This window comes from Hemiscyllium ocellatum, chromosome 13, assembly GCF_020745735.1.
Source record: "Hemiscyllium ocellatum isolate sHemOce1 chromosome 13, sHemOce1.pat.X.cur, whole genome shotgun sequence".
In the NCBI taxonomy this organism is placed as follows: Eukaryota; Metazoa; Chordata; class Chondrichthyes; order Orectolobiformes; family Hemiscylliidae; genus Hemiscyllium; species Hemiscyllium ocellatum.
This window is the reverse complement of record NC_083413.1, coordinates 24,552,420-24,696,598: the sequence shown is the minus strand read 5'-3', so window position 1 is coordinate 24,696,598 and position 144,179 is coordinate 24,552,420. Positions and strand designations below refer to the sequence as shown.

Here is a 144,179-nt window from a genome sequence, read left to right as displayed (position 1 = left end):
TATATATCACCTTTCTTGGGCATCCACAGGTAATAATGGGTCTATTTCTTAAGGATAAGGCAAAGTCACAAGGGTTATTTTAGGTAGTAGTGTGGAATTGATAAATCGGACCTGAGACCCATTTGTTTTCCATCTGGGCCTATTGTCCATAGTTCATAGAATCCTTCTATAGCTCGCTTTTCTGCCACGCCGAAGTTGAACTGTATTTTCAATATGATGATTTTTATTTGTGCAGCATTATGAATGGAATCACAAATTGTCTAGAACTACAGATAAATTAGTTATAAAACAAAAATGTCAAATTGCAATTCCAACTATAGTTTTTTCAATAGTCACTCTACCGCAAGGTTTCACAGATGCATCTCAAACAGGTGCTTCAACCTACTCCGTTGTCAACTGTTTAAACAAAAAAAGGGTAATGTTTCCCTACGCTAAAACGATCCAATGATTTTTGCCATAGCAATATATTTTGTTAACACTGGGCCTGAGAGGATTTAGAATTTCGGGTGTTTGATTTCACTTACCCCGTTCTGGAGTATTATTTAATGCGGAACCTTAAATGACGACAATGTTCACATCAAATGGAATCGAATAAATAGGAATTACTTGCGGGGTTTATCCCAGTGATCTGCGCAATAACGGCAAAATTCCCCGGGAAGCACGTCACCCTACTGAGCACCCTCAACCGGTTTCCTGCGAAGTTAATTCCAGATGGTTGGGAGAAGCTTCAGGGCATTTCCAGCGTCGACTCATGGAATAGCTGAGAGGAAACAGGAAGTGTTGATCAGGTATTAGGTCTGCTTTTCCTAATTGGATGCATTAAAATGCAAAAAGCAAAACTGAATCATTTTGCATCATTGTTCCACTTGTCCTAGCATCTGATATTTCTATTTATGTTTTGATAGCATCTTAATTCTGAGTGTAACCGTCCATGATTAACTTATATTTAAACACCATACCTGTTTGGAATATGGATTTGAAGTTAAATAAATTCATTTTGAATATCCACCTTGAATTATGGTAGGACTTCGCTCATGATCTTGCTGGAGATCTCAAAATAATAAAAAAAAGTTTCATTAACATTCAAAAAGTTCTCGTACCATCTGAAACCTGCTGTCTTTTGCAGTAGATTTCGACTCGTATAAATGGCTCCGTTTTAAAACAATGTCAACGAAAGCAATTGATTTATACTTCAGTCTTAGGCTATGGAATTCTGCGTTCCAGGTTCAATCTCCGTGGGTTGCGCTGGGTCCAAACTATGATCTTCACCATTGACGAAATAAATAGGGACCCAGATCTTCTTCCGAACACTACGTTAGGTTACAAGATTGTGGACAGTTGTGACGTCTCCTCCGAGGCACTGAAAGGAGCTTTCGAGATATTGAATGGAGGTGGACGAGCATCTTCACACGCAAGCTGTTCTGGTTTTTCTTCCGTGCCTATTATAATCGGAGATGCGGGGTCTTCACGATCTGCCGCAGTTTCAAGAATTTTGGAGCTCTTTGACATTCCTTTGGTAAGATTCAGGGAAATTTCCGTACACTGGATCGATGCTGATTCTTTAACTCATCTTTGTTTTAAATATTCAAATCCAACTTACTGTATTGTTTCACTACCCAATTATCGTATTGTTAAAATTCCGTGTTGTCATTTAATTGCTGTATTTTCATCAATACTGAATTTACGGAACATTTCTTACAGAAACAAACCTCAGGCAAATAAAGAAAGGGACCGTTTAACATCCGCAGATCCGTTTTTTTCCGCTTTAGAAATCAAAGCACAATTGCAATCATTAGTTCTGAGAAAGGGTTACTCGATCCAAAGCGTTAATTCCAATGTCTCTCCACAGATGCTGCCAGACCTGCTGAGCTTTTCGAGCAATTTTTATTTTTGTATTTGATTTACAGCATCTGCAGTTCTTTTCGTTCCCCCCTCCCCACGCCCCCCATGTTGGATCTGAGTTACATTGCCACGATTCTGCCAACTAATCTCGTCAATGTTTCATTATTTATCCTTTGACCTCCAAGACATTCGCAATGCGAAAACTTTGGTGAGACCATTTGTTAATAGAAAGACTACCTGCCTATTAATTCTAGTTCATTTTGAGGAACCCTTGCCTTAGTTCTGACACACCTCGCATGTTATTACTACAGTGAAATATCACAGCTCGCATAATAATAAAAGTGTGGCCTACTCAATTGAATCTGCATTTCAATTTATCTTTCACTTTCTCTGGCCACCCCTACCCGTTGATATTTGATCTCCATTACTATCATTAGGAGCATGTGATGTTGCGTCCAAATCTCTCCCGTCCATTTTTCGAATGGCGCCATTCCAGCCAACCTCTGGGATGTCCCTTCCGCCTTCCTTGATCCTGCTGAATTCCTGGAATAATTAATATGAGTAGACGAAGGCGGTTTCCTACTTGGGCCAACAAGTGATTGAACGAGAACACAAATGAAGAGCCGTTTATTTTAGAGGGGACTGTCACCTCCAGTCACCATTCTAGGAATCAGGGATAAGTGCGGTTTAATTACCAAGAATTGTCAACATTGCAGCTAGCAACCAGGATAATTCAGGATCTAATTTTCACAAAAGTCACTTACACCAGCTTTGCGCCGGTTTTATTGACATTGCCTCTAATATATAAACTTTAAAAAAAATGCTTATCCCAATGTATACTGAAATAGTGTAATATATCTGGTTATTGCGCAGCATAAAGGAAATAGAACATTGTTCGAAATGGCGTTCTGACCAAAACCCGCCGGATTCTAAGCATTAACTCTGCTTTGTGCTGCCATACCTGCTGAGTTTTTTCAGCAAATTCAATTGTTCTTGAAATTGTATTCTGGGAGATCGTCCTGACTATATTAATGAGCTCAATTTTCTCTCTCTCATATAATATCTTAAATTCTACTCCAACAACTTAATATGAGTGGGGCATACCTGCACAAATCCCTGGTTTACCACAAGAGTTTTTTGAAAACCGGTTAATGCGGCATATGGGATCCCGGGCTTTGTATGTAGAAACATAGAGTCCAAAAGCCATGTTTATAAGCACTGATTCAGCCTCAGCCGGAGAATTGTGCCCGATCTTGGATACCAGACTTTAGGAGTGGGAGTGGGCAAGAGCGGCATTGTCGAAGGTACGAGGCATTTTAACAGAATGAGTTGACGGCTTCAGTTGCGTGAATAGACTCAGGAAACTATGCTTGCCTTATTTACAGGAGCAAAGGCCGAGAGAAGACACTTGGGATGCTTTTGAAATGACAAGGACTCTGGATAGAATAGAAAGCGAGAGGTTGGTCCCACTGGGGGAAATCTCAAGAAAAAAGTGAGATAGATTTGAGGCAGATACAAAAATAACGGAGACTACGTGAGGAAATCAATGTCTTCTATAAGCACCCGATGATGAGGAATTCACAGCCTGAAAGCACGATGGAGGAAGAATTGGTGTCCAATGTCGCTGTTTTGTTTGTTTAAATTTGGTTTTAGTGGCGATTTTGAATAAAACGTCGACAATATCTTCCTTGCTGAAGTAATATCACATCTATTTCCGTTGCAGATCAGTTACTTTGCTTCCTGTGCCTGTCTGAGCGACAGAACAAACTTCCCAACATTTTTCAGAACAGTACCCAGTGACGCCGTTCAAATCAAAGCTTTGCTGAGACTCGTAAATTATTTCAAATGGAACTGGGTTGGTGTTGTTGCTGTTGACAGCGATTACGGCCGGTTTGCTATTCAATCATTCGCTGAGGAAATCTGGAACTCTAATGTCTGCATTGCCTATACAGAATTCATCTCTTCGGGTGGTGCTAGTGACAGAATGTCAAAGATTGTCGATACGATCAGACAATCCTCTGCAGAAGTGATCATATTGGTTTGTGGAGAAAGCGACACTTTCGCTTTAATTAAAGAACTCAGAAAGCGAAACATCACAAACTTGCAGTTGGTAGCAAGTGAAGCCTGGGTCACCTCGTCCCTGATTTGGACAAAGGAAAGTCAGGACATTTTGACTGGCACAATTGGTTTTGGAATCAGGAAAGCGGAGATTCCAGGACTTAGAGAATTTTTAGTTAACTTTCATCCTTCTACATCACCAGACAATCCGTTTGTAGAGGAATTTTGGGAAGAGGTTTTCGGTTGCAAAATAAGGCCAAGTGACAGAACCTCAGCGCAAAATGAGTCGCAATTTTCTACCAAACTGTGCACCGGAACAGAGGACTTGAACTTAACTCAGAACGTCTATACTGATGTGTCACAGTTAAGGGTTTCATACAATGTTTACAAAGCTGTTTATGCTGTAGCATACGCCCTTCATAATTTACAATCCTGCATAAATGGAAAAGGCCCTTTTATAAACAAATCCTGTGGACAAAGATCAAACATCATCCCATGGCAGGTAAGAGGCATTTCGTACTTCATTCTAAGAATAAGCAAAACCAAATCTGCCAAAGGTTCTAGTTCTGGAGTAGAAACTCCCACTGAATCAATGAAATCATGGTTTATCTGATAATCCTCAAATCTACTTTCTAGCTTTTTTTCTGTAAGCGTTCTTTCCCTTTTTGGCATGTGTTTAATCATTCAAGCATTATATCTGCGCCATTAGAAACGATAACTGAAGATGTCATCTGCTGCAGTGTTAATCTTATTAATTAATACATTTCTTTTAGAATTTTTTAATTCTTCCATATGTTTGTATACAGTATTCATTATTTGTCCATGGGTTATGTGGTACCGCTGGTTAAGGGTTTCATATAATGTTTGCAAAACGGTATACGCTGCAGCACACAACCTTTATACACTATTTATGACAACACAGATAACAATTAAACAACCACCACAAATTTGTGGATTTGGAGTCAAGTGTAGATTAGACCAGGTGAAGGTTAATAGAACAAATAAAGTTTTTGGGAAATTAACACCTGGTTAGTGTTCAAAAAGCTCTGGAGTCGGGAATTATTTTTTAAAAAGAAACTTATTTCTAATGTCATAATATGCAATAGCATGGTGCCAATCCATGTCCACGAACATTTGCCCAGTATTCTGTAAAGCAGTCCAATGATATCACCATTTAGACACAGCCTTGTCCGGCTGATGCATACTTCAACAATTATTACATAACTCAAAATATTTAATGTTTTGTCTTTATTAAGCTTTTGCATTATCTGAAAGAAGTGAAGTTTATGAATAAATTTGGTGAAGAAGTAAGCTTTGACAGTAATGGAGATCCAATAGCTTCATATGACCTGATAAACTGGCAGAGGAGTGCTGATGGGTCCGTTGAGTTTGTAAAGGTTGGTTTTTATGATGCAGCGCTACCAGAAGGAGAAAAGCTTGTGTTGGATGAACGCGTCATCATCTGGCATGGACATCAAAATTTGGTAAGTCTCTTCTGAAGATACAAGCGTAAAGTTTTTGCTACTTTCTTAAATCTTCAGAATATTCTGATCACTTTAGTGAAACGATAATGTGAATTTTGCTTCATTCTATTGATAGCAATGGATTTAGTAGTGCTGAATTAGACAATTATCATCGTAGTCACCAACATCGACACAGAGTCCTATAAATGTACAGCATGGAAACGGACCCTTTGTCTGCGTTGACCAGATAGTCTAACCCAATCTAGTCCCATTTGCCAGCATTCGCCGCGTAGCACTCTGAACCCTTCGTATTCATATACCAATCCAGATGCCTTTTAAATGCTGTAATTGTACCAGCCTCCACCACTTCCTCTGGTAGCTCACTTCTTACACACACCACGCTCTGTATGAAAAAGTTTCCCCTTTCATTTCTTTCCCCTCTCAAATCAAACCTATGCATTCTAGTTCTGAACTCCCTCACCCCAGGAAAAAAAACCGAGTCTATTTATCCTATCCATGCCTTTCATGATTTTATAAGCCTCATAAGGTCACGTCAGCGTCCGACGCTCCAGGGAAAATAGCCCCAGCCTATTCAGCCTCTCCTTATAGCTCAAATCCTCTAATCTTGGCAACATCCTTGTAAATCTTTCCTGAACGCTTTCAAATTTCACAACAGCCTTCTGATAGGAAGGAGGCCAGAATTGCACGCAATATTCCAAAACATGAATAATCGTGAGAGATATGTTGCCTCTCCAATGGGAAATGCAATTTGCAATCCGTCCCAGAATGGTGTTCTGGCATCAACTTTAGAAAACAAATTATTTTGCAGCAATGAGCCTTTCTTTTTGCACCAACCAACATATGAATTGTATAGAAAGTAATATGATAATTCGCAAATCCATTGAAGCAATGGCCTATTGGTGTTAATGTTTGCCTATGAATGCAGGCATCCAGCAGACATTCTGGGTACCTGCGTTCGAATCCCAGTAGAGTAACTCGGTTCAATGGATACCTGAGATGGAAGAGTGTATTGATGACCATGAATCCGTTGTCGGAGAAAAGCCCATCTGGTTTGCTGAAGGCCTTATGACAAGAATGCCACCGCCTTGTCTAGTCTATATGAGACTCCAGACCTACAACAATGTGGTTGACCGCTATCTGCCCTCTGGGCAATTAAGAATGGGCACTCAAGGCAGCCTGGTCAGCGATACCCTCATCCTATGAATGAATTTTTAAAAGACTTTAATTATTCTACGTTAATTTCAAAATCAAATACTCCCCAAAACTTATGTTCTTTAAGTTCTGAAGAATGGTCACATGATGCCCGGATGCTGAGATTTCCCAGCAATTTCTGATTTCCAGTATCCGCAGTTCTTTGCTTTTTCTCCTCTTAAAGTTTTTATTTTTGGTTATCATCTTACAATCAATTATCTAGACAACGGTCTAACTTCTAAACATGATGGTGTCCATCCCTAACCCCTCAGGAATATATTATGCGCAATTTCTTCAACATATTTTACTTGAGATCTCGTTAAATTCACTAATCCTTACCTTAGCATTAAGAAAGGAAATTCCTCTAATCCTGTAAGGTTCTACTCTGTGGCTTCTTCGCGTCCTCTAAATTTCACACTTACTAAGCTGGAAGCAAATGTATTACATGACAATTCACTCTTATTTTTTTTCTTACATTGAATTCCTTCATTACTCTGACCTCTAATAATTTTAGCCTCTTTGAAAAAACTGAATATTCGTTTGGACTCAGTTCTTTCATAATAGCTACTAACTACTTGTGCTCTATTAACTTAGTTTCTCAGAAAAAGAGGCCAAAAGTTTTTCAAGTTTTCGGATCTCCTACATTAATATTGGAGTTGGACTCCACAAAAATGGTAGCAGTTCTTTTTGCACCATTTTGCCAGGGGATTTGCAGCCATTTCACTGTAGTTGTTATAATGACTGACATTTGTTTTCAATAGAAAAAGAATAGCACTCAATGATCCCCGAGAAGGCAATCAGTAATGGTAATGTACTCATGATGTCAGTACCGGATTTCTCATCAGTCCAAGGTTTTTGATGGAAAAAATGCAGAACTGCATTTGAAAACCGTCTCTTTCTGTGACCTATCCTGGCATTAGGTGTAATAGTTTACTTTTGTATTAGCATAGTTAAAACTTTGGTGAGAACCTGCAAATATATAGAATGTTCAGTCACACAAATATAACTAACACATCTGATACTGATATTAATACTCCATGACATACTACTGAAGCCATCAAACTCTATCTAAAACAAAGGATCATTTATCGTGTGTTATTCAAACTGGTTTTCAAGTCATCCTCCCAGAATGACCATGAATTGCAACCAAGTCATTTCTGCTTTGCAACATCCTTCAAAGTTTCGGGTGTCGGAGTGAACAAAATCTCTAGCACAGCAATTACAAGGTGTTGATCAATGCATTATTACAACAGAAGTTGGAGGGTTGCATTACGTTTCTCTACTTCCACTACTCCACCTTTCACGATACAAATTTGAATGCGGTCTCCAGTAATTAAGTGGTCAATTATATACTTGATCTATATTTTTCAGAAGACAATATAGAATCCGACCACAAGAGTTATTTAATTTGTGTCAGAACTATTCATTGGGATCCATTTTCTTCAGAGAGTTTATGCCATACAGTCATAGAGATGCATAGTATTGAAACAGATCTGTCAGTCAACACGTCCATTGGGCCCCTTTGCCAGCATTTGGCCCATATCTATCTAAACCATTTCTATTCACATACGCATCCAAATGTCTTTTAAATGTTGTAATTGTATCTGCCTCCACAACTTCCTCTGGCAGCTCATTCCACACACTGTATGAAAAAAGTTATCTCTTACGTCCCTTTTGAATCTTTCCTTTCTCACCTTATACCTCTGCTCACTAGTTTTAAACTCACCTAGCCTGAGAAAACACCCTGACTATTCACCCTCTCATGATTTTATAACTTAGATGCACCTCAGCCTCTGATGCTCCGATGAATATAACCAACGAAAATCATAATGAAATAATTTTGAAACAATCATTGGTACTTTGACCAGCAACAAAACAACAATAACTGCAGTTTCACTCCTCTGCAGGTACCAGTGTCAGTCTGTAATGACAACTGCCCAACAGGCACAAGAAAAGCAACTAGAAGGGGTGAGCCTATTTGCTGCTTTGATTGTTTACCATGTGCTGATGGGGAAATTAGTAATAAAACAGGTATGCATTGTTTACCAGATCTCCTTATCCTACAGTATTAAACATTTTGCATGAGCGATAAGAATAGTATCCTATAAAATTGTTCTGCGTCAGCGAAGCAGCTATGCGCCATAAACGAACCCTGCAATAGATTAAATGTTTGAATATGTTGGTGTTTACTTCAAGATTTCAGGCTGATGCAAATCGTGTTGCACTATAGATCTGAAATGACATAAATTTGAATCAAATACAAACCACTTGCAATTTTGACTGAATATTCAATTTCAATCCCTTGAAGATAAAGCAGAAAAAATGTCTCTTTAGCATTAAGATTTCGATTTAACTAGGATTTGTGAAAGAAGACAGATGTTTTGAGCTTAATCTTCCATAATGGAAGATTGGGACAGGGCATCTGATTAACTATGGCAACTTTGCAGTCCAATGACTACGGTTATAAATTTGAAAGATAGACAAGCAGGAGGCTGGAAGAACACAGCAAGCCAAGAAGCATCAGGAGGTGAAGTCAAGGTTTCGGGTGTAATTCTTCTTCAGAGCTGGGGGTGGGTGTAAGAGGAGCTGCAGATAATATGCGGGATGAGAGAGGCGGGTGACGAGGTAGGAATAGGTGAACGTTGTTAGAGGGTACGATCTCTTCGGTCGATGGAAGGAATGAATCCGTTTGGTAGTTGGAAGGAAAGTTCGATCAGAGAAATCGAAGGGAGGGGAATGGGCTGGGAAAGGAGTCGCGGGATGGGAAGGGAGGTTATTTGAAATGTGTTCTTCCAGCCTCCTGCTCGTTTATCTTGGATTCCAGCGTCTGCAGTTGTTTTCTGCGGTGGGCGGTACGGTGGCACAGTGGTTAGCACTGCTGCCTCACAGCGCCTGAGACCCGGTTCAATTCCCGACTCAGGTGACTGACTGTGTGGAGTTTGCACATTCTCCCCGTGTCTGCGTGGGCTTCCTCCGGGTGCTCCGGTTTCCTCCCACAGTCCAAAGATGTGCGGGTCAGGTGAATTGCCCGTAGTGTTAGGTAGGGGTAAATGTTGGGGTATGGGTGGGTTGCGTTTCGGCGGGTCGGTGTGGACTTGTTGGGCCGAAGGGCCTGTTTCCACACTGTAAGTCTAATCTAATCTAAATCAATTTGAAAAGAAAAACAAAAGTAATGGTTCCAAAGGTGCTTTTGGAAAATATCAATGGTTGTAAGGTCTTTTTGCTGCTCCGAATTTCCATAACATTTTTGTTGCCTTCTAATGTTCACCAGATATGTTTACGGACGTGACCCAAGACTCTCATAGTCAGTCGAGAATTGTACTAGCCATGAGTTTGAAACAGTGAGATTTGGCTTTGTTCGCTCAAGGAACAATCGATTGAGGGCATTTCAACAATAGATGAATTTAGGAATAATGATCTGTTGGTTGAGCATTCCATCTCCATTCCTTGTCATTTCTATTTCTGTCAGCCTCATTGAATCTCGTGTCTAATTTCAGGGATTTCCTTTTAAACTATTTTAACAGATTTTAATTACACAGAATTGTTATGACAATCTCCAGTAGAGTCGATTCCTAAATCTTTACGTAGGCATAAATATATGGAACTAATGAAAATTCAAACTATTGATCTGAGCAATGGCTCACTTCTCCACCAGATTGCAAAATCTGTGGATGTAAGCCGACTTCAGCCTATGAGAAGAGAATATAAGCTGAGTCTTCAGGGTTGTACAAAGGCATAAAAATGTACCTTGAAGAAGTGGTATTGAAATAAGTACTTGTCTGCCTATAAAAGCAACTGGCCTGACAAAAAGCACAAGGTGGGAGGGAGAGAGAAATTGAGGAGTGGCTAAGGTCGCAACTGCAAGAACTACACTTGAAAAGTAGTTTATTCACTGGGATATGTTTCACAAATTCACAAGAGCTGACAGGCATTGTACAAATCCATGTTACTAGTGGGTTCTAACTCTTCTGGCAATGTTCTGAATTCCATGGGGCTGTAGTCACGTATTTGTGGCGCAAGTTGAACATGTACCAAGACATCAACGCTTAACTATGTCGCCCAAAATCTCTCTCACTTCTCCCTAAATACGTGTAATATCGTTATCAGGCATGGAGATACCAGACATCACTGTTATTTAGTTAGAAACTTGGTGATTACATCTTCTGTGGGGATATATACACTATAAACTGCCTGTCGTCATGCAACCGAAGATCAACTAAGTTAATATGAACCAGAAACAGATATCTGGTGGCAATGAAGATGTTTCAAAACCGAGATTGTGTCTGCTGTCACTCTGGTAACCGTTCTCACTATTCGCAGCATTATGCTGATTACAGCCTGGCCAGCAATAAGCAGAAGCATCTGTAGTTTATTCAAACCAGGAGTATGAGGTGTGTTTGGAGTTTCGATTATATTATCTCTGGGATATCAGGAGGAATATGCTGCAACGCTTTGTTGAGTCAAAACTAATCTAGCGAAGCAGATGACATGGGAAGTGAACCAAATGGAGAAGTATACCTGCATAGCTGTCTGAGAAACCGACAAGGGGGTGCTCACAGCAGTGGAGAACCTAATTGGCTAGTTTTATGGTGTCATTGCATAGTGAGTAGAATGGGTTCAGTTTTGATTAGATGTTTTTATTGAGATCTGTCTCTTGATTAAAGTTTAACAATATTAAACATAGGTACTAAGTGAGCCTGGAGCAGTGGGTTTGGAACAACAGGACTGCTATTTTCAGGTCTGTAGGTTGTTAAGATGAAAAGATGGTCTTTCGTCGAATGATGTGTTTTTCCTGTTGGATGTGGGCAGTTAAGAAGAGTTTCCATGTTATGATGATTATGTATGCAGAAAGTGTGTTTGGTTGCAAATCTTACTGGATCATATGGATTGGTTGGAGCAGTAGTTAGAGGTAATGAGGAATTTACAGAAGCGAGTGTGTGAGATGGATGGCAATTGCAGGGTGGTAGTAAAACCACAGATGCACTCAAGCAGCTGGCTTACCTCCAGGAAAGGAAGGGAGATAGGTAGTACAGGACTGTCCTGTGGCTAACCCCATCTCAGTTGTTTTGGAAAATGTAGAAACAATGCAGACTCAGGAGACAGCCAGCTTACTTGTATAAAGACTGGATGTACTGTAATGAGGGATACATCAAGTTCCAAGCCGTCGATTGTCATAGGGAATTCTCTCGTTAGGGACACAGACAGACGTTTCTGCAGTTGGCAATGAGACACCAGAATGGTGTGTTGCCTCTCTGGTGCCGGTGTCAAGGATAACTTGGAGAGGGTGCAGAATATTCTCAAAATGGGAGGGATCAGCAAGAAAACATTGGATGCGTTAGAACTAATGACACAGGAAGAGAAAAGGGAGAGTTACTGGGGAGACAATATAGCAAGTTAGGCAGGAATTTAAAAAGTAGGACCTCGAGTAATATCTGGATTACTCCTGGTACCACGAACTAGTGAGGGTAGGAAAAGGAAGATAGAACAGATCAATGTGTGGCTGAGAAGTTGGTGCAGGGAAGAAGAATTCACACTTTGGGATCATTGGAAGCTCTTCTGGAATGAAAAGCCCTGTATAAGAAGGATGGATTGCACACGAATTGGAGGAGGACTAATATACTAGTGGGGAGATTTCGTCAACTTTTTTTTTCTAAACGTTTGTCCTTTACTGAAGCTCTCCTACTATTGGACATATCTTCTCCACGTCCATTCTATCTAGGTCGTTTGGTATTCGGTATGTTCCGGCGAGATCCCTACAGCTCATCCTTCTAAACCCACTGAGTGCAGACCTCGAGTCCTCAAACGCTCCTCATATAGCAAACCCATCATTCCCATGTTTATTCTTGTGAACCTCCTTTGGACCCTTTCACAGGCCAGTATATCCCTTCTTAGATACGGGGTCCAAAATTGCTCGTAATATTCCCGACCAGCGTCTGATATAGTCCTTGCTGTACACGTAAATCGTCGAACTATTAGGGATTATCAGGCACAAAATTGGAGGTAACAAATCGTGAGATCATTAAACCTGCCCGATCTCTGTTTTCAAAGGCACTTCAAAGAAAAGTTGACATGTGTCTCGAATTTGTGGTGAATGCGCTACCTTTCTATTTTTAAACTGTTGATGTCATGCAACACAGTTATGTGAATAACTGAAAAAGAAACAAACGTTCTAATTTTATTATTTATCACTCTCTACAGATTCTATTGAATGCTTGACGTGCTCATTAGATTACTGGTCAAACGACAATAGAAATGAATGCATTCCAAAGGAAAATGAATATATTTCCTTTCAGGATGGAATTGGAATAGCACTGACTGTGACGTCACTGCTTGGAGCTTGTACCACAGCGGCTGTTGCAGCTGTATTCTTGCATTTCATAAATACTCCCATTGTAAAGGCCAACAATTTGGAACTAAGTTTCCTTCTACTAATGTCATTAATACTGTGCTTTCTGTGCTCCATTGCATTCATTGGACAGCCATCACCATGGTCATGTATGGTGCGGCATACTGTGTTTGGAATCAGCTTTGCTCTATGTATTTCGTGTATTCTGAGTAAAACCCTAGTAGTCCTTATGGCATTTAAATCAACCCTTCCGGGCAATGATGTGATGAAATGGTTCGGACCCAAACAACAAAGGTCAATAGTCTTTCTTTCTACATTGATTCAACTAATAATATGTGTGCTCTGGTTGGTGATCTCTCCCCCAGTGCCAGCTAAAAACACCAGGTATCAAAGTACAAAGGTTATTCTTGAATGTAGTTTGGGATCTTCAATAGCTTTCTGCTGTGTTTTTGGTTACATCGGGCTCTTGGCTTGTTTTTGTTTAATTTTAGCTTTCTTGGCCCGAGCGTTACCAGACAAATTTAATGAAGCTAAGTTTATAACTTTTAGCATGCTCACTTTCTTTGCAGTGTGGTTAACTTTTATCCCTGCTTATGTAAGCACCCATGGAAAATATACGGTAGCGGTGGAAGTGTTTGCAATTTTAACATCGAGCTTTGGGCTGCTAATCTGTATATTTACTCCAAAATGTTACATTATCTTATTAAAACCAGAAGAAAACACGAGAAAACACTTGACCGCTAAGTAAAATAGACTTAGAATCAAATAGGTCCAAACGTTTAGGCCAACTAAAACATCCTCAGAAATTGAGGGCGTATGTTGTTGAGATAAATCCCAATCATACTGATGTTAAACTTTTAGGAGCTACAGACAGTGAGATTGCCTACCTCGGGAATAACTGGTTTCGGAGATCTTTGCAAGTCACAAGTCTATTACGTCATTGTCACGCTCACCTAATGTTCACTTAAATACGTTGTATTTATGACAGGAAAAACAAACTTGAACTGCCTGGAAAAGTAAACTAAATATCGAGGTTGCGACCTCGAAAATAATAGCGAAGCAAACTCCAACTCTTGCTGAATCTGCTAAATTGTCATCTAAGTCAAATTAATAGAAATGGAAATCAGTGTAATGATATTCAATTCAGCAGGGAGCCAGGGCCGCTGTAAATTTGTTCTTAGCCAGTGACATAAATTTCGATCGTCCTTCCTTGAAATAGATCCCTCCTTCCCAGAGGTTATTTGCAAATCTTCCAAACTTTTCCAATTCTAAACAAGTCGTTCATTTCATACTGTGTTGAACTTGTTAAACTTCGATTTTCAGGTCATGCTCTTGCTTTAATGTTTTTAGCCAGAAATATCTGGTGCCATTTACATAAGGCAAATGAGACATGGTGTGCAAAATCACTGGGCATCCTGCTTAATTTGCTTGCATCCTGAAATAGCTGCACAGCTGAAACATTTAGAATGAGTGGGCCATCAAGGACTTTCCTCCATTCTCCATTAATTTCTATCTTCAGTTAAATTCACCTGTGCTTGTGGAATTGTGATTCTATGTTGCACTTGTGCCTTGTGTAATAATTTAAAATGGGTTATTGTTCAGTGAAAAGAAAAGCACGACGTCAGTTTTACCGCCTTCAGTGCCATGTCCAACCTTCCACACGCCCTTCTCATTATCTCCTCGTTAGAACCCATCACCCATCCTCCTATTTGCACTCTTTCTCAGGAGTTCATTGTTGCAGATGAAGGTACATCTCTGTAACTCTTTCTGCATGGAATCAACAAGCGCTGGTCTTAATTTGACTATTTTCGTTAACAAATTTGCCTGTTTCTTCCAACCCCTTTTAGTGTAGTGTTGTGTTGCATCTTAATGTCTTATACGTATATATTACGTAAAATATTACGTATTCCGAGTGGAAAGGTAGGAATATTTACATGCTTTAATTATTATAATGCATATCTGATGAGTAAAATAAAGTGTTCCAGAAATCTCTTGGCCGCAGTTGTTGAAATGTGACAGAAGGAAAGTATTGAATGAAGTTTTGAAGACGTGTGAAGAACTATATATAACACAATCATACGCACATAAAATCTGCTTAAATAAATCCCCAACATTAAGGAACTCTGGAAATTACGTATCACATAAATGTTTGTGACTAAAGAAGTATTCTGAACTCAAAACTCGTTGTTGCATTCTTGACCCACATTTTTTGCCTACAGCTCAGGCATGATGTGTCAGCCTCATCATGTGGTAACAGTCTGATTTTCACTTTTATAAATTTGACCATTAATGACACGATTCATGCAGCTGGCTCTTCATGTAACAACAGATCAATTCTCCACCATTAGATATTTAGGTACATGGGGCTGACGTTCTATCAGGTAGTTTGATGCAGTAGGCATGTTTTGTTTCTTTTTGCTTTCCTTCCCTTCCAGCAGTGTGCTTGCTCGCTAGGCAGCAGCTGGATGTACAAGCTAGCATCAATCCGACCAATTTATAGAAAACATCTCCCAGGTGTTGCATGAATTTACAGTGCTCTTTCTTAAAGTTTACTTGTCAGCCATTGGAACATTGGCCCTTTGTAGAGTCAAGAGAGCAGAACCTGCTGGTGAGCTAATTTTGGCCATTTGAGAATAATATACAGCACATTGATTTTGAGTTCACAGGCATTTTACTTGCCATCTTGGAGTAGTGATTCAAGAAGAAGATAGTCGTTTGGTGACCAGTACTTTCATCGAAGCCAGCAGAGTTATTGAAGGCATCGCTGGTGGAAGTAGTCTAATGCTTTCGTGTGTCAACCGTATAGTTTATGCTTAGTTGCAGTCCAGGTGTGTCATGATATGTATCAATTCTGCTTCTGCTACCTTATAGGGATGCTCATTGTGAAATTCCAGGGTTGTCGCAAAAGTTTAAGTTTTCATCTCATTGCTCAAAGACGTTGTTACCTGTCGACTTGCTTTACGTTAACAGATAACACTAACAAGGTTTCTGCACTTATAAAACAAACAAAAATATTATTACACATAAACTGATTCTAACAATCAAAACGGACAATCAAAACTGTGAAATATCACCATATAACTCCAAGAATTGCAAACCCAACACCTGTCTTATATATTTTCAAGCACAGACAGAGGCAGATATACAAATAAACGTGGACTTTACGAGTGGAAGAAAAGTTACTGGAGAAACCCAGTTCAAAGCACCGCACCATAGAATTTGTTTAGGTGCCATTTTATTCGCCTGTCTGCTTATTTTCAAATTACTTTGATTTCTCACAAAAGAAGAAAATGAATTCGTATGCTATTTGTACAACCTGACAGTTACTTGTTAGAGGTAACGGCTGACTGCAACTGGTGGGAGACAATATTTAGCCACCTTTGAATTTTTGGTTACATCACGGCTGAGAGGGGGACAAGAGAGAGTAAGATTGTCTTTTCTAATACTTCTCCCTCTATTCCATTATCGCCCAAACTGTGCACCTGTCCAGGAGCCAATCGTAGATTTTTCTTCATGCTGATGTCAGCTAGCAACCCAGCTGAACCTGATTGCACAAAGCAATCACTGATCTCTTGCTTAGTGAAGTTCACTCTGCCCAGGCACACCTCGTGCCATGGTCTTACAGACGGCTACCCATCTGCCTGAACTATGGAACAGTGTAACTACAATTCACAATGAGTCCAGCACCTTGCTACTAAACGTGAAGCGAGCCCTTCTTCAGTCCTTGCTTTCAAACAGTCCTTTTCCCATTTTGGTGCACAATGCAAAACACAGAAAAAAAGTCCGCTTTACTTAACACCACGTTTAAAAAAACTGAAACGCCATTTCAAAAATGTGTTGTTTTCACAACGAAATACGAGACTGACATCCTTTCAGCCCTACTTGCCCCTCAGTCTTTTACAAACCTTCAGCATTTCTTAAAACTTTGACTTTTTCCATCACTTTACAGTAGGGGCAATGCATGTAGCGATTACATTATAATTTGCAGAAATGTTAGTAATCTGTACAATAACTTGTTATAGTTATATAAGTTATAGTTTCCATTTGAATTGTCGTCCGTTTCAATTTTTAAAAAAATATTCAATGACCACCAGCAGATTAGACTGTATAGCATAATGTTTATTTTCTATCACGTCTGAAGTAGACTTCCAAATATTGAACTCCCATTAATACTTCTAAAAGTTCGTTTTCTACGGTAGAATACTTCATCTGATACTGATTTCGTTTAGTGCCAAAATACTCGTCTGGTTTCTTTATTCACAGCTCGTCATATTGTAAAAAGACTATGAAAAGTCATTAGAATTAACCATCATTGTAAAATATTTTGAAAAATCGGGGTGGGGGGGGGGGCGGCAGGAGGAGACAACCACGGTTTATTGGTTAGGATTGCCTTCAACTTCTCAAAACTTACTTTCATTCTGCTGACTATGCCACTTCTGATTTTTATCCCGACCAAATTAAAGGTGCAACTGACATACTCAAGTTGCTGGCACATTTATTGGCAAAATTCACACATTCATTAATATCTCATGATTTCCAATTTCTTTTTGGGAACGAGGTATTCTATTACACACTTGATTTTCACTCTTCTTTGCCACACTTGTCCTTGTCATATGATCTGCCCAACGTAGGATATTCGTGCTTTTGCAAATTCACATTTGGCTAAATTTATTATTGTCAGTCAAATGTGGTTGCTTAAAGAGATCTTTTAATTGTCTGGAATGTTCTTCCCATGTGTTGCTGCGAATTATGGCATAATATAAATAAACTATGCAGTTATATACTTCATATTCCACTTAAGGTACTTGATTTATAAGCTTTTGGGAGATAGAATATTGTTCTTTAATCCCTCCAAGCTCACTTGGAAACCTGACTTTGGAAATTAATCACTGTTCCTTTAGTGCCATCCTATCAAATTACTGGAAATCCTTGCCTTATGGCACTCTGGTGCATCTACAGCAAATGGACTACAATTGTTCAAGAAGTCTCAAGAGTCACTAGCATTGGACTAACATCTAGCTTGCCAGTGAAGGTCACGTCGCATGGAAGAAATAAAGAAGAGAAATGATTGCTAATCAATCCGACCTCTCCAAAACAGTTCTCCAAAAGTAGCCAAAATAAATCTCAAATTCTTTCTTTGTTAAATCCCAAATTTGCTAAATAACTGTACATTCCACAATATTGAATTCGAACTTGACTTCCTCCGTTATAGTCAATTGTCAATACCTATGGATTATTAACCATTCTTTGCTTCTCCGGGAGTTGTGGCAGTGGAAAGAATGGTCTCCCAAACCATATGATCTTTGTGAAGACATTGTAGATGCGTACAGTTTAGGTTAAGTAAAGATAATCCAGGATGTTAAAAAAAAGGTTCAATTATTAGGATAGATTGTGCAAATAACACTTAAATTACGTTGAAGACTAAAGTGATCAATAGTGTAGCTCGAATGCCGCTAATGCTATCTGATGGAGAAATCTGAAACACGCATAACCTTAAAAATAGGTCTCAACCATTGAGAATGTTGAAATGTAATATTTCTCTATGTAAGAGGCAATGGAAATGTGGACACTCAAACAAGTCACTTCAAGGTTGGTAAATGGAACTGCGATCAAATCTGAGATTGACAAAATTTTCCTCGCTGCCGAAAATGTGTTGCTGGAAAAGCGCAGCAGGTCAGGCAGCATCCAAGGAGCAGGAGAATCGACGTTTCGGGCATGAACCCTTCTTCGGGAATGTTTTCCCTTTCCTGAAGAAGGGCTCATGCCCGAAACGTCGATTCTCCTGCTCCTTGGATGCTGCCTGACCTGCTGCGCTTTTCCAGCAACACATTTTCAGCTCTGATCTCCAGGATCTGCAGTCCTCACTTTCTACAAGAAAATTTTCCTCGGCAAATGTTAAATAGTTGCCGATGAATACAGATCTAATTCAATGGGGGTACAGATTCAAGGACATAATAAGATAGAAATTGAAACAGAAGTCGAGCAGTCAACCCAGGGAGCCACTCAAACAATCAAAGAGAAAACGGCTGATCATATGCATTACTACTGTTTTCCTGCACTCTCCTAGCATCACTGAACGGGCATAATGTGGAGAGCTCTATCAATATCAGTCTTGACTGTAGAAAATGCTGGACCCTTCACAACTGTATGGGTTAGGAAATTCCAAATATTTACACCCGCTGAGTGAAGAATTTCCCCTAATCACAGTTCAAGATGACCTGCACTTATTCTGAGGTTCTTTCTTTTGGTTTTAGACCCCCATCCAAGAGAAGCATCTTAATGTGTCGATCCATGCAAGAAATTTATATTTTTGAATAAGAATGCACCACATTTTACTCAACTCAATAGAATAAGCGTGGTCCAGCCTATTTAATATTTCACAATGGATCCTACCTGGAATTACTTTGGTGTACTTTTGTTGGCCTCCCTGTTGTGGCAAATGCACCTTTCTATGGAAAAGGAGACACAACTATACACAATTTTGCAGGTGTGCCCTCACTAGTGCTCCATATACTTGCAGTAAAAAAATTTTGTTCCTATACTTAAATCTTCTTCTGCAAAATATTATTTGCCTTCAGAATTTCTTCTTTATCTGTAAATTAACTTTCGATAGCTCATGATGAAGGACACAAGTCTGTCTGAAGTTTGACACTTTATCTCATCTTTTTCGACATGGCATTCCATGTGCAATTTTTTGTCTTCTTATGTCGCCTATCCATATCCTCTTGAAGTCTACGCTGCATCTTCCTCACAACTCGCACTCACTTGCAAACATTTTTTTCGAAACAAAGAAATATTGCATTTAATATCATGATCCTTCTCCATGAATTATCTTATGAATAGCTGGGGCCCAAATACTGAACCTCGCAATTCCCTACTTATTCCACTTTGGCAACCTGAAAATTATCATTTTTTCTAACACTTATTTTCATGTTTTAATCAGTTTTAAATCCATGCCTAATTCTTAATCACATGTGCCATTTTTAACCAACGTCTTATGTGGGACTTTGTCAAACAAATTTCTGAAAATTTTCATGTATTATGACTAATGTTCACCTTATCTACTGTGCTTGTTACATTCTGAGACAAACAAATAGCAAAATTTCTTTGAAGCAGGAAAGCAGAAAGGGCTACATGGAGGTGATCACGAATCGCAGATATGTTAACCCAAGGCATGTGTCGGATATCTGACACAAAACATCCAAGTATCTTTGACTTCCCTAAAGTGATACAATGTATGCAGATCGGACCCAAGTTCAATTCTCTGTATTCTTCAGGTTGCTTTTATTTGTTGCATTCCTACGGCAACCAGGATCTTTTACTTGTTGTGTCTGTTATACAACGCCTGTCCTACTGTCTTTATTGTGCAAACCATTTTATGTAATCTAATTCCTTGTTCCCGTCCTCATCTAATACTTCATCATCCAAGTATGTATTGAAGAAACACTCAGTGCACAGAGTGACATGAGTAATGCAGTTATACCCTTGACAAACAATAAAGCAAAATAAATCTGTTAAAGCTAGTTACTTTGTTAAATAAGTGAGCTTGTATATTGCTGCTTTGGCCTGAAATAATCTTAATTTATTTCTTTTAAAAGGTAATCTGCTTCTTTTAAACAGTAATGTGCAGCTTATTGCTAAATTAAATCAAATATTAGACTCTCAGACAAGATTAAAGACCTTAAATTCTCCTGACACATCCTATTCATTGCTTTACTATTTGCAGCTATTTGATGCCGAGAAACAACAATACAATAACCTCCCGGCCTTTATTGTTTTTGAGATTGCTGCAACGGCAATGATCGTTGAAATTAATTCCTTGCAATCCAAGTTATCATGGATTCTTTTGAGATTGCCCCTTTCTAAGACATTCTTCGAAAAGTCCTGCCCCATCTGTTGGTGCCATATTTTTTTTAAAAAAATGCACACTCATAAACTGATGCGGATGTGAAATCAAAAACGTTCAATTTTTGTTTCCTTCAAATTAAATTGAAACATCGACCTCATTTGAGCAGATGTTAATTCGTCAGCTCATCTGAATAAATTAGTTAGTGGCAGGCATCATGGTGGTCATACCGTATCATCCACTGCTCAGATTCTTTTTGATCTCTACGACTTTAAGCGCCAATATGCAAAACCACGCATTTCTTTGAAAACGGAAGTGAGAATTGTTCAGTAGATGTTTGCTTTGTACAAGAGTTTGAAACTTCTTTTAAATTTACTCATGGGACATGAATGGGACATTTGGTACACTCACAATGTCATTAGAGAGGGAGTTTCAGGATTTTGACTAAGTGACAGCGAACGAACTGCACAATATTTCCACATGTGGATGGCAAGTAGTTTGGAGAAAACTTGCAGGCGGTGATATTCCGATGTGTATGCTGTGTTTGTCATAGATGGAAGTAATCGTGGGTTTGGAAAGTGCTACCCAAGAATCATGAAGTGGTACACAGTGCTGCTACTGAACACAGATGATAGAACGAGTGATTGTTTGTGGCTGCTGTGCCAGTGAAGCGGCTTGTTTTGTACTGGATGGTGTCAGGCAAATATTAACTACCACTTTTCTCCATAAGCCGAGATATTGCCCAAACTATTCTACATTTGTCTATAGACTATTCTGTATGAATAGTGTTGGTGGAATAGTGTTGGTTATTGTGCGAAAATCCCAATTTCTGACGAAATTGTGGAGGGAAGGTCATTGATGATACAGTTTTTAATGGTTGGGCCAAGGACACTACATTGAGGACCCCTTTGTAGATGTCCTGCAACTAAGATGAATGTCCTGTTAAATACCACGGCCACCTTCACAGAACAAGTCCAGAGTGGGGTTTGTCCACTGATTCCGATTGAGTTTAGTTTTGCTGCGACCCGTTGATGCCACATCAAATCAAATGCGCCTTTCAAGTAAAGAGCAGTCACTCACCTCACCTCCTCACTTCAGCAATTTTGTCCCATGTTAGAAGCAGAACTGTATTGATGTGAGTAGCTGAATGGCCTTACTGGAATCCAACGTGAGCGTCAGTGAGCGGGTTATTGCTGAGCAGGTACTGCTTTATAGCACAGATGATGACGTTCCATCACTTCATTGATGAACGACACGACACTGGTGTGACAGTACTTGGCCGAGTTGGATTTGTCCAGGCATTTGTGTACAAGAGATACCTGGACAATTTGCCACATCGTCAAGTTAATGCCACAGTTGCTGTTGCGTTGGAACTGCTCTCCAGGGGTATAACATATTCTGGAGCACAAATTTTTCAGTACTGTCGTCAGAATGATGTCAGGATCCATCAACTTTGCAGTATGGACTGTTTCCAAGAGTTTATTCAACTGAATTAGCTGAAAACTTGCACCAGGAGGATGCTGAATGGATCATCCATTCGACATATAGAGTGAATACTTCTACAAATGCTTTAGCCTTCCTTTGTCCAACGATAGTCTGGGGTCTCCCAGCATTGGGAATAAGGATCTGTGGAGCTGCCTAATCCAATGTGTTGTTTAATGCCCTACCGCCAAAGGTAAGAGACAGAGAGTGGTGGTGGACCGTTGTTTTTCAGACTGGAAGCCTGTGACAGTGGTGTGGTGCAAAGATCAGTACTGGGTTCACAGATTTTCATTATTTATATAAATAATTTGGAGGTGAATATAAAAGGAATGTTCAGTAAGTTTGCAGATGAAACCAAAATTGGTGATGTAGTGGACTGTGAAGAAGGTTACGAGTACAATGGGGTCATGATCAAATGGGACAATGGGCCAGGCAGTGGCAGATCAAGTTCAATTTATGTGAATGTGAGATGATACATTTTGGTAAGACAAATCAGGACAGGACTTATGCAGTGAGTAGAAGGCCACTGGAAAGTATTGCTAAACAAAGAGTCTAAGTGTGCAGGTTCCTTGAAAATGGAGTCGCAGATGGAGAAGGCTATGTTTGGCACACTTGCTGGCATTGTATAGTGCATTGAGTATAGTAGTTAGGATGTCGTGTTGCAGTTTTACTGGATATTGGTAAAGCCACCTTTAGAGTATTGTGTTCAATTCTGGTTTCTCTGCTATAGAGAAAAAATGCTGGAAAACTTGAAAGAGTTCACAAAGGACGAAAAAGGATATTGATGGGATTGGAGATGTTGAGTTATAAGGAGAGACTGAATAGGCTAGTGCTTTCTTTTTCCCTGGACCTGCGGAGACTGAGGGGTAACCTTGTAGAGGTTTATAAAATCAGAAAGACCATAGGTAGGATGAATAGCCAAGGTCTTTTTCCCAGGATAGGGGAATGCAAAGCTAGAGAATATAGACTTAAGGTGAGAGGAGAATGAGTTAAAAGGGAACTGATGGGCAAAGTTTTCATACAGATAGTTGAGCATGTATATATCGAGCTACCAGAGGAATTGGTGGAGCCAGATACAAATACGATATTTAAAAGGCATCTAGATGGGTACATGAATGGGAAAGGTTTAGCAGGAAAGGTGCCCGATGCTGGTAAATGGGACTTGGTCAGATTAGGATATCTGTTCAGCATGGACAAGTTGGACTGAAGTGTCTGTTTCCACGCTGTACAACTCTATGAAACTGCAACTCATTCAAGACTAGATTTGACCAGATTGCAGAGTTGAGACCTGACCACTTGGTTGTGGGATTACTTAGCTCTGCCTATTATTTGATGCTGATGGTGCTTTTGACACACATAGTTTTGAATTAAAACTTCACCCGTTTGTGACTGATGCTGCTCCTATCATCCCTCCTCTACTTTCTATTTAACTAAGGTGATACATTGGTTTGAATGGAATGGTTGAGTGGGGGATATGCTGGGCCATAAGGTTGCATATTCTTCTGGACTATGATCCTGCTGCTCCAGATGGTGCATAACATCTCATGGATATAAGGTCTAGAGTTTCTAGGTCTGTTCTTAGTCTGTCCCATTTAGCAAAGCAATGGAGTTACAGAACTCAACGTGAAGACAGGAGCTCATGTCCACAAGGACTGTGCAGTCATCACTCTTATTGATATTATCTCGGGCAAATGTATTCTCAGCAAATAGAGTGGTAAGGACTTTTAGAATTTTAGAATTAACTTTATTATCACATGTACTCATATGAATACAGTGAAAAGTTTACAAGTCGCCACTTACAGGGCCATCTTAGGCAACAAGGTACCTGTGTTATGAAGTCAAAGGCATGTACTGTACTTTTAAGAGAAAGAGAATGCTGTTCTGAACTGAGTGCTTATAAGCATTAGACGGCATTCCCACAGTGTACTGGAAAATTGAAAACATGTACCATCTGGCTGTGAGATAGATACTTGAGGTCTGGTTGCTGTTTTGATAACAATTAGAATTTAACCAATTAGTTTAAATTATGCTGCACAATACTAAAACCCAATCGAGCTTGAATTTATTGCTTTGCCAATATTGAACCAATGAGACGATCTGATGTTGGGGGTGGGGGGAGGGGGTCACATAAAATGTGGACATTTGCAGATTGGTCAGAGAGTAACTGCCTTAGACGGACAAACTCATGGAGAGCTAATTGCCCATCTACCACCTTGCTCTCAATTCCTTTTGCAAATTTTATAAACATATGAATCTAATGCTGAAAAGGCCAAGCAATCACGTCAGTGCTCTGGACTAGCTTGAGCCAGAGACATTTACATAAATGATTTGGATGCGAGCATAACAGGTACAGTTAGTAAGTTTGCAGATGACACCAAAATTGGACTTGTAGGGGACAGCGAAAAGGGTTACCTCAGATTACAACAGGATCTTGACCAGATGGGCCAATGGGCTGAGAAGTGGCAGATGGAGTTTAATTCAGATAAATGCGAGATGCTGCATTTTGGGAAAGCAAATCTTAGCAGGACTTGTACACTTAATGGAAAGGTTCTAGGGAGTGTTGCTGAACAAAGAGACTTTGGAGTACAGATTCATAATTCCTGGAAAGTGGAATCGCAAGTAGATAGGACTGTGAAGAAAGCGTTTGGTATGCTTTCCTTTAATGGTCAGAGTATTGAGTACAGGAGTTGGAAGGTCATGTTGCAGCTTTACAGGACATTGCTTAAGCTACTTCTGATCTCCTTCCTATCAGAAAGATGTTGTGAAACTTGAAAGGGTTCAGAAAAGATTTACAAGGATGTTGCCAGGGTTGGAGGATTTGAGCTATAGGGAGAGGTTGAACAGGCTGGGGCTGTTTTCCTGGAGCATTGGAGGCTGAGGGGTGACCTTATAGAGGTTTATAAAATTATGAGGGGTATGGATAGGGTAAATAGGCAAAGTCTTTTCCTGGGGTTGAGGAGTCCAGAACTAGAGGGCATAGGTTTAGGGTGACAGGGGAAAGATATAAAAGAGACCTATGGGCCAACTTTTTCACACAGATGGTGGTATGTGTACAGAATGAGCTGCCAGAGGGAGTGGTGGAGGCTGGTACAATTGCAACATTTAAGAGGCATTTGGATGGATAAATGAATAGGAAGGGTTTGGTGGGATATGGGCATGGTGCTGGCAGGTGGGACTAGATTTGTTTGGGATATCTGGTCGACATGGACAGGTTGGACCGAAGGGTCTGTTTCCACGCTGTACATCTCTATGAGTCTATGACTCTATAAGCAAGTGGCTTTTCTCCCAGAGGGCTGAAGCATTGCTCTCTCTTTCGAGACCATGTCTGGTGGTCAGCTTAAATGGAGGGTTAAGACATCTCAAGCGAGGGGCGACATTGAAGAAGTGCTTATCTGGTGATTTCATGTGGTTTGGGAATCGAACTCAACCTGTTAACGTCACTCTGAACCACAAACAAGCCGTCTAAACTACGGTATGTCTTCAAAATAAATCCACATGCCATCGCTCATGGATTGCTCTTGAGCAGTAGTGTGTGTGAAGGCAATTCGGAGAGTCAGGATATACGTGTATCGCAGGAGTCGAAAATCTAGTAACGAAAACTTACATCTGATCTTCGACAAATATCATTGACTGAACTGAAATGTTCCGAAATTGCAACTCATAATCAAATTCCACTTGAGTATTTGATTGATTTTGTTCAACAATGTGCAACTACATTGAATATGGCTGGTGTCCCCTAACTGACCATCATAAGAAACACAAAAGAAAAGATACTTCACTCATAATTAACTGACCCACTTTGAAAGAGCCAGTATCCATATCAGTGTGGGTTATGTAAAAATTTTACTTCATCACATAAAAGATCAAGAGTTGAAAGAAAGGTGGTGGAGATTGAATGATCTGGCTTGAGTCAAGTATTATATGCAAATTAGTTTGTTTCACTGTAAACAAATAATGTCCGCTAATTTCAACAAAGGATTTGTGTTCTAATTTTCTACTAGAGTAGCATTTTTAAAAAAAATTGAAACATCTGTTACCCCATGTAGATTTCACATTTGGCCTGGTCTCTCTTGAATGTTCTTTAACTACATCATTTTTATGCATTGAATTAAACTGAAACCAATAAGTTAGACTTCAATTGATTGATCAAAGATCCTTCGTTCTACCCTGTCTCCGATTGGGAACGTGACTTGAGTCACTTTTCCATTTTCAGATATTTGGTGCGTAGGATTCCCTGAATTAAATTGCTCAGTTTGTAATTCGAGATGATTTGTAGGTTAAAGCAGGCAAGCATTCCATGGGATTTTCTTAAAAAGATTTTCAAAAAAAAGCGAGAGTTCCAATGAATTCATGCTCAGCGTCATGAAGTGACGTCAAAATTAATCATTATTATTTTACAAGAAGCATAAAAATATATTTATACTAAGTATCTAATATCAAAATGTTAATGACTAATGTTAATAGGCTAAGAGGCTTTCCAAACTGATGACATTGGCTGCTACTTCTCATACATGAAATCTGGTCTCAGAAAACAAACAAGAGGACACACACACTGTTTCAAATGTAACTACATTCCATATAACAAGACATTCTGTTCAAGAATGTGGGGAAGAGAATGATGCCAGAAATTGGCCATGCAACAAAACAACCAAGATCTGGAAGAAGAAAGAGACAACTAAATGCCACCAGAAATAATCCTCAATTCACCAACATGGCTGTTTGAAAAGCCTGATGCTGTATGTTAAATTCAGGCCCACCACCTACATCTGACATCCCATCTACAAGGAACATCGCTCATAACATATCCCATGCTGGCAACGTTCTGACAAATTTCTTCAACCAAATCTCCAAATGAGAAAGAAGACTCCGCTATATGTACAGGAGCTCTTTATGGCCAATCCAATGTTATTCAGAGTTACATATATGACACCCAAACATTCAAATAACTTTTAACAGCAGATCTGTTATTTTTGCAAGTGGAATTGTTTGCGTGCGCTCCACATGCAGTGTTTGAATGGGTGTTTGTTGAATTGGACAATATTGAGGAAAGGCTGGTTTTAGATGGTAGAACTCACACTCATGTCACAGTAGCAGGCAACCCCAGGCACACGCAGTTGCCAGGCTACACTTTACAGAGGAAGGAATAAAGGGGATGGCACCATTCTTTTGGAAAGCTTGCAAAGGTCTGAAGCCAGCAGGCTCTCGGTCACTCTCCAAACATTCGATGATATGTGAATTGATTTTTGCACTAAGTTGGTGCGGACACGGACTTGGTGAAACTGCGGTGAGAACAGAACAGCGGGGAAATTGAATAGCTTTGAACATGCTTGCCATTCATTATAACATGATTCATTAACACGACAACATAGTTTCCTCGTCTTTACTGTTATCCTCTGATATTTTGACCGAAAAGAAATATATCAATCCGATTCGTGAAATTTTCAATCATTTTGAAGAAGAAAATTTTCCAAGTTTTCATTATGAATTACCTAGATGAAAGGTTACGCTATTCGACCCCCCACCCCTCACCCCTCCCCCAACACCTTGGATGAGGTTATTTTGAATATTGTATCTATTTTTACGCTACTAAACTGTTTTTAAAAACATTTTGTGTACCTCCTTCACATTATCTCTACAAATTTGTTTAAGCACGTGCTAGGTACACGAGCCGAATGGACCGCAACCAGCTTCTTGAAGGCCTGTGAAAATAGGAAAAAACCCATCAATGACAGCACTGCCATCTGAAAGTTATTAACGTCTTTCGATGCCACTCCTGAGCTCTTGATCGGCTTTGTATTTCTGGTGGGCCACAGTTTCCGTGCTGTCTTGCAGTTCGCAGCTAATTTCTTCCAATTTACAAGAAATGCAAGTAATCCTCTTCTCCCATTCATCCATCTTCTGAAGTATTTGTCTGAAAGATGTCTCCGCTGCCTTCATACAATAGTGATATTCTGCGGAAGATATCATTACCGAGATGTGAGTGCTTGAATTCTTGGTAGAAGATCGTGATGTCCCCATCTTCTCTTGATTAATCGTTGTGTCAATCGCCTTTTCTGGTTCACCTTGCCTTGAAGTTTGCAGTTTAACCATTGAGAGCCTTTCTGACTTCTTCGCATTGTCTTGAAAATCGGTGTCTCCATCATGTTTGTCCAAGTGAGATGCCATGATGATCCAGTGAACAGTGAGGCAAAAGTTGAGGTTCAGTAGCTAATTCCTCACTGAAATGTTCAGATAATTATTATCCAAGCGGCAACTTTCTTGCAAAACATTCCTTGTGACGAGAGGCGGAAAACCCTCTTCAGCTCAGCAGAAGGCGGCAATTCTAAGAGACATAGAGACTGGGTGTAAGTGATACACAAGTAGTTCGAAAAATACATAAAACTTAAAATATTTACGGTAATTGCCATCTAGTTTCTTAAAACGATACAATGTGTCGGAAACATTTAAGTTTCTAGTGCGACGACCCTCCCCGAGCCCTCGTTTAGCTCCAACAGACATTGTGGACATGGAGTCTGCTGCACAAGAAATGGTCTTTCACTTTAACTGTCAACAACTGTTTGACCCTGACTAGGAATGGAAACGTATAAAGTCAGTCCTCGCGCTCCAGGTTCATCCAGAATCCTAAACATTGTCCCTTTTTTGAGGTTAACGGGCAGGTTTGTTTTGTTGGACTACGTTGCAGTTTTCTCGGTATTAATGAGTTGACATTAAGATGAATTCAGCAAATCGTCCACGCCTGGGGCTCGTGCAATGTCATACTTACCACTGAGCTAGTCACTTGAGATACAGTCACTCCTGCCTTTTTAATAGATGATGATGGTGCTAATGCCTAACGAGGTATTGGTTCATTGATCATTGGTCACACGGCAGCACAGTTCGTTTTGTGTCCTTTTAACATGTTTACTGCTGACGCCTCGCTTCAGTTCGGATTTAGTCAATCGACAGACTTACTTGCAACATTGTAATACTTAAGGCATATCATGTTTTCGTTCTTGCTAAGCAGGCTGCGTGTTTTTAAAGAAATGTACGATTTGTTTCGATTTCAAGGCTGAATAACGCAAGGAGGAAGCTCATTCAAGTCCCATTGCGTGATAACTGAAAATACTTTGTAAATTATTACATAATACATTCAATACTAGCACTAAGAGATGGACAACAAGCAGCAATTGAAACATATCCAATGCTCAGTTATATATTAAGGCAGTTGTAATTAAGTATTGAAGGAGACTGGCTCTGGGAGGTATTTCGTACTTGTCATTCAGGTATCTCACACATCGACAGGTAAACGTGTTTGCCACCCTATCACACTTAATTGATACAATTGTGTTATTTAACTATATTCGGGATTGCTACTTAAATATACGGTGAGAGATTCGTTTTTTTAATGACGATCCGTTTCTCTCAACGTTAATCGTTTAATGATTGTTTCTTCGCATCTGTCTCTTTACTATTATGTTCCTCTTGTGCTCAGTCTTTCTCTGTGCGAATCTACAGCGAGTGTGAATTTTGAGAGAATAGTAACATTCCTTTCACGATAAAGACATTTTAATACATGTGCCAGACTCTGTCACGCTGCTGTCACTATATCCTGGCTCCGATTAGCATATCTCTGCTAAACCTTCTCCTCACCCTGAGCCTTTCATATTCTCTGCTTGTTTCTATTTTACTTTCATTGCAATATAATTCAATTTATTAGCCCTGCTACCTAATTTTCCATGTGCCGCTTTCGACTATCATGCATAAAACAAAACGAGGCTAGTATGTTTTACCCAATATCAGACAGATCATGACATTAAAAAAACACTCAGTTCTAAGTGCAATATAATGTATCTCATGATTTGAATAAAGTTAAAAATCACACAACGCCAGGTTATAGTCCAACGGGTTTAATTGGAAGCACGAGCTTCCAAGTTGTGGTTGTCACCTGATGAAGGAGCAGCGCTCCGAAGCGAGTGCTTTCAAGTAAACCTGTTGGACCATAACCTGGTGCTGTGTGATTTTTAACTTTGTACACCCTAGTCTAAGAGGAGAAAAGTGAGGACTGCAGATGCTGGAGATCAGAGCTGAAAATGTGTTGCTGGAAAAGCGCAGCAGCTCAGGCAGCATCCAAGGAACGGGAAATTCCCGAAATGTCGATTTTCCTGTTCCTTGGATGCTGCCTGACCTGCTGCGCTTTTCCAGCAACACATTTTCAGCACACCCCAGTCTAACACTGCATCTCCAGATCACGATTAGAATATTTCATTATCACTGTACGATTATGTGTCCGTTCACTCTCTTCATAATGTGGCACGTTATTAGTGTGTGAGAGAGACAGATATTACATTAAACTCTCGTCTAACAGGCTAAGATGAATTTAAATACAATGAGAAAAAAATTGCGATTAATTTCATTTATTTTACAGTACAGCGATGGTTGAACACTTTTGACGGCATATCAGTTTTGCCCTCTCTGAGGGCAGGAAAATGAGTCTTAATAGAAGTAGAGAAATCTTGACTCCGTGTCCTCAGCTCATCTTCTCCCTGGATATTTTCCTTTATCTTTCCCCCGGTGTGTTATTCCAACAGTTATTCCCTGTTGACCAACTGGCCATATTGAATTTCTTCTGGGTTTGCAGTTGGGCCTCACCCAACCAGCAAGTTCCGTCTCTCCCCGGAATAGGCAAGGATATTGCCCACCTGAAATTTTGCATTTTAATGAATTTAGTTTCTTTTGTTTATTGGTCATTAGGTAACTGCATCTTTTTTTTAAAAAAGAAAACGAAGAGCAAATCCTTCTGCTCGGGTCAAAAAGAAAGTGTTGCTGGTTACAAAGTACTGCGTATAATTCTGAATGCCACTGTATTTTTTCACGTCAATTCCATTCAATGTATCAGTTCGTGTTTAAACAGACAAATTGAAAATTTAGCACAAACTAAATAAATACACAAATGATGAATGGAGAGTATGCCAACAGATATGAGTTGAGATTGGAGGAGGTTGTTGAGGATGATGAACACTGAAATAAACATATTGGGTCAGAGAGCCATAGCGTCATAGAAACGAACAGCGTGGAAACAGACCCTTCGGTCCAACCCGTCCATGCCGACCAGATACCCCAACCCAATCTAGTCCCACCTGCCAGCACCCGGCCCATATCCCTCCAAACCCTTCCTATTCATGTACCCATCCAAATGTTGCAGTTGTACCAGCCTCCACCCTTCCTCTGGCAGCTCATTCTATCTACACTGTACACTCCTGTAACTCTTAATAGAGTACTTGCACATTGAGGTTAGCCGCTGACTATCATTGTGATTTTTTTGCGATGTTTTCAGTTACTGCAGGTCACTGATACAGTTGGTATTGCTATAACGCCGAAGTTCAGTTGTGGTGTAACTTTGTAAAAAGAGAATCGCGCAATAGCAACAACAACTGGTGACGGAATCGCATTATAAACAACACACCTGTTAAAATGTCGCACTTTAGAAACCGTCTCAGTTCGTCGATCGTGTTATAGCGAATTCACATTAATGAAACTCGCGTTATCGCAGAACAACCTTTGTCTCATAAGAATGGTTTTGGTTTTACAGTTTTCTTGTGAATATCAAAGCAGCTGTGTCCGTGATCTACTGCAGGCTGCCAAGTTCTACCCGAAATCAAAACAATTCAACTGCATGACGGAGACGAAGATGACAACCCAACTGAAAAACAATAGAACTCACGTTATTCTTGAAGATGAGGATTTTATTTGTCAGCATCCATACAACGCGTGCGGTTTCGTTATAAATATCGGCATGTTTTCCTTTAATAAGTTGGGCTTTGGCTCCAGCGTCTGGGATGCAGTAAGCACATCTCTTGCTCTAAATGGGGACGAACACATGCGGAGTTGGTGTACGAAGTGGTATTATTTTGTTTCTCATACCCGCAAAGCAATTGTTGGATAGGAGATGGAAGATATAGACTGTCGGGAAATAGATGGTGACATCTTGCAAAATATCCATAGTACAGAGGAGGAAGTGCTGGATGTCTTGAAACGGGTAAAGGTGGATAAATCCCCAGGACTTATCAGGTGTACCCTAGAACTCCGTGGGAAGCCTGGAAATGATTGCTGGGCCTCTTGCTGAGATATTTGTATCATCTATAGTCGCAAGTGAGATGCCCGAAGACTGGAGGTTGACAAACGTGGTGCCACTGTTTAAGAAGGGTGGTAAGGACAAGCCAGGGAACTATAGACCAGTGAGCCTGATGTCGGTGGTGGGCAAGTTATTAGAGGGAATCGTGAGGGTGTACATGTATTTGGAAAGGCAAGGACTGATTAGGGAGTGTCAACATGTCTGCGCATGGGAAGTCATGTCTCAAAAACTTGATTGAGTTTTTTGAGGAAGTAACAAAGAGGATTGATGAGGGCGGAGTGGCAGATGTAATCTATATGAACTTCAGTAAAGCGTTCGACAAGGTTCCCCATGGGAGGCTGATTAGCAAGGTTAGATCTCACAGAATACAGGAGAGCTAGCCATTTGGATACAGAACTGGCTCAAAGGTAGAAGACAGAGGGTGGTGGAGGAGGGTTGTTTTTCAAATTGGAGGCCTGTGACCAGTGGAGTGCCACAAAGATTGGTGCTGGGTCCTCTACTTTTTTGTCATTTACATAAATAATTTGGATGCTAACATAAGAGGTACAGTTGGTAAGTTTGCAGATGACACCAAAATTGGAGGTGTAGCGGCCAGTGAAGAGGGTTACCTTAGACTACAACAGGATCTTGACCAGATGGGCCAATGGCTGAGAAGTGGCAGATGGAGTTTAATTCAGATAAATGTGAGGTGCTGCATTTTGGGAAAGCAAATCTTAGCAGGATTTATACATTTAATGGTAAGATCCTATGAAGTGTTGCTGAACAAAGAGACCTTGGAGTGCAGGTTCATAGTTGCTTGAAAGTGGCATTGCAGGTAGTTGGATAGTGAAGAAGGCATTCAGTGTGCTTTCCTTTATTGGTCAGAGTATTGAGTACAGGAGTTGGGAGGTCATGTTGTGGCTGTACAGGACATTGGTTAGGCCACTGTTGAAATATTGCATGCAATGCTGGTCTCCTTCCTATCGGAAAGATGTTGTGAAACTTGAAAGGGTTCAGAAAAGATTTATAAGGGTGTTGCTACAGGGAAAGGTTGAACAGGATGGGCTGCTTTCCCTGGAGTGTTGGAGGCTGAGGAGTGACCTTATAAAGGTTTACAAAATTTTGAGGGTAAATGAGGATAAGGTAAATAGACAAAGTCTTTTCCCTGGGGTTGGGGAGTCCAGGACTAGAGGGCTTGGGTTTAGGTTGAGAGGGAAAAGATATAAAAGAAACTTACGGGGCAACTTTTTCACACAGAGGGTGGTACATGTATGGTGCTGGCAGGTGGGACTAGATTGGGTTGGGATATCTGGTTGCATTGGATGGGTTGGACTGAAGGGTCTGTTTCCATGCTGTACATCTCTATGAGTATGACTCTATGACAAAACAGAATAAACAGAACTTGTTACATACAACAATGCAATTAAAGATTGAATTTCACACTAAAATGTAACCTCCTCATCCCCACTCCGATAGATGGTATTCATTTCTGAATTACAGACCATTTTACTTAACTGTGGCTAAATTCCTGATTTGAGAATCTGATCACCTTTCTTGAGCCTTCATAAAACTCAATTTCAATTTTCCCCTATAGCTTTTTTCCATCAGGAACTTCAAGTATGGAAATTTAAACATAATGATCGTATGCTGAGCAAATTGATTTATTAATAGTACTATTGCCATTCTTTTGGAACAATTTTAGCAACAACAACTTCGGAATTTTAGACATGCAGCTTTAGTCAAGACTTCTGAAAAATTTCTGAAAAGTAAAATCTAATGACTATTTCTAAGTTGTAAATATTTCCTCCAATCAAAATAAATAAATTTGTCTTTGACCATTTAGAATGAACGTTGAAATCACCAATGTTGCTTTTTAAGCTGGTAAAACTCTTACAATGAAAGCAAATTTCCATTAGCCTCCAGAAACTTCTCTCTCATATTGTTTGTTTAAAACAAATCACTATGGCTTTAAACATAGTTGCAATTTAATCATTAAACAATTTAACATTCAAATACGTGGACTAAAACTCATGTACCATTACATTAGATCCAAACTCAAAAGTGCCAAATATTAAAATAAAGATAACTCACACACTTTGTATCCCAGATTGAAAAGCAGGCTTGACCAAATTTGGATTCCAATTTGGTGCACACATTGATCACTAATGCTACTGTTAATTATATTTCTCCAAGCATGATCAATTATATAATTTCATTTTGATTGGCCTATGGCAAGACAAGGCTCAATAGTAATCGGCTTAAAGTGCGAATATTTAATCTCTAAATGTTTCTTAAGAGTGATAGACATTGACTGATGTCACACCTTAGTAAACCTCTGGACTGATTCCTTCAACTATCATTTATCCAAGGCCCATTTTGTTCATTATAGTCTGTTCGTCATACTTTTGTGATATCTTGCTTAAATAAGTTGAACTTTTCCTTGTGCATTTGTTTTGAAAAGGAGATGAATGCTGTTGTGTCCCAAGATTGACAATGATCTTACTTTCACTACTGCCACTTAATTAGTGAGTGTCTCATTAAATCCAAAAATTATCACTGAATATTTTTATTTCTTTCTTACAGGCCGTTTAACAATTGATGCAAGTTCATTGTAGATCAAACACTTGACCACCTGTGAAACTTATACAGAGGACCACAATTTAGTCACATAACATAAACAAATTATTATACTAAGTGTTTATGAAGGGAGGTGTAGTAATATATCCCTATAAATTAAGCCAATATTCGGTTCTGGATAAAAGCATTCAAAAGATGATTTTATTATAATCTTCAATGCATTGCCACAAAGCCAACTCTGATAAATTGATGAAGCTCAGCTAAGTTTAAATACATCTCTTTAGAATTCTAAAAATTAAAATGAAGTCAGTGTAAAAGTTTGATTATGATTTTCTTGCTAATCAAGTTTGTCCTTGTCTTACTCTCTCTTGATAAACAGTTATCAAGAGTTAACTTGTTAACAGTTATCAGGAGTTATTCGACCTTGAAGTACACACATTTTTTTACAACCTGGCTCTCTGAGAAGGAAATTAGTTTAATATAGGCCTCGAGCATTTGGCCTGTAATTTTGAAACACTGGTCTGCTACCTTCATTCTGTTTTTAAGTCATGATGAAATTCCTTGGAACTAAAATAGGCAGTATCATGAACAGTGAGGAAGGTTATCAGAAATTGCAGCAGGACTTTGATCAGCTGGACAAGTGGGCTGAGAACTGGCAAATGGAGATTAATATAAATACATTTTGGAAAGTCACATCAAGGTAGGAGTTTCATGGTGAATGGTAAGACCTGAAAGAGTGTAGTGGAACTGAGGAACCTTGGAGTTCAGGTGCATGAATCTCTGGAAGTGAAGTCACAGATAGACATGGCAGTGAAGAAGGCTTTTGGCACACTGGTTTTTATCAGTCAATGCATGATAGGAGTTGCAAAATTAGGTTGCAGTTGTACAGGACTTTGGTGAGTCTGCACTTGGAATATTGTGTTCAGGTTTAGTCAACTTGCTATAGGGATTATGTTATTAAACTTGAAAGGGTACAGAAGAAATTTACAAATATGTTGAATGACTCAAAGATCTGAATTATAGGACGAGATTAGACAAGTAAGGACTTTTTTGTTTAGAGCATAGGAGGATGAGGAAGGGTTCATATAGAAGAGTATAAGATCATGAGAGGCATGGATACAGTGAATGAACTCACCCTTTTCCCAAAGGTTGGGGAATTAAGAACTGGAGAGCACATGTTTAAGGGTAGAGGGGAAAGAATAAAAGGGAACATGAGGGGTAGCGTTTTTACACGGAGGATGGTATGCATGTGGAATGAGCTGCCAATGGAAGTGTTTGAGGTGAGTACGTTAACACCAAATCATCCACCGACATTTCCGCCACCTCCAAATGGACTCCGCCATCAGGAATATATTTCCCTCCCCACCCCTTTCCGCCTACAGAAAAGACTGTTACCTCCGTGACAACTTGATCAGGTCCCTGCCCCCCCTACAATCCACCTTCCCATCCTGGCACCTTCCCCTACCACCGCAGAAATTGCAAATCCTGCGCCCACACCTCCTCCCTCACCTCCATCCAAGACCCTAAATGAGCCTTTCACATCCATCAAAGTTTTACCTGCACATCCACCATTATCATTAATTGCATCTGTTGCTCCCGATACAGTCTTCTCTACATTGCGGAGACTGGACGCCTCCTAGCAGAGCACTTTAGGGAACATCTCTGGGACACCCATACCAATCAACCACACCACCCTATGGCCCAACATTTCAACTCCCCCTCCCACTCTGCCGAGGACATGGAGGTCCTGGGCCTCCTTCACCGCCGCTCCCTGACCACCAGACACCTGCAGGAAGAACGCCTCATCTTCCGTCTCGGAACACTTCAACCCCAGGGCATCAATGTGGACTTCAACAGTTTCCTCATTTCCCCTTCTTCCACCTCACCCCAGTTCCAAATTTCCAGCTCAGCACTGTCCCCATGACTTGTCCTACCTTCCTATCTTCTTTTCCATGTATCCACTTCACCCTCCCCCCAACCTATCACCTTCATCTCCTCCCCCACTCACCTATTGTACTCTATTTTACTTTCTCCCCACCCCCACCCTCCTCTCACTTATCTCTCCACCCTTCAGGCTTTCTGCCTGTATTCCTGATGAAGGGCTTTTGCCCAAAACGTCGATTTTACTGCTCCTCAGATGCTGCCTGAACTGCTGTACTTTTCCAGCACCACTCTAATCTAGACTCTGATTTCCAGCATCTGCAGTAATTGGTTTGACCTATTTCAGGCTAAAACTGATGTTAACCTTAAATGCGTTAAAGCTGGGAAATATGCACTTTTCCACAAGAAAACTGGCCTGCATTTAAATCCTTTTCTGTCTGTAGAAAGGTGTTTATCAGTTCTGTGTTTTATCAGTTCTCAGTGGTGTCGCCTGGTGTTATTGCCTATTATTCAATTGTCAGGTGAACATCTATAGCTCACCAGCCACACTTGTTCATTTTTGCTTTTATAGGCTCTTGTTTTACTTCAGTACTTTGACGAACAAAAGATGAGTTTTGCAAACAAGAAAGTGATTGAACTGGGTTCAGGCACTGGGATTTTGGGCATTGTGACTGTTCTTCTGGGTGAGTAATATGAATTTTCGACACATAAATATGCAGTGAAGCATCAGATAAAATAGGAAAGTAAGGAAAAATGTCAGAAGCTCAGGTGCATTATTTGGATGAACAGAACTAATGTTTCAAACTGAAGAACTGTCAGAACTGGATTGGATGATTTCAGCAAATTCAGCATCAGTAAAAAGGCAGTTAGTAATACATCATGGAGGCGAGGCAAAAGTAAGCAAAAATAAATGGAGAAAGGAATGATTGCATGAATATCAAAAGATAATTGCACAAGACAAGAGGAGTTTGTAATGTTTAGATAATATAGTGGGAGATGTGCGCAAGAAGTATAAATGGCAACATACAAATAGTGCCCTACTTAACTAAGTGTTCTTAATGCTGGCATGATATTCACAAGAGAGTGTTTCCACCCTGTCCCACACTATCACAATACCCTAACATAAATAACATAATATCTTGGGTTGGGGGGGGAAGGTGGGGAATGGGGAGTGGAAAACAGATAAATATTCAGGCCAGCTTGGGAAACATTATCAAAAAACAAAACACTCCAATCCATGTAAGTGATTTGGAGGACCTCAGGCCTTCAAGAACCTGCTTTCCTCAAGCTATATGGAATCTTTTTTATACAGGATCCCTCAAACCTGAGACAGAGATGTTGGTCATGTTATAGTGGCAGGCAACTGGGAAACTCAGGGTCTTTTTTGCACTTTTTAAAATAGGTGTTCTGCGAATTGGTCACACAATCGATGCTTTGTTTCCCCAGTGTAGAGGAGATTACATCGTGAGCTGTGAATGTTGCACACTAGATTGTATGAAGTGCAGGTGAACTGCCCCAACCTGGTGGGTGTGTTTGGGCCCATGGATCCTGAGGAGGGAAGATGTAAATGGAGAGAAATTGCACTTCCTGCGGTTGCAGGGGACGGTGTCATGAAGCTGTGTGGAGTGGGGAGGGGCATGTTGGGAGTGAAGGAAGAGTAGGCTAAGGTGTACCTGAGGGAACAGTCACAAAATTCACTGTTGTTCTTTAGCATTTATTTCAAAGTGGTTTGATATTGGAGAAGATACTGAGGGATGAGATATATGCACATTTGGAAGAAAATGGAACAGTTAGTGACAGGCAGCATGGTTTTGTATGGGGAAGGTCATGTCTCTCCAACCAGAATGAATTTCTTTGAAGAGATGATGAGGATTATTGATAAGGGTAAGGCTGTGGATGCAATATATCTGGACTTTAGTAAGATATTTGATAAAGTTCTTGTGACAGATTGGTACAAAATCTAAAAGCACATGGGATTCAGGATAAGGTGGCCCAATGGATACAAAACTGGTTTGGTCATAGAAAACAGAGGGTAGTGGTAGAAAGGTGTTTTTCAGAATGGAGACTGGTAAATAGCGGTGTTCTATAGTGATCAGTCTTAGATACACTGTTGCTTGCAGTATATATAAATGATCTGGAGGAAACATGGGTGATCTGATTAGTAAGTTTGTAGATGACATTAGAATGGATGGAGTTGCTGACGAGTGTGAAAGGAACAACATGAAATAGATTGGTGACTTGGGCACAGGAATGGAAGATGACGTTTAGTCCATTCAAATGCGAGGTGATGCATTTTGGAGGATCAAATTTAGGTGTGAGCTACACTGCAAATGGCAGAACCCTTAAGAACATTAGCACACAGACAGGTCTGGATGTGCAGAACTACAGTTCCCTAAATGTGGCAAGTTGATTAAGAAAACAAATGGCATGCTTGGTCTTCATTGGCCAGGCCATGGAGTACAAGCATTTGCAAACCATGTTGCAGCTGTATAAGATCTTTGTTAAGCCATGTTTGGAATATTGCATGCAATTTTGGTCACCACACTACCAGGAGGAACATGGAAGTTTTGGTGGGAGTGCAGAGAAGGTTCACCAGGATGTTGCCTAGTCTGAAGGGCATTAGCTATGAGGAAAGGTTGAGCAGCCCAGGATTGTTTTCAATGGAAAGAGGAAGGCTGAGAGGAGACCTTATAGAAGTCTGCAAAATTGTGAGAGACATTGTTATGGTGAACAATCTGTGGCTTTTTCCCAGGCTTGAAGGTATGTTTTTTATTTTAGTTAGGACATGATGATTGGCTCAAACTTGGAGTACCGAAGAGGTTGTTCCTGTGTTGTATTTCACTTTGTTCTTTGCTCAATATAACTCAATAGCTTTCGAGTTGATCTGATAGAGCAAATGAAAGTCATTCACGTGATGGAAGTCATTCACATGACTGTGGAATTGAAGACTAAGTAGGGAAGGATGACATGTTTACTTCTTAAAGTAACTGAAAAATATTGTTTTTCATGTTTTGTAGGTGGAGATGTCACTATTACAGACAAACCAGAGCTTCTGAAACAAATGGAATGGAACGTTTTGGTTAATATACCTTCTTCCTGCCAATCTCGTATCAAGGTCCGTGCTCTCACCTGGGGATACGACCATATGCTGTTTTCTTCAGACTATGATTACATCCTTTGTGCAGATATAATGTATGCTTATGACAGTGCTCCTTTAATTCTAAAGACACTTCTGCACCTTAGCAATGAAAAAACGGTAATTTATTTCGCCTCCACCATGTCATTTGGTCATAGAGTGATCAACTCCGGTCACCAAATTCTATTCAAGCATTTTAACTCCCAGCTTGTTTACAGAAGTAAAGTCAATGATGTTCGCGTGTATATAATGACTAAAATTATTCAAAGTGATTCAGTTCAAATCGAGCACTAAATTAAGTGTCTCGTTATTCCTTCAGTAGAAGATTTAACTGGAGAAGGGATTCCACCTCAAGTGTGAGCTTCGAAATGGCGTTTGACTGAACATGGGCTTTCCCTTTCCCGCCTTTTACCTAGGAACAAGTTAAGGGATATTTATTAGTTATGAATCAAGTTCTATATCAGTAGCAACCCAAATTAAGTAGAATATTTGACCTGACATTGAAAGATAATATTCAAACCAAACAAAATGATTAATCTGGGACAGATGGTGGTGGAGTGGCAAAAAGGCCAAATTATACCTTTGAAAGACTAGAAAGTTTATTTGCTCTTCAGCCTACCATCTCTTTAATTTGAGCTCGCACACACTAGGCAAATTCAGTCCACTTTGGCTACAATATTTTACTGTTATTCGGCCTTAGTTTAGTTAATATTTAAGTTCTGGCAATGTTTGACTGTATCTAACCAGTACTGACAGTTTAATTAGTTGTATTCAGTTGCTTTATTGTTTAACTATAATCCATAAGAAAGATTAACGCAAAGTTAATCTACAAGATTATTCAGTAGGGATTACATGCATTTTATTTGTATTAGATACTGGAACATTGAAGTTTTTATTATCGGGTTTTTTCCAACACGAAGGAAAAGTTGAACTGACTGTGTTCTTTTATAGAACTAGAATTTGATGCACACTAGCTTGAGGTATTTTTGCGGAAAAAATGTAACTGCTCAACCATAGAGTTTACTTTGTTTTAAAGTAGCAGCTTCACACAGAAGAGTGAAGAGACTAAACAGTTCAAGTTCAGACATTCGAATCTACTTGCAAGTGAAATCGCGCTCTCGCTTTCTCTTTCCCACACACGCGAGCGCTCACGCACGCACATACACCATTTGTGTGAAAGAAATAACTCTTAATAACTTCGCAATCAATGGCCCGCTGTATGTTAACCGCACTGTTATGTTCTATGTTCGATGTTCTATTTGGAAGTACAATCCTTCGGAGCGCTGCTCCTTCGTCAGGCAACTAGTCGGGCAGGATCATAGGACACAGCATTTATAGCAAAACATCAAAGCATGTGCTGTATTGACCAAACCTAAACGAATGTTGAGGCTTAATCACTTAGAATGGGTTGCAGGTTTCGATTCATTAATATATAAATCCTGGAACTTCTTCTACATACATTCCCGAGATAATTTCAGGCTTTATACAAAAAGTGACATCTCAGCTTAGACAATGCATTGAAGGCGTGAGGTTAGACTCGGTCTGTATTCCAATCTTGAGTCAGACTGGTTCTGTTTCCAAAGTAGGAATTTATAAAATGTCACATGGACTGACTGCCTACAGATCGAGTGCGTTTTGATCAAAATAGATTATATCTGCAAATATAAATCTGCAAATGCATATTCACCCCATAGTGTGTGTGTACGTGTATGTGTGCGTGCTTGATAGAGTGCGTGCGCGAGTGTGAGGGAGTATATGTCTGTGAGAAAGTGTGCGCGTATGTCTGTGTATGTATGTGGAATACAGACAGATTCTGATTCTAACCTCACACCTTTAATGCATTGTCTGAACTGAGATGCCACTGTTTTTTTTAAAAGCTTGAAGTTATCTCGAGAATCTGATTTGAAAGAAGTTCTGGGATTTACATATTAATAAATCCAAACCCATTCGAAGTGATTAAGACTTAACAGTAATCTAGGTTTGTTCAATACATCGCATACTTTGAGCTTTTACTATAAACTCTGTATCCTATGATCCTGCTCCATCCGCTACCGGATGAAGGAGCAGCGCTCCGAAAGATTGTACTTCAAAATAAACTTGTTGGACTATAACCTAGTATTGTGATTTTCAACTTTAGGAAGATTGTTACACTTAGAAAAACTTGGAAACTAAATTCACCCAAATGCTATCAAGTTGGACTTCTTTCCATGCATGAGTAAAGGCTAGAGAAACTTTATGCTGCTTCACAGTGCCAGGGACCCGGGTTCGGGTGTGGTGTTTGCACATTCTCCCCGTGTCTGCATAGGTTTCCTCCCGGTGCTGAGGCTTCCTCCCACAATCTAAAGGTGTGCAGGTAAGGTGAATTGGCCATGCTAAATTCCCTACAGTGTTCAGGGACGTGTAGGTTACACGCATTATTCAGATGTACATGTAGAGTAATAGGGGAATGTGTCTGGATGGGAAGCTGTTCTGTGGGTCGGTGTGGACTTGCTGGGTCGAAGGGCTGCTTCCGCACTGCAGGGATTCTATGGATTTTATGCAGAGTAATTCATTGCAAATGTTCTTGGCGTTGTTTGAAATTATGAAACTTCTTAAACGATTGTTTATTAGATTGTTTCCACTCCCAAGAGAATTGTTCAGTTGACTGAAAAAATCATGGCTCAAAGAGCCTGTGGTTGAAGCACAGAAATGCTATGGACCGAATCAATTGTTATGAACTCAAACGCTTCGCCCAGGACAGCGCCAAAACCAACTTCAATGGTAACATTAAAAGAGAACAGTGACTTAAATGAAAAAAAAATGCCGTTCTATGAGGAACGACTAGGCCCGTACGCCTAACCAGTAGCTGTCATCGAACCGGCACAGACACGAGTAACATCCTCTTTGCTTTATGAACATATCATCCCACAACAATTTGCTAGATTTGGAATGTGGATAATATATGACCTATTGAGCAGAGAAGAAAGAGTAGAACTTGTTCTTGAATAGCTGCTGGATGCACAGTGTTTTGAATTCAATACAAGTATCTCTATCAAAGCTACCTATGGGCTGCCAATCTTTTTTGAACTTGCAACTGGAAACTTTTTGTGTGAACAGGATTATAATTTTCCATAAATCTGAATCATAACTATTTCGTGATTTTATTTTCAGTCCCTTATTCCTGTAAAATGTGATTCTTCATGGTTTTGTTGAGGAGATTTAAAATTTTTCTTGTTTATCGGGGGAGATTAGATTCCTTATAATACGGAAACCGGCCCTTCGGCCCAACAAACCCACAGCGACCCTCCGAAGTGTAATGCACCCAGACCCATTCCCAACCTCTGACTAATGCAGTCAAACATTGTGGGCAATTTAGCTTGGTCAATTCATCTGAATGAAAGATTCATTCATCTGAATGAATGTGCATCTGACCTGCACATCTTTGGATCGTGGGAGGAAGCTCACACACACAAAGGGAGAATGTGCACAGATCGTCTGTGCCAAGGTGGGAATCGAAGCCGGGTCCCTGGTACTGTGAGGCAGCAGGGCTAACCAGTGTGCTACCGCACCCACAAGCTATTAGAAAGCCAAGGGGGAAAGGACAAGTTTGCACTTTGTACATTAAGTCAACCCAATGCTCTGCAGGCTGCTTCATCCGACCTAGTATTGCTGCTGCAAACATCACTTCAGAAAGATTTTAGCGCTTGATTGTGCAAAGGTAGATAAGCAATTGCTAGTGGCAACAGTTATTCAAGCAGTTCAGATCATTTGGGGAAAGCTCGGTAGCATAAACCAATGGCAATTTCCCAACTCACAGTCGTTTTAGAACCACACGTGCTGAAAAACCAAAACACTAAACCACAAACTCTAAATATTAGAGCAACCAGTGCAACAGCTTCGAACTAAAGATTTGTTTTTAAAAGTCATTATACAGCCAAGTTCTATGCCGGCATTTCTTGTATGATGCTAAAACTCTAGGATACAGTGGTGATCGGAACAAACTAATTCCAAAATTATCTATGCTTCCTCTAACTACAGTTCCGAAAGCATTTTATTTTAATTTGAGCAGTACCGCAAGTCATTGATACTCTGAGGGCTTCGTGTGAACTCGGAGACGCTACATCCCAGGCGATGGTCACACTGTAGCTCGTTAGTTTAGGAGGACCATGAGTGGGTGTTCCTTCGGTCTGTTAGGGGACAGTCAGCGCTTGAACTTTCCAAACCTATGTCAGACATGGAAGACAAATTAGATTGACGAATCTTGGACTGCTGCAGCGTTGCAGTTGTCATCAACCCTTCGACATGCTATGTCTCACTAATAACGGGGTTAAAATATGTCTCTGAGGGAGTTCTGCATGCGGATTATCGAAGGTCCAATTGTAGAGAAAAGGTAACGATTGAAATATTACAACTAATAGTTCAGAAACCAGGAGGGAAAATCAAAAGCAGGAATTTGGAAGGCAAAAGTCCCTGGATAGTCCAATGATAGGCACAGGGGTGCAATAAGAATGATGTGTTATAATAGTTTAACACCTGGCTGCACAAAAAGCGGAGGGCGGCCCTAACACACAAGATCAATTTTGGAACTTGGAGGGACTTTTAATGTGCACGTGCCACACTATAACTATGCTGATTTTAATGTCCTCACTGAATGGGAGGACTATAATACAATTTATCAGGCATGTGGGCACTGCCATAAGATGTTAGTTAAGGGGAAGGGAGTCGCTGAGTGGACTGGAAGAGGAAATACAGTATAATGCGCCAATAGCAGGAGGTTTCAAAACGCATCTCGTAGGAAATGGCTGATGGACGATGATTGGGGCGAATGTAATTTCCTTCATTGAGTTTGGCCAATAGGTGAGTGGCCGGTAAATATATGAGAATGTTTTAGACTATTATCTAGTTTCTGCAGCAGAGGTTTCAAACAGGTAAATTGTGGACATTAATTTTCCATCCTGCAACGCACTCAGTTCAAATATGGAAGTGGAAATTTTGTTACACTGAAAATGATTGTGAAACAAGCCATTATATAACAGGAGAGGGAACATTTAGTCCAATTAACTGGAATTAAAGAATAAAAGTGGGATTACTTAGCTATTATGATAACCTATACAGACCACCAAATGAGATGAAGGTGATGGAGGAGCAAGGTTTATACAACCATGAATAAACATCAAGGACCAGATAGGAGTGGCAATGGATGACTACAGTGGATCTATATATCAGACTGGAATATTGAGGTGCGAAAGAAGTTATATTCTGCGATGTTTATGAGAGGCATTTCTTGCTTGGTGTATTGTTCCCCACTGAAGGAAGAAGAAAATTAGGTCAATAACCTGTGGATCGATTTCATCTGTGAAGCATGTTTACTGGGAAAAATCTTGTTGATAATAATTAACACAATTAGAAGTATACAGTGAAGGAAATACCACGGCTTAGTTCAAGTACAAAGGTACTAAAGTCTGTAAGTTGGAAAGAAACCAAAATGACAAGGTCCACGTGAAAGAAAAGGGAAGGGCAACTGTGCGGATTATGCAGATTCCCAAGAAACTGAAAGAAAATAACATCCACTGTTCGAGCCTTCTGGCCTGAAAATTTCGTATTAAAGGTCAGACAAAAGAGCTACGGTAATCTTAATATCATAATACAGCAGGAGACTGTGTTGAATACATGAAGGACTACTGACATCTAAAACGACAATACTAATGTCCAAGAGAGAAAGTGGAAATATATTTCTGTCTCAGACAGAGAGGTTGATAAGCCCCGAAAGCACCCGATGGTCTGTTGAGGATATTTACACCAGCATCACCTGCCGAGGTATGCCCTGCTACACTCATCCACAAAGAGGAAGAATAATTCCATTTGATCAATTCTCTTCCGATCAATCTACCTTGATTTATGAATAAATCAATCAACCAATCACCAATGCGTCATCTGGGATCTGGTAAACGCTTGGGCTTCACACTTAGAATTATAAAGTCATACAACACGAAATCCCCAATCCTTCGGTTCAAATGTCCATGCCAACCAAGTTTCCCAAACTAAACTAGTCCCCCTTGCCTGCGTTTGCCATTGCCCTCTAAACCTTTTCTATTCATGTACAGGTCCAAATGTCTTTTAATGATCTAACTGACCCTGCATCTAAGACTTCATCTGGTAGTTCATTCCACATACCAACCGCGCTCTCTGTGAAGATGTTGCCCTCAGGTCCCTTTTAAATCTTTCTCCTCTAACTTTAAAAAATATGCCCTCTAATTTTCAATTCCCCCACCTTAGGCAAAAAAACTTTGCTATTCACTTTACGTATGCCCTCATGATTTTATAAACTTCTTTAAGGTCACCCCCTATTCTTTGTAAGTGTAAGAAGGCCCATTCTATTCAACGTCTCCTTACAACTCAAACCCTCCAGCTCAGGCAACATCATTGTAAATCTTTTCTGAACCCTCTCCAATTTAATAATATCATTCCTATAACAGGGAGACCAGAACTGTAACAATATGTGTAAACATGGTAGAATAAATGAGATTAGCCGTGACATCAGTGCCATATTCAAATCTGCCTGCCATCAATGACTCCTAATAGAATTGAAGTTTGTTGGAATTGCAGAAAAGCTCTGTGCAATTTGAAGCCGTACCGAGCGCAAATTAAGACGGCTGGTATAATTGAAGGCTAACGATCGTTGTTTCAATATCGTTGCAAGAGTTCCTTCCGGTGTATCATGCCATACATTCTTCAGCTGCGACAAAAATGATCTTCTCTACATCAGACTGTGGTGCGCGTTCACTGATTTAATCGTGTTAAATTCACTTCATACCGCTCAAACAGTTCAATATATTTTGTAAGCAGGAAACCTTCAGCTACACTCAACCTTTCAGCTGCATAAATACCTGACAAGATTCATCTCGCACAGCAACGAACTCGTCGAAAAATTATACTATCCCTCTTTGATATTCAAGGACATAACTATCGCTGATTTTTTCAGTATGAACAAAAAGCATATTACCATTAAGAAACTTTACTCTACTCGCCACATGAATACTGACGCTGTTGGAACAAGTTAGGGACTGATAAACCCAGAGCAAGTAATTGTCCTCAAAGCCTGTTCGCCGTCGATAAAGAATGTGAAGCAATCACAGAGTATCCTCCTCTTGAGTCCACTGTCTGGAATTCCAAAACAACAAATTCAAATTAACTTTTTTTGATTGACAATCCACCATTACCTTTATCTGCCATTATCTGCCGTGGGCCACTGATACACAGTTACGGATGTGTGTTCTATCCACCAAGGTACACTGTCCGCGCCTCTTCAAGGCATATTCGGCAGCGCCAACACTTGAAAAAGGTGGCAAAGAATCCGATGCAAGTGCAAAACATATATTTTTGCAGTGAGTTCTTGCAATGTTCGATGTTATGCCTCAAATTCCATTCAGTCAAACTGAAATCTGGCGGATCCTTAAACATATATCCCATATGCGCCACTGCCTTGAACGCCGCTTAAAAAGTGGGCGGCACGATGGCTCAGTGATTAGCACTGCTGCCCGGGCTCGATTCCTGCCTTGGGTTACTGTTCGTATAGAGTTTGCATATTTCTCCCTGCGTCTGTGTGGGTTTCCTCCCCCAGTCCAAAGATGTGCAGATCAGGTGGATTGGCCGTGCTAAATTACCCACAGCGTTAGTTGCATTAGTCAGAGGGAAGTGGGCTACTCTTCGGAGGGTCGGTGTGGACTTGTTGGGCCGAAAGGTCAGTTTCCACACTGTAGAGAATCTAATCTAATCTGTTAATTCAGGCGCATGGGCGAGGAATTCGTGATATTTTCTGTAAACGTATTGGCCAGAGCTTAACGGTCCGGGCATCCAATTTATGTTTTGATGATTCTAAGTTACTGAACGTGTCTCAATGAAGCGTGTTGACAACTGAAAGCTAGTCTGGCTAACAACCTTTCATAAAACAAACGCACAAGGAAACAGAGGCATGTGGATGATGATAAATAAACAACAGAAAATAGGGTGGGCCTTTGATGGAAAAGGGCAGAGAGAGAATACAGATTTGTTCAATAAAGGGAGCCAAACTGGGAGCCAAATAAGGTCTGAAAATAAATTAGGACAGAGATATAAAGAAACACAGCTAACAGGACACAAACCAATAGATCTGAATGTCGAGAAAGTAAGATAATGCTGACATAAGCATGGTTCTAGAATTCAATGAGGTGTGCATCTCTTTCAAAGGATAAAAAGCATGTAACATGCAAAATTGGATGAATTCAATTGGCCATTTTTTTTGGTTAATTGAAACATCTGCCCGGGATCCGCAATTGGAACATATTTTAGACTTCAAATACACTTTCAATCAACCGATCTTAACATCTTAGGACATACTTTCGAGACAGGTGAGACTGAAACTCGTGCGCCTGACTGCTGAATTATTCGGATTTGGAAATAACATGATTAACATCTGGTTGATTCTTGCTTTGCCATATTGTTTAAATCTGTCTAGTTGGTTTTATCTAAACAGTTGTACCAGCGGATAATCGGATTCCATAGAACTTGCTGAGGCTGCAATTTCTGAGCAGATCTGAAAATGTAAATTAAACAAGACAGTGCCTGAACTTAGTTGTTTCAACACGCATATTAAACGACAGCTTTCTGAATCCCACCAGTCATTCCCCTTTGAGAAATTACCTCTATTTTTTGTACTTTTCACAAATAGTAAACTGTACAATCCTTTCTTTCTTTTCTTCTTTCTTTCTTTCTCATAAATGATTGTACCTGACAGGACCATGGGATGGAACATAATATGCATCTTAGCATGGCCTTCTCTTTCTCTGGCTGGGCGCAAACGTCCTTCCGAGAATGGAGGTGATTAATTTAAAACTTCGCCATGTTCTACGTAACTTTATATGAATCCAAGAACATTGAAAAGACCGTTAATGAACATAGTTATATCTAATCCTCCGATGTTTTCAAATTTGAATCGTGGTCCAAAAACTGTCGGATCATTTCGAGCTCACCTACACATCTCCTCCCCTCCCCCACCTCCAACCCCAATCCACGCCCATTGCTATCGTTTTGCCTAATTTGGTTAAAAACATAGACAATCCGTACATCAATTCCAGTACTCTCGCTGAAACAGAAACTGAGGAAGTGGAATGAATAACCTATTTCCTCTGGATAAGTAGAACGGCTGCCAGGCAAGAGCTACACGTATGTCTCACCGAGTCGAGCTGCAGCTGTTTGCTGTTCTTTGATCAGTTGCTCCTCCGTGTCTCTGGAGTACTCTTGCCGTGAAATGCAGCACCTGGGGATGTTCGTGCTGATTGTACACCTTTCTTTGGGTAAGTAGATCACAATAACACTGTCCAGAAATCTGGAAACGGTGCTTTATCTCGGCGTGGTTTGATGCATAGGCAAAAACAAGGACTGCAGATGCTGGAAACCAGTGCTGGAAAAGCACAGCAGGCCAGGCAGCATCCGAGGAGCAGGAAAACTGACGTTTTGGGCAAAAACCCTTCATCTAATAAGCCCTTGATGCATTCCGATCATTCGCATACAACCCGTCCTCATTTGTTAAAATGTGGTTCTATTTAACGGTGGATATTTGAAAATTCCCAACATTGCACTGACCAAGACAGAGACGGACAGAGAGATGCCATCCAAGTTTAACAGTATATATTTCCGCAATAAGGGGTTTTGGTGGTTGCGAATTTCCTGCACTGATTGCGCGAAATCTTCCAAAAACTCTTCACCTGATTTGGATTAAGACACTTCAGTCAATGTCTTAATCAAACCCGCAATTCAGTTCTGCTGGCTGAAGTGAGGAGAGTTTACAACCATATTTATAATTATATTGTAAATTGAGATTCCAGCCAGTTGATTAAGTCAATTAAACGTTAGGGGGCTCTCATTTAGTGATTACTCACTGATACAGAGAATAAATGAACAGCAAAAAATAACGTTTCTCCATGCTATTGTGACTGCAGTTTTATGACGTCAATTTGGTTTTTAATTTATTAATGTAAGCCACAGAGTATACGAGAAATAGGTATCGGTAAAAACCGATGTGAAAGATGACAAGATTTCTCGTTTTAGTCTCATGGTTTTGAAAGAAACCTCCACTTGTAAATATAATTTCATTTTATTAATCTGTATTGACGGCAACGAACAAGAAACTTGTCAAATTTAAAACACAGTGATATATTTAACTCAGGAAATAATTAATTTTCGCTCCATTCAGTTTTCCTCCGATAATGAGACTTTAAGCAGCACAATACGTTCAATAATTTGGATGAATGGAATGTTGCGACGATTCCGCTGGGAATATTTTATAGTTCTGTCTGCCGCGAGCTTCTGTCAGATGTTTCTCGTTGCCTTTTCATGTCTGGGACAAGAATGTCACGTTGGTTTTTGGATCAGCGGGAATTTGACAGCCGCCAAGTTATTTAAAAAAAGTGTAGTAAGAACTTTTTTCTGTATGCATACCTTTTTAAAAAAAAATGCTAAGGTGAACATAAACCCCTTTCACTGGGAAGCAGGACATGGCAGTGGGACTAAATTTTTTTTGAGTCAGCCTTCACTATTGAGGACATCAGTAAACTTTCCAAAAATATGAATTCATCAAGGGGCAAAAGATTGTGGGAAAAATAAACACAACAGCTATCACTCGAGAAAAAGTACGAGTGACACGAATGAGTGTAAAGTGGATAGATCCCTGGACTGGATAGATTGCAGGCTAGACATTAAAGTACCGACCAAGACTATGAATGCACTGGTAGTAATATTCCAATAATGCCTGGAATCTGGGGAAAAAAGTCCTAAAATGTTTGTTTTCGGTCACTTGAAAGGACACAAAAAAAACAGGCAAAGTCGAAAGGAGCATTCAGCACGCGATCACGGTAATTACGACGACATTTGGAGTGAATTTGAGACTTGACGGGGCCTTTGCCCCTTTTCCTACTTCGAGATTTTTTTTAAATCTTTGAGCAAGCGTTTGAGGGCGGCAGAGTGGCACAGTGGTTAGCACTGCTACCTCACAGCGCTAGAGACCGAGGTTCAAATCCTGCCTCAGGCAGCTGTTCGTGGGCAACTGTTTGCACATTCTCCCCGTGCCTGCGTGGGTTTCCTCCCTCAGTGCAGATTAGGTGAATTGGCCCGTAGTGTTAGGAGTGGGATGCTCTTCGGAGGGTCGGTATGGACTTGTTGCGCCGAAGGGCCTGTTTCCACAATGTAAGTAACCTAATCTTTAACTGGAATCATGATCGAGCGAAGCATAAAGACACGCGAAATAGCAATTTACGAAGAGTTTGAGGTGAGTGCTTGAAAGCGGAAACTGTGAGATGTGGGGAAAGGGTGTCAGTGTCAGACTGGGACCAACTGAATGCTCTCCAAAGCACATTTAATGCATCGAATAGCTTTATATTAAAATAATCTGTCCAAGAAATCTAGGCGGCACTTTGGCGCAGTGGTCAGCACTGCAGGCACCCAGGTTCAGCACCAATGTCCAGTTCATATGTTCAACCATGTCTACATGGGTTTCTGCTGGGTGCTCCGGTTTCTTCCCACAGTCCAACAATGTGCAGGTTCGATAGATTGACCGTGATTAATACGAACTGAAGTGAGATGCTCGAGGAGAATTGATTGGGCCCAATCACTTCTTTCTGTACTGCAGGGATTCCATGAAATCAGAATGTCCTCCAACACAGAGCGAGGGAACCTTGTGTATTTGTGTGGTATTAGATTAGATTAGATTAGATTAACAGTGTGGAAACAGGCCCTTCGGTCCAACCAGTCCACACTGACCCTCCAAAGAGTAACCAACCCAGACCCATTTCCCCTTTGACTAATGCACCTAACACTATTGGCAATTTAGCATGGTCAATTGAATTCAACTGAACTGCACATCTTTGTGACTGTGGGAGGGAAACCCACGCAGACTCAGGGAGTATGTGCAAACTCCATACAGTGTGAAGGCTGGAATCGAATCTGGGATCCTGGTGTTGTGAGGCAGTAGTGCTAACCATTGAGCCACCGGGGCGCCATAGAATCCCTACACTGTGGAAACAGGATCTTTGGCTCAACAAGTCCACACCAACCCTCTGAAGAGTAACCCACCCAGACCCATTCCCTACTCTATTATTCTACAATTACCCCTGAAAAATGCAACTAGGCTACACATCCCTGAATACTAAGGGCAATTTAGCATGACCAATTCACCTAATCTGCATATTGTTGGATTGTGGGAGGAACCCACGCAAACACAGGGAGAATGTGCAAAACTCCACTCAGAGAGTCGCCCAAGGCTGGAACCGAACTTGGGTCGATGGCGTTGTTAGGCAGCAGTGCTAACCACAGAGCCACCGTGATTACTACAAACCGTGAAATGTTTAAAATTCATCCCCAAATCCGAACAGATTTTATTAAAAAAATGCCCTGCGGGAAAAAATAAAGCCGCACTGTGAGTAGCCATGAAATAATTTGCTTTAAACAGAGAGAGTGGAAACTAACCAGAAGTGAAGAGGCAAATAACTTGAGGGAAAGTAAGTGAAACAGTTACAGGTACAACGGAGAACAGGTACACCTGGTGTAATATGTGCGGGCGAGAGAGATAACGTATAAAATATAATTTAAAAAACAACAACTCTGTAGCCTGCACAGTAAGTAGAGGTTAGTGAAATTGTATTAGGGAAAGCAGTCAGTGCGTTGGCAACAATCCAACTGGATCCCTGCTGTTTTCTTTACCGTTAGTTTAGATAGATAATGAAAATCTAAAAGGATTAAAAGCCTCTCCCAATGACCCTTTTTCCTACTGGTCTATAAAAGCTAACACTTCGCCCGACGGCGCTCGATATTGGAAACCAAAATATAAATTGCTGGAAAAACTTAGCAGCTCTGGCAGCATCTATGGAGAGAAATCAGAATTAATGTTTCGGTCCAGAGACCCTTCTTCAGAATCTTCTTCGGGTTTCCAGCATCCGCAGTTCTCTCGGTTTTATTTTTTGTTTGGCGCTAGATATTGTGTGGCTGTACTTGAGCATCGCACCATAGATATCAAATCCAAACAGGTTTATTCTCACAACTTTCGGTTCGAGATAAATCCAATTTGGACGCAGCTTTCCTGATCCCATTGTGGAGAGCAGATTATGGACCTTTAAATAGGTTCAGGGAGGACAATCTAAACAAAATATTTATGAGGCTGGTTTTGGACTTGGAAGATATTGAAGTTGATTGATTCTGAAGCAAACAGTTAATTTCCTATGTGCCACACTAAATTGAGAATACATATAGCCCTAGAATCCTACTACGCCATCTATTGAAAACTTGACTGTATTTCTATTTGTTTATTGGCATTGAAAAAAAATAGGGATTGCTTACAAATTATCGTGGTGTTGTAACCATAAGGTGTCATATTGTTAAAATGACAAGACTTATTCTGGACAGCAGAATAAATTACCAGATACGGTTTTTGAAAATAAATGTATATTTAACTTCCTGACTTGGTTCGATGTGATAAGTTGTGTTTCGGAAGGAACATGTTCGGATCGCCTTTATTTGCGCACTCCTAGAATTCCTGCGGGCTCACAGCCCTCTGTCTATAACTGACTAGCGAGGCCGCAAAGGATACTCTAGTTTCAGTAATTATTTACAGTTTAGCACGGGCCTCGCTGACGTTATGGCGGGAGGTTATGATATCGACCTAGATGGAAAAATGCGATACAGTAGTACTGAGTAACTCATAAAGTTCGAACGCAGACTCAATCAACAGAATACTCTCCCACATTCTAATATTCTACAATTTTATTGCGTATACGGAACATTTATATAGCTATCTAACAAAGTGCATTTCTTGATGCTATACTCATCATATTCAAGCATTTAACACCTCTAACCAATCGCTATGAATTTTCACTATCTATATTTTATATTTCAGCCTCGACATTTCGATCCACGGTACAACCCTCCAGTCAAAATGCTACAGTTGATATACCGAATGCAAAAGGTAAACTTTTCCAACGTTTAGAGCTAAATGTAAAAGTACTACGTACTGGAAAAAGAACGTTTACACTGATTTTACAATTACTGCTGACGGACGGCTTAATCTTAAATTGAATTTGTTGTTTCAATATACATTAGTCATCAAGATTAGATTACTTACAGTGTGGAAACAGGCCCTTCGGCCCAACAAGTCCACACCGATCCGCCGAAGCGCAACCCACCCGTACCCCTACATATACCCCTTACCACGGGCAATTTAGCATGGCCAATTCACCTGACCCGCACATCTTTGGACTGTGGGAGGAAACCGGAGCACCCGGAGGAAACCCACGCAGACACGGGGAGAACGTGCAAACTCCACACAGTCAGTCGCCTTGAACCCATCAAGCAACAATTTTATTCGTAATGCTTCTTCTTCGGCCTCCTGAAACATATCCTTACATTAAATCATAGTGAGCTCCTGACGCACGTAGAGTCTAACCTGAGGGTCACCACGCCTCAGGCAAGGGGCATGTTGAGAATGCAGGACCCACATAATGATACCTGTCGTTCATCCAACTGAGATAGCCTACACCTTTAACGCTTATGTTTACCAACCTTACCTTTACACACCGCGTTAGATTTAACCAAGATTTAGAACGATAAATCAAGATGTTTATAATTGTAAACCCTGATGATTATCAGGGACGCATGACAGACTCCAGTTTCTGTGTGATCTCATTGCAGAAGTATCATAATAAAATGCAGTGTCAAACAACATTTATTATTAGAGCCAGCCATTATCTATTAAGATTCAAACTGTTCGGTTGAAAAACTAAAATTGTTAATTACATCGTGTATGCAGCTTTGAAGTTTCCCGAATGATGCTCAGATATATGCAGATTGCCACACATAAACTTCACAATGATAGAAAATATACCTGACGTTATCTTGCAACGAGAGATTATTTTCTGGTGTATAAAAGGCAATGTGATTGACATGTACCATTCACTGAGTTTTGGAACTTACCGATTAGACGCCCAAGGAACCCTTGCTGCGGTTCTTTACATTCCGCGAGAATTTGGTGTAATCTCTGTCTCTTCTACGAATTTTATGAGTTTTTTTATGTGAACAGTTGGAATGCTGGTGAGACAGCGCCCGTGTGTCTGCCCTTCGGTATGGTCCAAAAGCCTGCCACAGTTCGCTTCAATAACCCTTTCCTAATTCTCAATGACAACATGTCCTGCGTATTTGTGATCTGTCTGGTGTACCCTCATGGGAAGCCTGGATGAATATCTTTCATCTTCTTGCTAATATGCTATTTACATTAGAATCTAAAGAGCGGTCTCAAATCTGCAAATTTGTTTTTCTAATCGAATGTCAAATTTTTTTGACATCAAATGTTTTTGATGTCAAAAAAATACAATAATATCAGGAAGTGCTCACGCTCCTTCAATATTTAATGTGTTCATCATGAACTCTAGAAAGGAATTCCAGAATTTCGTATTTTGTGTTTCAAAGAGACCGTGAGCGAGATGGTGCATTTGCTGCAACATTTTATGAATGTATTCTGCATTTGAGCTGAGAGGAGGAAAATGAAATGAAATGCATCACAGTAGAGCCATCTTTTTTCACATATTTGCACATCAATGACCGATTTTAGCACTGAGAAAACAAAATTGTGATACAGGGCTCTTTGAGCGTGTGCGTGATGTTTGCAGAACGGGGTGAACTCGCTGCACTTCAACGCAGGTTCCTGGCGCCGTGAGGCAGCGGTGCTAACCACTGAGCCGCCCTTTGAAAGGGGTTCAAGATGAGAAATTCTATGAATAAGGAAAAGGTCAAGGCAAATGTAATAACAAGTAACCGAGACTAAAGTTAACATAAATGAAAGAAAATTAATACCAAGTAATCCAGCTCAGTCCAGAATAAAATGAACGCGAAGTAATGGACTTTACTGGTTCTCAAGATGACCATAGTGCAAGAAGTGCTGCCATCTGCAGAAACTTGGATCCTGCATTTAAAATCTGATACTCGGGCCCTTTGTGTGATGCAGTGGTAGTTTCCCTGTCCCAATTCTGACTTATATCAGAGGCATGGTATAACATCTCCGAACAAGTCAATTGGGAAAAAAATACATTTTTAAAATTTGAGATTTCCCCATTCCAAATCCATTTTGATTCCTCCCCCCAATCCTCTTTTCTTTCTCACCTTTGATGGCCAATAACAGGCCTTGCACATTAAATAGGTATTTGGAAAACATGAGTAATTTACTGGCGGCGGCTAACAGATGGAAATAAAATAGAGGAGATTAGGTGATGGAAAAAAAAAGCTTATGTGTGATAACATTTTCGGTGAAATACAAAAATGTGAGATTGCAGTCACGGTGACACACCCGCAAGGTGGACAGTTCTTTGCATTGTACATTTCGTGACCTTTGAGGCAGTCCAAGAGAAACGGAAATGTAAATCAGGCGCCTCCTGAGGCCCTGCTCACAAATCGGCTTTTCGTTTTTGAAGCCGATGAGGGCGCGAGTTGCTCAATAGCGTGCGGTCAGAGCCACGCCATTGTACAGGGTGGGAGGTATAGGGTAGTAATTAGTGAGAATTGGTTAAACAAAGGAATATACAAGCATTTCTATGGCAATAGAGGTGACTCCATAATATGCTGCCTTCCTGCTACCAGGATCAACAATATCCTAGATCAGATTGCAGGAAAGTTTTTTTCGGAGGTGAAAATATCAGGTGTTGTGTTTCGCAAAACTTGAGCAGCAAGGTGGAAGAAGACCTTTAATGAGAACTTTTGAAGAAGTTCGAAAATTTGTAAGCAGGACTTCAAATTTAGTAATGTCTGACTTATTCCGTGTCACATTCAAATGAGAATAGAAAAAAGGGTGATAAGGCATATCAATGCATGACTTGAAAGATGGAGGAGGGAGGAGTTACAGTTTCTGACAGACTCTGCGGAAGGTGGCATGTAGATTAGATTACTTACAGTGTGGAAACAGGCCCTTCGGCCCAACAAGCGCAATCCACCCATACCCCTACATATACCCCTTACCTAACCATGCAATTTAGCATGGCCAATTCACCTGACCCGCACGTCTTTGGACTGTGGGAGGAAACCGGAGCAGACACGGGGAGAACGTGCAAACTCCACACAGTCAGTTGTGACTGGGGCGGGAATTGAACCCAGGTCCCTAGCGCTGTGAGGCAGCAGTGCTAACCACTGTGCCACCGTGCCGCATCTGTAGAAACCAGAAACATTGCATACATCTTTTGCTAGGTCGAGTTCCTTGGAGAATGGTTTGGTAATGCTTTTGACAGGGTCTCAAAATAACTTGGAATGACGGCTGATGTCAAGAAAGAATAATAGAGAAGAGTGCTAATGTTCACAAACCATTTAGAATGACAGATAACACTACTATAGAAAAGTATAAGTTAATGGGTGATGTTGCAATAAGGCAGAGATAAATGAAGAATACATTAGGGTTACTTTGCATGTATCTGAACACATGCAGCATAGTAAGTATCTCTGGGAGACACAGACGAAATATGATTCCGTTGCAATAAGAGAGATGTGGCTCAAGGAAGGACATGACTGTGTGTTTTAAGTACAAAGTGTTCAGAAGTGATGGAAAAGAAAGCAAAGGATGGCATTATTCATCAGGAGAGAATTGCAGTGCAAGAGAGAGGATATATTAAAGTTTACAATAAATGTGGCTACAGCTAGGGAATAAAAACAGTGCAATTAAATAGTTTTGGTTAGTCAGTGTACAGACCAACAATCAATGCGTGTAGCAGTGGCACAAATCTGCTGGATAAATATAGAGAGATGGCAGCATCATCTTGTAGTTAGTGTGGAAGTTTATTTAAAAAGATAGACAGGGAAATTGGTAGTGCAGAGGACAACAAAGTGTCCCAAGATTACGTGCAAGTGATTTTTCTGTAGACGTATGCCTCAAGTTTGATGACAAAGGATGCACTGTTGGCTGGTATTTGGCAATGAGTTGGCCAAGTGAATCAAGTTTCAATGGGGATGCATTTACGTCACAGTGATCACTGCTTTGTAAAATTAAAGATAATGGTAGAGCATGACAAGAAAAATCAGTTGACTGGCAGGTTATTTCAATGGTGCAAGAACTGTGTTAGTTCAGACATAGTTGCTGCTAAGATGAGGGTAATACTGTTGATGTGGTGTAAACAGACTTCCAGAAGACATGGATGTAGGTTTGCTTGCTGAGCTGGAAGGTTCATTTCCAGACGTTTCATCACCCTACTTGATAACATCTTCAGTGGGCTTCCGGGCGAAGCATTATTGATAATTTTTGCTTTCTATTTATATGTTTGGGTTTCTTTGGGTTATTGATGTCATTTCCTGTTCTTTTTCTCAGGGGGTAGTAGATGGGGTCTAACTCGATGTGTTTGTTGATAGAGTTCCAGTTGGAATGCCATGCTTTTTGGAATTCTCGTGTGTGTCTCTGTTTGGCTTATCCCAGGATGGATGTGTTGTCCTAATCGAAGTTGTGTCCTTCCTCATCTATATGTAAGGATACTGGTGAAAGAGGGTCATGTTGTTTTGTGGCTAGTTGATGTTCATGTATTCTGGTGGCTAGTTTTCTGCCTATTTGTCCAACGTAGTGTCTGTTACTGTCCTTGCACAGTATTTTGTAAATAATAGTAGTTTTGCATTAATGTTATTTACAAAATATCATGCAAGAACTGTAACAAACACTACATTGGACCAACAGGCAGAAAACTAGCGACCAGGATACATGAACATCAACTAGTCACAAACCGACATGACCCTCTCTCACTCGTACCCTTACATAGAGATGAGGAAGGGCACCACTGCGATTGGGACAACACATCCATCCTGGGACAAGCCAAAAGAGATATGCATGACAATTCCTGGAAGCATGGCATTCCAACTGGACCTCTATTCACAAACACATTGACTTAGATCCCATTTACCACGCCCTTAGAAAAAGATCAGGAAATGACATCACCACATGATATGATATCACCACAGGAAATAATGTCACCACAGGAAATGATGTCACCAACTCAAAGAAACCCAAACCTATAAATGGAAAGCAGAAATTATCAATAGTACTTTGCCCAGACTCCCACTGAAGATGTTACCGAGTCGGGTGACAAAACATCTGGAAATGAACCCTCCAGTTCTGCGAGCAAACCTACATCCAGAACCTCAATCTGAGCTACAAATCTTCTCAAAATGCATTTCCAGAAGCCATCCTATAAATTCTGCACACCAGATATGTGACAAAAATAAGAACTCGTGGAATAAAAGAGACAGTAACAAAATAAATGTTATATTAGCTAAATGATAAGAAATAGAAGTCATGGTCAATTTTGTTTTTGTCTGGAAGCACATTTGTAGCAGAGTTACCCAGAGATTGTTATTGGAACTCTTGTTTTTTTAATTATATCTATTAATAATCTCAATATTGCTGTGTAGAAGACAATTTCAAAGTTTGCAGTTGACACAAAAGTTTTCTAACCTGTGCAGAGAACAACATAGAACTTCAAAAATTCAGACATACTTTGGTGGTGAATGAATAGTGGTCAATGAAATTCAATGCAAAGTAACGGCAGATGATGTATTTTGGTTGGAAGAATATGGACAGATGTTAGAAACGATGTGATAGAATTCTAAAGGGAGTGAAATACCAGAAGAACCTTAATGTGTATGTGCGCAGATCGTTGAAAGTGGCTTTATAGGTAGATAGAGCTGTTTATGAAACAAACAGCATCCTATGCACACAGTACAAGAACAAAGAGGTGATTCTGAACATATATAAGACACTTGGTTACCTCAATTGGAATTTTGTATCAAGTTCTGGGTGCCAAACTATAGAAAGGATAGGAACGTATTGGAGCGAGTGCAGAAACAATTCACAACAATGGTTCCAGGAATCAGAAACATCCGTGGTGATGAGAGATTGGAGACATTTGTACTTGTGTTGGGGTGTGAAAGACTCACAGGAGATTTGAAAAATGTTTCAGAATCATGAGACAGGTTAGATAACAAGAAACACTTCCCCAACATAAAAGGATCAAGAATGTTCTAATCAAGAATAAAGCAAGTGTGATGAGAGAAAAATCTTTTTCACATGCATACTTTGGATCTGGAAATGCATTGGACACATGTTCAATTGATGAATTCAAACGAACTATTGATGATTATTTAAATGGAAACAATGTACGAAGTTATGTGAAACAGGCAACAGAATTCCATTCAGATATGATGTTCACTTGGAGTCACTTTGCCATTAAATGTGCCATTAAATTTGCTTCTGGTTTGTCGTACACTAATTGGTCATGTCACCTCTTCACTTTCTTAATTTCATTTTCATTTTACCGTTATGAATCAGGCCTGACACTCTCAATACATTTCAAGGAAGTGGCCCAAACCCAAACTTGGTTAGTTGTTTTAAGCAGGCGTAACATGGATATTCCAGGGGTGATGCCACTGGTCAACCCACTTAGTTTTCAGTAAAACAGAATTTATTTACAAGATTACCAAATGAAATACAAACAAAAGCAAACAGAATGCTGAACAACTTAAGCTATCTGAAAAGCCAATAGATTATTCCAACGTAATGATGCTGTTCCAAATACTTTCAACAAACCCCATAAACACCCTTTGGCACAAAAGATAAAATCAAACAGAGGATAGATTGTTCTTACATTATAGAATTCAAAGAGAGAGTATCAGCCTGGACCTGCATCATTGGGTCCAGCAGCTTTTTTCACACTACTGCCAAAAACCAAAAGAAACCAGAGAACAGTTGAGCTGGGTGAACTGGCCACTCCCCTGTCATTGTACAAGTGCTTTTCATTAATGTGAAAGCTGTCTGCCTGAGGCAGTATCTGTTAGCTATCATCAAATTGGCCTGAAAACCCTTCGGCCCCAGACCTTCCAGAGTTTATGTCATTTATGACCTCTCTGAAAAGAGCTAAGGACAATATAACCTTGTTAAAACAGCAGCTTTGTCACACTGCCCTTTCTGCTTTCTATCTATGTCGAGGTTTTCCAATGTTCTGGGCCCTCAACAGCTGGTGTAAGATTCCATTTTTTCTTTATCCATTCCTGTGCATTCTTCAATATCTAAGGTTCTTTGTGAAGACATATTACAATGATAACTCATTATAAGTGACCTAGGAAAAGATCAAGTGGTATTATCACTAGACTATTAAACCAGAGACCAGGCTAATATTCTGGGGACCTGGATTCTAATCCTGCCAAGGCAGATGGTGGAATTTGAATTCAATAACAATAAATCTGGAATAAGAAACTGTTGATTGTCATGAAATTACTTTCTATGGCCAAGATAAAACCATCTGGCCTACATGTGGCTCTAGACCCATATCAATATAGTTGATTCTTAACTTCCCTCTGCAAAATTAGGATGGGAAATGAATGGTGGCCTAGCCAGTGATGTGAATAAATAAAAAAAGAAAAGCTGCCCACTCCACCAACTTGTCAATGCTCATTTGGAGCTCCAAACAATTGTTTACAAATGTTCACTGTTTACAATTCTTCTCAATATAGTGACATATGCAAATTTGAAATTGTCTGTTTCACACTAACATCCAGATCAATGATATATATCCTGAAAATTAAAGATTATGATATTGGCTGCTTTGGAGCTCCAGCACAAATGTTCCTCTAGCTCAGTAAATATTAATTGACTGTTACCTTGTATTTCCTATCACTCAGCCAGTCTTAATTCATGTTGCCACTGCCCCTTTTATGCCATTACCCATAAATTTCTTCACAAGTCTCGTGTATGACATTGTATCAAATGCCTCTAGAAATCCATATATACCACATCAATCATGTTTTTTTCATCAACTTGTTCTGTTTTCTCTTCAAATACTTCCAATAAGTTTGTTAAACATAATTTCACCTTTAGACTTCTATGCTGTTATTTCTTAATCAACCCAGCATTTTCCAGGTAATTAGTAATTCTATCCTGAATAATTGTTTCTGGAATTTTGCCAACCACCAAATTTAGACTAAGAGGTCTGTAATTGATGTGTTTTTGTTACAACCTATGTAGATCAAGGCTGTAATGTTCAGCCTTTTGGAACCTCCCCCATTCCAGGGAAGACTGAAATATTAAGACCACTGTCTCTGCAAATTCTCACCTTCACTTTCTTCAAATTTCATGGATGCGTCTTCTCCAGTTCTGTTGTCATGTCAAACTTAAGTACTAACAATGTATCTAAGACTTCGCCCATTTCTTCACATTGGACTTCACATTGCAAGGACAACATTTAAATAAAGGATTATATATTTTCAGCCTTGTGGAAAGGTCAGAGCTCCCTACTATACCTTTATATAAAAATAATCTAACCTTTAGTTTAAGCCAAGAAGAAGACTAATTCAGTTTTGAATTAAACAGAAGAAGCAAGAACTTCAACTTTCTTACATGCAGCTTGAAAATAGACATAAGCAAAGTATCCACTGTTAGCAATCAGTTCACTGTTTTGCACTGATAACACTTTTGTCAGTTTTATTGAATTCTGGCAGGATTCTAGTTGGGATATAGCTGTTCGTCCAACAGTGCTTGGTCTGAGCCTCCACCTTCAGGCATTTATCAGGAAAATATGCTGCTGCCGTTCATCCTCACGTTCACTCTGTTGCCACACTGACTCCATATGTCCGTATCCTTATTTATGTTCTCAGTCTATGTCTCCCATTCTGCTTCACTGTGACACTATCTTACTGCACACTTCTTTCAGTCTGTTTCACATTAATATTGCCTTGTTGCACACTCTTCACAGTGATGCTGACTTCCTGCACACTTGTCCCACTCTGCACTTTGAAACAAATCACATTAATATATAAAGGAATGTTAATATTCTGATTTTAATAAATGCAACAGTAATGTCAAGTTTAATTTTTTAAAAATTGATTTTGAAATGATTATTTCTGATCATGTTTTAATGTTTATAGATTTTTTTTCTCACTTTAAATGCTTAACAGATTTCAGAGACCTGAGGTTGGTGGGGCAGAATGCACCATGCATTGGAAAATTGGAAATTTATTACCGAGGTCAGTGGAATTCGGTTTGTAGTAGTATGTTGGATTCAGCTGCTGGGAAAGTCATCTGCAAACAGATTTTCTGCAGTTCATTTCATATATTATCAACTAGTCCCAGCTCACAAGAAACAGGTCCTGTTTTACTGGATAGAATTCAGTGCAATGGAACAGAATCTTCATTGTGGGATTGTTCATTCACAACATCCAGCCAGCAGACTTGCGAAATTGGGACAAGTGCAGTCATCTTCTGTAAAGGTATTTAATAATTGTTAATTCTTGTTAAATATTTTTGTTCATGTATTTTATGAGTTCACAAGGAATCTTACAGGACAAAGAGAAAAATTCACGAACTTTGTGCAAAATCTTGTCGAGGCACCAGATTTTTTTTGGCAGCCAGCATTGTCTGTTGCAGACAGTGCCTAGCACATCTTACACCTATCTGAAGGTGTCAAGATCACAGGCCTTCCACTGGAATCAAAGTCCGAGTGAAGGATGTTGCATCCAGTAAGAGCTATCAGCTAATTAGTGACCAACATCTTTTGCAAAACATCACAGAGAAGCTGTTGCATTTTTTTTTATTAATTCAGCCATGGCTATGTGTGTGGCTGGCTAGGCCACTATAATTTCCACAATATTAATTGCACTTGAAAGGTGGCAGTGTTCCTATAATTATGAAGGGAATCGATAAAATAGAAACAGATAGGATGTTTCCACTAGTGATGAGACGAGGACAAGAGGGCATGACCTCAAGATTAGAGGAAGAAGGTTTAGAACTGAACTGAGAAGAAATTTCTCCACACAGAGGGTTGTTAATCTATGGGATTCCTTGCCCAGGGAAGTAGCTGACGCTACTTTAGTAATCTTGATTCACAATTTGTAATTCGTAATTCAGTAATTTTGAAAAATAAAGGAAATAAGGGATATGGTGAAAACACGGGTAAGTGGAGCTGAATCCACGATAAGATTAGCCATGACCTTATTGAGTGGCGGAGCAGGCTCGAACGGTCAGACGGCCTATTCCTGCTCCTAGCTCTTATATTCTTCTGTTTATTTCATAATCCATTTTGGTTGCTTTTATAAGCTGCTTTGTGGGCTTTGCTGGTCTTTGTATGTTTTAATTGTTTAAGACTTCGGTGAACAGCTCTTCAAATGCTGGTATCGGAATTGAAAGTGAAATTCTTAATTGAGGGTCAGGCTTTCAGAAGTACCTGAACACACTTGGAACAAAACAACCCCAACGAACTTTAGATGTTAGAAATCAGAATCAAACACGGCAAGTCTAGCAAATTTGACTTAGATCTTGCTGAAGTCCTCATCAATATATATGTTTTAATATTTTAGCTTTTGTTTTCCTAATACATAGGTGATCTGCCATTTCAAACTTCATAACTGTCATTTGAGTTTAAAATCTGCCATTCGAATTTCATAGTTTCTGTGGTAGTGAATTCTGTAAGTTACCACCCTTTGGGTTTCTCTTAATCTTAATCCTAAAACGTTTACCCCTTATCCCTAATCAATGACCCCTGGTTCTGGACTCCTCATAATTGGAAACATTCTTCCTGCATCTAAAGTATCTAGTCCTGTTAGAATTGTACAGTTTCTATGAGATTCCCTCTCATTCTTCTAAACTCCAGTGAATACTATCCTAACTCACTTAAACTCTCCTCATATGTCAGTCCTGCCATTCCAGGAATCAACTTGGTAAAACTTTGCTACACTCCCATAAAAGCCAAAACATTTTTCCTTAGTTAAGGTGTCCAAAGCTGCACACATTATTCCAGGTGCATCCTTTTTAATGCAATGTAGAATTGCAGCAAAACATCCTTGTTCCTGCACTCAAATCCTCTTGCTTTGAAGGTCAACATACTGTTTGCCTTCTTTACTGTCTGCTGCATCCATGCTTTTATTTTCAGCAACTGGTGCCGAAAGACAGCTGGGTCTTGTTGAACATTTCCTTCTCTCACTAGTCACTGCCTGTCATTCAAAAAAAGACCAATTTGTTCCGACTCCTTGTTTTGTGTCTGCTAACCAATTTTTTATCCCCGTTCCTACACTACCCCCAATCCCATGTGTTTTAATTTTACACATTAATCACTTATGTGGGACTTTGTCAAAAGTCCGAAAATACCACATCAATTAGCTTTCTCTGATCAATGCTATTAGTTACAACCTCAAGGAATTGCAGTAGATTTGCTTAGAATGTTTTCCCTTTTGTAATTTCTAAGTGCTGATTTCTAAGTGCTCTGCTATAATATCCCTGACAATGGACACTAGCATCTTCCCCATTATGAATCTTAGACTCATTAGTCTGTAATTCCCTGTTTTCTCTCTGCCCCACCTTTTGAATTAGCAACCCTCCAATCAGTAAGAACTGTTTCAGAGTCTAAAGAATCTTGGAAGATGACCACCAAAGCATCCATTATTTGTTGGGATATTTCCTTTAGTGCCCTGGTATGTAAATGCTCAGAACCTCTGGATTTATCAACCTTCAATACATCAATCTCTCCTACACCATTACTCTACTAATACAGATTTGCTCCAGTTCTCCCTCTCATTAAATACTCCATCCTTGAACATTTCTGGGAAATTATCTGCTTCCACCTTTGTGAAAGCAGAAACAAAGAATGAATTTTGCAATGGAGAACTTTAGGTAACAAACACAGATGCCAAATACATTTGCCTGTACCTGTGTTTTTGTTTTTGCTGCTGTTTACCTATTATTTACTTATCTATGCTATTAATTCTGTGATCTGCCTGTATTGCTCGCAAGACAAAGCTTTTCACTGTGCCTCAGTACGTGTGAAATTAAATTCAATTCAATTTAATTCAGATACCTTAATGACCATACTTATTCTGAAACTGTCTTCTTCCATAACAGTGCAGCAAAGTGCAATTCTCCAGGGTGGAGGTAGCCCATGTGCTGGGACAGTTCAAGCCCGTAGTTTCGGTGTTTGGAACATTATCTGCGGTCGCATGTGGGATCTGAATGATGCTCATGTTTTATGTAAATACCTGGGATGTGGTGATGCTCTATCTGCATCAGGGAATTCTCAGTTTGTGGTTGGCAATTGGCCTATGCTGAACTTTGAAATTGGCTGCAAAGGCAGCGAGGAAGACCCCTGGAAGTGTGAATTGAAGCAGCTGGCTCACAATAACTGTTCCAGAGAAGTGGAAGCAGCTGGTGTGGTGTGTTCAGGTAACTCTCCTTTCTGAAATATTTGAAAACATGGGGCATGGTGATTTATTTCTTGTTATTTCATCAAATCACATAATTCTTTTGAAGATGTGTTTTTTAATAATACTGAAAAATATTATACTGAGTTTTAAGGTTTTAGATTCTAAAATTAAATAAAAATCTCTCGACCATTTTATAGACTTTAAAGGTGTGCGTTTCACCTTTAAATTTGTGGAAATTTAACTTGTGTCCTTTCATCAGAAGCATAAATAAGAAGGATGGCCTTTCACTGATTAAAAAAAATTAAACAAGTTGGACATTGCCAGTGCCATGAAAGGCAATACAGATGGACTAATGGCTTACTTAGTTCATAAGCCACAAAGAAGTGCTCAGGTTCCAGCAGGAACATTTCTCCAGCAACATGCCAAGAGCAGATGATAGTTGTGCAGCAAAAGTAAATTTTTTCTCCATCTAGAAATCACATCTAGAAATTACCTGGAGTATTGTGCGCAGTTCTGGTCACCAGTCTATGGGAAAGTCATGGAGGATTTGGAGATGGTGGCAATGAGGTTTACTAGAATATTGCCTGGATTGAAGTGTTTAGCTTGAAGAGAGGTTAGATAAACTTACATTGTTTGTGTTAAAGTACCCAAGGCTGAGGGATGACCTGATAGACATTTATAAAATTATTTGAAGCACGGATAGTTGGAATCTTTTTCTCAAGGTGAGAATGTCAAATACTAGGGGGCATAGGTTTAAAATGAGAGGGGTACAATTTAAAGAATATGTGCAAGACAAGCTAATTATGCAGAGGGTGGTTTGTGCCTGGAACAAGCTGTGAGGGGAGATGGTAGAAGCAGATATAATGGCAACATTTAAGAGGCATTTGGACAGGTAAATGAACAGGCAGGGAATAGAGGGACATAAACCATATGCAGGCAGATGGGATTAGTTTAGATTGGCACTTGGCCGCACAGACATGGTGAGTCCAGCCTTAGGTTACTTGGAAAGGGTAGATTTAAAAGTGATATGATGCCTTTCATGTTAAATCAAATTTCAGTTGCTGAGGTGGAGGTTATAGATAATAAACAAAATAAAGTGTTATCAGATATGAGAATGCTGGCCAATGCTGTAATCAAAGTTGGAATCCAATAGGTTTGGAAATAAAATAATCTTGCTTGTATCAAAACGTTTTAACTCTACAGTATCAACAATAATGAAATGAAGTTGATCTTCATTTTGTACAATGAACAACAAATACCAAACTAAGTCTCGTTAAAACTGTCTTAATATGTGCTGTAGGTTGAAGGAACTTACCTGATAAAAACATTGTTCCATCTTTTTAAAATAACAGGTCACAAGCAGCCAAGATTGGTTGGTGGAGTGGATGAATGTTCTGGAAGGTTGGAGATACAGAAAGGAATGACATGGGGGACTGTGTGCGACTCACGTTGGGATTCGCTGGATGCCCGTGTGGTTTGCACATCATTGAAATGTGGGGAAGTGATATCAGTACTCAGCGGGGCTAAATTTGGAGAGGGCAGTGGTCCTATGTGGCAGGATGTCTATGAATGTCAGGGTAATGAGACAGTTATCTGGGATTGCCCCATTACATCAAGCAATCAAAAGAACTGCACACATAGCCACGATGTCAGTATAATTTGTTCTGGTAAGTGTTTCATTCCTTCATTCATAACAATAACAATGAGTTTAAAACTGTTCATTTAATCTAGTAGACTCAATTCACCTTTTCTCTTCACCTCTCACATTATATATGAGAAACATATGAACATAAAATCAAAAGTAGGTTCCGAAGTAAGTCGTTGAGCCCCACAAACCTACTCTGCCATTCCATGGCTGATCTGATTATAACTGTAAAACTGTCTCTGCCTACTGCTGATATCATTTCACCCTCTTGATTGATAACAACCTATCCACTTCTGCTCTAAAAGTAGTCAAAGACTCATTTTTCAACTCACAGTTGAGACGAAAAAATAGTCAACGCATCTCTGCCTTAAATGAACAAATGTTCTCATAATAGGGAACATCGTCTCCATATCTCACCCAACAAGACCCTCAATATCTTATATGTTTCAATCAAATAGCCTCTTACTCTTCTAATCTCCAGGAAGTACAAGCCGAAACTGTCCAACTTTTCCTGGTAACACCCCCATTCTAAATATTAATCCAGTAAACCATCTATATATTACCTCAAACACATTTACATCCTTCCGTAAATAAGCTAACCAATACTGTGCATGTAAGTCCACTTGGAGTCTCAAGGGTGCATTACTTAAGCACAGTCTTCTTATATTTGTATTCAATTTCCTTCCCAATAAGTGATCATATTCGTTCCTAAGTATTTGGTGCAACTCCGCACCAACAGTTTACAACTCATGCACAAGTATACCAACATCCCGCTGCAGCTCAGCGCGCTGCAATCTCTCACCGTTTAGACCACATGATTCTTTTTCAATCTTCTGGCAAGTTCAGAATATTTAACTTGGAACCAAGAAATTTGCATGGATTGTAAACAACTGTGACCCCAAAATTTATTTTCATGATTTTCTATTAGTAACATGCTGCCATCCAGTCAATTATCTGTCTTTCCTTATCCCTGTTGTTAGTTTTATAATCAATTCTCAATCCAAAGAAATACATTACACCCAATCTGCGGTGTCCTAATTTTATGTCTTAATCTCCTGTCTGGGATCTAGTTGAAAAAAAACTGTTGGAAATTCAAATATACCACATCCAGCAGTTCACCTTGCTTTTAGACCCATAACATTTATTGAGTGGTTACTATCTGAAAGATGTGACAAATAACTTCTTCCAATAAGTCCCCCAGGTTTTTCAAACATGATTTCCCATCCATAAGTCAATCTTGACTCTACTGACTTATCGAATTATTTTTAGGTGTGTCATGACCATGTTTGTAAAGAATAGATTCATGTAACTTCACTTTCTGATCCTGTTTGGTGCTTGCTTTCATTTTGTCTTCTAATCTTGCTTACTACTTGTTTTACTTCCAGTTACCCAATATGAGGGAGGTGAATCTGTTGGACTTTTTGCTGCAGAAGGCTATTGATGCCAAGTCATTATGTGGCTTTAATGTGTTAAGGGATCAAGGGTTATGGGGGAAGGCAGGGGTTGAGAAAGGTGCCAGCTTTGATTGAATAGCAGATCAAACTCAATAGGCCCAATTGCCTAATTCTGATCCTGTATCTTATGATCTTATGGCAAACTATTTGCAAATGATATTGTCTTAGAGTGATTCTCTTGCATTGCTTCCTTGATTCTCCTGGAGCTCCGAGTGGTTACCCATTCACTCCTGCGGTGTTACTATCTCCTTGAACATGGTATTCATGCCGTTCTCTGTTCTGTGTTTTCACTCCAGTACTACAACTGCTGCTTGAGTTAATAGTAGTGCTCAAGTAGACAGGGACAGTTGTGCTTTTCTAAGCCAGTGATATTTCCTTTACTTCCCATATGGTATAGTAGGTGGATTCCACTGAACCAAGTAGCTCCGCCTTGCATTACCATAACTTGACAAGTGACTGATAAGAAGATTAAGGTACTAGCCACTCACCAATCAGCATCTCACACTTTACTTCAATATGAACTAAATCCTGAAGAGTGAGAAAGGTAAGGAAGAGAAAGCTTTCCTCGCCCTCCATGAAATTTTCACACTCACTAAATTCACAGATTCTCATGTAATCTTAACTGCTCTCTAAACACTTAAACCCTTATATTTTCATGAGCCCAGATAAAAAAAAAACACAATCAGTTCCTCTACAGATACAGAAACTAGATTAAACTAGAAAATTAATCAACTGATCACAGCAGCTCTGTACTGGAAGGCTGTTTACAGAAACCTAAATTAAACATCAGTTAAATGATCAATGCAGACAGCATTAGATTTTCAGAAAGAGATAAAACTTCACTCAGCACATTCTCAGCTCCTTTCAAAATACAAACTGTACTTTTTTTGTCCCAACAAGTGTTCTTGAGATTTTTCCACTCTGATTCTTCCACTATTGTGCTTTAGTGATCTAGCGATCTAATGGATGAGAACCTGCTTCTGTGATCATTTCAGAGTTTCTGTCTCAATTCTTCATTTTCCTCATTAGAATTATTACTTTTGTGCACATTTTGATAATTAATTGAGGTGAATATTTTCTAAGCGAATATTAATCAGCTTGAAAAATAATTATTGTTTTTGAAAAAAGGTCAAAAGGGACCACGGTTAGTTGGTGGTGATAATACCTGTTCAGGAAGAGTGGAAATACTGATGGGTGATACCTGGGGCACAGTTTGCAACACCTACTGGGATTTACAGAACGCAAATGTTGTCTGCAATCAGCTTGGCTGTGGGACTGCGATATCAACTCCTGATGGTGCACTATTTGGAGAGGGAGATGGATTGATATGGATGGATATCATTGAATGTAATGGCAACGAAATGCGTTTAACAGACTGCCCCATTGTATCCTGGGGGAAACATCAGTGCACACACAGAAATGATGCAGGTGTCATCTGCTCAGGTAAGGAATCCTTCATTGCTTTGTATCAACTATTCTCATAATTGTATGATCATATATTTGCACATTGGCATGTGCAATTGGTTTTCCTGTTTAAGTTAAATATGGGCATGACGTGGAGGACAGCAGAGTCAGCAGCTTCTAGTGACCAATATATCTTTCTTCAATTTTTGTTCATTTTCACAAGAAAGTAACATGAAACTTTTGAACACTTCCTCTGAAGGGTGTTGCAGAAGGTATAGTGAAACAGCTATAAATCTGCAGTTTTGTGCACCTGATATGATATTGATGAGTCCACACCCTGAATTTTGTAGGAAGCTGAGTTCCAGATATGTGATGTTACTAATTTTCATGTATTTTGCAACCAACCTGCTTAGAGATATTACCGCACACCTCTTCAGCAAGTGAGACTTGAACTTGGGTCTCTCAGCTCAAAGGTGAGAAATTCCCACTGCTCCACAACAACCCCTCAAATTTTGAAATGTCTTCTCCCAAAAAGACTGTCCCGGCTCAGAGGTGAGGGCATTACTACTGCACAAAAAAACTTCACTATTAATTTTCAATACAATGTGCTTAATCTCAGCTAGATGTGTGCACATTGGATCGAAGTGTCTGCTCCTGAAAGTTACAAATTGATGAGCACACTTCCTGCTCATGTGACCATATATAGATGTGAAGTGGATAAAATAGGCTGTGTAGTGGACAGTGATGAAGGTTATCTCAGAGTACAATGGATCTTGAACAGATGGGTTAATGAACCGAGGAATGGCACATGGATTTTAATTTAGATGTTGCATTTTGGTAACTGTGCTGTGGATGTGCCAGTGTTGGACTGGGGTGGACAAAGTTAAAAATCACACAACACCAGGTTGTGATTTTGAGCATTTTGGTCAGGCAAACCAGGGCAGAACTTAGACAGTTTATGGTAGAGCCCTGGAGAGTGTTGCTGAACAGAGACCGGAGGGGTGCAGGTACATCGATGTTTGAAAGTGAAGTCGCAGGTAGACAAGATGTTAAAGAACAAATTTGGCACGCTTATATTCACAGGTCTGTGCATTTGAGTGTAGGAGTTAGGATGCCATGTTGCATCTATACATGAATTGGTGAGGTCACTTTTAGAATACTGCATCCAATTCTGGTCTCCCTGCTAAAGGAACAATGTTGTGAAATTTGAAAGTGTTCAGAAAAGATTTACAAGGATGCTGCTGAGAGTGGAGGGTTTGAGCTATAAAGAGCGGTTGAATAGGCTGTGGATATTTTCCTTGGAGGGTTGGAGGCTGAGGGGTGACCTTGTTGGGGTTCATAAAATCATGAGGGACATAGATAGGATAAATAGACCAGGTTGCTTTCTCAGAATAGGGAAGTTCAAACCTAGTGGACATATGTTTACTGTGAGAGGGGAAAGATTTAATTGGGACCTGAAGGGCAACATTTTCATGCATGTATGTAATGAGCTGGCAGAGGAGCTGGTGGAGGCAGGTTCAATTACAATGTTTATAAGGTATCTGCAAGGGTACATGAATAGAAAGTGTTTAGTCTGATATGGGCCAAATACTGGCAAATAGGACCAGAAACGTTTCGGATAGCTGGTCTGCGAGGACAATTACGACCTGAGGGTCTGTTTCTGTGCTGTATGATTCAATGAACTATGACCCAGTCCAGATTAGGTTGATGAAACTCAGTTCAAAGCATTCTGGGAACAATATATAGCATATGGGATATGACATAATGACAATATGTCTGCTGTAGATTAATTGAATACAAGCAGTGTTCACAGGGCTAAATTGTGAACAAGGTATTCATTAACAATACGTTTATGCTCTTGTAGTGAAAGAGTGGTTTGATTGTGACTTTTAATATTCTGAAAGCAACAGATGGTGTAAGTAAATATTCTTTTACCAGCTCGCGAAAGAGTCTAAGACAAAGAGACATTAAATTATTAATACAGCCATTCAGGGAGGAATAAGCGAAGAAGCATTAATTCATCAACACGTGGAAGCGTGAATCTCCTTCAACCCCAAACTAAGATAGTACAATGGTTTCCAGCTGTCATGACAACTTTAAATGCGCACATCCCATGAAAGATTAAAAAAAAAGGAAAGTAGTCACATGAATTACCGCCTGAAATTTCAACTGACAATAGATCTCCCTGATTTCAATTTACTTGCCTGTAAAGACATTGTCCTTCAGAGCACAGCAGCTCAGAGTGTATCTTTTGAAACATTCATCTTCCAGAATATCTTTACCTTGCAGACAGGGGCTACATTCTCTATTTGTTTTCAATTCTCTGATTATTAACTCGGGAATAGATACATCGCACAATAAGATTAATGGTCATATTTTATGTTCAGATGATGTCGGTTAAACATTGCATGAACGATTATAAAATTGCAGTCTGACATGTGAAGATTGGCAGTTACGACTGGCAAATGGAGAGAGCACTGTCCATCTGAGCACAGCAGCTCTGACCCCCGCGCCTTTTGAAACATTAATCTTCCTCACGATCTCTACATTTCAATTACCGGCTACTTTCTATTCCTGCTTTCTATTCATTAACTGGGGAATAGATAAATCGTGCAATAATTAATGGTCATAACTAGTGTTCAGTTAATGTCTTTTTGAAACATTGCATGAACGTTGATTATAAATTTGCATTCTTACAGGTGAAGATTGGCAATTACGATTGGCGAACGGACAGAGCATTTGCGAAGGCCGTGTGGAGGTTTATTATGACGGTGTCTGGGGGAGAGTGACTGACGCTCAGTGGAATTTCAATGAAGCAGAAGTGGTGTGCAGACAACTCAAATGTGGCTCTGCAATAAGCATTTACAACCACTTGAAGTTTGGGAAAGGCAGCGGACCGACCTGGATCAGTAATGCCAGATGCAACGGAAGTGAACCCTCCCTTTGGAATTGCAGTTTTACAAAAACGGAGCAGTCATCAATTGGAGATGACGTGGGAGTGATGTGCTCTGGTATGACCTTCTTTATTTCCTCAGATCTAATCATTGTCCTCCTGCCAGCTATGGGATAAAGTCCCCCAGAGTCGATAATGTATTCAGGAGAAAGTATGGTTTCAGTCTGTGTCTACAGCTTTGAAGTCGTGGTCTGTTGAAATGATAGCACTGATTCATGCAAGGGCCGTCAGCTGGATGAAGAGTGAGATATGACTACGTGAATAGGGTGATTGTCTTTGATGAAGATGGCTGAGAAGAGATGAGAAGTATAGAAATGTTGGCCTCAACAGGCCGTTTCTATCCTGTAAACACTTTGCAATGGTTATGAAGCGTGCAAAGAAATGATAGGATGGGGGAATCTCAGTTATTTGTAAGAAGAATAAAGAGGTTATGGTCGAGGATTTTAACTTTTCAAACATACACTGGGACTACCATAGTGTTATGGGTTTAGAATTTTTGAAGTGTGTACAAGAAAATTTTCTGATTCATGATATGGATGTACCTGCCAGAGAAGGCACAAAACTTAACCTCCTCTTGGGAAATAAGGCAGCATAAGTGACTGAGGTGTCACTGGGGAAGCATTTTGGGGCCTGTGCAATAATTCTATTGTATTTAAAATACTGATGGAAGTGGATAGAACAGATCAAAAGATTAAAGTTTTAAATTGGAGGAAGGCCAACTTTGACTGTATTAGGCAAGAACTTTCAAAAGTTATTTGTGGGAAACTGCTGGAAAATGGAATGACTTCAAAACTGAGATAATGAGAGTCCAGAGACAGTATGTTCCTGTTAGGGTGAAAGGCAAGGCTGGTAGGTGCAGGGAATGCTAGATGATTAGAGAAGTTGAGGTTTTGGTCAAAAAAATGAAGGAGGCATATGTAAGGTACAGATAGCAGAGCTCCAGTGAATCCTGAGAAGAGTATAAATGCAGTAGGAGTATACTTAAAAGGAAAACCAGGAGGGCAAAACGGGGACATGAGGTAGATTTGTCAAATAGACTAAAGGAAAATCCAAAGGGATCTTATAAGTACATGAAGGACAAAAGGGTAATTACGGCAAGAACAAGACCACTCAAAGATCAGCAAGGCAGCCTATGTTGGGAACTGCAGGAGATCGGGGAGATATTAAACAAGCATTTTGCATCAGTTTACCATGGAGTGGGACATGGAAGATATCGAAAGAGGTGAAACAGATGGTGACATCTTGAAGAATGTCCATATTACAGAGGAAGAGGTGCTGGATGTGTTAAAACACATAAAGATGGATAAATCCCCAGGTCCTGATTAGGTGTATCTTAGAACTCCATTTGAAGATAAGGAAGTGATTTCTGAGCACCTTGTTGACATTTTTATATCATTTGCTTGTCACAGATGAGGTGTTGGAGGACTGCAAGTTGGTTTCCGTGGTGTTACAAAAGGTGGTAGGTGAAGTCAGGGAAGTATAGACTCATCATCCTGCATCAGTAATGGGCAAGTTGATCGGGATTTTGGCAAATAGGTGTAAGGAGTTTTTTGAAGAAGTAACAAAAATGATTGATGAGGGCAGAGTGGTGTACGTGTTCTATATGTACTTCAGTAAGGCATTTGACAAGGTTCCTCATGATAGACTGTTTAGCAAGGTTAGATTACGTGGAATACTGGGAGAACTGGCCATTTGGAAACAGAATTAGCTCAAAGGTAGAAGACAGAAGGTCATGTGGAGGATTGTTTTTCAGACTGGAGGCCTGTGAACAGTGGTGTGCCAAAGGATTGGTGCTGAATACACTGCTTTTTGCCTTTATATAAATGATGTGGCTGTGAACACAGGAGGTGTAGTTGGTAAGTTTGCAGATGCCTCCAAAATTGGTGGTTTAATGGACATCGAAGAAGGTTATCTCCGTGTACAATGGGATCTTGATCACATGGGCCAATGGGCCACGGAGTTGCAGATGGAGTTTAATTTAGATAAATGTAAGGTGCTGTATTTTGGAAAGGCAAAACAGGTCAGGACTTGCACACTTAATGGTAAGGTCCTGGGGAGTGTTGCTGAACAGAGAAATCTTGGAGTGCAGGTTTATAGTTCCTTGAAAGTGGAGTCACAGGTAGACAGGATAGTGAAGAAGGCAGTTGATATGCTTTCCTTTATTGGTCAGAGCACTAAGAATAGGAGTTGGGAGGTCATGTTGTGGTTGTACAGGGCATTGGTTAGCCCACATTTGGAATATTGAATGTAATTCTGGTCTCCATCCTATCAGAAGGATGTTGTGAAACTTGAATGGGTTCAAATGGGATTCTTTTAGTTTGGAAAATTTGGTTGGCATGAAAGAATTGGAAAATGGACTTGTTTTCAAGCTGTATGACTCGATGACTGATCCAACTGCATGTAAATCCCTATGAAAGTACATAGCAAAGAATTCCAATTGATTGGGCTACAGATGTTTCTGTGTTGAGCAGTTGAACAGTGGAAGGAAACAAAACACCCAACTGAAACATTAGCAGTCTGTAATTAAAACTTGACAAGTTTATGTTTTATAAGTGCTCAGTGAAAGTAATATTTTTACTATAGGTGTATTCAACTATTTCACAAATGTAATTTAGGGAGGGAAATTTAGTGCTGTCCAGCCTGACCAGTACATCCCTCAACTGTCAACGAGTTCAATCTCTATGCCTTCAGCACAACCTGGCCAGCCAGTAAGTTGTCATGCAACCTTTAGAAACATGGCTGAGAAGGACAAGAAGTGTCCATGATATCCATGTGAGGAGACTGGATTTTAAAACTTGCAAATATCCTTTTAAGTAGGCAGGTTCAGATGGAGTCAAGATTAGAGTGGTGCTGGAAAAACACAGCAGGTCAGGCAGCATCCGAGGAGCAGGAAAATCGACACTTCGGGCAACAGTCCTTCATCAGGATGAAGGGCCATTTTTCTTCTCCTCTGATGCTGTCTGACCTGCTGTGTCTTTCCAGCACCACTCTAATCTTGACTCCTGATTATATAACTGGTTGTTATATATAATTATATTTTTTTAAAATAATAACTATATATATAAAACAATATTATATATAGTTTTATATATAACTATATAACTAAATATAACTAACTGGTTGTTGTAAGGAAATTAATGTGAAACAGACCATCATTTTCAAATAAATCCACTATAAGGAAAGCAGGAATTGTTTCCTCCACCACAAACTGTCTAATTATTCCTGTCCTGCAGATCATATTCTGATAAGATTGGTGGACGGTGGAAGTCGCTGTGCTGGAAGGGTGGAGCTGTATTCCAATGGAACCTGGGGAACTGTGTGTGATGACTCCTGGGATTTAGCAGATGCCCAAGTTGTCTGTAACCAGCTGAAGTGCGGACAGGCTTTAAATGCAACGATTTCCGGTTGGTTTGGTCCAGGAGTGGGGCCTATTTGGATGGATAATGTGAACTGCAGCATGAATAATTCTGTTTTATGGGAATGTCTGGCTGGGCCAACGAGTGAAAGTGACTGCAATCATAAAGAAGATGCTGGAGTTATCTGCTTTGGTGAGATGTACTTTCAAATACTATATTTGCACAGCAATAATACAGGAATCTAACAAACATGAGTTGTTGATATTTAGTCATTGTAATCAAATTGTACATTTTTTTTGTTCAGTGCTGTCAGTACTGCTCACATGAAAACACAATGTAAAGTGAGAATGCAACAGACAATTGGGTGTCTTCTAAATTAAATGTTTTGACATAGATCTTATTTTAAATGGCCACGTGAACAATGTTAAATAACAGAGTTGACACTTAACAGCCCCAGTCCAAGATGTAAATGGTTTATTCATGTATATGAGGGGAGCTGCTCAAAGGCTCTGCACCAAGTTGCAAATAGTAATGAATTTTATACATAAAATACAGTTACACACTCCATTCCGGCCAATAACTTATCTATTGCTAACCTTGGTGCACATCCCATCTTCTAACTCCTAAATAGATATTTAATTAAGGTTTTTACATGTCTGAAAAGCCTTAAACAAAGTACAGTTTTACTACAGTTAAGCAAGATAAAGTTTTTTAAAGTTTAATAAATATTTTCTGAAGTCAATTACATATTTTCTTAACAGTCTTCCATTGTAGCCGAAGTGCCTAACTTTCTAATCTGTCCTGACTGAATGGCATATAATATCCTGGTTGGTCAGGAGGTGCAAGCCCTACCCCTGACTTCAGTAATTCATCCTAAGAGTCATATCAAGCAATCGGTTTTCAAGTTAGAATATGTGCAGGCCCTGCGTTATCTGTCAGAGTTCAATATGCCTCTTGTATCCTGACTTCCCTTATTGCAGCATCACAGACTTGGACCAATGTTGACCAATGAACTCATTTTCAGGTATGGCCAGGCCTCTGTAGTTTCTTAAGGTCAGGGGTCGGGGGTGGGTGGGTGGGGAGGGCGCATGTTGAGGAAGGTTTTTTTTTGCGTCTTCCATTTCCTTCTCCGGCAAGCTAGTATTCAGGGATCTCAGATTAAAATTCTTATTTTTGTTCCACAGAGCACAGGGCTGTTAGACTGCAGGATGGTCCAACTCTCTGTCAGGGCAGATTAGAAGTTTTCTATAATGGAACCTGGGGGACTGTTTGTGCAGATTCCTTCGGAATGGAGGAAGCGGAAGTTGTTTGTAAACAGCTCACCTGTGGCTCTGCCCAATCTGTGGAGCCTCCTGCTACATTTGGAAGTGGTTCTGGACAGATCTGGCTCGATGATGTGAATTGTCGTTTGCATGATACATTCCTGTGGCAATGTCCATCTTCACCATGGGGCAAACATAATTGTAATCACCAGGAGGATGTTGGAATCATCTGTTCAGGCAAGAATGGCAAATGGGCCCTATTTCTATTGAAATACTTTGTGAAAATTCAGATGTTTTTATCACTTGTAAATTTAAGTTCATTCAAATTTCTGTTGTCATGTTCACATCATCCTTTTGCTCTCTGACCTACATGGACACCTGGTTCAGCAGCAAATTGATTTTTAAATTCTCATCCTCATTTGTAAGTCTCTACATAGTATTACTTCTCTTTGCTTTTGTTGTGTATCAAATCCCACAATTCTACAGTATATCTGATTTCCACTGATTCTTGCTTCTTCTGCATTTCCAGTTATAAATGATCCACAATTTTGGGGTTCCATTTCATTTCCCTCGCCCTAACATGCCTCAGTTTCTTTTTGTTGTTTTCTTTAATGTTATCATTAATGTTTGATCAACTTTTTATTATCTGACCCAATATCACTCTGTGTGCCTCTGTGATAAATTTAATTTTATGATGGCCCTCAAGATGTACATTGGGGCATTGCTGTATAAGTTTTTGTTGAAGTAATGGATGTAATTTTATTTTAGAACTAAGTCCAAGGAAAATACGCAATCAGAGGGTTTCAAAGAAAAGTGAAATACGACCTGTTCCAGAACATTTTGGTAATTCTTAATATGGATATTAATATATGCTGTATGATAGGTATTGATTTTTAAAGAAATTAACAAAGGAAAATCTGTGAAGTGGTTCTTGAAAGTGTGTTCACCATCTTGACTTTTGTGCTATGAAATATATTGTTTTGCATACAGCGTAGAGTGCTATTGATAGTGTTAAGTGCCCAATTATTTTACATACAGTCAATGGAAAGCTTTGAAGGAATTATCCATAGACTAAATATTGGGGGAGGGGGGACAAAAGAGGTTCATGAGTCTGATCCAGACAGCACAGCATTAACTGACAGAGTGTAGCCACACAGAATTTCAAACTATAATTCAACATATTGCTCCCTTTTTAGGAACTATTCAACATTATGCATTCTGGCACATATTCAGCATAACAACTGCACATAGCTTTATATCAGGCTTTTAATTGTAGTCAGTGGGCCTAATTAAAATTACTTTGCTGCCATTTCTATATTTTAAATTCTCTCATTAATCATTTTAACAGTGAACAATTATCTTCCATGATATACATTGGAAAAACAATTTAGTTTTATTAATTGCAGTGAATTGACCCAGATCTGAGAGTTTGTTTTAATCATCCACGAAATTTGGGTGTTGCTATTAATTGCAGCATTTATTATTGATCTTTAATTGTACTTGAGATGGTTGCTGTGATCTGCTTTCTTGAATCACGCTGTCCTGTGGATTAAGGGACACCCATGGTGCTGCCATAGAGGGAATTATGTGATGGGCAAAAGTGAGGACTGCAGATGCTGGAAACCAGAGTTTAGTTTAGAGTGGGGCTGGAAAAGCACAGGCAGCATCCAAGGAGCACGAAAATCGACATTTCGGGGGAATTATGTGATGTTTATTGAGCAAAACTGAAAGAGGTCTATGACATGTTAATAACTTGCAAGTTGTGGTGTTAGCCTGCACCTGGTATCCTTCTCTGCTGAGGTGAGAAAGGATGGGAATTTGGAATTTGCTGCTGAATGAGCCTCAGGTGTTACTGAATCTTTTGGTGATACACACCACTGCCTGTATCAATTTTTTTGTATTTTTGTTCACGTTGAGAGGAAGTCACTGGTTAGACTGACATTTATTTATTATTACTGTCATGCTTCTTGTGTGCAAGTAGAACTGTAGTCATCCAGGCAAATGGAGAGTAATTTACCACTCTTCTGATTTGTCCCTTGTAAGTGGTAGCCAAGTGTTGAGGAAACTGAAGGTGAGTTATTTTGCCACAGAATGCCATTCTCTTGACTTCTTTTGTCACCACAATATATATTTGGTGATTCAAATTCAGTTTCTGTTTCCAGAAACTATAACCTAAATGGCATCAATCAGTAGCATGTGGGTTTGAATTTGGAACAGGGCAAATAAAATAATTTTATCAATCTGCATGTTGATATCCCAAGTTCTTATTCGTATTTTGTTTCTGTAGAGTTACGGCTAACTGCAGGATTTGATAATTGTTCTGGAAGAGTTGAAATATTCTTCAAAGGTACATGGGGAACAGTTTGTGATGATTCCTGGAATAAGCAGGATGCTGCTGTCGTCTGTCAGCAATTAAATTGTGGTGACCCAATTTGGACTGTGGGAGGAATGATATTCGACCAAGGTAATGGCACAATTTGGTTGGATGAGGTTAAATGCAAAGGAACTGAATTATTCCTGTGGGACTGCCAATTGTCTGCTATGGGCGATCACAACTGTGATCATAAAGAGGATGTCAATGTGATATGTTCTGGTAAGTATTTTTGAAAGTGAACTATTTACCATTCACATTCTTCCATTTAAAACTCTTCATTATTTCACTCACCCTATCTCTGCACTCTAAACTTTGGTCTTTTGTTCATGACTGAATATAATTCTTCCACTGTTGACAGCATCTCTTCATTTAGAAAGTATTCTGTTCCCTCAAACTTCAGTCCAAAGTGTATCACCTCAAACAATCCCAATCTGAGCTCTACTTACCACCATTCTACTAAACCAGTAACTCTACCAATGTCCACTTGCAGGTTACTTTTCTTTCTGCAATACTTACTTTGCTAAATATCTTGAAACCATTATTAAACTTGAATATATGTCTACTCCGTCATACATTGACATTATATGTTTACATTATTCATGCTATAGCCCATTATCTTCCCACAACTGAAACATTTTTATATAGTCAGTACAATTGATGCTGAACACCAGGGTGAGATTGACAGCTGTACAAAGGTTAGAGAGTGAAAGGTTGAGATTATGTATTCTTGCTGAATCATGACTAAATTGTTATTTTAAGGTAATTGTAATGGGAAAGAGAATAACATAGCTCAGGTCAGATAATGCCTGATTAAATCAACAAATATTTCGATTCAATCAATTGGTTGTATCACAAGGAAATGTCTGAGGCAGATTTTCCCTGTGTCATTATCATTATTTCTTTAATAATTATTATTCTCAATTTCTTACAGGCCAGCAGAAACTCAAAATGCCTTTCAACCAGGCAAGACCCCCTACTTTCATCATCCCTTCCATTCTTGTTATTCTTTTGATTGCTGTGTCACTTGCTTTGGCTGCAGAATTGCAGAGAAGCTTCCAGAAAGGTTGGTTAATTTCGCATTAATAATCCCGCCCCATAAGTGGAGAATCTGATTCTTGTTCATTTATTGTTCTGCAATTCTTGAAGTTTACAATGTGATTGCGCCCGAGAAATTACAGAGGTGATATACCATGAACTTGCTGTGATTGAAAATTTTTAATCCTTGAGGAAAGATTTTGACATGTTTGGGTCAAAACTTTTTTTTTGAATGGATGAGGCCTAACGGAAATCCAGTTAATACATACATGATAATGAGGTCTGGAATAGAGTGGATAGGGAACCTATCTCATTCGGATGAAAATTCAATAGCCAGGAGGCATAGAATTTAAATCATTTGCAGAAGAATTGAGGGAACTTGAGAACTGCTTTCATTCAGAGAGTAATCTGGTTCTGAAAATGTGGTGTGAGTGTGGGTTAAAAGGGAATATTAGTAAAGTGATGAAAGTATCTTCAACAGTGCTAACACCTGCTCAAAGATACCCAGTCTGGTTCTTGTAATGGCCACTCCACTCCTGACCTCATCATCGTCTTGGTTTATACATGGACAAAACAGCTGAATTCCAGAGGTGGGGTGACAGTGACAGCCCTTGAAATCCACGCCACATTAAGCTCAGTGCGGCATCAAGGAGCCCTAGCAATTCTGGGAATGGGAGAAGACTCTGCTGGTTGGAGTCACACGACAAGAAGCTATTTGTGGTTATTGGAGTGCTAATCGTCTCAGCTCCAAGAAATTTCTACAGGAGTTCCTCAGGGTACGGCCTGGGCCCAACTAACTCATATGCTTCATCAATGATTTCTTCTCCGTCATTGGGTCAGAAGTGGAGATGTTCAATAACTATTACACAATTCATGTCTGTTCAGATAATGCAGCAGTCCATATACAAATGAAGCAATATCCAGGCTTGGGCTGAGAAATGGCAAGTAACATTCATTGCACACAAATGCCAGGCAATGACCATCTCCAATGAGAAACAATCTAAACACTACCCCTTGACATTTAAAGGCATTGCTGTCAATGAATCCCTTAGTATCATCATACTGGAGGAACTACTGACCATAAACTGAAATGAAATTGCCATATAAATGCAGTTGGTTGAAAGGTATATCAGATGCTAAGAATACTGCAACAAGTAACCACCTCCTGACTCCCTAAAACATGTACTTGCAGATGATGGACAAGTGAGAAGTATGATCTCAAGAAGCTTGTCATTACCTAAGACAAACAGCAGCCTACTTGATTGGCATAACATCCACAAATATTCAGTCTCTCCAACATTGACATTTAGTAGCAGCAGTCTGTGCCATTGAAAAGAAGTGCTGCAGAAATTAACCAAAGATTCTTTGGCAGCACCTTCCAAATTCACAATCACTTCCATCCAGAAGGATAAGGGCAGCTGTTATATAGAAATAACACCAACTGCAGGTACCCTCAAAGCCACTTAGCTTCCTGATTTGGAAATATATTGCTGTTTCTTAACTACCAATGGGTAAAAATCCTGGAATTCCCCTTTTAACACATTGAAAGTCTACCTATAGCACTTGGAGTGCACTGGTTCAAGAAGGCAGATCACCATTAATTTGTCAAGGACAACTAGGGCTGGGTAATTCTGAAAAAGCACACCAGACTTGAAACATTAACTCTACTTTCTCCTCACAAGTGCTTTGACACCTGCTGAGTTTCACCAGCAATTTCTGTTTTTCTATTAGCATTAGACATTTGCTCATCTATAATCTGACGTTTTTCATTCTACAGCCAACAGAAACAGAAATTTTGACCCTGTTTATGAAGAGATTAAAGCCCAGGACATTGGTGCAGGGCCAGGTAATTATTTTTAAGATTTATGCATGTGATTACCCTTAAATTCAAGACTGCAGTCCTTTCGGGTTACATGTTTACATTCCAGAGGTTCACTGAATAATATCATAATGGCAATTAATGATATGAATGTGATATACATATCCAAGTTGGGCCAAATTAATGACTTATAACACACTATTCTATCCCCCACCCCGGACAAAGACTGACATAAAAGAAAGGAATACCTTAAAAAAGGAAGTACGACCAATGCCTCTACAATCTCCTCAGCCATCTTCTTTGCCGCTCTGAGGTGTAATACATCCAGTACAGGGATTTATCCACTTGCAGACTTTACACTTTCCCTAATACCACCTTCTTAATGATAGCCATTTCACTCACTTCTACCCCAAACTCTCTTGAAATTATAGTATGCTGCTAATGTCTTCCATAGTTCATCTGTGTTTTCTTTGCTTCCCAAAAGTACTTTTCCAGCCTCATTTTCCACAAGTCCAGTGTCCACTATTGATTCCATCTCACTTTTATACATCTTAAAAACCTCATGCATTCTACTTTTATATTGCTGACTACCTTACCCTCATTTCAATTTCTATCCACTTATTGCTTTTCAGTTATCAATGGTGGTTTTAAAAGCTTCCCACATTTTTCACCACATTGTTTTTTTTAACACTGTCCCTGACTTCCCATATCAGTCATGGTTTCCTTGTCTCCTTTTTTAGTATGTTTCTTCTTCCTTGGCCCTAGAAACTCCTGTCATTGCTGTTCTACCATCGTCTCTGTCAGGTTCCCTTTCCAAACACTCTGGCCAATTCTTCCCTCATGTCTTTGCAGTTAACATCAATTAATTGTAATGCAGTTACATCTGATCCCATCTTCTCCCTCAAGCTGCAGCATGAAGTCTATCATGATTATTGCCTCCCCGAGGAGTTCTATCACCTTAAGCTCATAACACATCATCAAATGTAGAATTGCCTCTTCCCTAATGGGGTCTCCCACAAGCTGCTTGAAAAAAAAACATCTTGCAGACATTCCAAGAATTCATTTTCTTTGAATTTTTTTTCTAGTCCATCTGCATATTGAAGCTCCCTTATTTTTATGATAATAGTGCCTTTTTTATCTCCTGATTTAGTTTCTGCCACATCTCCTGAGGACTGCAATGGGGACTATGTATACCTCCCATCAGGGTCTTTTTCTCTTTTGTAGTTCCTCAACTCTGCCCACACAGATTCTAGGCTTTCCAACTCTATCATTTCTGGCTATCAATTTAATTTCATTTCTTATGAACAAGACAACTACACCCCCTCCGCCTGTCTTCCTGTCACTTCAATAGGACTTGCATCCTTGGTTATTTAGCTCCTAGCCAAAATCTCCTTGCCATAATATCTCTGTAATAGTGACAACTTCAATATCAATCTATCCTACAAACTCATTTTATCTCCTTTGATACACCATGCACAATTGAGAGTCATCTCCTGAGTCTCAAATTGACTGGGGCAACACAGGGTGTTGGGACAGCATGGTGGCTCATTGGTTAGCATTGCTGCCTCACAGTGCCAGGGATCCGGGTTCAATTCCAGCTCAGGATAGGTGGGTTAGCCATGGGACATGCAGGGTCCTGGGGATAATGGTTCTGGGTGTGATGCTATTCAGAGGTTTGGTGTGGACTCTCTGGACCAAGTAGCCTGTTTTTAAACTGTAGGGATTCTATCACTGTCAAGATTAGAGAAGTGCTGGTAAAGCACAGCAGGTCAGATAGCATCTGAGAAGCTGGAAAATCAATGTTCTGGGCAGGATCCCTTCATCAGGAATCCTGACTCTTGACTCTGATCTCCAGCATTTGCAGTCCTCACTTTCGCCTGTTCTATGACTGTCCCCTTATCTACTGTGCCTGAATCTAGATCCTGAACTTTTCCACAGTTCTGAGCAAATACAATTCCGAAAACTTTAATAATTTCTAGGGTGTAGGTTTGCTCGCTGAGCTATAGGTTTGATATCCAGACGTTTCATTACTTGGCTAGGTAACATCATCAGCGGCGACCTCCAAGTGAAGTGAAGCTGTTGTCTCCTGCTTTCTATTTATATCTTTCTCCTGGATGGGGTTCCTGGGGTTTGTGGTGATGTCATTCCCTGTTTGTTTTCTGAGGGGTTGATAGATGGCATCTAGATGTATGTGTTTGTTTATGGCGTTGTGGTTGGAGTGCCAGGCCTCTAGGAATTCTCTGGCATGTCTTTGCTTAGCCTGTCCCAGGATAGATGTGTCGTCCCAGTTGAAATGGTGTTTTTTTTCATCCATGTGTAGGGCTATGAGGGAGAGAGGGTCATGCCTTTCTGTGGCTAGCTGGTGTTCGTGTATCCTGGTGGCTAACTTTCTTCCTGTTTGTCCTACGTAGTGTTTGTGGCAGTCCTTGCATGGAATTTTGTAGATGACGTTAGTTTTGTCCATGGGTTGTACTGGGTCTTTTAAGTTTGTTAGTTTTTGTTTGTGTGTTGGTGGGTTTGTGTGCTACTAGGATTCTGAGGGGTCTTAGTAGTCTGGCTGTCATTTCTGAAACTTCTTTGATGTATGGTAAGGTGGTTAGGGTTTCTGGCTGTGTTTGGTCTGCTTGTCGTGGTTTGTTCTTGAGGAATCTGCGCACTGTATTTTTTTTTGAGTATCCGTTCTTCTTGAATACGTCATATAGGTGGTTCTCCTCTGTTTTTCGAAGTTCGTCTGTGGTGGCTTGTTGGAATAGTGTTCTGATACAGCTTCGTTTGTGTGTGTTGGGATGGTTGCTGGTGTAGTTAAGTATTTGGTCAGTGTTTGTTGGTTTTCTGTATACGCAGGTTTGTAGTTCTCCGTTGTCCTTTCTTTCTACTGTGACGTCCAGGAATGTGAGTTTGTTGTCAGTTTCTTCCTCCCTTGGTGAACTTTATGCCTGTGAGGGTGTTGTTGATGATGTTTAATAATTTCTTTTGTGCCTCTCCCATCCCTTTATTAAATGTTTCCATAATTTCTATCCCCTGCACCAACACTTCATTTAAAGTCTTATCCACAGCCCTCATTATGTATTTCACCTGGGACATGCAGGGTCCTGGGGATAATGGTTCAGGGTGTGATGCTATTCAGAGGTTTGGTGTGGACTCTCTGGACCAAGTAGCCTGTTTTTAAACTGTAGGGATTCTATCACTGTCAAGATTAGAGAAGTGCTGGTAAAGCACAGCAGGTCAGACAGCATCTGAGGAGCTGGAAAATCGACGTTTTGGGCAGGATCCCTTCATCAGGAATCCTGATTCTTGACTCTGATCTCCAGCATTTGCAGTCCTCACTTTCGCCTGTTCTATGACTGTCCCCTTATCTACTGTGCCTGAATCTAGATCCTGAACTGATACTAATGGCTTCTCTGTCTCATTAGAGCAGTATCCTCTTTCCCCAGTACTGTGCAAATGTCTAATGAATTTGACACGAATCTTTGAGCCACATGTTTATCTGTTTCACCTGGTTGACCCATTGCCAATTTGTTCATGATTCAGTTAGGAATCCAGGAATTATTACCTTTATGGTTCTACTATTAATCTCACTCTGAGATACTCATATTCCCTTGGCAAACCTCTTTTTTTCAATATGTTATTGCCTACAACAGCTGGATCTTTTCCCTGCCAAGCCAAGATCCTCTCCATCTGGCAGGAAACACAATCTTCAGGACTCTTGATCTTGGCAACAGAGATTATTGACTTTTCCACTGACAATACCATCCCTGATTAGAAATATATTTCTCTTTTGATCCCCTCCTGAATAGCTCTCCGTACTATGGTGCTATAGTCACTTTGCCCATCCTCCCTGCAGATCCAGCTCTTATCCATACAGAAAGCAAGAATCTCAAAGCTGTTCGATAGACTCAAGGGTTGACGCTCCTTCAGCACTACCTCCTAGATCCATTCAGCACCCTTGTTTATAGTCACACCCTCCTGTTCCTGACCACTGACCGAATTCTCACGGTTGTGACTGCCTCCTGAAACAGGGTTCAGGTAACTGCCCCTCTGATGTGTTATAGTGTTCAAAGCTCAGACTTCAGCTCATCAACTCTGAGCTGCATTTCCTCAAGTAACCAACACTAGTTCCAGATGTGTTCACTTGCCACTCAAAATGGATTCTATCAGCTCCCACATCATGCAGGTACAACTCACGGCCTGGCCCTGCATCTCTGTTTTATTCAATTAATTTTTAATTAATGCTTTTAAAAATTTCTTACAAGTCTTTTACTTCGTTACCTATAAATATTTCTCCCATTTATCTTAAATCTGAAAGTAAACTTATAATAGTCAAATACATAGCTGTTACCAATCAATGAACTTATAATTTTCCTGTGCTGCCACTCATGCTGGGCCCCCAGTCCTCAGTTTCAATCTATTCTGTAAAAAGACCTTGCAACGTATATAAAATGACCTTACAAACGATGAAAAAAAAAGCAAGCAATCAACATCTCTTCCCCCTCTACACTGAATTCCTTTGTTGCCTCCAAACTCTCCAAAGGATATATTCACTCTGGATATTTCTCACTCTGATGTGAGCTCTCTCTTTCCTGACTCTGCACAACTTGCTGGACTTTTCAATGGGATCAAGAATACATAGTAAGTAGGTCTATCAATTAAAGCACTTATAACACTTTTTGGAATGAGTAGTGGCTGAATAGATATGTAGAATTATAGTAATAATTAATCGTAAAAAAAATTGTTACATGACTGGACTGGCTGTTTGAAAACATTTGGGCCGAAGTTGAGTGTAATAAGTTTTATTACGTCAGTCTGTTTTCCTTTTTTATTAGATTTGTTTCCTCCATCTGATGCTGAACTTGAAAGGGAATATGATGAAATTCAATAATTTGAGGTGGAGTTGTGAGGACTTTCATCTGAGCAAAAGTGTAATTGAGGACAATGTTTACAACAAAGTATCTTACAGTTTTACCCATTTTTCGACAATGACTCGGCAACAAATTTTGATGTTGAAATTCACAAGTTGTATCCAATCAATTCAGTAGTTATTACAGATGGAAAAGCTCCATGGAAGTTTAGTGAAATTCCTAGTAATTAATTTACCACGTGGAGAATGGTAAATCAGGACAATCTTTATATTCAGAACTAAATAAAAAAATCATTCTAGGTTTAATATGGATTTGACTTTATTGTAGTACAAATTCTACATGTTAGTATTGTTATGCCTTGATAATTTGATTTGCAAAAGTTTAGTTATGAACACCTTCTTCTTATTGTGCATGTGTGAATTACTGAATATGTTATGATATTGTAATGATAATTGAAAACTGTTGTAAAATAGTTTCATGAAACAGTGAATGAAGTATTATCCTCCTGAGTATACAAAATCTAATTCAGTTGTACACTGCAAACTTTTCATCTTGCAATATGTTGACACGTAAATTGTTGTTTTCTCAAAACTGTGAATAAATCTGAAATTGAACTGTTAAAGGAGAGATTTTTATTGATAATTAATTCCTGAAACGAGACTGTTTATCATACACCCAAATGTTTCATTTAATTTACAACATATCTGGGGAAGATAGCTTTTAGTAGGAGAAAACATCAAACTGTACATCAACATTTTCAGTTGCAGCTAATGAAGGTGTATTGCAACAATTCTTACAGACTGACATTGAATGAACAACAAACATATAAAAAAAAATTCATGGAACTACAATTCCATCCAATGTGAACAAACTAGAGATGATATACCAAATAAAGGGAAGCAAACAAGCCAACATTATTATTAAAAATGCCTGTAAAATTAATTTCCTTGAAATAAGATTTTATCAATAATAGCTGCAACCTTAGCAATGCAAACAATTCCAAATAATAAGAGAAATCGACAAATCTGGCCTTTGTAAAAGACCAACATAGAATCTCAGAAACTCTAATATGTTTCAATCATTTAACCAATTCAGCACTTGTCATCCAATGAAAATAAAGCCATTGCATTTAACTTGGTTTTAATGTTATCAAGTGTATGCAAAATAAATTTGAGATCATTATTGAGTTATATCAAATTATCAAGAAATACTGCTTTGATAGTCAGTGGTAATTGTGTGTTGCAATAACCAAAGATCAAATCTTTGAACAATATTCACACAAATTTGGAAATCTTTCTGAAATAGGAATACAAATTGGTAAAATAAGATATTTTGTACTAAACTATGTGATATACTCAACTCTATCTAGGTACAGCATTTTTGACTGGAACATAAAGGATTCAATTTCAATTTGAAACATCAACTTATCATAATAATTCCAGGATGTTGCACAGAAATAGCAAGTGTTGAATATTACAAGCCACGTTGTCATCTGAAGTACTGATAATATTGCTGATAATGGTTACCCAAAAACATTAAATTTGGAGTTTTTTGAGACAAGATGAAATAAAGCTGCATGAGAAAACTATTGTTGCTGGACAGCTGAAAGCATCACTGGGGTTAAACTGATCCATCAGTGACAAATCAATGGTTTGCTTTACCCAGCTTTTCTAATTGTCTCAGTTTGAGCTGCAACAAAAATAGAAATGTAAGTTCATATTGAACTTTCATGAGCTTTGAGTCCCCAAAGTACTTCCAAAAAAGTGAAGTGCATCTTAATTTGTATGACTATTGGTTTGATCGGAGAAATCGCAGTCATAGAGTCACAGAGTCATAGAGACGTACAGCATAGAAACAGACCCTTAGGTCAACTTTTCCATGCCTACCAGATGTCCCAACCCAAACTAGTCCCACCTGACAGCACATGGCCCATATCCCCCCAAACTCTTTCTATTCATATACCCATTCAGATACCTTTTAAATGTTGCAACTGTACCAGCCTCCACCACCTCCTCTTTCAGCTCATTCCACACATGCACCACACTCTGCATGAGAAAGTTGCCCAATAGGTCTCTCCTTTTCCCTTCTTGCCCTATATCTATGCTCTCTAGTTCTGGACTCACCCACCCCAGGGAAAAGACCTAGTCTATTTATCCTATCCATGCCCCTCATGATTTGATCAAATTCTATAAAGTCACCCCTCAGCCTCTGACGGTTCAGGGAAAACAGCACTTGCCTATTCAACCTCTCCCTATTGCTCAAATCCTCTAACCCTTGTAAATCTTTTCTGAACCCTTTCACATTTCATACCATCCTTCCGATAGGAAGAGACCAGAATTGCATGCAGTATTCGAAAAGTGGCCTAATCAATGTTCTGTACAGCCGCAACATGACCTCCCAACTCCTGTACTCAATACTCTGACCAATAAAGGAAAACATACCAAACGCCTTCTTCACTATCCTATCTACCTGCGACTCTACTTTCAAGGAGCTATGAACCTGCACTCCATGGTCTCTTTGTTCAGCAACACTCCCTAGGACCTTACCATTAAGTGTATAAGCCCTGCTAAGGTTTGTTATCACAAAATGCAGCACCTCGCATTTCTCTAAGTTAAACTCTATCTGCCACTCCTCAGCCCATTGGCTTATCTGATCAAGATCCCATTTTAATCTGAGGTAACCTTCTTCGATGTCCACTACACCCCCAATTTTGGTGTCATCTGCAAATTTACTAACTATACCTCTTAAGCTCACATCCGAATCATTTATATAAATGATGAAAAGTAGTGGATCCAGCACTGATCCTTGTGGTGCTCCACTGGTCACAGGCCTCCAGTCTGAAAACAACCCTCCATCACCACCCTCTGTTTCCTACCTTTGAGCCAGTTCTGTATTCCATGAGATCTAACAGTGCTAACCAGTTTCCCATAGAGAACCTTGTTGAATGCCTTACTGAAGTCCATATAGATCACATCTACCGTTCTACCCTTATCAATCCTCTTTGTTAATTTTAAAAAAACTCAGTCAAGTTCAGATTCCCTCCAGTGTGGAATTAGACTGTTCGGCACAACAAGTCCACACCAACCTTCAAAACAGCAACCCACCCAGACCTATCCCCTTACATTTACCCCTGATTAATTGACCTATGGCAATTTAGTATGGTCAATTCACCTGACTTGCACATCTTTGGACTGTGGGAAGAAATGAGAGCACCCAGAGGAAGCCCACGCAGACACAGGGACAATGTGCAAACTCCACACAGACAGTCGCCCAAGGCTAGAATTGAATGTGGGCTCCTGGTGCTCTAAGGCAGCAGTGCTAACCATTGAGCCACCATGCCACACTGTTTGTGAGACTTGATTTCCCACGCACAAAGCCATGTTGACTATCCTTTATCAGCCCTTGCCTTTCCAAATACATGTACTTCCTGTCCCTCAGGATTCCCTCCAACAACTTGCCCACCACCGAGATCAGGCTCACTGGTCTATAGTTCCCTGTCTTGTCCTTACCATCTTTCTTAAATAGTGGCACCATGTTAGTCAACTTCCAGTCTTCTGGCACCCCATCTGTGACTATCAATGATACAAATATCTCAGCAAAAGACCCAGCAATCACTTCCTTAGCTTCCCACAGAGTTCTAGGGTGCACCTGTTCAGATCCTGGACATTTATCCACTTCTATGCATTTCAAGACATCCAGCAGTTCCTCCTCTGTAATATGGACATTTTTCCAAATGTCACCATCTATTTTCCGACATTCTATATCTTCCATGTCCTTTATCCACAGTAAATACTGATACAAAATACTCATTTAATATCTCCCTCATTTCCTGCAGCTCCATACAAAGGCCACCTTGTTCATCTTTGAGGGGGCCCTATTATCTCCCTAGTTATCCTTTTATCTTTAATGTATTTGTAAAAACCCTTTGGATTCTCCTTAAGTCCATTTGCCAATGCTATTTCATGTCTCCTTTTCGCCCTCCTGATTTCCCTCTTAAGTATACTCCTAATGCTTTTATACTCTTCTAAGGATTCACTTGATCTATTCTGTCTATACCTGACACATGCTTCCTTCTTTTTCTTAAACAAATCCTCAATTTCTTTTGTCATCCAGCATTCTTTATATCTACCAGACTTTCTTTTCAACCTAACAGGAATATACTGTCTCTGGACTCTTGTTATCTCATTTCTGAAGGCTTCCCATTTTCCAGCCATCCCTTTACCTGCAAACATCTGCACCAAATCAGCTTTTGAAAGTTCTTGCCTAATATTGTCAAAATTGGCCTTTCTCCAATTTAGAGCTTCAACTTTTAGATCAGGACTGTCTTTTTCAATCACTATTTTAAAACTACTAGAATTATAGTCACTAGCCCCAAGCTTCTCCTCCACTGACACCTCAGTCACCTGCCCTGCCTTATTTCCCAAAGAGCAGGTCAAGTTTTGCAGCTTCTCTAGTAGGTACATCCACATACTGAATCAGAAAATGTTCTTGTACACACATAACAAATTCCTCTCCATCTAAACCCTTAACACTATGGCAGTCCCAGTCTATGTTTGGAAAGTTAAAATCCCCTCCCATAATCACCCTATTATTCTTACATTTAGCTGAGATCTCCTTACAAATCTGTGTTACTCAATTTCCTGCTGACTATTAGGTGGTCTATTGTACAATCCCAATAAGATGATTATCCCTTTCTTATTTCTCAGTTCCACCCAAATAACTTCCCTGGATATATTTTCAGAAATATCCCCCCTCAGTACAGGTGTAATGCTATTCCTTATCAAAACGCCAACCTCGATCTGCTTTTCCTCAAGCAGGTTGATTGATAAGTCCTGTCCACATCAATGGCATAGCTTTAATATGCTTTGGGTGATTTAACTGCGATTATTAAACATTTGTGATGACTGTACTGGTATATATTGGATGTCCTGTTAGCCATCAGGAAGACCTGCTGAACAAAACCCATGGGCTACTACCTCACGAAGTACTCCCATTAGCTCAGGGCTATTTGTTCCATTAGGGGAACATGTGGAACAGCTCAAGTTGTTACTGTGGACATCAAAGACAGACCATCACCCAAATACTGATCCTCTGCCTGAATGATCCATTCCTAGTGGTGTCACTGGAATTATTCACATTGCATGAGCAGAAGCCATTAAATGCATGGTTAACTTTAACCTCAAACTATAATCAGTAATGCAGCTATATGAGCAGCAATAAGATATGAACATGCAGGGCATGGATAGGGTAATAGTTAAGGTATTTTCTCTGGGGTGGCGGAGTCTAGAACTAGAAGACATAGATTTAGATGAGAAGGGAAGAATTTAAAAGGAACTTAAGGGTCAACTTTTTCACACAGAGAGTGGTGCATGCATGGAATGAGTTGCCAGAAGAAGTGGTGGCGGCTGGTATAATAACAATTTTTAAAAGGAATCTGCGTGGGTATATCAATAGAAAAGGTTTAGAGGAATATTGGCACATGCTGGAAAATGGCACAAGAATTGGTTTAGAATCTCTGGTTGGCATGGCCGAGTTGGACTGAAGGTTTCTATGCTGTACATCTCTCTGATTCTGTGACTCTATGAACTGTCTCTCTTTGAGACACTGAAGTTGACAAGAATAAAGTGGTATGAAATTGAATAGTGTAGAATGACCACATTATGGAAACAGATCATTTGCCCCAACAAGTCCACATCAACACTCCAAAGAGCATCCCACATGGACCCATCCCCCTACTCTACTCCTGTAACCCTGCATATCCCATGGTTAATGCACTTAACTTACAAATCCCTGAACACTATGAGCAATTTAGCATAACTAATCTGTTGAATTGGATGTTAATTAGCAGGGATCTTAAGAGCAAACTCAAAACTTTAGACAAGGATTCAAAAACAATCTTGAACTGAAATATGTTCAGCTTTTATTAAAAGAAACATGCAGTTTTTTGGCTAAAAGAATAAGAGAGGGAGAAACCAAAGGATCCCAGCACTCTCCAAGTTTTTTATGCCTTTACAAAGAAAAGAGTAACATTACATACTTTAAAACATGCTGAGAAGTTACAGATTATCATGAGTGTACATCTGTAGCACTGAACCTATGCTTTATTGTTTTTTCAAAACATTAATTATTTGCATCATTCCATAACTCTATTTCTGTTGCATTTTGTTTAGGCTAAAATCTGCAGTCCAAAATATGCAAGGAGCAGTTCAGAAGATTACTGAAGTTTTGTCAAGCTTGTCGAAGTTTTTTACATTCAGCCTGGTCCTGAAAGCTGTTTCTGACCTTTTGCCACAGTCCTGTTTAACTTGCTGATCTATAATTTGAGAGTTGGCCATTTTTTCCCATCATGCAATTTTAAATGTTCCCCACAATACTATGTTTTCTCCTTTTGTCGTGATATGACAATAAATTATTTAGGCACATTGAAAATCCAATTTAAACTGCATTGGCACAAACAAGTAATCCTATTCTTACTAGCTTTAAAGATCCAATCAAACATTCCATGACCCAAACAATTCGGTGGATTGTAATCATGGAGTTCTTTGTCAATATCTTGTATGTGGTCAGCATGTTGCTTAATATGTTCAACGAGGTTGGTAATATTTTCAGAGGTATGTGGAATGTAAGTACAGCACACCTGACCCACAACAGCACATGTTCCCCCTTACAAGGCCAGCAGATAATGCAAAGCCAGTCAATTCTGCAATGCCACGGTCCGGATAGCCAGTAACTCAGCTGAGACCTCAGTCAGTGCTTATCCAGTTGCCTTGGCTTCTAAGCTGTCTCATTGGTCAGGTGTTGAGGCCATGCGAAACAATTCGCTGGATACTCGCACCATACTGTACAATAGAAGGGACAACATGAGGAACTGGTCCAACCCAGTAATGGCTCTCGCAATCAGGTGATGCATGTAGGATACAACATAACCCAGATAGCAGAATCCTGTCCAAATGGTAGGAAGCCATGGGTACACTTTGGTGCCATATAAAAAGTATGTGCCATTATAAGCTATAAAATCATCAGCCAATGTCATCCAGTACTGCATGGTGAAATAGGCCCATGGACTATCAGATGTAATACTCCATATCCTGGACCAATCACAGTTAAACATCCCATTTCTTAAAATATTGATTACTAGGCCTGGCCAGTCAAATGTGAGATTACATTTGTTTTGCCTCATTAGCATTCATTGTCCTAAGTTTCTAAAGCATAGGGACTCTGTAGTGTTATTTGAATGAACTGTCAGGGAAGGAGCAACTGAGTTGTGATGATATGCGGGCTGATACCATGAAGAAAACGTAGGAATTTCTTAACCTGCCGAATCCCATATTCTCACTTCTCCAATACGCCATGTGTGATTCCGTTGTAACACCTACTCAACTGTTTCTGAGATACAGAAAGGGAGGGGCTAAAGAGGTATACTTTCCCTTGAATAGATGGGGATATGGGTACAAACCCAAGACTTCCTAATGATCAATTTTTTGTTATACATATATGACAAATGTAAATAGGTGTTTGCATGCAGTTCCCAAGTAGGCCGGTGTGTTAATGTCAAATGTTCACTTTCATCAAAGAATTCAAAAAGTCCAAAGAGTACCAAAACAATATTCATGCTGTGTTACCGACCGGTTGAGGAGTAATCTTCTTCCAATCAGATAGATGAACCCAATTGAAATGTCATTCAATTTTGACTGAGGTTGGTGTTGTCAGTAGGACTTGAAAAGGCCCACTCCAGCAGTGTCCTAATTTGTTTCTTTCCCAATTCTTGACTATCGCGTAATAACCTGGGTTTACTCATGGAAATAGGGAGGCAATCGTATTTTCCTTAGCTGGGCAATGCGATTGTCTGACCTGCGAATGAAGAAACTTCAGAGAAAGAGTTAACTGTTTTAGGTAATTCTGCATTTGCTCTCCCATCACATGGAGATCTATACCCTTTAGGGGTTCAGTATGAACATCCGACAGAGTCTTCACTGGCCAACCATAAACTATCTCTGCAGCTGATTGTCGAGTCCGCGAATGTGGAGTCACTTGCATGTGAAAAAGTAGTAAGGGCAAAACTGTGAGTCAATGTAACCTTGTTTCTTCAACTAATTTAGATCATTTTTCATTTAAGGTGCCGTTGGCCCATTCCATAATCCTTGCTGCCTGTGGACGATACATGTAGGGCAAATGCTGTTTAATTAAAAGTAATTCACATAATTAAGTATTGATATGAGCCATGAAACGTGGAGCATTCTGGATGTAGGTTTGCTCGCTGAGCTGCAAGTTTCATTATCATTGTCTGAACTTATCGTTTTAGGTTACCCAAAATGGAGAGTCACTTAGAACATAGAACATAGAACAGTACAGCACAGAACAGGCCCTTCAGCCCACGATGTTGTGCCAACCACTGATCGTCATTTATGCACCCTCAAATTTCTGTGACTGTCCAGTAGTCTCTTAAATGTCTCCAATGACTTTGCTTCCACAACTGCTGCTGGCAACACATTCCATGCTCTCACAACTCTCTGTGTAAAGAACCCGCCTCTGACATCCCCTCTATACTTTCCTCCAGCCAGCTTAAAACTATGACCCCTCGTGTTAGTCATTTCTGCCCTGGGAAATAGTCTCTGGCTATCAAATCTATCTATGCCTCTCATTATCTTGTATACCTCAATTAGGTCCCCTCTCCTCCTCCTTTTCTCCAATGAAAAAAGTCTGAGTTCAGTCAACCTCTCTTCATAAGATAAGCCCTCCAGTCCAGGCAGCATCCTGGTAAACCTCCTCTGAACCCCCTCCAAAGCATCCACATCTTTCCTATAATAGGGCGATCAGAATTGGACGCAGTATTCCAAGTGCGGTCTAACCAAAGTTTTATAGAGCTGCAACAAGATCTCACGACTCTTAAACTCAATCCCCCTGCTAATGAAAGCCAAAACACCATATGCTTTCTGAACAACCCTGTCCACTTGGGTGGCCATTTTAAGGGATCTATGTACCTGCACACCAAGTTCCCTCTGTTCCTCCACACTGCCAAGAATCCTATCCTTGGTCCTGCACTCAGCTTTCAAATTTGACCTTCCAAAATGCATCACCTCACATTTATCCAGGTTGAACTCCATCTGCCACCTCTCAGCCCATCTCTGCATCCTGTCAATGTCCTGCTGCAGCCTACAACAGCCCTCTATACTGTCAACGACACCTCCAATCTTTGTGTCGCCTGCAAACTTGCTGACCCATCCTTCAATCCCCTCATCCTAGTCATTAATAAAATGTACGAACAGTAGAGGCCCAAGGGCAGAGCCCTGTGGAACACCACTCACCACAGACTTCCAGGTAGAATATTTTCCTTCTACTACCACTCGCTGTCTTCTTTTGGCCAGCCAATTCTGTATCCGGACAGCTAAGTTCCCCTGTATCCCATTCCTCCTGATCTTCTGAATGAGCATACTTTGGGGAACCTTACCAAATGCCTTGCTGAAGTCCGTATACACCACATCCACAGATTGACCCTCATCAACTTTTCTAGTCATATCCTCAAAGAACTTGATAAGGTTTGTGAGGCATGACCTGCCCCTCACAAAGCCATGTTGACTGCATTTAATCAACCAAGCTCTTCCAGATGGTCATAAATTCTATCCCTCAGAATCCTTTCTAACACCTTGCAGATGACAGACGTGAGACATACTGGTCTGTAATTGCCGGGGATTTCCCTCTATCCTTTCTTGAAGAGAGGAATTACATTTGCTTCTCTCCAGTCCTCAGGTACAACTCCAGTGGAGAGTGAGGATGCAAAGATCTTCGCAAGTGGTGAAGCAATTGCATTTCTCAGTTCCCCAAGCAGCCGAGGTCAAATCTGGTCTGGGCCTGGCGACTTGTCAATCTTAATGTTTGACAAAATTTTCAGCACATCAGTTTCCTCTATCTCTATCCATTCCAGCATGCACATCTGCTCTTCAAAGGTTTCATTCACTACAAAGTTCGTTTCTTTCGTAAAAACAGAAACAAAAAACTCATTTAGGGCTTCCCCTACCTCCTCAGACTCCACACACAAATTCCCTATGCTATCCCTGATCGGCTCTACTCTTTCTTTGACCATTCACTTATTCCTCACATAAGTTCACTTCAGTCAGCAATATTTTTACCACCGTTTGTGCTGTACTATTACTGGTAGGGAAGACTTTAATCCATTTGCTAAATATTTCAGTCATCACTAAACAGTATTTATAACATTTTATCTAAGGTAATTCAATAAAATCAAGCTGTACACACGCAAAGGCCCATCTGGCAGTAAGGTAGTCCCAGAAGAGCACTTAATACATTTAGTTTTGTTATTATTCATGCAAATAAGGCATCGATCTAGCCGCATTTGGGCTGCTGTATACAAATCTGGTTGCCACCAGGTTTTTAAAAGTAGCTGTACCATTCCTTCCTTGCCAAGATGAATACAAGAATGCAGGTAATCAATAAGCACTAGTAACAAAGAATCAGGAATAGAACCTTGACTGACCGGTGTTTGCCAGAGGTCTCATGTTGAGGTGTGCAAACAACCCATTGACTTCCAACGTGCATGCTCAGTTTCAGAGGCGTCCTCTGTAAAGTTTGAATTGTAGTTAGATCTGGCATGTCTTTGTCCCTGAAATAGCTACTTGATTTGGAGCCTGATTCCCTTTGGTTATCTCCTGAGCTGATGAGCCAGCACAAACATTGCCTAATTGTACTGGAGTGCTCCCCTCTTCTGTACACAGTACATTTAATACAACCAATTGACAAAGAAGTCGAATAACATCGAGGAGATTTTTAACCCAAAGAGCATTTTGAATGAGAGTCCCCATAGAAGTAAGGAAGCCTTGTTGCTGCCAGAGGTGACCAAAATCACGGGCAAAACCGAATGTGTATCTCGAATTGGTGTAAACATTGTCAATTTTATCAGTGGCTAGAATACAAACTCTGGTGAGGGCAAAAAGCTCGGCATTCTGTGTGGAGACAGGGGTCTGAAAAGCAGCAGACTCCTGAACAGCAGTGTCTGTTGCAATAGCATAGACAGACTGCTGGACACCATCTGGGGAAACAGACGAAGAACCATCAACATTAAATATGAGGTCAGTATTTTCAAATGTGAGGTCAGCCGATTCCAGGCGTGGTGCAATATGGAAATGATTCTGAAGCAAACAGGCATGCGGGGGATCAGGAAGATTGTCGGGGGTTGCTCAAGGATCATAGCCGAATTCAAAGTGAAGCAGTACCAAAATAAGAGGTCAGGGTTCTCCAAAACTGAGATCTTATAATGGCTTAGACGAGCTTGAGGGAAGTGTTGGGCTAGCTGAGACGTGAGGAAGGCGACAATAGAGTGCGATGTGTACACCTGTATGGGCTGGTGAAGAATCAAATTAGAAGCTGCCTGTTCAGGTGGACAGCAGTTAGGATTTGAGTGCATGGAGGGAGGCCCCAGGCAGCAGGATCCAATTTAGCAGAATAATAGGCCACCGGACGAGGACAGTCACCATGCTGCTGAGTTAGGACACCAGTGGCACATTTATCTATTACACTAACATACAACTGAAAGGATCTGTCATACAGTGGGTAGCCTAGCACTGGGACTGCAGCCAAGTTGTCTTTGAGGGCATGAAGTGACTGCATGGCTAAGTCAGACAACTGAAATTTAAGGGGAGCATTCAGAGATGAATAAGGAGTAAGGTCTTTAGTGCAAGTTGTCACATTTGGAAACTACTGCCTGCAAAAATTGACCAATCCCAAAAACGCTCTCATCCATTTGGGTGAGGTACGGGGTGGGGTTTGCAAAATGGACGTAATCCATTCCCGAGTAAGGGAATGGTCAGTAGGACTAACTAATGCACCCAAAAATTTAACTCATGATTGACCTTTATGAACCTTAGTGGGTGGGATCACATGAATCGAAACTTGTGAGGGGGTAAACAGTGTTCTGCTGGTTATTAACCAAATCAGGTCTAGCAAGGAGTGTCTTTGTCAGCCATTGCATCTTTACACAGTTTTCCCTGATTCCTTATTCACCTTTTCTCTGCCCATCTGCACTCAGCCTTTAACCTCTCCCAGTTCCTGAGAGTCCCATCTGCTGCACATAACTCTATCCCTTTATCACATGCATTATTCCTCCAGCTGGCCAGTAAGGCATCTCTCTATTCACTATCTGTTTTTTCTTGCCATTCTTTAATTAATAATTTCCACTTTTTCCTATAATTTCTCTCTTAAATTAGGCTCACTGTCTGTTCACAAATGCCTGCATCACAGGTCCTTAGCTTCCTTGCCTGCACAGAGGGTACAGAACAGTTATTCCTTATAAGGTTGCAACCTGCTTACAATAGCACTCACAAGGGCAAGTGTCCTGTATGTCCTTCAACAACCGAATATTGTGCAATGTCACCCCCACATCTTCTTCAATGCTCTCACATTTCTGAACTGCATTCCCAAATTCTAAAGTTCACAAGCTACATACGAATGAGATGATCGTATCATCTGGAATTAAAGATTATCTTAAATGTTAATACTATATTTGGAAATTCACTCTGGCCAGAAAATGAGACTCCAAACGTGATAAATTCAAATCCCAAGAAAAAAAAACTAATCTTTAAAACCCAATCTTTTTCAATGAACCTCTCCTGTCAAGTATAGACTTAAATTAGCATCCAAAGTCCCTGAAAATGAACTAACATGAACCATGCAGAATTTAAACGAATGAAAGGCACAAACAACAGTTTTACATCACCATGGATTTACAACATGCAGACCCAAATCAAAACATTCCCGATCTCGAGTTCTAGGGGATAAGAAAACAAAGATTACATAAGAACACATGTAACCACCAATGAACAAAGGTACTTTCATCACGGAACACAAAGAGTTAAGAGACAGTCCAGTGAGGCAAAAACTAGCAGCCTGTTGCTCTCTTTGTCTCTCTCAGTTTTCTTTCTATTCGAAGTTGTTTCAATTTCTGCCAATTGTTCAATGGGATTGCAATTAAAAGCGCTATTAGGTGAAAATAGCTGGTCAGTTCCCTGTGCTCATGTCATCCATTTGCTGATAAAGTCACAGTTTTGGAATCAATTCTATGGAAAGTTTACACTAAACACACAGACCTTCACAATAGTTCAAAACTTCAAACTGGACATCTTTTTATTCATAAATAACAATTTACCAAGCTGCCCAATTTACACAAAGAATTTACCAAAATATTCAATTTCTCAGAGAGGCCGGTAACCCTAGAAACTTTTTCCTGATCAGGTAGTTTTTTTTCTCTGAGTTCCACCTTCCTAACTACATAGAGAGATTATCCCATTGTATTTCATGACTCCTTGTTCTGTCATAAACAAATTTCCACCGGCGATATGAATTTTAAGGAATGAGAATTCACTGAGCCTGCTCTCTGCTTACCACAGGAGCAATACAGAATCGCCAATGTCACCCCACAGCATTCTACAGCAATCTCACAAAAAACTCATTGCACGTGAGGGGGCTGGGTAGTTAGTGCGGGCTAGTCAGAAAACGTGAGAGGTTGTGTGTGGGTAAACAGCAGTTTCACCCATGAAACCAGAAATTTCCACATGTTCATCAGAGAGGGGAAAATTATATCTTTGAATTATGACAAAGCCAAGGCAGAGTGAATCACAGCAGTGTCAATCATAGAGGGAATAGGGATACCTTCAATGCGAGGTATTGCTGTGGGCTCGTCAGCGTGGTCCAGTGAGAAGACAGAGTAGTTGGCTTGGGTTAGTCAAAATGGGTTAGTGGTCGTGAAGCATATGTGTTTACGGTGAGAATCCTGGCCCTGTTAGCAGGGCAATGGACAAGCCCTGGCATAGTGGCCCACCTTCCCATGGTTAAAACAAGCGTTACGAGAAATGGATCTTGATGGCGAAGTGCAAGGAGTCAGCCGGAAATTATTTGTACTTCATAGGACTGAGCATGAGCCATGATTAAACATAGTTCCTGGGGTTTGATGTCCCGCCAGACCTGAATGACGCGGTCTGTTTGGTTATTAGCAGCAGGTCAGGGATTGATAACAGAACTGAGTGGATAACTGGCATGGGGTGCTGGCGGGGGGAGGGGCAGTTCATCTGCGGGCTGAAGATAAATATTACGAATTGAGTTATTTAGGAGGGTGTAGGGCTGTTGTTCCGAGATCCAGTGTGTTGTGTGGCAGCTGAAGTAGAAGGTAGGGAGGGTGCCGGAGAAGGGGTAGGGAAGACTGTTCAAGCTTCGTCATCAACTGTATCACTTGAATCAGGAATATTTGGCCTGCCAGATAAACTTGGGGCTCCCCCTGTGATGTGTCCTTATTATTCCCGCCCTTCCTGCTGTTTACGTTTAACTGTTTGTTTCACAGCTGCCTTGTCTAAGGTCTGACTTTTCAGATCCCAAAGTGCACACTCAAATTTAAAACTCTCCCAGTCTTTCAATTTGCCATTTGAGTACTCGTCAATATCCTGTTTACGAGCATTATCCCTCCAGCTCACCAATCGTGACTTCTCATGGCGCCTAATGGATTCCTGCATCCGGTGTGAAAAAATAGATTTTCATTTTGAATATTCTTATCAACTAAGTGTCCTCTCCAGAACATTTGTAATTTTCTCAATCCCTAGTGGCCAAGTGTCTTTACTCAATTTATGTTGCAATGCTGTCGACACACGACGTACGTTATGTTCTAAGGTCTGCCGCACACTACAGCACACAGCGCTTTGTTATTCCTGGTGCAGAGATACGGGCCCAGTCTGAAAAGTAAAAGTCTTTCTGATTTCTGGATATAAAAACTCAAAAAATGTAAACAAAGAAATTTCCCAAAATATTTAATAACAAAAAAAATCCCAGTGCAGACTTCCCGGTCAACAACAACTGAAAACATTTAGAATTTAGATTTGGAAACCATCACCTGCTAGTGTCCTCTGCAAGGGATGAGGGGTCACAGCGGTCAGCCAGTTAGACCAAGGTTTCAATGCTTATCTGGCAAGTCCATCTGCCCCTTCTCCCTGGGTTGCGGCTGGATTGCTTCTTCAGTTCCCGATTCACCCAGGTTATTTGGTTTTCGCTCGCTGCGCCAAATGTTGAATCGGATTTTAATTAGCAGGGATCTGTGAGAGCAAACTCAAAACATTAGACAAAGATTCAAAACTAACCTTGAACTGAAAAATGTTCAGCCTTGATTAAAAGAAACAGCACATGCAACTTTTTTGGCTAAAAATCATAAGGGAGGGAGAAACCAAAGGATCACAGCACACTCCAAGTTTTTCGTGACTTTACAAATAAAACAAATTAAAAAGCATTGTATACTTTAGAATATGTTGAGAAATTACAGCTTATTGTGAAATGTATGACATCTGTAGCACTGAACCAATGTTTTATTGGTTTTTTAAAACATTAATCATTAGCGTCATTCCATAACTCTAATTCTGTTGTATGGACATTTTGTTTCGGCTAAAATCTGCAGTCAAAATATACAAGGAGCTATTAAGAAGATTACTGAAGTTTTATCAAGCTTGTAGAATTAATTTACATTTAGCCTGGTCCTGAAAGCTGTTTCTGACCTTTTGCCACAGTCCTGTTTAACTTGCTGATCTATAATTTGAGAGTTCGTCATTTTCTCCCATCTTGCAATGTTAAATGTTCCCAACAATACCACAAATTCACCTAATTTGCACATCTTTGCACAGTGAGAGGAAACGAGAACACCTGACAGAAACCCATGCAGACACAAGGAGAACGTGCAAACTCCACACAGTCACCCAAGACTGGAAGTGAACTTGGATTCCTGGTGCTGTGAGGCAGTAGTGCTGACCATTGAGCCACTGTGAACTGAAATTTGGATGACACAGTGGCTCAGGGGTTAGCACCGCTGTCTCACAGCACCAGGGATGTTAGATGCATTAGCCATGGGAAATGCACGGTTATAGAGATAGGATAGGGGGATGAGTCTGGGTGGTATGCTCTTTTGAAGGTCAGTTTGGGCTCATTGAGCCAAATGGCCTGTTTCCACAATGTACGGACTTTATGGATTATATGATTTAAATCCCTGATTAAGGCAGAGATAACATATTGAGCTCAAAAGTAACATTATGTAATGGATTCTAATATTTCAATATTGTACAATACGTTTGTTAAACATTCTTTTAATTCCAACATAATCAGTTTCCCATGTTGTTCAGTAATACACTGTAAAGTTCTGATTAATAGTCTGTAGGCCTACCTGAATTTATACTTGATAGATTGACAAGAAATAAATTTTGTGCACCTTTATTTAACTCAGCTAGAAAGGGAACATGCCTTTTTATAAGATCATTCGGCATGTGCCTTGGCAATTAACTGCAATCTTGTTTATGCATATGAAAATAAAAATATTAATCTGCACATGATAAACCTCAGTACTATGATTAAAATCATTCAAATTAAATTTTGAAAGTTTACCCCATTGCCCTGCCTCTTAAATAGCTATCCAGGCTATCTAGCTTCTCCAGACCATTCCTGTCTTGAAATTTAACGAAATCAAATACTTCTGAAATGCAATAAGGATTTCACTCTCTCCATTCTTTCAGGTAATCAGTTTCAGGCTAACTGCTTCTAGAAAGAAAGAGTTTTCATTCTGAGTAAAATTCTTCTGCCAATAACTTCATATCCATGCTCCCTAGCTATTGACACATTTACTAGCAGGAATAGATCATATCTACCAACAATGATCTGTCACTTCAGTTTCACACACATGAACTAACTCTTCTCTCAGTTTCTGCACTCTTGAATCTTCCCTCATAGTTAAAATTCTCAGCTCCAGTAGGATTGCGATTACATCTTCCTTTAGTCTGGTGACCAGACTTGTGCACAACACTGTTGCATTTATTTATCAAATACCTTATACAGTTGGGTGTATAAACCCTGGGCAGCTGGTTTACGATGTTTCCAACAACAATATCTTCTCCAGCTGAGGTTACCATGCAGGTCTCACATTCTCAACCTTGGCTCTTGCCTGAGGAGTGGTGACCCTCAGGTTAAAGCATCACCAGTCATCTCTCTCTAATGACAGAGTGGGAGTATGATGACTTTTGAAATAGATCTGGAACAAGCTCTTTGCACTAATTCTCAATGTATCAAAAGTTAAAGTATCCCATTTGTCAGCTTACTATTCTGAAAACCTTTTTTTGCATCCTTCAGGGATTTGTGAACATGCTGTCCAATTTCACTCCATTTGCCAACATGTCTCAATAACCACAATCATTTCTTTTAATTTTTTTTGCTTTGTTTGTCCTCTACAAGTGCATTATATCATGCCTTGCCAGATATAATTCAGTTTGAAACTCTGATATTAGCATGTTCTCAGGTAGCAGAAGGTGGTGATGTATCACAGTGTTATTGGATGAATAATCGATAGGCATAGGTTCAAAATGTACTGCAGAAACTGGTGAAATTTAAATGCAATTAATCAGTGATGGTGGACATGCACTTTCACTCTTAGCATAAACCCCATCTGGTTAGAAAAGTTATATAGTCAATTAGGTCTGCCTTACTTGCATGGTCTGGATTTCATAGGACTCCAGCTCCATTGTTGTGTGGTTGACTTTTAACTGTCCTTTGAAATAGCTGGACAAAGGAACTCTGTGAAGCCAAATAGGGATGGGCAAGAAATATTGGCCATGCCACAGGTACTCACATTGGCTGAATGAATACCAAATAAAAATATTGACTTATTATTTAGTCTGTCTTAGATTTTCTTGAGTCATAAAAATTATTTTCTCCTACTCCAATTCCAAACCTTAAGTATTACAATCATTAGCAACAGTAACTCAAAACAAGAATAAGACCATAAGACATAGGAGTGGAAGTAAGGCCATTCGGCCCATCGAGTCCACTCCGCCATTCAATCATGGCTGATGGGCATTTCAACTCCACTTACCCGCATTCTCCCCATAGCCCTTAATTCCTCGAGACATCAAGAATCTATCATTCTCTGCCTTGAAGACATTTCGCATCCTGGCCTCCACTGCACTCTGCGGCAATGAATGATTCCTGCCACGCTTGTTTTTCAACCAGACACAAGGTATGAGCCTGGGTATTTGGTGAATGAGGAGAATTGATCTAATGAAGGGGAAAATGTGTACCTAATTCATTAAATTGCACAGTACTGTAATGAAAAAATGTGAGAGTGACAAGTAAAGGAGGCATATAAAAGACTTAGCGCCATACCTGGTTCCAGTGGGGACAAGCCTGGTTCTGAGCAGTGCAAAGGTAATAGATTGATAGTGAATATTTTTCACATTTATGTTTAAATATTATTTATTTTAGGAATTGCAAAATGTTGACTCGATTTATGAGGTTTACTAATAACAGCCAATCTTATTTGATTAGTATGTGAGCATCAGTAAGGGCCTATAAAGTAATGTTGTTCAATTAATTGATGATTTAGTGTGTTAGGAGATTAAAAATAGTGCTGATACAATATAGGGTACAATTCTAAAAGGTATGAGGGAAGAGGAGAGCTGGGTATATGATATCTATGTCATAGAAGACAGCAAAGACAGGATGCCAACTTACGGATCATTTCAGAGAACATCTCTGGAACACCCGCACCAACCAATTCCACCGCCCAGTTGCTGAACTCTCCAACTCCCTCTCCCAATCTACTTATGGACATGCAGGTCCGAGGGCCTCCTCCATCGCCAAACTCTAACCACCCAATGCCTGAAGGAAGAACCGCCTCATATTCCGCCTTGGGATCCTGCAACCACACGGAATCACTGACTTTCCTTATTTTCCCTCCCGCCACGTTATCCTACTCCCAAGCCTCCAACTCAGCACTGCCCTCTTGACCTTTTCCATCTGTCTGCTCCATCCTCCTCTCCGATCTATCACCTTCTCCCCCACCTTCACCTACCTGTCACATTCTCAGATACCTTCCCCCCAACCCCACCCCCCTTCCATTTATCTATGAGCCCCCCAGCCCATAAGTCTCATTCCTAATGAAGGGCTTATGCCTGAAACATCGATTCTCCTGCCCCTGAGATGCTGCCTGACCCGCTGTGCTTTTCCAGTGCCACACTCTCAACTCTGACCTCCAGGACCTACAGTCCTCATTTTCTCATAACAGGTTGAAAGCATGGTTACTAAAGCATAGAACATATTGGACTTAATTAATAATGGTTTCAACAACAAATGCATAGTAGCTATATTAGCTTTGTATAGAAAATTGGTTTGGTCTCACATAAAACATTTCGTCCAATGAGGAACCACATATTAGAAAAAATGTGAAAGGCATTGGAGAGAATGAAGAAAAGTTTCAGGAGAATCAGTACAGGGACGGGAGCTGCTTTCCTTGGAGAAGAGAACATTGAGAGGAAATTTAAGAGAGATATTGAAAATCAGTTTTGAGCAGAGTAATCTGGACATAAACAATGAGAAACTGGTCAATATTTTCAGATTTTTGATTTCATATTGCCATCATCATTACTTTGTTTTTATTCTTTTAAGTATCTGATAGCTCCTGGTTGCACCATGTTCTTCTCCCAGTACAAATAGTCTCCTTTCAGTGGTTAATACCTTTTTTAGGAACATGGTCTAAAACACCTTGGAATGTTTCACTATGTTAAAGACATTATATAAATAGAAGACATTAAATAAATCAACAGAATTAACATTCAAAATAGATAGAAACTGGAATTAAATCATGATTATGCTTTTCAATCCCTTATTCTTGGAAAAACAAGACACTTGGTGGTTTGCTGAGGAGATTTTCAGCACTTATTTGTTCATGTTGTACTGTTATCAAACGTCTAGGCAAAAATGAGATAACAATTTGTACTGTACATCAGCCCCATGTTTTGCAGCCTGCTCCTGCTCACTGAACCTTGTGTTACTGCTGCAAACCTCACTGCAGAAAGATCTCAGGTTTTGATTGTGCACCAGGTGGCAACCAAAGATGCTCAGATAAGCAATTGCTGGTAACAACTTTGCAAGCTCGTGAGGCTGTTGCCACCAGCAGCTCAGATCATTGGATAAATATTGTTAACACAACTCAAAAACAAATTAGATTTTCTAATGTCCCAGCTGGGTTTTGGATGATGGTTATGAAGAAGAACCAAGAGAGGCAATCGCGGATATTTTAATATATAAACAATCCAAGTTATTTGTTAGACCTGAAGGTAATTCTGTCAAAGTAGTTAGTCAACTAAGATTCTTGTCTGTAATTTCTGTACGATGCATAAACTCAAGGACTTTCTGGTGGCCAAGAAAAGAAAGTGCAGAAAGTATATCTACTTCCTCAAATTAAAGGCCTCAGTTAGTTTTGAGTTTGTTGGACAACGCTGCCTGCCATTGTTCAACAATGAAATTGAGAGATGGTACAGTTGAGTGAATGACTGCATATTGGTGTGAAGTACGGAAATTAAACTAAGATCCTTGGAATCTAATCCACAGGGAAGAGGCTGGGGTTTCCACAAGTGACAACTTGAGTGCTGCCTGGTGCCGTTCTCGTGAATGGCAGCAGAAGGGAACTTTTCTGAGAGGGCTCTGGATGTGTGACAATTTCTCAAATCATCAACAGACAAATGAACAGAGGAAGGGGAAAAATATGAAATCTTGACAACTTAAGCTTCAGAACCGAAGGCAGAAATCAAAGCATCAAAGATTGAATGAAACAGTCTTCAGATGATTCAGTTTCAGGCACCAAAAAGCATCTGAATGAAGAGGAGCAATATGCTTACATTCAACTACACACATGGTGAGGGATGCCACAGTGGCAAGATCCATTTTGGTTGACAGGAATGGAATATTTGATGTGGGCATCAACAGAGCTCAGACTATTGCCATCACAATTTTTTTTGAAATATTAGAAAGGTAGAAGGAAGTACACAGTGGATTTAGAAAGGCAAATGGAACTACTGCAGAATCAGTCAGACGTAGGAGGAATTCAAGAGCATGTTGAACATTTGAACATGCGGTTCGACATGATCTAGGGCAAGTTACATTGAATATAAATTCATTCAGAGAGCATAATCGATAAGGTGGGTAACCTTGAACATATATTTTGACCATCCAGAGGCTATGGCAGTGGCCTGTTCCCAGGCTGTAAGGTGTGAAACTTAATTTTCCTGCCTGGAACATTTTGTTTGGAAAATAAGGAAGAAAGCATTTGTCAGATTGTCAAAGTTGAGTAAATATATTAATGTTAGACATGACAGAAGATTTAGCAGAGCATCCAAAGATAGAATCCAATGGTATTGAATTAAGTAATAATAGAGATAATTATGCACATAGGATAAACTATACAGACCAATAAACATTGTGAGAGAGATTGAGGAACACCTTTTCTGTTAATTAAAATAAATAGAGTCATAGACATGTACAGCGTGGAAACAGATCCTTCGGTCCAACTCATCCATGCCGACCAGATATCCCAACCCAACCTAGTCCCACCTGCCAGCACCCAACCCATATCCCTCCAAACCCTTCCTATTCATATACCCATCCAACTGCCTCTTAAATGTTGCAATTGTACCAGCCTCCACCACTTTCCCTGGCAGCTCATTCCATACACATACCACCCTCTGCAAGAAAACGTTGCACGGTAGGTCTCTTTTATATCTTTCCCTTCTTACCCAAAACCTATGCCCTACAGTTTTGGACTGCCCGATCCCAGGGAAAAGACTTTGCCTATTTATCCTATCCATGCCCCTCTTAATTTTGTAAACCTCTATAAGGTCACCCCTCAGCATCCAACACTCCAGGGAAAACAGCCCCAGCCTGTCCAGCCTCTCTCTATAGCTCAAATCCTCTAACCCAGGCAACATCCTTATGAATGTTTTCTGAATCTTTTCAAGTTTCACAGCATCTTTCTGATAGGAAGGAGACCAGAATTACATGCAATATTTCAACAGTGGCCTAACCAATGTCCCATACAGCCACAACATGACGTCTCAACACCTGTACTCAATACTCTGAACAATAAAGGAAAGCATACCAAACGCCGTCTTCACTATCCCATCTACCTGCGACTTCACTTTCAAGGAGCTATGAACCTGCACTCCAAGGTCTCTTTGTTCAGCAACACTCCCTAGGACCTTACCATTAAGTGTATAAGTCCTGCTAAAATTTGCTTTCCCAAAATGCAGCACCTCGCATTTATCTGAATTAAACTCCATCTGCCACTTCTCAGCCCATTGGCCCATTTGGTCAAGATCCTGTTATAATCTGAGATAGCCCTTTTCACTGTCCACTCTACCTCCAATTTTGGTGTAATCTGCAAACTTACGAACTGTACCTCTTATGCTCACATCCAAAATCATTTGTGTAAATGACAAAAAGTAGAGGACCCAGCACTGATCCTTGTGGCACTCCACTGGTCACAGGCCTCCAGTCTGAAAAACAATCTTCCTCCACCACTCTCTGGCTTCTACCTTTGAGCCAGTTCTGTATCCAAATGGCTAGTTCTCCCTGTGTTCCATGAGATCTAACCTTGCTAATCAGTCTCCTATGGGGAACCTTGTTGAATGCCTTACTGAAGTCCATTTAGATCACATCTACTGCTCTGCCCTCATCAATCCTCTTTGTTACTTCTTCAAAAAACTCAATCAAGTTTGTGAGACATAATTTCCCATGCACAAAGCCATATTGACTATCCCTAATCAGTCCTTGCCTTTCCAAATACATGTACATCCTGTCCCTCAGGATTTCCTCCAACAACTTGCCCACCACCGACATCAGGCTCATTGGCCTATAGTTCCCTGGCTTGTACTTACCATCCTTCTTAAACAGTGACACGATGATAGCCAACCTCCAGTCTTCTGGCACCTCACCTGTGACTACCGATGACACAAATATCTCAGCAAGAGGCCCAGCAATCACTTCACTAGCTTCCCACAGAGTTCTTGGGTACACCTGATCAGGGCCTGTGGATTTATCCAATTGTATGCATTTCAAAACATCCAGCACTTCCTCCTTTGTAATATAGACATTTTGCAAGATATCACCATCTATTTCCCTACAGTTTATATCTTCCATATCCTTTTCCACGGTAAATACTGATGCAAAAATACTCATTTTCTATGGCACCTCCCCCATTTTCTATGGCACCACACAAAGGCCACCTTGCTGATCTTTGAGGGGCCCTAATCTCTCCCTCATTACCCTTTTATTCTTAATATATTTGTAAAAACTCTTTGCATTCTCCGTAATTCTATTTGCCAAAGCAATCTCATGTCCCCTTTTTGCCCTCCTGATTTCCCTCTTAAGTATACCCCTACTTCCTTTATACACTTCTAATGATTCACTCGATCTACCTGTCTATACCTTTCATATGCTTCCTTCTTTTTCTTAACCAAATCCTCAATTTCTTTAATCATCCAGCATTCCTAAACCTACCAGCCTTTCCTTTCACCCTAACAGGAATATACTTCCTCTGAGTTCTCGTTATCTGGAACATAGTGACAATGGTACTATCCTACTTCAAACTGGAACATTAACAGTTTAAAGAACATTGAACAGTGAAATTACTGAAATGTACACGAGAGACATTTATTGTTTGGGGTGTTTCCTTCCTGATGAGGTATAAAAGGAATACTGAATCAAGAATATATGAAATTCACTAATACTGTTGCAAAAATACTAAATGAAGGGAAAAGGAGGAGATGAAAGTGTTTGATAAATTATCACACGTTGATCTACTTCAAAAGGTAATAGAGAATAGACAATAGGTGCAGGAGTAGGCTATTCCGCCCTTCAAGCCAGCACCACCATTCATTATGATCATGACTGATCATCCTCAATCCGTATCCTGTTCCTGCCTTATCTCCATAACCCTTGATTCCTCTATCCTTAAGAGCTCTATCAAACTCTTTCTTGAAAGTATCCAGAGACTTGGCCTCCACAGCTTCCTGGGGCAGAGCATTCCATACACCCACCACTCTCTGGTCCTCTGGTTTGGGACTCACCCATCAGCGGAAAAATGTTTCCTGCCTCCAGAGTGTCCAATCCTTTAATAATCTTATACGTCTCCATCAGATCCCCTCTCAGCCTTCTAAACTCAAGCGTATACAAGCCCAGTCACTCCAATCTTTCAGAGTAAGATAGTCCCACCATTCTGGGAATTGACCTCGTGAATCTACGCTGCACTCCCTCAATTGCCAGAATGTCTTTCCTCAAATTTGGAGACCAAAACTGCGCACAATATTCCAGGTGTGGTCTCACCAGGGCCCTGTACAACTGCAGAAGGACCTCTTTGCTTCTATACTCAATTCCTCTTGTTATGAAGGCCTGCATGCTATTAGCTTTCTTCACTGCCTGCTGTACCTGCATGCTTGCTTTCATTGACTGACGTACAAGAACGCCTAGATCTCATTGTACTGCCCCTTTATCTAACTTGACTCCATTTAGGTAGTAATCTGCCTTCCTGTTCTTGCGACCAAAGTGGATAACCACACATTTATCCACATTAAACTGCATCTACCATGCATGCGTCCACTCACCTAGCCTGTCGAGGTCACCCTGTATTCTCCTACCATCCTCCTCACATTTCACCCTGCCACCCAGCTTTGTGTCATCAGCAAATTTGCTAATATTACTTTTAATACCTTCATCTATGTCATTAATGTACATTGTAAAAAGCTGTGGTCCCAGCACTGATCCTTGCGGCACACCACTGGTCACCCAAGGTAGAATATTGGTAGTGACAGAAGATTGGCTAATGAATATAAGATAGGGAGTTGGGATTAGAAGCCATTTTCAGAATGGCAACCTGTGCCGAGTGGAATGCCATGAAGTTCAGTGCTGAGATCACAATTATTTTGATATATATTCATGTGTTGGATGAGGAAATTGAATGTAGTGCAACTACATTTGCAGATGACACAAAAATAGTGGAAAAGTAAGTGGGGAGGATGACACAAAGAGTCTGCAGAGGGACATAGGTGGGTAAATGAATGGGTTAAAAACTGAGCAAATGGAATATAATGTTGGAAAATGTGAATTTATGCATATTGAAGAGAATTTGAATATTACTGAAAGACTACAGAAAGTTCCTCAACAGTGGGATTTGGGAGTCTTCATCCATGTCAGCTGATAATAGGGAGGGAAAATGGATTTTTGGCTTTCGTTTCAGGAGGTTTTGCTCAAAACATATAAGGCACTTGTCAGACCATGGCTGTAATGCTATGAACAGTAGAGAACAATATACTGACATTGCAGGCAGTTGAGAGAAGTTTCACTATTTAAATATCAATTGTGGAGGGTTTGCCTTTTGAGAAGATATTGAGCAGGATGGCCCTGTATTCACTGGAATTTAGTGGAATAAATATTGACCTTATTGAAGCAGACAAAATTCTTAGGGATCTTGATAAGCTGTATTTGGAAGTGTCATTTTCCATTATGGGAGTTTCGAGGACAGTGATAAGTATGGTTTAGGTAACGATTACGATAATCAGAGTTATATGGTTGTGAAAAATGATGACTTATAAATCCAGCAGAAGAATACTTAACTATTGGAGTTGGAAAGGAATCCTGCCCTGGTCTATGGAAATCAGAAATGGGAGAATTAGTAATGTGCAACATGAACTGTGCTCATGAGATCATAAGGCCATAAGATATAAGTGCAGAATTAGGCCACTTGGCCCATCCAGACTGGTGCAACATGTTTCTCAATCCTGTTCCCCTGCCTTCTCCCCATAATTCTTATTAATCAATAACCTATTTATTTTTGTCTTAAATACATTTAATGACTTGGATTCCACAGCCTTCTGCAGCAGTAAGCTCTACAGCTTCACTACCCTCCTTTGTCATCTCTGTTCTAAAGTATTGCCCCTTCAGACTGAGGCTATGCCCTCATGTTCCAGTCTCTCTTACTAGTAGAAACTTCATCTCACGTCCGCTGTATCCAGGCCTATCACTATTGTATAAGTTTCAATCAGATCATCCCTCATCCCTCTAAAGTCCATGAAATGCTGATACAGATACCTCAGCTGCTTCTCATATGAAAAGCCCTTCATGAAAGCACTTTTTTAACCCTTGTCTGGATCGTCTCCACTGTTCACATATCCTTCCTTAGATATGGGCCTCAAACCAGCTCACAATACTACAATGCAGTCTGACCAGAGCCTTATATGGCTTCAGCAGTATATCTCTGTTCTTGTATTCTGGTTCTCTTGAAAGAATTCAACCTTTGCATTTGCCTTCCTAACTGCCAATTGAACCTGCATGTTAACTTGAGTAGAATCCTGACCTCTGACTCCCATGTGTCTTTGTGCTTCAGATTTCCAAAACCTTTCCCTATTTAGAAAATAGCTGTTGCTATTCTTCCTACCAAAGAGTAAAACCTCACTTTTTCTCTCAGTGAATTCCATTTGACACATCTTTTTTCACTCTTCTACAATATCCAAGTCCTTCTGCAGCCTTGCCACTTCCTCAAATCCACCTATCCCACCAGCTATCTTTGTGTCACCTGTAAACTTGGCAACAATGCACTCAGGCAGTTTGTCCAGATCGTTCATATATAATGTGAATAGGAAGCCGTGCTGACTCAACCCTATTTACCACGCAATTCCAAGAGCGCTGCAATTAGATCCATAATAAACTATTTAAAATCTTACCAATGACCTAGACTAACAGACATATAGTTTCCTGTTTTCTAACTCTCTTCCTTCTTAAACAGGCATGTTAAATAGCTCCCTCTTTTCTTAAGCAGGCATATTAAATTAGCCATTTTCAAGTCATCTGAGACTCTTCCTGACACCAATGACTCATGGAAGATCACCACCAATTTCTTTGTATTCTCCTCAGCTATCTCCTTCAGAACTCTGGACCATGGTTTCATTTTATTCACCTTCAGACCCTTCAACTTCCCCAGCATGTTCTCCTTGGTCACTGCACTCACTTCTGCCCCTGATTCTAATGCTATGTGTCTTCCACTGTGAAAACTCATGCAAAGGACTTATACTGTCCTCTGGTATTTCATTGTTCCCAGTTACTACTTCTCCAGTTTCATTTTCCAGTGATTCAATGTTCACTCTTTCCTCTTTCTTATCTTTTTGATATTTAAAATAAACTCTTGCAATATTTTTTATATTGCTAGCTAGCTTACCATCATTTTTCATCATCGCCCTCTTTATTACTTTTTTTAGTTATACTCTGTTAGCATCGCTGCTTCACAGCAGCAGGGACCCAGGTTCAATTCCTGTCTTGGGCGATTGTTTGTGTGGAGTTTGCACATTTTCCCCATGTCTACATGGGTTTCCTCCAGGTGCTCCGGTTTCCTCCCACAGTTCAAAGATGTGCAGGTCATGTGATTGGGTCATGCTAAATTGCCCACAGTGGCCTGTTTTGATACTGTAGGGAATCTAACCTCTGTTGTTTTTAAAGACTCCCTATCCTCTGGTTTCCCACTATTCTTCACCCATGTGTTTCTTTTGCTTTTATGCTGTCCTGAGTTCCCTTGTCAGCCATGGTTGCCACATTCTCCTCTCAGCATGATTCTTCTTCACTGGGATGAATTTCTAGTATGTCTTCCAAGTTACCCCCAGAAATGTCTGCCATTTTTGTTTCGTTGTCCCCTCTGCTAGGCGTCCCTTCCAATCAGCTCTGGTCAGCTCCTCCTTCATGTCTTTGAAGTTAATTTTACTTAGTTGAGATACTGTTACATCCAATTCCAACCTCTTGCTATCAAACTGCAGGGTGAAAGCAATTATATTATGGTCTCTGCCACCTACTGGCTCCACTGGAACCTTTTCAGACTTCAGTGCATTTTTGAATATCATAATCAATGCATCCTCTAACTTTGCTTCAGTTCCTTAAGATCCTAGAACGTAAGTCGTCAGGCCCTGGGCACCTGTCTGCCTTCAATTCAAATAGTTTCCCAATATGTTTTTCCCCAGTGACGGTGATAAGTTGCTGGTTTTCCACAAATTATGCATTTCCTGTTACTAAGTGAATGGGTTCATTGATTTCCACCATGAAAAGTGTGGCAAAGTATTGTTTTGATGTCTATTACTCTGTGTTTCCTCTTATAAACTCCCCCATTTCGTTCTCTCAGGGACTAACATTCACTTTAGATACACTCTGCCTTTTTAACATACTTACAAAAGCTTTTGCAATGCCTCATTATATTTTACACTTGTCTTAATTCATGATTAACTCTCTTTTTGTTACTTTTTTAGGAACACTTTGTTGGCCTTTAAAAGTTTCCCAATCATATAGCCTGTCACTGACTGGTGCAATATTTTACAACTTAAATTGTTTCACTGCTATTATGTTTTAATTTCTTGCTAAGTAATGGATGTTTTGTTTTCTACCCTTACTATCTTTGCTCCTTTCAGGAATACATTTCAGTTAGGAGGAATTGAATATCTTCTGAAATGTTTGCAACTGTTCATCAATGGCCCGAACTTTTAGTTTTTCTCTTCAACCAATTGGGCAAGATCTGTCCTTGTTCTTATTCAATCAAGTTTGTTTGACTCCAGATTGCATATGTGGGACTCAAACTGAATCTGAAATTCCACAATGCTTTGATCCCAAGATCGTTAATTATTACCATCTTATACACAACACTAAATCAGAAATACTCTGCTCCCTGGTTGGTCAACAACATGTTGCTCCAAGAAATAATCTCAAGTAAAACCATAAGAAATAGGAACAAGAATAGGCTGTTCTGCGCTTCAAGCCTATTCTACCATTCAAGAGGATCATGGCTGATCCAACACTCTTCATGTACCACTTGCCTACTCTTTCTCTATAAACCTTGATTCCCTTACTGATCAAGAATCGATTGATCTCTGTGATAAATATGCACAATGACTCTGCCTCCACAGGTCTCTATGTCAAAGAACTCTAAAGACTCACAATCCTCTGAGAGGTGAAATTCCGCTTCATATCAGTCTCAAAGTGCCACTCCTTATGCCATCTCGCCATAGATTCTCCCATGGGAGAAACATCCTCTCAGCATTTTCAACATCAAGTTCATTAAGAATCCAATATAATTCAACTACATCAAGTGAATACAATTAATGAATTCTCCCTCAATGTTGTCCTGGGCAGTTTGATTAATCCAAACAATATGCACATTAAAATTATTTTTGTCTTCCTTTGCTCCAAGCCCCTAGTATTTCTTGCTTTATACTGTGCCCTACTGTTAAAGGCAAGTTGAGATAATCTGTAGATTACTCACAGAAGGGATTTCTTTCAGTAATGTTCAGCTGAAATGCCTGAAATGGTTCTTTCAGATCTGATCAAAATGAATGCAAGAAGACATGTGTGCTCCAATGTAATACAAGTTTATTAGTTTAAATTACTTAATATATTTAAATTGGAATGAATTATTACCTGTTAATACGTTAATATATTGGAAGTAATTATTAGCTTAAACTATTTGGATATATTCAAATATCTGCTTCTTACATCCTTTCACCTGCTGGGGACCCCAAAACAAAGGCTTGCATCTGGAGCACAATCTAAATTTCCACAGCACTGGTGGCAAAACCAAACTGATGGTGAAGTCCAATGAACTGTGAATAGTACCCAATATTAACAGCATGTTGATTTGATGTTACATGCTGAATTGCCCCTTCTGCATACTTTTCCTAATCCTTCCTCTGTGCTTGGTCAAAAGCAAGTCATGGTATCACTGCAATACAGCTTATTCTCACAAATGGGCCATCTTCTTGAAAAAGGTCCTGTTCTCACATACTTATCCATTCTCCAGCAATTTTTATTGCTATGCCAAATTAACACTCAACGGTCTGGTATGGAGGTGCCATTTTTGGTATCAGTCACTATACTTTTCCTTGCCATTTCTATATTTCCTCATACTCGTTCTATGACTTGATCTCCAAAGTCAGTGCCATTTCTCACCTGCAGCACTGATCTATTCCTTTACTAAAAGCTATACTACTCCTTTTTCTTTCTGTCGTTCTTTCAGATGCAATGAGTACCTTTGGTTATTCAACTCCCAGTCATGTTCTCTGTGTAATCACGTCTCATTTTCCACTGTTAACTCACTAATTTTGTTCTGAATGCTCTGCACATTCAGACACAACAGTTTGTCCTTTTATCAATTTTCCCGACACTTGTATGATTCTTTGGTATAACTTGATGTTCACACGTTCTGACTCTTCCTTTCATCTTCTGGTAATGATCAGCCTCATCACTAACTTACACTTCTACCTTCTCTTTACAGTTTGATTTTCTCATTAAAAATTCCATGCCACTGAAGCCTCCCCCTATTATTTGAAGACTAATTTTCAGCCCAGTTAAATAATGAACCAGACTCTGGCTACAATACCTGGTGTCCTGTGTGGCACTACCACCATGCTAAATGCATATAATTTTAGCAGATCTAGCAACTCAAGACTGTGCATTCATGTGGCAATGTTGGCAATTATCACAGTTGAATTGTACTCCAGCACAATCTGCAATCTCATGACCCACATATCCCCCATTCTACCCTTACCATCAAGTCAGAGGAACAACCCTACTTTAATGGAGTGTTCAGGAGGAATTGCCAGGAGCAGCACCATGCATACTTAAAAAAATGACTACTTCCATGCCAAACAGCATAAGTAGCAAGTGATAGACAGATAAAGGATCCCACAACCAATGGATCCAATTTAAGCTCTGCAGTCCTAATACATTCAATTATGAATGGTGGTGGACAACCAAACAACTCAATGCAGCAGGAAGCTACACAAATATCCATATCCTCAATGATGGAAGAGGTCAATACATCATTGCAAAGGATAAAGCCAAAGCATTTGCAGCAATCTTCAGCCAGAGTGTTGAGTAGATGATCCATCTCAGACTCCTCCAAAGTTCCCTAGTCTTTAGCCAATTCTTTTTACTCCAAGTGATATCTAAAATTGGCTGAAGGCAGTGGTTGCTGCAAAAGCTATGGCCCTAACAACATTCCAATAATGGTACTGAAGACTTTTACTCCAGAATTTGCTGCTCCCCTCACCAAGCTCTTCCAGTACAGCTACAGCACTGGCATCTATCCGATAATGTGGAAACTTGACCAGATATGAACTGAACTCAAAAAGCAGAATGAATCCAACTTGGCCCATTACTGCCCCCTCAGTCTACTCTCAGTTATCAGTAAAGTGATGGAACCTGTCATCAACAGTGCTATCACACAGCACCTGCTCAGTGATGCCTAATTTGGGTTCTGCCTGAGGTACTCAGCTCCTGACCTCATTATAGCTGTCATTCAAACATGGATAAAAAAAAGCCAAGTACCAGGTATGATGTGTGGGTCACAGCTCATGACATCAAGGCTGCCTTTGACCAACTGTGGTGTCAAAAAGCCAAGAAAAATTGGAATCAATGAACATCCAGGGACACATTCTCCACTGGTTGGAGTTGTACCTGGCACATTGGAAGATGGTTGAGATTGTTGGAGGTGAATCATCTCACTTCAGAATATCTAAGCAGCAGTTCCTCAGGGTAGTATCCTTGGTACAACCACCTTCAGCTACTTCATCAATGAAGGTCAGTTGTTTACTGATGATTGCACAAAGTCAAGCACCAATTGTGACTCATCAGATACTGAAGCAATCCATGTTCAATTGCAGCAAGATCTTAACAACACCTGGGCTTGGGCTGCCAAGAGGGAAGTAACATTTGCATCACACAAATGTGAGTCAATGACCATCTTCCAATAATAGTCATTATAACCACAATCCTTTGACATTCAATGGTGGTATCATCACATGAATACCCCACTGTTAATGTGTATGGGGTGACCAATAACCAGAAATTCAGCTGGACATGCCACATAAATGCAATGGCTACAAAATAACGTCACAGGCTAGGAATACTGCAGCAAGTAAACCACCTCCTGATTCCCCAAAGACTATCCATTATCTACAAAACAGAGGTCAGGAGTGTAATGGAATACTTCCCACCATCCTGAAATGAGGGCAGCCCCAATAACAATCAAGAAGTTTAGCATCATTCAGTACAAAGCAGCGCACTTGATTACCACCACATTCACAAGCATCCACTCACTGCACCATCTAGTCTCAGCCAGCAGCAGTGTACTATCTACAAGATGCACTGCAGAAATTCGCCGACTGTCCTCAGAAGATCTACCAAACCCACAATCGCTTCCGTTTGGAAGGACAAGTGCAGCAGTTACAAAACAGCACCAATCCCATGCAAGTTCCCCTTTAAGCCACTCACAATTCAGAGTTGGAAATATATTGCTGTTGCTTGCGTATCGTTGGTTCAAAGTCCTGGAATTCTGTCTCCAAAGGCAATGTGGGTCAACCTAGTGCGCATGGTTGCAATGGTTTCAGTCTGCATCTCTCCGCCATTTGTCAAGTGTCACTAGGGACAGGTTATACATACTGGCCAGGTTACATAAATAAATAAAATTAAAACTGACAGGTCATTTTCTCCCTGTTCGTTCGTTATTTCAATAATGTCATAATAATTTAAACTTTGTAGAATAGTGGACTGGAACATTTACATCATCAATACATTATTATGCCTCTCGGTGGGTTTCCTACGTAATGTTGAGGAGCAGCTGGGTGTATCTTTTCGGTATATAACTGTATACTGCATGCAATACTTAGAACTGTCTACAAACCCAAGAAAATTGCAGCAGGTGTGAATAATTTGCAACATAATTAAATCCAATCTTCAGAATTTTTTCTGAATTTGAACTCGAATCAAGAGCTGGTGGACTACTTTGAGGTCACAGAACTTCCTCCCTCAATGACATTACTACAGTTTTACCTAAATTGGTAATTACATCGGTTATTGCAAATCTATGGAACTAAAAAGAGAAGACGCGATATCATTGGCAGATTTGGATTTCACTGTCGATTTCCTTTAAATAACTAGAAACACTCGTACATCTTTGATCAGGTTTTCCTTCATATCACTTGAACACAGTCGCCGTGAAATGCATCGCTTGGGGGTGTTTGTTCTGATTGTGCACGTTTCAATGGGTAAGTAGATTACAACAATTTATTCAAACGCTGGAAATTATGGTTTTTGCTCCGTTCCAATCCATCACCATTTATTCAATTAACGCTCATTTTCTTTCAAAATCTTTATTGTTTTGGTGAAATCTTGGAGTATTAATTATGGTCATTTTAAAGAGAGGAACGTGGAGCAGAGAGATGTAAATGAAAACTATATCTTTCCTCATTAAGTGGCTTTGGCGCTCTCATGTTCCGTGCTGATCGTGCGAAAGGAATCCAGAAACTCTCCAGCTGATACGGAATTAAGCAGGTATCTGTCCTGAATGGACTGCAACCATTGTCTGTAAGAAGGAACAGAATGTTTCCACCTGAGCGAATGGTCAGTTAACTAACCCTAATTTTTAATAATTCATTATAAGTTGAGATACCATCTAGAACAGAGACCATTGAACAGTACAGCACAGAACTGGCCCTTCAGCCCACGATGCTGTGCCGACCATTGATCCTCATGTGAGGTAAACCTAATGTACGAACGCTCAAATTTCTGTAATCATATGCATGTTCAGCAGTCTCTTAAATATCCCCAATGACCTTGCTTCCACAACTGTTGCTGGCAACGCATTCCATGCTCTCTCAACTCTCTGCGTAAAGATTTAAGTCTAGTGACTTAAATCAACCTAATATTGTAGGTATTGGGTTCAGTGGTTATTCATTAATTAACCAATTTCAAAATAACAATTTTAAATATTGCACTTTCCTGTTATTGTGACTGAAGTTTTATGATTCGGTTTGGATTTTTCAGTTATTATTACAGGTTAGCGAGGATAACTAACACATATGAATGGAATTATTTATTTGGAAAGATGGTAGAAAAGTTTCAAACTTGTGTTTTTAACGAAATCCCAATTTGGAAAATTATTTAATTGTCAGTCTGTTTTGCCAACAACAAACGAGAAACTTTCCAATCAGATAAATTAGAATTCAATGAGATGTTAGATTCAGCGAAGCGTTAATTTTCACTTCTTTTAGGTTTCCTCCAGAAAATGAGACTTTAAATAAAACGATGAAGTTCAGAAATTTGAATCAATACTTTGGCAGTTTCCGTTGGGAATTTTTTAAATTATTGTCTCCTGCGAATTTCCGTCAGATGTTTCTCACTGCCCTTTACTATTCCCGGATTATTGTGCCTTGTCACTTTGAGACCTGCTGACATCGACAGCAGCTAAATTGTCATTATCTACCGTTTCAACAATACCCATAACATACCTGACAAGTATGGCCACATGACAGTAAAATTTCCAGAAATTCACAACTATTTCATAAGTGTAATATCAGCAATGCTTTACAATATTTTGGAAGAAGGCGGTGTAATATCCAAAATCTAATTTCACACAACAATTAGACCATGACATCTGCAGGATCTTCTCTCTCAGTTTGCTGCAGATTTGCACTAACCATTTGTGCTTATCATTCCTCTGTTTTCTTGGATTAGCGACGGTGTGCCTTCACCCGCCTTAAACCGATTCTAGTTAAACACTCAAGACGTCCAATGGATCGGGGGTTAGGGATGGTGACTTCGTGGTCAGGTATTCTCTGTGAAATAAAATACCAGAATAACACCAGACCACGCCGGAATCATTACGCACGTGAGATGATTAAACAATATTCTCGCGATTTGTTTTCTGCAGTGGTGGCCTTTTATATTTTGTTCAGTTGTAAAACTTTTTTTGATATCCTATTTGACCAAGTGTTGGTGACATTCATGGAAATGATATTAAAACATATCAAGGTGGCTATTGGGAGCCAGCGCAGAAGTGAGCTGGGAGAATGGATCTCGTATGCGACAAATTTCCAGCCAGAGAGAAAAGCGGGACGATTTCCAACGGTTGAATTCGCGGAACATCGGTGATATCAGATTGTGACCGTTATACATCAAAGAAACTTTGTACAGAATGTAACCCGGGCTGAAGATTCAATATTTTCCGACTGTCTAAATGGCTCACGAATAATTTCACTCTTTCTCGGATTTAGCCGTCAATCTTTTTTAAAGTGAACTGGTACATTATTTGCAGCCAATTGAATTTTGGTCGGTGTTAGGGGCAAGGTACTGGCATTGATAGAGGATTGGCTGACTGCGAGATGGCAGAGAGTAGGGGTGAAGGGTTTTATTTTGCCAGATGGCGCCTGGTGACCAGCGGCGTTCAGCAGGGGTCCGTGTTGGTTCCACACTATTGACGCTGTACATTCAGGATTTGGACAAAGGAACCCAGGGCATTGTTGTGAAGTTTGCAGATAATGAAAAAAATACCTGGATGGACTGGTTGGGTTCAGGAAGGGGGAGGCTTGGATGGGGCAGGAGAATGGGCAAAACAGTGGCAAGTTGGATACATACTGGAAGTTTTGTGAGGTTATGTACGTTGGCCGGAAGAAGAGGCATAGTCTGTTTTGTGAAAAGGGAGAAGCTTTGGCAATTTGGAGCACAAAGGGACTTGGATGTCCCAATTTAGCATTCTGTTATGGTTAACACTCAGGTTCAGTTGTCAGCCAGAAAGGCAAAGACAATATTACCATTCATTTTGACAGGGATAGAATGCAAGAGCAGGGATGTACCGCTGAGGCTGTATAATACTCTGGTCAGGATGCATTTGAAATATTGTGGACATTTTGGGGCCTGTATCTAAGGAAGGATATACTGGCATTGGAAAGTGTTTCCACAGATTGTCATATGAGAAGCGATTGAGGACTCTCCGTCGTTTCTTCGTGGAGTCCAGAGGATGAAGAGGAATCTGATTAAAACTTACATAATACTGAGCGGCCTGAAGAGAGTGGATTTGGAGAAGATGTTTCGACAGGAGGAGAGACTCAGACCCACGGTACAGCCGTCAGAGTGAAGAGTCAACCCATTGGAATAGAGTTGAGGAGAAATTTCTTCGAGGTAAAAACAATGACTGCAGATGCTGGAAACCAGATTCTGGATCAGTGGTGCTGGAAGAGCACAGCAGTTCAGGCAGCATCCAACGAGCAGCGAAATCGATGTTTCGGGCAAAAGTCCTTCCCCGAAACATCGATTTCGCTGCTCGTTGGATGCTGCCTGAACTGCTGTGCTCTTCCAGCACCACTAATCCAGAGAGAAATTTCTCCAGCCATTCGGGTGATGGATCTGCGGAACGGATTGCTGCAGAGATCCGCAAGTTATTGAGTTCTTGCCGGGGTTGCGGGTTGAGGTGAATAGGTAGATTCTTAATTCGTGAGGGGATCACGAGTTGGCAGGAGAAGACAGGGGAATGGGTTTGACAAACATATCAGTCATGATCTAATGGCGCAGCAGATTCGATGGGCCGCATGGCCTAATTCTGTACTATATCTTACCGTCTTATGGTCTTATGGATTAACCACCTTTCGACATTTCATGCCGCCAAGATAATAAAACAGTTGTTCTCCAGAGATTCTCAGCTCCGGGGAGATCAGTTTTAATTGTCCAAATGGACAAGAATGACACCACCAGTATTCTCTTTGATGGAAAGTAGAATTTCTGCATTAGTACAACAATGGCTTGCCGAATACCAGGAGACAACAATCCCTCAATGCGGTCTCTGGCCATTCGACTTCTTGTTAAAATTGATTTGGACTGGGGTGTACAAAGTTAAAAATCACACAACACCAGGTCATAGTCCAACAGGCTTCATTGGAATCACTAGCTTTCAGAGCGCTGCTCCTTCATCAGGTGGTTGTGGAGTCAACAACCACCTGATGAAGGAGCGGCGCTCCAGTGCTTCCAATTAAACTTGTCGGACTATCACCTGGTGTTGTGTGATGTTAAAATTGACGCTACCTTCACTGTGACAGCAGCCTCTTTGCTCGGATCTCACTGAGGCAGCTCTACCACTTAAGCAGCTCAGCGAGATCATCCATTCCCGGTTCAACTGAGGGCTGGTAAAATTGGGATAGTTCACTGATATAAAAGCAAATTACTGCGGAAGCTGGAATCTGAAACCAAAAGAGAAAATGCTGGAAAATCTCAGCAGATCTGGCAGTATCTGTAAGGAGGGAAAAGAGCTGATGTTTCGAGTCTAACTGACCCTTTGACAAAACTCGAAACGTCAGCTCTTTTCCCTCCTTACAGATACTGCCAGATCTGCTGAGATTTCCAGCATTTTCTCTTTAAGTTCACTGATTGTGAAATTGAAAGGGTTCAGAAAAGAGTTACAAGGATGTTGCCAGGATTGGAGGATCTGAGCTACAGGGAGAGGCTGAACAGGCTGGGACTGTTTTCCCTGGAGCGTCGGAGGCTGAAGGGTGACCTTATAGAGGTTTACAAAATTATGAGGGGCATGGATAGGATAAATGGACAAAGTCTTTTCCCTGGGGTCAGGGAGTCCAGAAATAGAGGGCATAGGTTTAGGGTGAGAGGGGAAAGATATAAAAGAGACCTAAGGGGTAACTTTTTCAGCAGAGGGTGGTACATGTATGGAATGAGCTGCCAGAGGATGTGGTGGAGACTGGTACAGATTAGACTTACAGTGTGGAAACAGGCCCTTTGGCCCAACAAGTCCACACCGACCCGCCAAAGCGCAACCCACCCATACCCCTACATTTACCCCTACCTAACACTATGGGCAATTTAGCATGGCCAATTCACCTGACCCGCACATCTTTGGACTGTGGGAGGAAACCAGAGCACCCGGAGGAAACCCACGCAGACACGGGGAGAAAGTGCAAACTCCACACAGTCAGTCGCCTGAGTCGGGAATTGAATCCGGGTCTCAGGCGCTGTGAGGCAGCAGTGCTAACCACTGTGCCACCGCAACATTTAAGAGGCATTTGGATGGGTATATGAATAGGAAGGGTTTAGAGGGATATGGGCCGGGTGCTGGCAGGTGTGATTAGTTTGGGTTGGGATATCTGGTCGGCATGGACGGGTTGGACTGAAGGATCTGTTTCCATGTTGTACATCTCTATGACTCTATATGTTCATTGCGCAACCGGCTTTCACACAAATCACCTCTTGGGCTCTAAGGCAAGTTCGTTCAAAGTTACTTCTGAACAGATAACGAGTCTTGTTGCTCACTTTCCACAGTGAGCACTGAAGGAAGCACTCAGTCCAAGGCTGTTTCACAAGAGACTGAGAAATAACTTGATTTAAGGCGGGTTGGTAGCAGTCTCCAGCTAACATGCTCTCACAGACCCCAAAACATGATTTCTGAGAGTTCGTGCTGGCTCCTACACCATTCAAATAGCATTAGTTTCCTCAAATATATTTTAAAGTGTCATTGATTATAATTTAATGTGACATTTTTTAAAAAAAGTTGCACTTGTAAAGTGCGCTGAATATTTATCTGTCAGAAAATATTCAAGTTTCGAATTGAACATAGATTAGATTACTTACAGTGTGGAAACAGGCCCTTTGGCCCAACAAGTCCACACCGAAGCACAACCCACCCATGCCCCTTATCTAACACTACGGGCAATTTAGCATGGCCAATTCACCTGACCTGCACATTTTTGGGAGGAAACCCGAGCACCCGGAGGAAACCCACGCAGAATGCGCAAACTCCACACAGTCTGTCGACTGAGTTGGGATTTGAACCCGGGTCTCTGGCGCTGTGAGACAGCAATGCTAACCACTGTGCCACCGTGTCACCCATTAAGTCTTAGATGAAGAGTTCCCGAGAGATTCTCGCACGAGGAAATGGACAATTTAGATCATGTTTCCAATTCTGTTTCCCTTGTGATTTGGAAAGCACTGCCCATTAACGTGACAAATACAAGCTGAATGGCACTTTTAGAGGTTAAGGTGAGTACTTGAGAGAGAAATTAGTGAGATATAGTGAACGGAGACAGACGGGGATGAACTGAATGCTCTTCAAAGGAGTCGCTGCAGATTTAACGCATCGAATGGCTTTCTCCAGCGCTTTAGTATTAAAGATTTCTGGAATCTGTGCAAGAACCTAAAATACTACGTCTCAAATATCTCCAATAAAGAGAGAGGGAGCCCTGAACGTCTGCCTGCTATTGGGAGACAAGATTATGAGTTAAAGAAATGTTGGAAATTCATTCCGAATTGGAGCAACTGAATCAACCAGTTATGCAGTGGAAAATATTCTTTGGAGAATGAGGAAGTGATGCATCTGCTTTTCTAAGTGCGGTTGAGAGATTTAAAACTCAGAATTTCGGTCTCTTGTGGCGCAATGGTAATGATTTAGACATTAGGTTTAGATTTTATTGTCACTTGTGCTCAAGTATAGAAGTACGGGAATACTGTGAAAAGTGGGCCAAGTGGCCATGGAGGTGCCATCTTAGGTACCAAGGTCCAAAGGTTAAGAGAGTTAAACATTTAAGCATTACTTCATAGAATAAGTAGACAAATAAACAATAGTTGACAGTAAAATCCCTATTCCTCCTTTCCCACAAAGCCTTCTCTGGTAGCAGAAATTAATCTAAGCCGATGTAGTCTCTCTTCACAGCTGAATCACTCCAGCCCAGGCACTATCCTGGGGGAACTTCCTCTGCAAACTCTCTAGAGCAACCACATCATTCCTGTATTTATCTCTACTGAATACTTCAGTTATGACCTGAACAACATCTTATGTGATTCCATCATAACCAACCTGCTCTTATATTTAATATGGTGACTGATAAAGGCAATTATATATGCCCTCTTAACCACCTTATCCACTGGACTTGCACAGTGGAATCCTCATATTTCCTCGGGCTCAATCATCATCATTTATAAACTAGTCTTGTTAGTTGAGCAAGAATGCATCACTTCATGCTTTTCTGGATTAAATTTCATTTGGAACTAGTCCATAAACACCTGACCAGCCCGTTTTGAATAATGCATTAGTCTTCACTTTTCCTTCTTGCTATTTACCATACCACTAATTTTATATAATCGGTCAATTTACTAATCTGACCACCTACAGTTATGTCCATATCAGAAACGTATATACTACAAATAGCAATGGATCCAACATCAAATCCTACGGTTTACTTGTAGACATAGGCTTTTATTCACAAAAACAACCTCTGACTATCACTCTCTGCCTTCTGCCCCTGAGCCATTTTTGATACAAATTGCCTTAGATCCTAATGGCTATCACATTCTTCCAAATGACACTTTGTCAATATCTTTACTGAAGTGCATGTAGACGACTACAACTGTACTGCACTCAACTGCACACTCATCACCTCAATCAAAACTGTCAGATGTGATCTCCCCATGATGATTATCCCTGTGTACTCCTTACCAACAAAGTGAAGAACAATTCTGTCCCTCAGATTTTATTTTCCAAATGCTTACTTGCCAATAATGTTGGACTCATTGACCTCTAAATCTTTGGTTCATATTTTTCTACTACCCTTCTTGAATATTGGTTACCAAATTGGCACTTGTTCAGCTCACAGACTCCCCTGCTGTGGCCAGAGAGGATTTGAAAGTTAATATCGGGGTCCCTGCAAACTCATTTCTTGTCTCCCACAGAAGCCTGGAATAATGAAGTCTGACAATGTATCCAGTTTTGAAAATCACACAAAACCAGGTTACAGTACAACAGGTTTATTTGGAAGCACTAGCTTTCAGAGTGCTGCTCTTTCATCAGGTGATGATGATGAAGGAGCAATGCTCTGAAAGCTAGTGCTTCCAAATGAACCTGTTGGACAATAACCTGGTGTTACGTGATTTTTAACTCTGTACACCCCAGTCCAACACCGGCATCTCCAAATCATGACTATCCAGTTTTGAGTCTGCTAAAGTTTCTCATACTGCTTTTGAAGGGTCATTTGTTCAATCATATCATCGTACTCCTCCTTGATTTTTATATGCACATTATTTCCCTCTTTTGCAGATACAGATGCAAAGTTTTCATTTAAAAACTTATCTATGCCTTCTGATTCCGCACACAGTTAGCCACTTTGATTCATTTTAGCCCCTAAGATGATTAAAATATGCCTTGGATTATCTCATATTTTATTTGCCATCACTTTGTTTCCAGCGAAAAGCAAAACGTTAAGGAAATTTGGAACAAGCATCGGAAGTGCTGAAAATGTTCAATAGGTCTGGAGCATGTGAAGAGAATATTTGAGTTCTGAACAAGTCATGTTGAACTTGGAATATTAATTCTGTTTCTCTCTTCCTAAATAATGAGCTTTTAAAATTGTTTTTGTTTTCTTTTGCCTTAAGCGCCCCCCTCACTCATTGCTATTTTCTTTTTTAAGCAGCTCCTGCACTTTCTGTATGGCCCCAGGACTTAGAGGTTTTTATTTTATCAGAGTTTATACAATGTAATGACTGTTGCCAACTTATCATGGTGATTGGGCATAGGTGCAAATTTGCTCAAATTAAAAGACATAATTAATTTAGTTACTCAAATAAATTACCAGTTAAGCTGCTGAAAGTGAATATGTGGCTATTTTATTGATCTGGTCCAATGCAGTAGGAAAGTTTCACAAGGAATGTGTTAGGTTTGTCTTCATTCACTAACTCCTTGAAATTTTGCAGTTTCTCGTCCTCTGGATGCAATTCATTAAACTGGTGATGTCCCAAACAATCCAAAAGTACATTTTCAGTGATTTATACATTTACTCATTGGTTCCACTTAAATTATGGTGGGGGATGATGAGAACAGCTGCAAACTTTTGTGTAAATTGGGAACAGATTACCTGAATTACTGTGAGAAAGATCCTCTCTTCCCTGTTATTGTAGCATTCTCTAATTTTATGAACTTTTAGGACCTTTCTTTGTGATTTTTCAAGTGTTCACATTCTAACATTTAATGTTAGGAAATAATCATTGCATCATACATACCCCTTTTGCATTTCAGCCTTTGCAATTTAGCCTTGCAGTGAACATGCATCAGTAAAAATTGTGACAGAAAACTGAAGATTTTCTACATTTTGAGCGAAATCTAAAATTATTGCATTTAATGCAGATTAAAAACGAATCCTTTGCAACAAAGTAACAAGTATGACTTAAAAGATATAGCTACCCATCGTATTCTCCACACAAACACATAGCCATCCATTCTGGACATTCTAAACGTTCTCATGTACATTTAAAAATTTAACATAAATAGAAATTACTCACCAAACAATAGTATGGACCAGAGGGACTTCTCTGTTTCTGAATCATATCCTCCCACTTAATCAATCAGTCTCCTGGTACATATACACAGGATAAACAAAGTCAGCACTTTGGAGAAGCTCTTAGAAAACAACTAATGCTCGCCATGATCCTGGATACTTTACAATAGACAAAATTTTTTATAGCAATGTGCATAATACTTCACCAAGGATGAGGTGGGAAAGGCAAATTGCCCATTAATTATGGGCCATGAATAAGATGAGGCCTTCATGACAAAGTCCAGATTTGGTGTGATAACATTACTGAAATATTATGAAATAATTTAGTTCCTGATGTAATTTATTACTGAATCAGCCTTTGGTATCTTGAACATCAGAATGGTGAGGTGTAAGCTTGAAGAAACTAAATGCATGATCGTCCCAAAAAATAATAACTACACTTCATGTTCTATGCAGATTGTCACACTTAAACTGCATAGTGACAGCAAATGCAATTTAAAGTTTTATGCAAATGGAGCCTGTTTTGTTTGTGTATGAAGTACAATGTAACCGACAACTAGAACTCTTTGTGCTTTAAAATTCACTAGTAGACACATAGAATTCATGGATTTTATGACTTCTAAGCAATGTATCAATAGTTTTTGTTATGCAAAGGAAGTGTGGTGCAATGATAATCAATGCCTAAGCTTTTCCTGCAGTCTAACAGTATGGTGTCTCATACCAGGTTTAAAAAAAATCATTCACAATCTCTCAGAAAATATGTATTTATGATCTCTCGGGCATCATGATAGTGAGCTGGCATAAACATTAATCTTCTTGTTAATATGCCTAGTACATTGGCAATCACTAAGACTGGCTTCAAATCTGTCAACGTTTTCTTCATGACACGGATTTCAAAGCAACACAGTAGACTCTTAGAGTCTTGCAGTATTACAGCACAGAAAGAGGCCCATCAGCCCATCGTAGCCCTTCGTTCATCAGACTCCTATCTACTCTAATACATATTCTCAGTACGTCATCCACAGACTTGTCTACTTTGTCATTTCAAGTGTACCTGAAGTTTAATTTCAAATGTTGTGATGATTCTCACATCTAACATCCCTTTTGACAGTGCATTCCAGGTAGCTACCACCATCTGAGTGAAAAATATTTTTCGTAAATCTACCCTGAAACACCTTAGACCTACATTGTCTCATAAGAGGAAAGGTTCCTCTATCTGCCTTTCTGCCCTTTATAACTCATTTGGATGACCATCCCATTTTTTTCTGCTGTAAAGCAAATAACCCAGCCTGACAAGACTGTTCTCATAGAGAAAACATTCCAGCTCAGGCAACATCCAGGATGTATAATAATGGTAAAATGATGCCAATTGTTTGAAGAATCGTGTCAAGAATTGTTCACAATCCTTCAGCAATTAAATAGGTGACAATGCAAAATTGTTGACAATTTGTCCTCTTGACTTCCAATGTGACTGTGATTGAGATGAAGCACATGCTGCCCTTTGTGTCTGCTCTTTATGAGATTTACTGCGGGTAAAAAGGCCCTTCAGCTTGCATGCATTGATTAATAACCTCTTTTCAAGCACTTAATTCATAGCGTTATATTTGAAGGCATTTCAAGTATTCATCTAAATGAGTTCTTAGCTGTGGTGCCAGCTCCTGTCTCCACCACCCTTGCAGGCAGTGAGTTGCATTTACCCACAACCCTAAGAATGAATTCTTTACTCATCAAACCCACTGTCAACCTCTTGACCCTGACTTTAAAGTTGTTGACCCTTCTCCTAAGGAGATAATTTCTCTCTATCTACCTGTTTATGCACTTCAGATCTTTGTGTATTTCAAACAGATCTCCACTGAGCCTTCTCTGCTCTGAGCAAAGCAGCAGCTCAGACAGCATCCCCTTGAATCTCCTCTCCATCTTCTCTGGTGCAATCATATCTTTCCTATAGTGTGACAAACAGAACTGCACATATCTGCTGTGGCTGAGATAAAGTTATATACAGCTCTATCATAACATGCCTGCTCTTGCATTCAAGGGGTGCTCCGTTAACTTTAAGTATCCCATATTCCTTAACTACCCTGCTGCTTTCAAGGATCGATGGACACGCACACCAATGTTTCACTGATCCTCTGTACCTCCCAGGATCCTATAACTCACCATGTATTCCCTTGTTTAGTTAGTCCTCCTAAAATGTATCATTTTCCACCTTTTTTGGATTAAATCCATTTGCCACTGCTTAGCCAACACAATCATCTCATCAATATCTTTCTCAGGCTTTCTTTGTCATTTTCTCGAGTGCAATCACATTTTTCCCAGAGTTTGGCAACTCAAACAATTTTAAGATCATCTGCGAACTTCTGATTGTACCTCCTACACTCACGCCATTAGTGCAAACCTTAACTGAGCTGAGACCAGGAGAATAAAAGTAAATCTAGTTACAGTGATGCTGACACTTCTTACGCATTTTCAAAAAATTATTCTGATTTGTTTTCTCAGCACCAGAACAGAGTGCTACAGGGGATGATTAGTCAACGTATTATATGTACAGGTGCAAATGACTAGTTTGAGTTTCTGCTAAAGTAGAAATTCTTGGCACACCTATAAAAAAAAATCAACCTGACATAACAGATCAATGATAACAGCAGTGCTCTCCCTACAACAACCACCCTACCACCTTTGATGGGTTTATTTGCTGCCAGGGAATGGGAATCCCCAGTGGAGGGCTCTCTATGTGAGAGGTCTGCCAATTTCCATTGGAGGCCTTCATGGAGGATATTCATACAACAGCTTTGTGTCACTGAGGATTGTGGTAGTTCACAGACTCCCAGCCCAAATGTTTATTTTGCAGTGCTGTGGAGTCCATGGACCGTGTTTATATTGGTGTGGGCATTTGCACTCCCTTTTTAGATATTTGAAAAATCTTTCATTGTGCTTTTCATTGCAGTTTTCCCCACACTCCTGATCTTTGTGCATCTGGTACAGAGAAGAGTGGATTGATTGGAGCATCTCCTCATGGATTTGCTCCTTATTATGGCCAGGTCAGCTGTAAATAGGCAGCAGGCTATAGTGGGGGTCATACTTGCTGACTGTCTGCCCCTCTTTTGCAGTGTCCTTGGAGAAGGAGCAAGTACTATCAACCACTGCTCTGGATGCCTTCAGAGAGAGGTGGGCACCACAAGGAATGCAGTGCTTTCTTTCACCCTCCAACTCCATTTTGATTTGGTTCCTTCCAGCTCTCCCTACAACAACTATCCTGCCACCTTTGATGGTTTACATTGCCCATAATGGGTTTTGCTTGTAAATATTCACTTGGTCACTGGTGGTGGTTACAACATGAATAAAACAAAGAAAAAGAGTCACGGTTGGAATTTTAGCGGTTGGAAAGTCATTCAGTTGTGCACAAAAAAAAGCTTGATGATCACTTATTCGGGGACTGCGACTCTCATTTTAGTTTCAATTTGGCTGCACAATAAGCGTGCATTGGTCATTCCAATAAACAGAGTTTCACTCTTCTTGTTCCAGATACAGGCAGTCCAAGTTGTGCCATACCTATTGACCATGTTGTACCATTTGAGTCAGTCATATCACATTTTGAAGATTAATAAAATGAAATATTTCCAAAATTAAATTGCAATGCAATTATGGTCAGTAGCACAGATGAAGAGGGCAAAAACAGAAACTCCTTTTTCAGTAATTCTATCCATAACAAGTGGGAGTCATGACAGATTTAAGTGAGATTGGTTCAGTCAAAATCTGTGAACACAGCAGCACTTTGAAACAAATTGCATTCATACAATGAAAACTTTAATAATCTGGTGAATCTGTGCAACTAAAGGTCAAGTCGTCATTGTCCTACCACTCTATAGAACTGCACTCTCAGTAGAGAGAGACCGTTGGTAGTGGTTTAACCTGACTGTCATCACGTCTCAGTCAAGGGGTGAAGTTGAGAAGGAGAATCCTTCATGGTAACCTTAGCCAGTGCAGGAATCAAATAGCACCATCTCTCTGCATGTCGTCAATCTAGACGCCGTCCAACCAACTGAGCTAATCGACTCCGATGAATCTGTGTAATTGTTGCGTCAAATTATAAAAAAATCCAAGATGCTTTCTTCAGTTCAGTTTGGGAGAGCTTTGCAAAATTAATCTTTTTTTTCCCCTTCGACTTTTAACAGAGCTCAGAAACCCCACATTAGTGGGGCCACATGCGCCATGTGGTGGGATATTGAAGGTTTATGACCGAGGTCAGTGGAAGTCCGTTTGTAGTAATTCGTGGGATTCAGCTGCTGGAGAGGTTGTCTGCAAGCAAATTGGCTGTGAGTTTTATCTCTCAGAACAGGCACATCTCATCCCACATGGACCTGCCGTATTGGATAAGATTCAGTGCAAAGGAACAGAATCTTCATTGTCGGAGTGTGCGCTCACTCCTTCCGGACAGCAGAAGTGCAATACTGGGATGAGTGTAATCGTCATCTGCAACGGTATTTATGAATTGCTTATTAATGTTGACTATTTCTGTGAGCATACTTTATTATATGGGATTAGCCAGAAATATGAGCGGAAATCCTTGAAGATCACGCTACAAAGAATGCTGCTTTGGTAACAGGATGTTGGTTCTGGATCACAGAACATAGAACATAGAAAAATACAGCGCAGTACAGGCCCTTCGACCCTCGATGTTGCGCCGATCCAAGCCCACCTAACCTACACTAGCCCACTTTCCTCCATATGCCTATCCAATGCCCGTTTAAATGCCCATAATGAGGGAGAGTCCACCACTGTTACTGGCAGGGCATTCCATGAACTCACGACTCGCTGAGTAACGAATCTACCCCTAACATCAGTCCTATACCTACCACCCCTTAATTTAAAGCTATGCCCCCTCGTAATATCTGACTCCATATGTGGAAAAAGGTTCTCATGGTCAACCCTATCTAAATCCCTCAACATCTTGTACACCTCTATCAAGTCACCCCTAAACCTTCTTTTCTCCAATGAAAACAGCCCCAAGTGCCTCAGCCTTTCCTCATACGATTTTCCTACCATACCAGGCAACATCCTGGTAAACCTCCTTTGCACCCGTTCCAGTGCCTCTACATCCTTCCGATAGTATGGTGACCAAAACTGCACACAATACTCCAGATGCAGCTGCACCAGAGTCTTACACAACTGCAACATGACCTCAGGACTCCGGAACTCAATTCCTCTACCATATGCCTTCTTCACAGCACTATTTACCTGAGTGGAAACTTTCAGAGATCTGTGTACATGGACACCAAGATCCCTCTGCTCATCCACACTACCAAGTATCCGATCATTAGCCCAGTACTCCATCTTCTTGTTACTCTTACCAAAGTGAATCACTTCATACTTAGCTACATTGAATTCCATTTGCCACCTTTCTGCCCAGCTCTGCAGCTTATCTATATCCCGCTGTAACCTGCCACATCCTTCCTCACTGTCAACAACTCTACTAACTTTCGTATCATCCACGAACTTGCTCACCCAACCTTCTAGCCCCTCCTCCAGGTCATTTATAAAAATGACAAACAGCAATGGTCCCAAAACTGATCCTTGCGGAACACCGCTTGTAACTGCACTCAACTACTACCCTCTGTCTTCTTCCAGCCAGCCAATTCCTAATCCAAACCTCCAACTCCCCCTCAATGCCATACCTCTGTATTTTTTGCAGTAGCCTACCATGGGGAACCTTATCAAACGCCTTACTAAAATCCAAATACACCACATCTACCGCTTTACCCTGGTCCACCTCCTTAGTCACCTTCTCAAAGAATTCAATAAGGTTTGTGAGGCATGACCTGCCCTTCACAAAACCATGCTGACTATCCTTGATCACATTATTCCTATCCAGATGTTCATAAATCCTATCCCTTACAATTCTCTCCAAGACTTTGCCCATAACAGAGGTAAGACTCACCGGCCTATAGTTACTAGGGTTATCCCTACTCCCCTTCTTGAACAAGGGAACCACATTTGCTATCCTCCAGTCTTCTGGCACTATTCCTGTAGACAACGAGGACATAAAAATCAAGGCCAATGGCTCTGCAATCTCCTCCCTTGCTTCCCAGAGAATCCCAGGATAAATGTCATCAGGCCCAGGGGACTTATCTATATTCACCCTTTCCAGAATTTCCAACTCCTCTTTCCTACATATCTCAAAGCCATCCATTCTAATTAATTGTGACTCAATATTCACATCGGCAACAATGTCCTGTTCCTGAGTGAATACTGATGAAAAGTATTCATTTAGTGTCTCCCCAATTTCTTCAGCCTCCACACGCAACTTCCCACTACTATCCTTGACTGGACCTATTTCTACCCTAGTCATTCTTTTATTCCTGATATGCCTATAGAAAGCCTTTGGGTTTTCCCTAATCCTACCAACCAAGGACTTTTCATGTCCCCTCCTTGCTGCTCTTAGCTCTCTCTTTAGATCCTTCCTGGCTATCTTATAACTCTCAATCGCCCCAATTGAACCTTCACACCTCATCTTTACATAAGCCACCCTCTTCCCTTTAACAAGGGATTCCAATTCCTTATTAAACCACGGCTCCCTCACACGACCCTTCCCTCCCTGCCTGACAGGTACATACTTATCAAGGACACTCAACAGTTGCTCCTTGAACAAGCTCCACATATCGATTGCACCCTTCCCTTGAAGCCTACTTTTCCAAGCCACGCATCCTAAGTCATGCCTCACCGCATCATAATTTCCCTGCCCCCAGCTATAACTCTTGCCCTGTACTGCACTCTTATCCCTCTCCATCACTAGAGTAAAAGTCACCGAATTGTGGTCACTGTCCCCAAAGTGCTCACCCGCCTCCAATTCTAAGACCTGGCCTGGTTCGTTACCCAGAACCAAATCCAGTATGGCCTCACCTCTTGTTGGCCTGTCTACATATTGTGTCAGGAAACCCTCCTGCACACATTGGACAAACACCGACCCATCTAACGTACTTGAGCTATAGCTTTCCCAGTCAATATCTAGAAAGTTAAAGTCCCCCATAACAACCACCCAATTACTTTCACTCTTCTCCTGAATCATCCTCGCAATCCTTTCTTCTACGTCTCTAGGACTATTAGGCGGCCTGTAGAAAACTCCTAACAGGGTGACCTCACCTTTCCTATTTCTAAGCTCAGCCCAAACTACCTCAGATGGCGAGTCTTCATCCATCGTCCTTTCCACTGCTGTAATACTATCTTTGACAAGCAATGCCACACCTCCCCCTCTTTTACCCCCACCTCTGACCCTACTAAAACATTTAAACCCTGGAACCTGCAACAACCAATCCTGTCCCTGTTCTACCCATGTCTCCGTAATAGCCACAACATTGAAATCCCAGGTACCAACCCACGCTGCAAGTTCCCCTACCTTATTTCGTATACTTCTCGCATTGAAGTATACACACTTCAAGCCACCTTCCTGTTTACAGGCACCCTCCTTCGGATTGATGCCATGTTCCTAACCTCCCTACATTCCAAGTCCTGCACCCTGAAGCTACAGTCTAGCTTCCCATGCCCCTGCAGAGTTAGTTTAAACCACCACCATCAGTGGTGCTGGAAGAGCACAGCAGTTCAGGCAGCATCCAAAGTGCAGCGAAATTGACGTTTCAGGCAAAAGCCCTTCATCAGGAATAAAGACCAGGATGTTGGACTGATACCATGCTGGCACTCTGTCGGCTTGCTTATACATCTCACTCAGAATAGAGTCACACGATTCCTACAGCACGGAGAAAGGCCCTTTGGCCAAACTGCTCGGTGCCGACCAAAAGTACAAAGTACAGGAGTACAGTGAAAAGTTCATAATGTTACTAAACAAGGTGCCATTTCATGCACAAATTAACTAGGTACATATCTTAAGTACAAAACAGATTAGGTACAAAAATAGAGTAATAAAGAGAAAAGCTATATAACTCTATTACAGTTATCATAGTATCAATTAGGGAGATGAACAAAAGAAGATAAACGATAACCATTACATTCTTTTCCTTTTTATATTTTCCATCAAACAACGGTGATACCACCGACAACATAATCCAAAAATATCGAGGACGCTGCAGATCATGTTGAGCAATCATATCCCATAAATTCTGAAAAAAAACACTTCAAGAGGCTTGAACTTGTGTACCATGTTTGCTGCTTGTCGTGTCATACATCAAAATTTGCTGATACCAGCTAAACCGACCTGTGCGACATGAAAAGTTGATGTGTCTGCCGCATACCAAAGTTTTTTTTTCTTAAAGCTGTCAGCGATTGCTGCATTTAGCAAGGAGCTGATGTGGTTGAACGATACACAAAATTTGGCGGTCCCTTTTAAAGGGAAGTGGCAAAGAAGAGTCATGCTCAATTTTAAATCAGGCTATCTGCCAGAAACTGGTCTCAAGCATTTGAAACCCGTGCGACAAGGTTTCTAATGACCACATGCAGGCCGTCAGTCCCATTTAATTTATCTTAACTTCAACTGTTAAGCTGGAGTACCATTAAGGTGTGATTGCACTTGAAAAGTATGATTCAGGCTAAGGCATATTCAATTGAATAGCGACCTCATCATTTACATGGTCAGGGACAGAGATTATGAATCAGAGAGTCATAGAGATGTACAGCATGGAAACAGACCCTTCGGTCCAACCCAATCTAGTCCCACTTGCCAACACCTGGGCCATATCGCTCTAAACCCTTCCTATTCATATACCCATCCAAATGCCTCTTAAATGTTGCAATTGTACCAGTCTCCACCACTTCCTGTGGCAGCTCATTCCATGCTCATACCACCGTCTGTGTGAAAAAGTTGCCCCTTAGGTCTCTTTTATATCTTTCCCCTCTCACCCTAAACCTATGTCCTCTAGTTCGGGACCCCCCAACCCCAGGGAAAAGATTTTGCTTATTTACCCTCTTCATGCCCCTCATAATTTTGTAAACTGCTATAAGGTCACTCCTCAGCCTCCAACGCTCCAGGGAAACCAGTCCCAGCCTGTTCAGCCTCTCCCTATAGCTGAAATACTCCAACCCTGGCACCATTCTTGTAAATCTTTTCCAAATCCTTTCAAGTTTAGTTTCATCATAATTCCTTCATTTAGAAGATACTTGTGGGCGGCACGGTGGCACAGTGGTTAGCACTGCCGCCTCACAGCGCCAGAGACCCGGGTTCAATTCCCGCCTCAGGCGACTGACTGTGTGGAGTTTGCACGTTCTCCCCATGTCTGCGTGGGTTTCCTCCGGGTGCTCCGGTTTCCTCCCACAGTCCAAAGATGTGCGGGTCAGGTGAATTGGCCATGCTAAATTGCCCGTAGTGTTAGGTAAGAGGTAAATGTAGGAGTATGGGTGGTTTGCACTTGTTGGGCTGAAGGGCCTGTTTCCACACTGTAAGTAATCTAAACATCTTTCAGATAGGAAGGAGACCAGAATTGCATGCAATATTCCAACAGTGGCCTAACCAATGTCCTATATAGCCACAACATGATCTCCTAACTCCTGTACTCAATACTCTGACCAATAAAGGAAAGCATACCAAACGCCTAGTTCACTATCCGATCTACCAGCGACTCCACTTTCAAGGAGCTGTGAAGCTGCACTCCAAGGTCTCTTTGTTCAACAACACTCCCTAGGTCCTTACCATAAAGTGTATAAGTCCTGCTAAGATTTGCTTTCCCAAAATGCAGCACTTTGCATTTATCTGAATTAAACTCCATTGACCCATCTGGTCAAGATCCTGGTGTAATCTGTGGTAACCCTCTTCGCTGTCCACTACACCTTCAATTTTGGGGTAATCTGCAAACTTACTAATTGTACCTCTTATGCTCACATCCAAATCATTTATGTAAATGACAAAAAGTAGAGGGCCCAGCACAGATCCTTGTGCCACTCCACTGGTCACAGGCCTCCAGTCTGAAAAACAATCTTCCTCCACCACTCTCTGGCTTCTACCTTTGAGCCAGTTCTGTATCCAAATGGCTGGTTCTCCCTGTATTCCATGACATCTAACCTTGCTAATCAGTCTTCCATGGGGAGCCTTGTCAAATGCCTTACTGAAGTCCATATAGATCACATCTACTGCTCTGTCCTCATGAATCTTCTTTGTTACTTCTTCAAAAAACTCAACCAAGTTTGTGAGACATGATTTCCCATGCACAAAGCCATGTTGACTATCCTTAATCAGTTCTTGCCTTTCCAAAAACATGTATGTCCTGTCCCTCAGGATTCCCTCCAACAACTTGCCCACCACCGAGGTCAGGCTCACTGATTTATTGTCCCCTGGCTTGACCTTCCCACCCTTCTTAAACAGTGGCACCACGTTTGCCAAACTCCAGTCTTCCGGCACCTTACCTGTGGCTATCGATTATACAAATATCTCAGCAAGAGGCCCAACAATCACTTCTCTAGTTTCCCACAGAGTTCTCGGATACACCTGATCAGGTCCTGGGGCTTTATCCAGCTTTACCCATTTCAAGACATCCAGCACTTCCTCCTCTGTAATCTGGACATTTTGCAAGATGTCACCATCTATTTCCCTCCAGTCTATATCTTCCATATCCTTTTCCCTCTGACTAATGCACCTAATTGATAATTTACGCATGGCCAATCACCTAACCTGCACACCTTTGTGTGGTGCGGGAGGAAAGCAGAGCACCCGGAGGAAACCCACGCAGAGGTTGGAATCAAACCCGGGACCCTGGTGCTGTGAGGCAACAGTGCTAACCACTGAGCCACCGTGCTGCACCACAGTGGAAGAGATTATTTTTGCGGGCCTTAGTAAAGGTGAATAAGGTCAACCTGCTGGAATTAGCAGACAATTTGAAGTTGGAACTGCCTCTTACCTTGAGGAAAGGAGAGATAATTACAGCAATTGCTCAGCATTTAAATTTGCTGGAAATACCATCAGAAGCTTTAGGGATGGCTAAAATTAATTGAAAATGAAGCAGCTTGAGTTGGAGGGAAAAGAAATGAAACTGAATTATGAATAAAAGCAGAGGAAAGAAAAAAAAAGAACCAATCACCTTAGCAGAGCAAAAAAGAACGAAAGCGATGAGAGAGAAGAGAGAGAAAAGGAGAGAGAAGGAAAGGAGAAAGGGAAAGAGTTTGAACTTCAGAAATTGACACTTAGTCTGGAAAGCTAGCTTAAAAGGTCAGAAATGAAGGCTCAATGTTAGCTTAGTGAGGAGAAGCACAAAGTTAAAATGGCAAGATTAGCAGCTGAAATGGCTGATGTTTATATGTTGGTCCATAAATCAAGACTTGGCTTCCAAATCTATTTCAATCCACGAGGAATAGAAATTGGGGAAAAAGAAATCCTCACATGGAAAGGGAAAGGTACATCTCAGTGAAGACTATGAGGATAACTTACCACAGAGTAAAAAGGTAACTCTTGAAGGGGTAAGAGAAGTTAAAAAAAACTCCAATGTCTTCAATGCATTAAAATAGGCCACATGAATTCACAGTGTTCGCAGGTTCGGTAAAGCATTGGGAAGCCAGACGGAAGAAAACAGGAGAAGCCAGTGAATTTTATTGGAGTGTTAATGGAAAGCACAGTGGAGGTTAGAAAGCTGCACCAGAGTGTACAAGCTGGTTAGAGGTTGGTTCAGGAGGAAGTGCCAAATTCTTAAACCATATATCTGGGTGAAGGTAAAGTTTACTCAGATAGGCCAGGAGCAGTAGGTAAAGATGTTAACAATATTAAGAGGTACCAGTATCCTCTCAATCTTTGAACTTGAAAGATGAGGAACTGTGTACCTCCCTGCTCTTAAATTCAATCTCTCTAACAATGAAAACCAAAATTTCGTTTGCCTTCCTAATTACCTTTTGCACCTGCAAATCAACTTTTAGCAATTAATGTATGAGCACTCCTAAGTACCTCTGCACAACAGCATGTTGCAGTCTTTCACCATTTAAATATTACTCTGACCTACTATTTTTACTTCCAAAGTGGATAATCTTACATTTACCAACATTGTATTGCATCTGCCAGACCCTTGCCCACTCACTTAGCCTATATAAATTTCTCTGCAGGCCCTCCACATACTCTGCACAGTTTGCCTTTCCACTCAATTCTGTGTCATCAGCAAACTTGGATAAGCAAGCTCAGTCCAGGCCCAACACTGACCCCTGTGGCATCCCACTTACCACCGATCGCTAACCAGAGAAACATCCATTTATCCCAACTCTGTTTTCTATTGGTTAACAAGTCCTCTATCCACGCTGTTACATTCTATGCAACTCCATGCATTCTTACCTTATGGATGAATCTTTTATGTGGCACCTTATTTAACGCCTTCTGGAAATCCAAGTATACAACATCTACCTATTTCCCTCCATCCACCGTGCTTGTTTTCTACCTGTTTTAGATTATGTGATAGTTTGCACTCATAATCTATCTTTCCTTTCTTGCTTGCTTACTTCGTGGTTTTTTGTTGCTTTTTAAAGTTTTCCCAATCTTCCTGTTTCTCACTATTCTTGGCTACTTTGTAAGCCTGAGCTTTTCATTGGATGCCTTGCTTTATTTCCTTGGTTATCCAAGGCTTGTTCTTCCTACCCTTGTTTTCAACAGTAAGCTATTTCCTTTGAGCACGGTGAAAAATCTCTTTGAATGTCCTCGACTATTCCTCAACTGTTTCACCATATAACTTGTGTTCCCAGTCTAATTTAGCCAACTCCTCCCTCATCCCATTATAGTGTTCCTTGTTTAAGAAAAACACTCTGGTTTTAGATGATACTATTTCACCCTCCATTATGTCTGAAATTCAATCATCTGTGATTTTGTTTGCTGTTCCTCAAAGCTTTCACTAGATATGGACTATTCACAGAGATGCAATCAGATGAAAGGTCAAACTTCACATCAAAATTACTCAAGGAAGTCTTGGGCAGCTTAGGAATAAAGCAAAGCAAATGTACTGCGTTCCATACAGAATTGCAGGTAGTTCAAGAAAAGTGGCATCAAACATTAAAGACTATGTTGAGGGCTTCTCGTCAAAACTATCCAGATGATTGGCATAAAGAAATTCCATTTGTACTTCTGCAATTGGAAATGGACAAAAAGCCAGTGCAAACTCAGGCAACTGAACTGTTGCAGGATACATATCCTGGGATGTTTTCCTGGTGTGCTTCTATCTTAAAAATGATGTCTTAATGAGGAAATGTAGACCATCACATATTCATGCAGGTGAGAAATGGACAGAAGTTCATCAAGTGGTAGTGCCAATGGCTTACAGAAAGGAGGTTATGCAAGAACTATCAGGTTCTTTTAAGGGTATGAAAAACACAAGCTAAAATACAAAACATTTTTACTGTCCTGGACTGAACAAGAATATATTTGAATTTTGCTAGACATGTCATACATTTTAGATAATTGGAAAACCTTAAGCAGAAGTAAAATCCATGTCTTTAATACAAATTCTGCATTTGTTTAGATTAGATTAGTTACAGTGTGGAAACAGGCCCTTTGGCCCAACAAGTCCACACCGACCCACCGAAGCGCAACCCACCCATACCCCTACATTTACCCCTTACCTAACACTACGGGCAATTTAGCATGGCCAATTCACCTGACCCGCACATCTTTGGACTGTGGGAGGAAACCCACGCAGACACGGGGAGAACGTGCAAACTCCACACAGTCAGTCGCCTGAGTCGGGAGTTGAACCCGGGTCTCTGGCGCTGTGAGACAGCAGTGCTAACCACTGTGCCACCATGCCACACAGGAATGAGGAACCTTTCACAGGAATCTTAATTGATTGTGCAGGACTCCTACCTAAAAGTGGGAATCAGTATTTGTTCGCAATAATGGATGTGTCCCCTATATTTCATTACACAATATCACCGCAAAAAGGATTATAAAGGAGTTACTCAAATTTTTGACAAGATATAATCAGATTAAGGGTCAAACTTCACATCAAAATTATTCAA

General features: G+C 40.3%; 3 protein-coding genes across 3 annotated transcripts; all 3 read left to right on the top strand.

Moving 5' to 3' along the window:
* The first annotated feature begins 1,231 nt into the window (after nt 1-1,231).
* On the top strand, nt 1,232-13,669 carry LOC132821476 (extracellular calcium-sensing receptor-like). Its single transcript, XM_060834070.1, has 5 exons — nt 1,232-1,516; nt 3,566-4,402; nt 5,157-5,384; nt 8,483-8,606; nt 12,774-13,669. Exons 1-5 carry the CDS (start codon nt 1,259-1,261, stop codon nt 13,667-13,669), a joined length of 2,343 nt encoding a protein of 780 aa, XP_060690053.1. The 5' UTR covers nt 1,232-1,258.
* Nucleotides 13,670-31,799: 18,130 nt separating this feature from the next.
* LOC132821712 (EEF1A lysine methyltransferase 3-like) lies at nt 31,800-42,612 on the top strand. Its single transcript, XM_060834419.1, has 4 exons — nt 31,800-32,069; nt 37,369-37,480; nt 39,815-40,053; nt 42,544-42,612. Exons 1-4 carry the CDS (start codon nt 31,800-31,802, stop codon nt 42,610-42,612), a joined length of 690 nt encoding a protein of 229 aa, XP_060690402.1.
* A 23,313-nt stretch (nt 42,613-65,925) lies between these two features.
* On the top strand, nt 65,926-134,865 carry LOC132821711 (deleted in malignant brain tumors 1 protein-like). Its single transcript, XM_060834418.1, has 11 exons — nt 65,926-66,148; nt 67,482-67,796; nt 70,357-70,690; nt 73,345-73,643; nt 76,819-77,133; nt 78,126-78,440; nt 78,972-79,046; nt 80,491-80,667; nt 81,509-81,640; nt 83,390-83,458; nt 134,438-134,865. The coding sequence occupies exons 1-11, from the start codon at nt 65,926-65,928 to the stop codon at nt 134,863-134,865; spliced, it is 2,682 nt and encodes an 893-aa protein (XP_060690401.1).
* Nucleotides 134,866-144,179: the final 9,314 nt, after the last annotated feature.

Bases quoted from the DNA above. Each gene is read 5' to 3' on its own strand.
- LOC132821476 (XM_060834070.1), top strand. From the start codon at position 1,259: ATGATCTTCACCATTGACGAAATAAATAGGGACCCAGATCTTCTTCCG. The intron at 1,517-3,565 runs GTAAGATTCAGG...TTTCCGTTGCAG, and splicing joins AGCTCTTTGACATTCCTTTG to ATCAGTTACTTTGCTTCCTG. The intron at 8,607-12,773 runs GTATGCATTGTT...CACTCTCTACAG, and splicing joins GGAAATTAGTAATAAAACAG to ATTCTATTGAATGCTTGACG.
- LOC132821712 (XM_060834419.1), top strand. From the start codon at position 31,800: ATGGTTTTGGTTTTACAGTTTTCTTGTGAATATCAAAGCAGCTGTGTC. The intron at 32,070-37,368 runs GTAAGCACATCT...TTGCTTTTATAG, and splicing joins GCTCCAGCGTCTGGGATGCA to GCTCTTGTTTTACTTCAGTA. The intron at 37,481-39,814 runs GTGAGTAATATG...CATGTTTTGTAG, and splicing joins CATTGTGACTGTTCTTCTGG to GTGGAGATGTCACTATTACA.
- LOC132821711 (XM_060834418.1), top strand. From the start codon at position 65,926: ATGTGGGATCTGAATGATGCTCATGTTTTATGTAAATACCTGGGATGT. The intron at 66,149-67,481 runs GTAACTCTCCTT...TTAAAATAACAG, and splicing joins AGCTGGTGTGGTGTGTTCAG to GTCACAAGCAGCCAAGATTG. The intron at 78,441-78,971 runs GCAAGAATGGCA...ATTTTATTTTAG, and splicing joins TGTTGGAATCATCTGTTCAG to AACTAAGTCCAAGGAAAATA.